At 42.7% G+C, this 117,199-nt stretch overlaps 1 protein-coding gene across 2 annotated transcripts; it reads right to left on the bottom strand.

Moving 5' to 3' along the window:
• Positions 1–15,303: 15,303 nt before the first annotated feature.
• Positions 15,304–68,109, bottom strand: CTDSP2 (CTD small phosphatase 2). Of its 2 annotated transcripts, XM_032212114.1 has the most exons (8): positions 67,383–68,109; positions 29,467–29,615; positions 27,701–27,739; positions 24,609–24,710; positions 22,965–23,021; positions 21,084–21,176; positions 19,952–20,137; positions 15,304–18,690 (listed from the first exon to the last, which is right to left on the bottom strand). In XM_032212114.1, exons 1-8 carry the CDS (start codon positions 67,444–67,446, stop codon positions 18,565–18,567), a joined length of 816 nt encoding a protein of 271 aa, XP_032068005.1. In that variant the 5' UTR covers positions 67,447–68,109; the 3' UTR covers positions 15,304–18,564. The 2 variants fall into 2 exon arrangements, with proteins under 2 accessions (XP_032068005.1, XP_032068006.1); XM_032212115.1 differs by lacking the exon at positions 27,701–27,739 and having other exon boundaries at positions 15,308–18,690; positions 67,383–68,107.
• Between the last annotated feature and the right edge of the window lie 49,090 nt (positions 68,110–117,199).

Raw genomic sequence — 117,199 nt, 5'->3', positions numbered from 1 at the left:
TAGGTTATAGAGAGATCCAGATTTTTACTAATCAAGAGGCAACATCATAGAATTTCATAGAGTAACATACTTTGAAGAGATCTTGGAGGTCTTCTAGTCCAAGCCCCCTGCTCGAGCAGGAGACCCTCTACCATTTCAGAAAAATGGTTGCTTTTTTGACAGCCTCCAGTGATGAAGCACCCGCAACTTCTGAAGGCAAGCTGTTCCACTGGTTGATTGCTCTCACCATTAGGAAATTGATCCTTAGTTCCAGGTTGCTTCTCTCCTTGGTTAGTTTCCATCCATTATTTCTTGCCTTGCGTTTTGATGCTTTGGAAAATAGTTTGACCCATTTGATCATTTCAACCCAGACATGCTCTCTGATACATACACAAGCCAACGTGGGTCCTCATTTTACCGACCTCGGAAGGATGGAAGTCAACCTTGAGCCAGTGAGAATCGAACTGCAGGCATCCGGCAGTCAGCAGAAGAAGCCTGCAGTACTGCATTCTAACCACTGCATTCAACATTCCATTCCCCTACGGCACGGCTGAGAAGCTGAGTTCAAATGGTCAGGTTGAGTCAGACATGGGACATCCTGCATGATGCTAATATGGAGATGTGTAACTTTGGATTTTCACATCTCTGTGTTAAAGATAATATGTGTATGTGGACGACAGTGGTGGGTTCCAGCTCCCATTGCAACCAATATGCTGCAACAGGGCCGGGCGTCCACCACGTCCATACGCACGGCGCGCACATGCATACCCACTGCCCGCGACACTCCAGCTGCTTGGTGGAGCATTGCACATGCCCCGTATGCCCGTGCGCATACGCAAATGCCCCGGTCAGCTCAAATAGAGGTAAGGAGAGTGGGCGGGTGAATGGGCCCTCCAGAGCACCGTACCGGAACGGTACCTGGTGCTACCAGCAGGCACTGGTACGCCCATACCGGGGCATACCAGTCGTATCCCACCACTGGGGAACGTAGATGATGATGCAGATAGTCTAGATGGCCACTCAAGTTTTAGAGGATCTCTAGGTTTTCAACTATTGTTGGGCTTTCTCTCCATCATCCTCAACAAGCTGGCTGGAGCTGATGGAACTTGGAGTCCAATAACAATGGGAAGAAAATACAAAGCTTTCTCATCCTGGCTGTATGGCACCAGGCATACAGGGTGCATATGTCCAGCACAGTGTAGGAGAAATGGTTCAAAGAAGGGACTAGACTAGACTAGACTGGACTGGACTGGACTGGACTGGACTGGACTGGACTGGACTGGACTGGAATGGAATAGAATAGAATAGAATAGAATAGAATAGAATAGAATAGAATAGAATAGAATTCTTTATTGGCCAAGTGTGATTGGACACGCAAGGAATTTGTCTTTGGTGCATATGCTCTCAGTGAACATAAAAAGACAAGATACATTCATCAAGAATCCTAAGGTACAACACTTAATGATAGCCATAGGGTACAAATAAGCAATCAAATCTGATTCCCCTTCTGCCCACAGTTAAATGCATCTACCCAATTTCAATTCAGTTTGCAACTAGGAAAGCCTGCATCCGAAATGTACACATTTCTCCTTGTGTGTCAATTTTTTGCAAGGAAAATGTCCCTAATATAAATATAGTTTGGGATGCCCTTTCATTCCCTTGTCAAAATAAACCTACAGTGTGACATGCCTTTTTTTAAAGTTGGAATTGCCAAGTGAATTCTGAACGATGGGGATTTCAGCATGTGAACGAGTGCATTCTCGTCATTCTCTGCATGATGGTTCAAGAGGGCAAATTGAAATCCAAATGAAATGAGTTTCCTCCTCTACCCATGCCTAAGCAGCTCTCAAAAGAGACTCCTAAGTTCTCACGAGGGACAAATAGGAAAAAAAAATACAGTCTTTTTGAGATTTCCACTTACACTTTAAGCACTCTTGAGAGCAGCAGGGTTCCTGGTGGCTCTAAGGACATTTTTGGGAGAGGTGGGGAGAAAATAAAAGTAATTTGCCTTTGCCTCCTTCTTAGGGCTGAGACAGAATGACTGATCCATGACTGATCCAGAGTCACCTTAATGCCTAACCATGAAACTCAGGGTTTCATGGTTTCTAGCCTGATGTCTTACCATTACACCAAACTGCCCCTACCATTGCAATTGAGATGACTATATACTGTACGGCAAATCTATGACACGCATGTCAGAGGTGACACACTATGGTGTTTGGGTGGCATGCCAGCATTCACCGACACCCAACAACAACTATTCTCAAAAGCATGCTCTGTATTTGTGCAATTTTCAGAGACTGCGGAGTTGCGTGAGAATGGGGTATGCTCTATGCAGCATCTGGTCCTTCCAAAAATTCCTTTTACTTCTATTTTATTTTTTTGTAATTATTTGACATTTCTTTATATAATACACTAACTGATAACCCAGCGTTGCCCGACTGTTTATTTATCCCAATCCTGTATTAGACAGGACTGGTGATGTCAAGTGGCAAGGTAAGTGCGGAATGGGCTGTCCTCCCTCCTTCCATTGACATCACCGCAATTCCTGAAGAGGTGATGGCAAGAGCAACTTCTCCCTGAGCCCTGATTTCGGCGACAATTAAATTCATTAAGAATGTTTTTCCTGGGCCCCCAGAAGCGTAATTTCTAATGTTGGATTTTCCCACTTACTAGAGGGAGCCCCCTTGTGGAGTACTGTGAAACCGTTACCGTGGCAACTCCTCTGAGCTGTACAGAATACAGTAGAAGCCATTTTAAGGCACAATAGGCTGTATCTTAACAGAACACACCCCCCGGGGTTGTTAGGGGTGTCGTACCCCCACAGTATTTCTATTCTATATTTTTAAAGATTAAGTTGTTTCTGTATTGTTCACAGACTGGGCAGAGTTCACACACTAGCAGAATCAAGTTAAGCATTAACTTAATTTTGGATCCACCAAGCTCCAAAGGGTTGCCTCTCTCCACTTACAGTGCATTTGTTTTAGGAGCTCTCTGCTTCACAGGTTGCAGAAAAGGATATGCAGTATAGCAAAGTTCCCCAATGTTTCTGGCTTTGTGGACTGGGGTGGGGGGTGGCAGGGGGAGAGGAGATGGTTCTGTATGAGCGATAGGCAAGTGCACACATGTGCAGCTCCTTTTGCACAAGCAACATTCACATGCACCTGCTGCTCACTTAAATGGAGCGCACACAGGCTCACCCACTGCTTGCGCAAGTGAGGACACCCATGCATGCATGCATTTTTGCCAGCCATTTCCACGGCCTGGCTGCAAACCCCTCATGGTCCACAGATTGGAGATCCCTGCATCATAGAATCTATTGGAATGGTCTAGCTTCCAGTAAAATTTCAAACAGAGATATGGATATTATATTATGTATTTCCCTAGTATGTGATGTTTCACATGATTTCCACCTCCCATTTTGGGGGGGTAGGGGGCAGAACAATTCTCTATTTTTATATACTGTATAAAAGTAAAGGTTCCCCTCGCACATATGTGCTAGTCATTCCCGACTCTAGGGGGCGGTGCTCATCTTCGTTACAAAGCCAAAGAGCCAGTGCTGTCTGAAGACGTCTCCGTGGTTATGTGGCCGGCATGACTAAATACCGAAGGTGCATGGAACGCTGTTATCTTCCCACCAAACGTGGTCCCTATTTTTCTACTTGCATTTTTACATGCTTTCATACTGCTAGGTTGGCAGAAGTTGGGACAAGTAATGGGAGCTCACTCCGTTATGCGGCGCTAGGGAATCGAACCGCCAAACTGCCGACCTTTTTGATCAACAAGCTCAGCATCTTAGCCACTGAGCCACCGTGTCCCTTACATATCGTATATCTTCCCATAATGAAACATATGGACCTCCAGAAAATAATATTGAGAAGTGAGGGTTGAAATGAGGGGTCCTTGATACTCTCTAATTTTGATAGTTTTCTTGCAGACGTTCCATTACCAAACTAAGTAAAATAATTGGAGCTCTGATGAGTTTACCTAGTTTGGTAATTAAACATCTACAACCCCCTCCCCCATCAAACTCAGAGAGTATCAAAGACTCCATATTGACATCTCCAGGGGTGGGTTGCCGCTGGCATTACTGCCAATTCGGTGCACGCGCAATTTTGCGCACATGCAATTGAAGCGAGTGCGCCAGATGAGCTCTCTGTGTGCGTGCTCATTTGACTATAAATGCATTAAAAATTGCTCTACGCATGCACAGAAACAAAAAACAAGATGGCAGTGTTTATAGTGCCGCCGGGAGAATCGGTTCGGAGACATGGAAGGTCTGGGTCACTGCTGGTTCCAGCAACCCAGGCTGCCAAACTACTACCTGTTTTGCCAAACCGGTCCGAACAGGTATGAACCTACCACGGGATGTCTCTCGGTCTCTGTGAGCTTAAGGAAAGGTGGGCCGTGTATAGATTCGGATGAAGTATCTTTTCTGAGATTATTCTTTTACTGGAGTTGATCTGAATAGAATTCCAAAGCTCTGGTTTCCCCTGGATATGTAGAAGCATTGCTAAGATGGGCTTTTTTTTAAAAAAAAAAGTTTTTTATTTTTCCTTTCAAATTCATTCTTAAATATACATTCTTACAATTGCTATTTAACATTTATCAATTCATATCATTTTTCCACCTGTATATTTACATTTTCATACTTTCTTATTTCCCCTTCCCCTGATTTAATAATGTGTCGCCTGAGTTATTTGTTTTACGCTTGGTTCCTTTCTCTTTCTATTTGTATCTTTTTTCAAGCCAATCATAAAATCGCCTCCATGTCCTGTAGTACACTGATTCCTCTTTGTCCTTTATTCTCAATGTCAACCTATTCATTTCTGCACAATCTAATGTCTTCTTATTATCTCTCCTTCTGATGGGATTTTGTCTGCTTTCCAATTTTGTGCAAATACAATTCTAGCTGCCATTGCTAAGATGTTTTATGGAGCACTTACAGGGTGCCTTTAAGCACCTCTACCCCTGCCCTTCCCCTGGGATAAAATAGACAGTATTAGTTTCTGGGATGGAGGAATTAACATTGCAGCAAGTGCACCACTGCCAATTCTTTCTAACACACACATACTCTCCCCCCCTTTTTTTGTTAGAACTGGATCTTTCTAGTCATCCATGCAGAGCACTGGAAGGGGTGCAAATATTTACAGTACAAATCTCTATTCTTGGAATTGTACAGCACAACTTTTCTCCTGAATGTAGTCTGGAGGGAGACACACCAAAGCCAAGTGAAGCATTTTGGGAGATTGAAGTGGACTCCACTGGCTGCCTTGGAACAGGCAAAGCCATAAAGGCATCTTGCCTACTTCTGGCTTCTCTCCAGTTCATTGAAGCCAGGTGGTGGGGATTAACAGGAGTCCAGCAAGAGGCAGACTCCTGTTCAGGTCTTGAAGACATTCCCTAGGGATGTCCCACAGGTGCTTTTCCAAAAGGCAACTGGACTTTCTTGAGGTTGTTGTTGTTTTTATTTGAAAACAATTAGCTTCCCATCCAAGAAACTTCTTCAGTTCTGAACTTGGATGACAAATGAAACATTATCAAAGGGGGGGGGGGGTACTCAAGAAAGTCAAGTTGAGAATCTCTATAGACATACCCTAGGGATGAAATTGATTAGTCTGGACCAGCTGGAGTTTCAGAGAAAAAAGCAGGGCCTTGGCCTTGACTCTGGAAAGAATTGTCCAGCCTTTCCTCTCTTGGCTAAGGCTCAGGCTTGAGAGATCTGGCGAGGCCTTTCACACTCTGGAAGCAGAGAGTCTCCTATGCAAAGATTAGAGGGAAAGCTATTGTCTTTTCTTAAACAACTCCCTTATGGAGCAAAGTGAAGAGCAAACTTCCTCCCGAAGACAAACTTTTGTAGAAACAACGGCATCAGAATGAGTGAGCACCGCCCATAAGAGGTTTTTCAGGAAAGACATTCAGGAAGGACTCTGCACTCTCCTTCCTGTTTGTGGGTCAGTCCTGCAAAATCAATTGAGTTTTCTATTCATACCTAACATTTCCTTAAATACATCCTTCAGAAGAATCATCATTCAGGACATTCAGTTTAAAAGTCATAGCAGAGAAAGGCCTCCCGCCTCCTTCTCTCAATCTACACACAATATTTAGCACATTAGCTAATTCTGAGCTCTGTCAAACTCTGCAAAATTATCCAGATCCCACCAGTCCCATCCCCTCCATGTCACCATAAACAGTGCTCATAGATCTTTGTGGAAATTCAACTGGGTGTCTCTAGAAGTTGGAAGAACAAGTCACTGGCAATCCAGCTAAGTTCCTGTCCTGTTATCAAGTTCTAGACTGCTCAAGAGTTTTCTCCAGAATCATTGATAGTTGGGATAACATTGGAAGCAATGAAGTTTCCCAGCACCAGTTACTGAATTCTGTCTGAAAAGCATTTCACTTACACACGGCCAAATTTTGGATTCTATAAATGACAGAGTCATATAGTAACTCAATCCTGGACTTGCATCAGTTGTTCCGGCTCCCTGTTAACAGCAATAACACAAGTGGGGGCTCTGTAGGATGTGCTGAGAGCAGTGCCCAGTGGTATCCAGCAAAGAAATCTGGTGTTCTGGTAATGTGCATTCCATGTAGAATAACCTATTGTCTCAAAATATTCATAGAATTTCCAGAAGGGTAGGGTTTCTTTTTTGTAATGCCAAAGGTGTTTATGTACTATGTCCTTAATAGCTTTAGATATTTTCTCCAGGCAAAGGTAATCTGCTTTGTACTAATCTGTTACAATACTACAAGCTACTTAAATGCTTAAGGGAGAAAGTGATCCTTCCTTTTGTCAGTGCGCTGCTTGTGGAATTAACTCTCTCTCAAAGGTATGACTTGAACTGATGCTGATTCCCCCCCCCCCCCAAGGTGCCAGATATTCCTTTTGTTTCACTTGCTCTGGCATACCATATGTGGCTTGTCTTAGTTATTGGTTTTATCTATTCATCTACTTTGTTATAATGATTTACTGCTCTGATTGTATGCGTCACTCTCCAGTTTTCTCAATGTTGCTGAACTATGGCTTGCAACATCCTCAACTAGCATAACCAGTGGTGAGGAATGCCTGGAACCAGGGGTGGAATTCTACTGGTTTGGATCGGTTTGGGCGAACCGGTAGCTCCAATGATCAGCTGGGAGCAAACCGGTTCACCCCGACGATCAGATTGGCCCGCCCGCCTGCCCATGCTATTTTCCTACCTTTATCTTCTCAGCTGATTTGCGTGGCAGAGCAGATTGCCACGTAAATCAGCTGTGTTACTCCTCCAAAGATACCCGGAAGTGAAGATTTCTTCAAACTGCGCGTGCTTGCACAGCGCAGGTCAGGTGCGGGCAAATCATCATGCTATCACCAAACCAGTTGTTAAAACTGGGAGGATCCCACCACTGCCGGGAACTGTGGTTCAGCAGGGAGGGACATAGGTTTCCCCCTCCTATTCTGTGTTATTGATAGAAGAGAATATTTGTAGCTCAGAGTTGAAGTGAAGGTCCTTGGTGCGCTCTGAGCTTGGTTATTTTCTTTCAGATGTTTCACTAACCAAGCTAGGTAACATCATCAGTGCTACACTACCTGTGTAACTTCCTATCTTGGGTGGGTGGGGGATGGACAGTTCTCTATTTTTATACAATGTGTATCTTCACAAAATGTAACATATGGATCTCTAGAATATATTATGTGTAACTCAGAACTGAACTGTGAGGTCCCTTGATGCTTTCTGAGCTTGGTGGTTTTCTTGCAGACGTTTCATTACCCAAACTAAGTAACATCTTTGGAGCACTGATGATGTTACCAAGTTTGGGGAATGAAATGTCTAGAAGAAAACAAGCTCAGAGAGTACCAAGAACCTCTGTCCTGTGTTGTGCAACCAATTCTAATCAGGCTTTTCCATGCCGTTCTCCTACGACCTAGAAGTAATATTTCAAAATAAACAAAAAATAAGTTCAATAAAACATCCCCTACACAGCCAACCCCATCGAAAACAGGCATTTCATGGGGCCTGATTAGAGGCGGGTTGCTCCCGGTTTTACTACTGGTTCTCTTCGCGTGTGTGCAGTTCAACATGCTGGCAATGGCAGCGGTGACCAGGGAACTGGTTTGGGGGCGTGGCCAGCCTGGGTCACTGCCAGTTCTGCAACTCAGGCCAAAATACCACTACTGGTTTGGCCGAACTGGGCCGAACCGTGAGCAACCTCCTCTGGGCCTGATGTAGATAGCTCTCTGAAGCAGTTTGTTGCTTGCATTAATGTCTCATTTGCATTTCTCTGGAGGAAGGAATCCTCAGCACAATACTTTCTGAAGGCTTGGTGATGTCACTCATGCACTTCCACGTCACAAGTCATCACCCTGGGGACTGACTTAGCATGATACAAATGGGACAGCTAGCCTGCTGGGTGGCTGAAAATGGATAGTGGTATTGAAGCTGCAAGGAAGGAGTGCTCTGAAAAAAAAGAAGTAAGTCCTTTGAGGCAACACTAGAAAGATATAGAGAATGCTGGAGATGGAATGGGCATTGCTCAGTGGTGGAATACCTGCTTTTGACATAGAATATTCTAGGAACAATCCATGCATTCCAAGTGTGGTTTAGAACCCTTGGAAAATTCTGGGGAACCAATGTCAAACTGTATCAACTATTGTTGGACTGTCAATATTTTGATATACAATATAAGCTTCTTCTTCCATAACCTTCAATTAACATGGGTTGATTAAAATTGGGGGGAAAAAAGAAGAGGGTGGTGTAAAATTGTGCAAATGGGACAGTATTGCCCAATTTAGTTCTTTTATAGTCCTCTGGGGAATTGCTATTCAGATGCTGGTACAGCAAAAGTTAAGGATGCCCAAGGGAGAATGAGCAGCCTTGGGAGATGAAGATACGATCATCAAACTGGTATAAAGTCTGAAGCCATCGGTGCATATTTTTGACGTACTACAGCTTTCAATATCCTGGAAGGAGCTTTGTCAGCTCTAAAGTAACAAAAAGCAGAATCATTGTGGTCAGTCAAATTCAAAAAGCTTTCTGCTATCAAAACAAATGCCTGAGAATGGGCTTGGCATTCATTGTAATCACATTGATTAATTTGGCTTCTTCATATCTTCCATTTGCTTTTTCAAAGCAAAAGTCGGAACTCATTGTTTTGCCTTGAACACAAGGTTTAGCAGGCTTGGTTGTAGCCTTTCTACCAAGTATTGAAGTTTGCTCTTCAAGTACATTTTCTCTGCCCCATACTCTTTCCCAGGAACATGCAATCAGGGGAGGAGAAAAAAAATGTAAATGGAAAAAGGCAAGAGCTGAGGTCAGGTTGAGCTAGTTGCTGCCAGAGTCACCATGGATGACTCTGCTTAGTGCTTAACTGTTTAAAAAAGCCTCTTAAAAAGCGCCCTCTACAGGAGGCGGCAGGAGAATGACGTGCCTCATCTAGTCTGGTGTTTTATGATCACTTGAGCAGATTTAAGCAAGGGTTAAAGCCAAAAAATTCCTGACGTAGACGAGGCACGTCGTTCTCTTGCCTCCTCCTGTAGAGGGTGCTTTTTTAGAGGCTTTTTAAAACAGTTAAGCACTAAGCAGAGTCATCCATGGTGACTCTGGCAGAAACTAGCTCAGCCTGACCTCAGTTCTTGCCTTTTTCCATTTACATTTTTTTTCTTTTCATGATGGCAGGCAAGAGCAGAGTTGAAATCCTCTCTGAAACAGCTGGAAAAGATACGTGTGGGTCGGAGGGAGGGGGAGGAATTCAAACTTCATCCTCCTGGTGCAACTTTGTGTGTGTGTGTGTGTGTGTATGTGTGTGTTTGAGAGAGGGGGGAGGGAGCATATTGAGACAGTTCTTTAGTTTATGCACTATGAAACACTCTAATACTATGCCTTTGGGCCTTCTGAAATTTTAATTATCCAATCATAAGCAAAAACAATGTTTTCAGTAGAATGAATTTCCACTTCTACTTACACCTGCCAGCCAAAATGCTGCTAGTGGTATTGCTAACATGGGCTGAGGAGGAAAACCTAAATTTTCTGAATCCTGGTGCAACTTTGTGTGTGTGTGTGTGTGTTTGAGAGAGGGGGGAGGGAGGGAGAGAGGGAGGAAGGAGGGGAAGGGAGAAGAAAAAAAAGAAGGAAACGTATTTAGCAAAGGAGAAAAACAAATGCTGTCGCTTTAAATCAGAACTGAGCATGCCTGGCTGTGGAATTCTGGGAGTTGAAGTCCACAAGTCTAAAAAAATTGCTGCCTCACCAGCCATAAAACTCACTGCACGCCACTGCTCTTTTCCTTGTTTTCTATCACCTAGCTTTTGTTCCAATATTTTGCAATTTTCATAATGTAAAACTTGTAGAAAAAATGCATTTGATTGGACTGAGTATACCTAATCCCTCTTGGTACATTTAGATTTAATTCCAGGGCCTGCCCTCTGAAACACCCAAAGCCCCCAAGATCAGATTGGCTCTGATCACCCTAGCCTTTTCTAAACCATTGAAGACCTGGATGTGCTCTGTGGCCTGGGCTGGGGAGGTTAGATGGCCTATTAGAATGCTTGTGTCGATTGCTGTTTTGCTTGGTGTCTGTGGTAGATTTTTATCCTTTGCTAATATTTTTCGGTTTTAAGGTGTTGTCAGCTGCTCAAAGTCACATTTATGAGATGGGCAGCCACATAAATAGATTATATAAATAAATATAATAGAGCTGTCCAAGAAAATTTCAAAGAGCCACTAACCGACCTTAGAAGCTGTAGACAAAAATGTCCCTTATCGGGTGCTAAAGCTCAATTCATATCAGACATGTGTTCACACAACCACATGGAACTGAAGTTAGCCGAGCCCAAACTCTGTCTCTGATTCTGACTTCATATCCCAGTTTCAACCTTGTAAGAAATGACATCCCAACAAACAGAGGGCGTTTAAGAGTATACAATGGCCGCATCCAGCCCACACCTATCTCAGAGACTTAATTTGCTTAAAGAAATATATTCTAATTCGGTTCGCACAGTTCAGTGGATTGCCTTGAATAAGCTCCCTTCGGGCATCCTTAAGGCTGCAACCTTCGGTGGGGCTCAAATACGCTGTAAGACCACACTGCTAGTTAAGTGCTCGCGTTTTCAGAAACCTTGCCACTTCTTTCTTCAATCTGACTTTTCTCCTGGGGCTGTTCTGGGAATCCATCAGCATCGCTTGATGCCCATCCCTTATGGAGGGTCTCCATCTCCTCCCACTCTTTCCCATCTTCCTCCCAGGCATGGCTTCGACCACCCCCATAAATCACGCCACACTTACCAAGAATTTTGCTGGAGATAACTTGCACTTCTCTCTAGGGCTGAGTCTGTCAGGCAAAGAAAATGGTCCCTTCACATTCAGAGCAGCTTCTGACCAGAGGATCCAAGCCAGCTCATACAGATTTGATTATATTTGCATCCTGCCTGCCTGTGAGCTGCCTGGTCCAAACAGCACTGGCCTTGCCCAATGATTTGGATTCATGTAGGGAAAACATCTGTGGTTTTTTTAAATTGTCGTTGTTGAAAACCTTGAACTAGGAGGAGCTATTGGGGTTCCTAGGCCAGCCCTCTCTCTATTGCTGCCATCCCAATTTCCCATTGATTTTTCTGAAATGCAGGGTTGCATCAATAATGCAACAAAATGGGAGCGGGGAGGAATATGGCATTAGACCACATTAAAGTGGTTTGATCGGAAATGAAATGCAAAAGACGGCAGACAGAGAGGCAGAGCAGCTCATCTTGCGGGCAAGAACAGCCAATAGCCAGAAATGGGACTATATTATTGAAGCCGCCCATGATCCACAAAACTCCTGGATTGGGAACGGTTGGGATTTGGGGGGGATCAAATTGTAGTGGTTGTCTTCCTTTCTTTGCAAATGGTTCCAGTTGGTGAGGGTTGGGAGGGGAGAGGTCACTCCCCAGGGCTCTGCTACTCCTTTTCATATCATCAGTATGGAGATGATATACAACTGTTATCAGTAGTGGGTTTTTAAAAATGTTACCTCTGGTTTTGTGGGTGTGGCTAGGTGGGGGGCATGTGACTGAGTGGGCATGGCCAACTTGACATCACTCATGCATACTCAGTCACATGACCCCACTACCACCAAGCCACGCCCATTGAAACAGTGGCAAAAAAATTTGGGACTCTGACTGAGGGAAGGGGTAGGGAAAACTCCAAAAAATAGACCTCCGGAGGATTTAAGGTGTGGAAAAGCCATAAATTTCCTAGAAGGAATCAAAGCACTCAACTTTGCAGCCCAGATACCACCCCTGTGTTTATAAAACTGACGGACGAGTGAGAGGGGGTGAGAGAACAACGGGAAGGAAAGGTTGGGAGATAGGAAAAAATGCAGGCGAAGGTGCTGGACTGTGCAAGCAGGGTGGGAGGGTGGGAGGAAAGTTTACCCAATCCTGACTTGGGACAAGGAAAAAGAAGAAGAAGGCTCCAGGCACTGAATTTCAACAACCTCACTTGGCTAGCCTGGATCGAAAGATACAGTTCAGAGATGGGTTGCTCCCAGTTCAGAATGGTTCAGGGGCATGGCCAGCTTCTTCTTCTTCTTCTTCTTCTTCTTCTTCTTCTTCTTCTTCTTCTTCTTCTTCTTCTTCTTCTTCTTCTTCTTCTTCTTCTTCTTCCTCCTCCTCCTCCTCCTCCCCCCCTTCCCCTTCCCCTTCCCCTTCTCCTTCTCCTTCTCACTCTTCTTCTTCCATGTCTAGATCAAACTTTAAACTACTGGAATGAAGCCACCTCCTTGGCTTATTTTTGGCCCAAAATAAGTCACTATTAGCATGTTTCATGTAGTAGCGATATACCAGCAGGTGGGCCAGGCTCTCTGTCTCTCCACGTTCACATGTGTTGTTATCTACTAAGAGCCTCCATTATGCATATTACACTTAGGCACTCTTACACTTAGTATAAGGGAGTGCAGATCCTTCAGCCATATCCTCCTTTAATGTTATTCCTTGCTCAATGGTCTCCTTTCTCCATCTTTGAATTCGATTTTGTTCTTGTGTACCCTCAAGAATGTTTGTTCTTGCACATAAAGCTGTTTCTAGAAGTGAGCCAGCGGGTTAGGAGCATACAGTATGTCCATTCAGAGGATGTCAAGAATCATTCTCTTGCTTAGTTCTCTTAGCATCTGCTGCTAGCTCTCTCCTGGTCTTAGGTAGGGCAATGCCAGCAAAAGGATATATTTTATCAATTGGTGTAGGTATGAGACAACCTGTCCCTAAGCATACTGCTTCATTTATGGTGGCATCAACTTATTTCGCATGTGCAGATCATGTGCCCCACACTGGAGTAGTAGACTCTGCTGCAGAGGCGCTCAAGGCTGATGTGCCCAATGTAGATGGCTGAGCATCCCGTGTGCAGTTTATCAATTGGAGGCTGATTGGAGAGAAACCAACTACAGACCAGTCCTACCATGAGTGAGGGGCTGTGATTGGACTGTGTCTGGACTGTCCAGGCACAAGGATTCTCCGCCTTCTCAATAGGGTTACAGCTCCCTGGTCAGGAATGGCGCGCAACTTGAGGGCTCTCCCATACTCACAGCTTCTGCTTGAAGAGCAGCTAGCTGCTGTGGCCAAGAGGGTGTTTGCACAACTCCATTTGGGCATCAGTTGCATCCTTCCCTGGATCAGTCAGTCCTCCAGTGATATCTCACAGCTCAATTATTGTAACATGCTCTACATGGAGCTGCCTTTGAAAATCACTCTGAAGCTTCAACTGATCCACAAGACAATGCTACAAGCAGTGATAATATTGCCTCAGGCTGTTGACACGGCATCTTTCTGCTCTGTGAACTAGACTTTTTGCCTGTGTTTCCAGGTGCAACTCAAGGTGCTGGTTATTGCCTACAATGCCCTATGTGGCAGAGCCTGGTTATTTGAAAAACCATGGTCTTCTTTGGTTTCTGCCTGCATAATATGACCCAGTAGGATGCTCATTCCAAGTCTGTTGCATTCCGGGAACCAGGAAGGCTGACTTGCCCTTTAGAATAGGGCTCCTGCCACCCAGGATCTGTATGACCCTCTTCCCGATGACTTTCTGGAAGGCCTTGAAAACCTGGTTATTTACCCAGGACTTTGGATAGGGTGGATGGGATTCTGGTTTGTAATGTTTTATATTGGTTACTCGGACTGCCACATTACACTTATTTTGCAATTATTTTTGTACACGTGCGAGAGAATTTTTCATGTTTTGTGGGTTTTAACGTTGCTCCTGCAATCAGACAGCATTCAAACTGAATGAATAAACCAACCGCTGTTGTTTTCCTCACTCCCGGCACCTAGCTTATTCAAGATATTAAGAGAAGCTGGCTACCCTTAGCCTGTGAGCCAAGTGCAGTTCTCCAGGCCTCTTAGCTACCACTTCCAGACTCTTACAAGATGTATTCCCCCCCCCCCATAGCTTTTCAAACTGGTTAATGTATTGCTTTCCCCATCCAGCTGCCTCACAACTGAAAAACTGCACTTTGTACAGACAAGTTCTTCAATCATATTAAATCCCCCCCCCCCAATTCCTTTTGATGGGGAAAAGAAATCCAAAAATCCCTTCTCCCAGTATCTGGATCTATTCTTCTCTACAATGAGGGTACCAAGAAAGTTCAACTAAATAATTTGGATTAGGAGGGGGAAAAGGCTCTTTCTGAACTTCTAGAACCATTGCGGGTCTTGCAGGGTGATGCTTATTTGCTTGGCTCCAGTTCAAACCAGGTAAGAGTCCATCAATGCTTACGTGGTTCATAAAGGTTGTCTGAAAGTTCCCCACTTCAAAGGATAAGAAGTTATGGGAGGAAGCTTCCCAAACCCTGACACACAATTGATAAGCCAGGAGGCATATCTCAAAACGTTCCTACTCTCCCTCTCCAATCCAGATGCTGGCCTATAGGTTGGGCAAACTGGGACTGTCCGATGTATCTGAAGAACGCTAGGTTGGAAAATGGAAAACAGACCCTACATCCAGTATCATCTGGCTGCAATGCAGAAGTATGACTATGTTTTATTTATAAATCAACAACTATTAGATGACTTTGAAACGGAGTTTAACATAATTATACTTGGCTTTCAGGTAGGATTGGCAGCTGAATTATGCAAATTGATTCTTTGGAGGCAAAAAAACCCCCAAAAGCAATTTTTATGCTGGGGTTTTTAAACATGCATCCGTTGCCTGATGCTGCAGTCACTCTGAGAACCAGCCTTTTTGTGCAGCTTTGTGCATTTCTCCACTGAATACCGTAAAGGATATTTAGTGTTATAGACTTACCTAAGCAGCTACAAAACAAAAGGGCTTTTTTCCCCCTCGGAGAGCTACCCACTCAAAACGCTTAATGAAAAGGCAGAGCTTGATCTCTTTTTATTTCTTTAATTGCAGTTAATACAAAGATTCCAAAAATAGAAAGAGTTCATAATGGCAACAAGTGCCAGCTTCAAGTTTTGGGATTTTTTTTCAATTAAAACATTTAAAAAACAAACAAAAAAAACCAGCAAGTGAGGACATGTGATAAATTTGTACAGTTTAATGAGAAGGGAGAGGAGAAGCGAAAGCTGGAGGCTTTTTTTCTCCTTCAAAAGCCAACAGCTTCCATTTCTTGTATGAAATGGGAGCACCAAACATGACTGGATGTAAAAAGGTACCATAACAAGCGTGGGTAGATTTGTGTGTGTATGTGTCTTTAGTGTAAGTCAGTACATGGGGCAGCCATGAAAGGCATGGCCCTGGTAAAGTGCTGGGGCCGCCTCTTGGCTGGAGTTCTACCCTCATTAACCATGGTTCAATCAAGGCACAATCCCAACATGATAGTTTGGACCCAGGAATCCTTATGGCTCTAAAACATGATTTACAATCTTGACTCAAGAGTGGGCTTGGGCGCTTATGGGCAACATGGCAGGCGCTGCTAGATACTGAAGTCCTATGATCATCGTTTGTTTCCCTCCACGCAGGATTGCCCAAAGGGATTCATCACCATGTCCACATGACTCTCAGCAATCCATTTCTTTTTCCCAACTTGGTAAAATCAAATACCCCGCTCCCCAAAAATCTGCCTCTTTTCAGATCAGACTTGTTTCGTACAGATCCCTCCATGCCTGGACTGCGATGTTGTTCACTGCAATTTAGAGAGGAGAATAAATGGGTTGCCTTCTTCTCTTCGTAATCCCACCCTCTTTTAAGGCTTAAAAAAGTGGTTTCTGCAGCAAATGTAGATAAAGAGTATATTGGACTACAACCCCCAGCATCCCCCACCTATGACCATAACTGGCTAAGGTTACTGGGAATTGGTTTTTTTCTTTTCTTTTTTCCCCTTCAGGGGGCAGCATCTAACCTTGGTCCAACAAAGGACTAGAAACCTGTTTCATCTCGAAGAAAGGGCTGGGGCAGCTGCTGGCATGAGAGGAAGGAAGGAAGAGGGGGGGCAATTGGTCTTCGGTTGACACAAAGCAAGAACAAAACTGTGAGAATAGGAAGGGAAAACAAAAAGGTTTTGTTCTTTCCAACATTCATTAACTCTGCAAAGTTTAACGGCTCCTCCCGGCTTGTGTGCGTAAGCAGCTGCTGGCTGAACTGCAAGGGAGGGGAAGAACTTCCTTGTTGGGTGTCTGAAATTGGAAACCTATCCTCCCTCCTGCCCTCCCCCAAACACAGGAATCCAGGCCCTCAGCAAAGGAGACCAAACAGGACCAGAAAAATGAAGCCAGGGGAAAATTAGGGCAACAGGGGCCATTCCACTTCAAGAATTGACTAGAGTTTGACTAAGCATGCACACTCTCTCTCAGGAATCCACTGAAAACCGATCAGTACACTTAAAGCAAGCATGAAAATATCAAGTAGCATGTTGGTCAGGCTAACAGCTGGCTGGTCAACCAACAGCAGGGGTCAATGCTTTGGTCCTGAGGTGATTAGATGACCTGCAACTTGCCCTCCACCCCTTAACCAATAAGGCAGCACCATTTTCATTTTTTAAAAAGAGCCCCATGGACTCTACCCTGCTCCCCCCCTCCTTTGCTACCAGCCCTACAATGACTAAATACAGATTAGATTCTCTTGCAATATATTGCTGATAGTTTGGGGGAGGGGGGGGGAAGCAAGCCGGCACTGTTGATCCATTTGGTTTCCCTTGCTCCCAAGTGGCACTTGAGAAACACATGTTCACAGTATGTCAGGCACAGTTCGAAAGGACAAGAGGACCTTAACCCTAGGAAGAAAAAAACCAACGTCCATGGGCAACTCTCTGCGATATAAATATTCTCTCCAACTACTTTTGGTTGCTTGGAGCTGAAGCCAGCTTGAGAATGCATTGGGGGGAGAAGAGTGGGAATTGGAGAGGCCACACCAAAAGAGGCACAGTTGCTTGCTGCCAAGCAGCTGCAGCACAGAGACAGCAAGGCAGTTGTTAAGGCAAATGACATAGGAAGCAGGCTTGTGCGCACATGGAAAGTCTCCTAGCTTCTAACAGATTCATTCCCCAACTCATTGTCACCATCCAAGGGGGACGAAGGGCTGTCATGTTATAATGATGGAACTTAAGAGTGAATCCTGAGTGGGAAGTTACGCCTTCAGCGTCCTCAAGTGAGGTAAAACCACCAGGGGACGAACATCAGAATCCTCCCATCTTCCAGGCAATCATTCACACTGAAAGACAGTGGAAGAACTGGGCCGAGGAGAGGCACTCTACTGACCTGCCAGCCTCCTAACAGGGTGCCGTTAAGGCAATGGAAGTCACTTCCTTCACCCACCCGGCCCAAAGAAACAGATCAAAGCTGGAGTGCAGAGACGCTTTATCTTTGAGCAAATAAGGGAGTGTGGCATTGGTGGGACTGGCTAGCTTTGTCCTCACTAATGCTATGTGCTACTAGTGTTGGGGGAGGAAGGTTTGTTCTAAGTCCAGGGGTCTCACCTTTCATCAGAGGCAAAACACAACTGCAAGACAGAATGTTAAAACACACACACGACACACACAGGAGGAAGGGTTTCTCAAAGCCAGCAGGGCAATGAGGCCCAGAACCAGAGATTGTGAAGCAAAGGTAACTTCACAAAACAGGCAAAGAAAGCAGCAACTTCAAAACAACCCAGAAAGATCCTGTATCAGAAGATCAGGCAAGAACAGAAACATCTGAAGGGTGTAGAGGCGGCCATCCTGACTCCCAGCCAAGAGATGAGAAGTCTCCACATATTTTCGCCTGGGGGCTGCGTAAGAAGCACTGCCAAGAATATGTAAAAGCAAGTGAGGAGGATGTACCTTTTAAAGAATCCATCCAAAACATTTGGCATTGCCTTGGGGGGAAGGGAGGGGGGAGGGAGGATTCCCCTAAAGGTTGGGGCGCAGTGCATAGCACTATTGGGAATGGGGTGGGGTTATTTTGGATGTCCCTGCTCTTGGTGGAAAGGCTAGAAGCTCTAGCATCCAGCCATACCCTGGTTGGAAACTGCTCTGGCATTGCACAGAAGGCAGCCAGGCAGGTTATTGCCTCCAAAGTGCTTGTATCTGCCTTGTGGCAGGGTGAATGGGGAGCAATTGCACTGTTCCCTTTCCCTCCTGGCCAATACTGAAGGCACAGAGTGAAAAAAAAAAGTAGTTTTCCCCAGCGGCCACAGCACTAGGAAAATGTTAGGGTGCCCTTAGTTGGCCGAGGCTGGTGTAGACATCTTCTGCTCCACTCAACTCCTCAAACACAGGAATCAGGTTCAGCAGCTCAGTGTCTGTCATATCATCAAACCAAGACTGGACCGGCACCTACAGGGCAGTCAGAGAGATAAAGAGAAGTCAATTGGAAGCAAGCAGGCAGGGAACAAGGCATTATATTTTGAAAAAGTAAAACAACCCTGGCAAAACTAGGATCTGGGGAGTAGCATTAAAATGTTAACAGCAATTATTTAACTCTTGGCTGCACCCCTTTTGGCCCCTGCTGGATCAGGCCAAGGCTAGTTTCTCACAGTGATCAACAGATGCTCTAGTAAACTAAAGATGGAAATATAAATCTCCCTGCTATTTTTCCCCTGTAATGGGCATTTGGGAGCATATTGTTCCCAAGTTGTTGGAAGACCATGTGGAGATTTTTAAGACACATTGCCCTTGAGAGACCTGTCTTTCAGGAATTTAGCCCAGCCTTTCAAAGGCTATCCAAGTTAGTGCCTATTAGCATATATTGTGTTAATGAGTTCCACTACTTCCTGTATGGATTGTGTGAATAGGTGGGGGTGTGTGTGTTCTGTTTTAATTTTCCATGCAATCCAGCTCTGATGGATGGCCTCTGGTCTTAGTATTTTGAGATGGGAAGGCGGCGGGGGGGGGGGGGGGGGATCCCTGTCTACTTAGAAGTGTAGCGATGGGAGTTTTCCTACACTGGAGAGTGAAATATGTGAACTGCTTGAAGCTGGTTTTAAGAAAAGGGAAAATATTTCAAATATTAAAGAGGGAAACAGAGTGGCATGTTATTGGGATGAGGCCACTTTAAAAGGCAAGAAGTTAGATAGGGGCTATAGGAACATCAGTCAACCAGAGGGAATTAGCTGAATTCTTTCTGATTATAACCTTGGTGTGTAGGACAGCATTCAGTAAACTGGGAAAGGCGGAAGAGGGAGTTGAGAGAATTTCTCAGCCATCTCTACAGGAAGATGAGAAAGTCTTGCAATGATAAGGCGGAAAAAAAAAAGATCAGCATCTGCCTCCATACTGTTCCTATAAATCTCTGGCTAGGGATCTGAGAAGACACACGTCTCCCCTTTCTGTCACTAAAGAGGGAATGCCACTCCCAAAGCAGACCATCTGTCATTTATCTTTGGCTCAAGAATGCAAATGTCACAATAAACATCAAGGGTTTAGAAGCAAGGGAACAATTCTTGAAGGTGCTATTTTTTTTTAAGTTCTTCCCCAAAACCAGATTAAAATGTTTTTTTAAGCCAAGTGATCTATCAAAACCAGAACTACAAATTAATTCACAATAATCTCACTCCTTAGCCATCATTTATGGAAGGTCAGAGAGTAAAAAGCTCACCGCGTTCTCTGGATGGAAGATGTAGGAAGCTGGAGAATTGTCCAGGATCAGGGTTTTGCGCAGATCACGGCCCAACCGGCTGAGATCCTTCACGTAACATCCCTGGTGGAATACGCACGACTCCCGGAAGAGGCGGGTCCGGAAGACTCCACACTTGTCCAGAAGGTCCGTCACTGGGTCAGCATACTAGCCAGAAGGAGAAAGAAAGAAATAAAGGGACTGCTTTGTGCGTAGAATGACAATGAAAGGACTTAGCAATCAAGATAATCTGAATACTATGGCTCTGTGACCAGGTCCCATAAAAGCAGAATTTGTTACTTGGCACTGATTCTTTTAAGTGAAATTTTGTGGTATTGGCTATCCTTTCCTTTCCTTCTTTTATTTCTCTCTCTCTCTTCGTAACTATCTATCTATCCGGACGGTAAGATCCCACAGATTGGGTCTCCTTCAGATGCCGTCAGCCAGACAGTGTCGGCTGTCGGACACCCGGAGGAGAGCCTTCTCTGTGGCTGCTCCGACCCTTTGGAATCAGCTACCCCCAGAGATCCAGACCTTACCCACTCTCATGGCCTTCAGGAAAGCTGTAAAAACCTGGCTGTTCCGGCAGGCCTGGGGCTGTTGACCTCATTGTTAAGGTCCAGCCCCGATTAGAACGAATGCGTGGCTTGTGAATTTTTAAACTATCCTTTTTTATTTTCCTTTTCTTTCTTTCTTTTCTTTCTTCTTTTATAAGCCGCCCGGAGTCCTTCGGGATTGGGTGGCATATAAATTTTAACAATAAATACAATAAATCTATCTATCTATCTATCTATCTATCTATCTATCTATCTATCTATCTATCTATCTATCTAATCTATCATCTCCAATTTTTATAACTTACTCAAGAACATAGCTAATACTCCGTTTTCTCCTATTTTCCCCACCTATGTGAGGAGAGTTGCACCTCACTTAGGTGCAGAACTTTCTGTGGTCAGTTATTAATAAGAATTTAAACTCCCTGCAAACCTATAATTACATCGTACCGATTTCACAAAATTTAAGTGACAAATTCCTTCTCATTATAGCTCCAGGCAACTTTGAAAGCACAGCAGACCAGCCACATGTCTGGCTAAGCTATTGGGAACCCACTCACCTTAGCTAAGCTGGCAGTGAAGAGCACACATTCAAACAGCTCCCCCATTCGCCTCAGGAATTCATCTACAAATGGCCGCTTCAGCACATACACCTAGAGATTAACAGAAAGGTGAGGAGATGGTACATAAAGTACTTGCTTATATCTGCAGTGTGCTTTGGAACTGGAATAGTTGAAGGTCAGGCTTAATTCCAGTGTTGCCAAAATATGCAAAGCATGGCAAATATTTTAAGGGTGAAGTGGAAGGTGGAAACGAGTTGACAGAATGCTTCTCCAACCCATGACCCTTTTTTGTATAATTTTTATTAAACATTTTCTTAAAAGAAGATAAAAACTAATACAAACTAATATAAGTGAGAAAAACAAAAGAAGAAATGAAAGAAAACGCTAAAAATGCAAGGAAGTAAAATAAAATAAAAATAGGAAAAAAAATACAAATAAATAATGTCCAGACTTCTTTATAGCAGTTAGAAATCCAGTTATAAATTTACCTTACTTTTAAAGTTACCACATAGCTCTTTTCTTTCTACAATCTCTTCTGTCTAATCAACAAATCCATAAATCATAAGCTTATTTTTTTTCTGTTTCAGGCAAAAAGCCTAAAAGGGGGTTTTCAGGCCGCAATAAATGGAGATATTGTCTTTTCTCTGGTCAGAGATCCAACCCATAACTCTCATTTCATAATCTATCCCACCACACACTCTTCCCTTCATTACCCGGCCTTCTTTTATCCCTCAGGGTTTAACACATAGGAGCAAGTCACGTAGGAGAATAACAGCATTTCCAGGCTCTATTCATATTATTATTTGGCAAGCATCGAGTTACAGAAATCTGCGTTTGCTCAATAAAATGAATGAAGGGTAGGGGAAAACTTTAGCAGAACTGGAAATCTAGCTTTGCAAACATAATAAGTTATCTCAGCCTAGGTTTCTGGAACGGCTGCATCATTTTATTTTATTTTATTTTTCAAATTCTGGGAATTACATTTCCAATGCGTCTTGAAAATACCAATGTTTTGGAAAATTGCCTTAGATATCCAGTGTCTGATCATCTCAGAGGTGAGAAGATCCTGGAGGAAATGCAGAATATAAATCTAACAAATAAAATAGGAATGGAAGGGAAGAAGGGCAAATCGCTATGATGGAACTTCGTACTGGTACCTCCTCAGTGTCACCAATGAAAGCCAGATGATGAACTGGTGGAGGTATCAGCCTTCGACAGGGAGACCTCAGTTCTAGTCTCTGCTCAGCTGTTACACTCAACAGAAGACACCATATTTTAATCTAAGGTATCTCACAGGATTTTTCTATAAAGATAAAAAGGCAGGAAGAACCAACTACACTATCCTAAATTCCTGCAGCCCACCATTTTAAAACCTGCCAAGTCCATTGTAAGAACCCTTTCTCTTGTTGATAGGTAAGGAGTAAGTTACGTTATCAGAAGCCAACTGCAGGATTCAACTGCAGGATTATGTAGCTACAATTTCAGACATTTTAGGGGAGCATAGAGAACCGAAACAAATGTAGATTGAGTCTCAATAGTCCTTGGTAGTCTCTGCCTGGTGACTTTTTCTCTCTGGAAGCTCCTGCTGTTGCATCATCCAATCAGGGAGGTCACTATGGTAGAACATCATTCCTTATGTTGCAAAGAAGCCGCCTCCTGAAACAAGTAATCAAGAATAGGCCGTGTTGCCTGGTAACAGCCTATCCTGGATTACTTGAACCAGGCTGAGGCCTTCACCGCAGGCCTTCCTCCTCCTCCTCTTCTTCTTTTTTGCAGGTGGTCTTGGCTAAGAGAAGAGGCCTAAACGCACACTTGGTGCCAGAAGCAAAATATCGCCAAGCCCATCAAACTCCCAACTGTGAAGAGCAAGAAGCTTACCTCATGAGTTGTTCCCTCTATCTCAACCGGCACAATGAAGTCAGCGTTGTTGATTGGCTGAGAATTTTGTTAAAAGGAACATGTTAATTTGGCAAACAAACCTTCATTTATTCTCCTCCTCCCCGGCAGGACCCCCTCCCCAAATTTTCTGTCTAAAGGCAGCTCCTGACTTCTTTCCAGGATTTTTTTTAATGACGTTGTTTAGTAGGCTCTGCTTCCATTTCCATTGCAAGATTCTGCATTTTGTGTCTCTCTCTTTTTTAAAAAAGAACTACTGGTATCTTAAATGCCTGAAGCAATATAGATCAAAGACCTAAATTCCTGATGGGTCAGGCATCATTTAGTCATGCTAATTCTAACTTCTGACAGATTCTTCCCATTTGTTGATGGCAGCCAACAACACAAATTTGTTATTATACAATTCGGTGTTCCTTAACCGCAGTGAATTTAAGATGCATGGACTTCAAACTTGCAGAATTTCACAGTCAGCATGGTGGCTGGGGAAATTCTGGGTGTTGCAAGTCCACGCATCTAAAATTGCTGAGATTAAGAAATACTGACCTAGAATAAGCACACAGCCTCCAACTAAGAAGCTCTGAATTCATAAGTTGTAAAATTGCTCCTACTACTTGGGGCTTAGAGGAGATGTAGTTGTGGTGATGGAATAAATTTTGATCTTCTTTGGTAAGATCATCACTCTTTCCAAGGGCAGACCATATATGAAGCGATGTGCTGAACATCCACTCCTTTTAGTGTGATATAAGTCGGGGTGTCAAACCTGATTTCATTGAGAGCTGCATCAGGGCTGACTTGGTGGGCGTGACTTGGAGCACGGCCAGCTTGATGTCACTCATTAAGGCTCCATTTTCAGCCGCAATGGCCTCCTGCAGCCTTCTGTCAGCAAAAGCGGAGGCCTCCTTGAGCTCTGTTTTTGCTGGAAGAGGGTTGCAGGAAGCTGTCACAGCTGAAAATGAAGCCCAGGAGGGCCCTGCGCAGCCCTCCTGAGCTCCATTTTTACTGGCAGAGGCACCACGAGCCGGTCTTTCATTGTTGCTCACTGACCATTTGAAGTTACAAAGGATCTACCTTGGAGCTACTTATGAACAGGATTCAAAGCTCCAATGGTCAGCCACCCCTCCTCCCCTGATGTGGTTACATGGCCAAACTTTGGGTGCTCGGTAACATGGCTGAACTCAGTTGTTTGCAGGGTCTTGGGATCACATGACCACATTTTACTGTCATTTTGCAGACAATTGGCACACGTTTGGGCCAAAATTGTGCCCATAGCAAACCATTATTTTGCTTAACAATGCAATGTTCACTTAACAACGGATTTACTTAACGGCTGCTGCAAAAAAGGCCATAGAATCAGACCTTGGGCCAATCACGTGACCAACCCATTTGGAACCATTACAACTCATGAGCATGATGAGCAGACGCCATTAGAATCATAAGTCAAAGACTATCTGCATATCGGCCAATATATCTGAAAGGCATCAAATAGGAGGAGGAAATTTAAATCAATGTTTCTTCTAAAGCAGACCTTCGTTCCCCTGATCTAGCATGCCCTCCGGGTCTCCTTGTACTTGTTTATCCATTATGCAACAAAACAGAACCAGGGAACTAGCTACTCAAGGGTTTCACCTTGAAGGAACTGTGCACTAAGGTCTCATCCAGGTCAATCACCACACATATTCGGCCCTGGTCTTGTTGAGTCACCTCAGGGAGAAGGCATGTTCCAGGAATCTAGAAAAAGAAATGTGAGCTTAGCTTCCGCGGGCTGCAAGAACCACATTTTGTGATATGCATTGTACCCTGTTTTAAGTCTACAAGTTTAATTTTGGAACTTTATCTTACAGCTGTGCAAAAATGCAGGAACACAGCAACTGTCAGCAACTCTTTTCAATCTAACATCGAGGTGCAATTGTCTGCACCAAATGCAGCTGCTTTAAGGAACTGCTTGAAAATGTTACCCGAGCCCTGTCTCATGCATCATATCCCATTTTTGCCCTACTCTGCATTATATGCCATGCATTCTCAAATGCTTCTGGGCAGCTTACCAAAAAAAAAAATATGACGCTGTTGTGAAGCACATTTAACAAGCTTCACTCAGTTATATTAACAAGTACCATATTTTGCCATTTGGAAAGTTCTTGTTTCAGCAACTAATCCACCCTGGGAGAAAGTTTCGAAATATTTCTAGCAGGACTACCAGATTCTGTAACAGCTTTTTTCCTTTTGCCATTCGTCAGGTAAACTCACAAGATTCGTTTTCCTCACCATGTACATGTATACATCTGAACTAAACTGTGTTGTTTAAACTGTGTCATATAATATAGGTGGGTATATGCATAATTTTTGTATTTATTGATTTAGTCATATTCATGTAATGTATATTGGAGGTGGTGACTCTTTGAGAGTTGTATGCAATGAAATTTCATTTTAATGTATGCCAATTAGTGTACATTCGAAGTGACAATAAAGTTAGTCTGTTTGCAGAGAAAAAAAGCATGGCCAAAAACCAACAACCCCTAGGCCTAATATTTAAAATGTGCATATCACCTCAAGACTTAGTCCTCTAGGGATCCTTAACTTCCACAATAAAGATACAAGTATCTTTGACGTATGACCATTCAATTAGTGTTTGAAATGATGATGGTGTTGACAAAAGTGATTTACAACTGGCCCTTGCACTGCTGTAGTGTCCTCAGTTCCCGTGATCAAAATTTAGGCGCCTGGCAAGGGCCTTGCATTTATGATGGCTGATAGCATCCCAGGGTCATGTGATCACCATTTGAGACCTTCGCAGCTGATTTCTTGGAAACAAAATCAATGGGGAAACCAACAGAAAATGTTGCAAGTCATAGTCATGGGATATCTTGCTTAATGACCAAATTTCTTAACAACAAATGTTCTGGTTTTAAGTCAAGGATTATCTGTATCTCAAAAATGCTTTTCTTCCTGTTAACTAACAGATCTATTTTTAATCCACACTTATTTTTAACGCAGGAGTACAATGAATACAGATGCTTTTAAAAATGTAGAATAATTCCAGTGTTATACACTGTAGGCTCCCTGTGTCTTTCTATTGTCTCTCTTGCCATCCAATAATCACCTCATGTCCACATTAAAGCCGCAATGACTTTATTTTTAGGAGAAGGATGTACCATTGTCCAGTTAAGTTTCAATTCTTTTTTCTAAAACTTTCTAAATGCAAAGTGATTTCCATTATGTATTCTTTCAGACAAGTACATTTCAGAATTTGGTCAACGCCTGTTATGAATAGCTGAATATGCCTCGAATTTGCATACTGTTATGCAAATTCGAGGCATATTCATATTGACATCTTACAATTTTCTACAGCAAACATTAGATCCCTTTTCAAAGTAGTTACTGCCATTTACAGTTCAGAGAGTACATTTATTTATTTATTTTAAAAAAATAAGCCTACTTTTGTGCCATAAATGCTGCAAGTATTATTTGGGTATTTTTATTTAGATTTTACCTGTCTTGTTTTTATCATTGAAACGTATTTTTCTGTTTATACTGTATTTTATTATACTTATTAAATATATTATACCCTTATTACTGTTTGATGACCCCTGCCCGAGACACCATTTGCTGCCAAACTGGGCCAGAAATCTAGGAAAGAAATATACACAGAGCCAGTGGGAACACTGTCCCACATTTCTGTTCACTATAATATTTCTCCTAACAGAAACTTGCAAATTTTCAGGCAAACAGGGAACAACTTTTCTCTTTATTGCCACATCATTCTTCATCACAACATTCTTTAAGCTCCAGGGAAAACTGTCTCTATTTATTTGACAGACAGCTACATTTCCCAGGAGCAATTTACATGTTGATCCATGTTGCTGGCATGTGGGAGGACACCTCTACAAAACAGAGAAAGGGAGTGCGTATACACACCAAAGAAGGAGCAGCAGTTTGCATTGAAGAATATGTTCTGCAAAACTCCAAGTTGTTGAGTTGGGAAAACGCTGCCACGAGATATCCCCCAGATGTCTCGGTGACTTCGTTTAGACAAAACTATTGATAAACCCATGTCTGAATTCTATCATTTCTGGCTACAGAAATGGCTTGAGAATTTTAACTTTCTACTGAGGATAAACTCTTGTTGTAGTCCAATCTCTACTCTGAATGAAGAAATTCTTGCATCCCAAATGGGAAAATGGCCGTCAGTCCTGTGAATGCTCACCAGCAACTGACAGAGGAGAGTTTCACTAACACATTTGCTGTTGGTGTGAATTACACCATGCCACATTCTCAACAGCAAGACAAGCGGACACACACACCTCCCCCCACCCAAATTTCACTGGAGATGAACAGAAATTTGCTTAGTCAGAGCAAGATCATTTTCCTTTGTTCACATATACAAATGTGTGAGCGTGCGTACACACAGAGAGGCACAGTTGTTACCACCAAGCTAGAGCTGGGTATCAACTGCATTATTTTCCTTCCTTGCTGCCACACACATTATTTGGATTAACACATCAAAACTGAAGTTAATTGCAACTAAGTCTCACTGAAAATACTGGTAATATTAAACCAGCAGACCCATTGAACTGCTGCTCAATTCATAGTTTGCTGCCCCTTACTGGAGATTTTCTCTCAATGGGGAACTCCCTACGCCTGCCATTTATTTCCAGAGGGAAAATGAAGACTTGGCTCAAGAGCAGATACAGATCTCTCTTGCCTTTAGAACAAACACATACCTGATAAAACTGGTATTGAAGACACTGCAACAGATCAGACTAAAAGGGGGGGAAAAAGAGGAGAGCAAAGATGTAGGTTTATGAGAAAGATGAGACCGTGATACTATTCTTTGGGGATTTCAGCAAAGCCTCTGTCAAGGAACAGTGTTGCAAAGGCTGGCTTCACACATTACTATACATATTTCTCACCCAGAACAGCCATAGCACATGAAGAAAAGGTAGCCGAGGGACTCTGAAAAAATACAGGCGCTACATGCTTGAAAAGCTTAGAGGATGTTTTAGATTAACACATGAAGGGGACTTTAAGTCTGTTAATGCAGTCCTAATTTCTTTGATCATGCTGTAGACATTTGGGGCAACAGAAGGAAATCAAGCAGCACTCTTACTTACAGGCGTGTTTTTAAAATAAAGAAATCACAAGCAAAATAGCTGCACTGCATCTCTGTTAGGTTTATATCTAATTTAGTCAACCTGCCAAATTAAAAAAAGAAGGGAAGAGCAGATGACACGTGGTTTTTAAGAGCTCCTGCCCATAAAAAGTTCCCCATCCTTGCTATGCATAATGAATTTTTTATTTATTTTAATAGTGGAAATTAATATCCTCTTTTTAAAGAGGATATTCATCCACATCTCAGAGAAACTGTGTACTTTTAAAGGAGGGTAAGATATATACGCCATCAGCTATAATATTTAAGGTCTTTTTCTGTCTGCTTACACAACTATGGAAAAGAGAATGAAGTCCATTTCTGGATAAAATGGGTTTACTTTTCACTGTTCTACTCTCCTGTCATTAGCTGTGGCTTCCCAACCCACGGAGAAGCAGAGAAATATGCTCAATTTATTCCCTCGTTCTATATTATAGCACTCTCCATAGATACCAGTACAGATACCACAGGCTTCCTTAATTGGGCATGTTGTTAAAATATCCATGATTGGGAGAGACATGGGAACAAGGTCAGCCAATGAATAGGCATAGCAACTAAGTCAGCCAATGGGAGCTTAAACAGATCGGAGTCTGTGCAGAGGATTGAAACAGAAACTTAACCAGTCTGCTGCTCTGAGAAGTAAACAAGCAGTCTGTCTGGGCTTGTTTGCTGAAATGAAACTCTCCTGCCTTGTGTTTACTTGGAAGAACCATCTGTTGGTATTTATTCATCTATTCTTATGTATATAAAGATATTAATGAATCCAGCTGAATCAGTTATCTGTGTGTGCTTTCTGGATTTGATTTTTCTGCAACAAACTCTTGACACATTTTCTAGATGTATTGAGACTGCAGCTTCCAACATCTCCAGTTGCAAATTCTGGGAATGTCAGTCCTTACACAATGACAAACGGTTGGGTTAGGAAAAGCTGCCATGATTTCTAAAACAATTCTAAAAGCAATTGATTCCAATCCAACCAGGTATTTTCCTGCTGCAGGCAATTTTATAAAAGAACAAAAGAAAGAGCCACTGGCATTTTTTTTCAGAGCATAGGATCAAGAGTTTGTTTGCGCAATTAAAAAAGAGGAGAGATACACAAGCTGGATAAAATTAAAAGCAAGAAAGGACATTCAGAGACAGAATAGCAAGGTGAGTATTTGATGCCTGGGGAAGCAGGTAGAGGTTATATCCTATAAGGACACCCATTTAACATCAGGAATGCCAGAATCCAGAAAGAAAAAGGAAGTAGATAAAGTAGCTCCCAAGCCCACTAATTGCATTTGCAAACCCTCTGGGTAGATGGGTGGATTTAGCTGTCACCGCACTCGCGTACTTCCTCACCTTGGCAATGGTGTTTGTCTCTTCCTTATGCAGCCCATGATTGTTGCCAAAGGCCGTCTGCCCCACATTCTGTGCACGAAGGCAACAGAAAAGAGCCTTGAAGATGCTCCGGCCACGAGGCTTCTTCGGAGAAGATTTGGACACCAACACTACAAACAGAAGAATAGTTACAATAAGAACTTGTTACAGGTCTGCAGCTCAGGAGAACATTTCACACACACACACACACCGAGATAAGCATTTTTGGCAGGCTACCCTCAGGGACTTTGGATGATGACTAATCAGAAATAATCAACTTTTTTTTTTTAAAGAATCCTTTTCCACATTCTCAAATGTACTCTACACAGAGCGGGACAACAACATGGATCCATCAATACATCTCATCTCTTCTTTGCTTTATTGCTGTCAATAAGTCAATATTTAGCTTTGGGGAAGCTTCTTCATTTTGTCAGAGGTTATGAAAATAATGAAGAGGCTGAATCTTGCCTCCATTTCTCACAATGTTCAGGAGAAACCAGCAGGTGGCACTATAGATCCACAAATATTGACCAATACATACATGCTCTTCCATCATTGACACTTATGGGAAGACCGGGAAAACTTATGAAGTAGGTTACAGGTAAATCCTTGACTTACAGTTGGTCATTTAGTGACCATTTAAAGTTACAATGGACTTCCCCAGAGCTACTTACAACCCGGTTCCAAAGTTCAGTTCATTTCTGATTTCCAGCAAAAAAAAAGACCCATTGGGTTCAGTTAATGACTAGCGTAAAAAGGATTGTAAAATTGGGCATGGTGACATGGACACTCACTTAACAAACACAATTTATGACCATAATACCGATTTCAATTATGGCTACAACTCAAGGACTACCTTTACACAAATACAGTTGGATGGAAGTATCTAGAGATAAAAAAGGGGGGAGGACTGCACTAATCTGACCTGTGGCCGTTGTGTCTCTGCAGACAGAAGATATCCAGAAAGGATTACTAAACATGGGCTGAAATGAGGCTTTGCATGCTAGGAAATGGGACAATTTCATAGGCAGCCAATGAGGAGCACGGAAACTCAGAGGCCATTGGACCAATTAGATACTTCCGTGCAGGACTGTAGGTTGCACTCTACAAGCTAAGTAAGCTTTCATGAGTTCATCCAGTAGGACTGGATATGAAGAGCTAAGGCATGATTATCCTGAAGTGTCCCCGTCCCCCAATCATATTTAGTTACAATGCATTAGTCATTTAAACTCATTCTTTATACTGGATTTATCCAGGAAAGCGACCAATATTGCTGGACTTTTGAGCAAGATCCTGGGATGATTCATCCCAATGAATAGGAAAAAGCAGCTCATTTCTGGACAGTGTTACATTTAGCAAGTGTTTGTTTTTACATGCGTTCTCTCACTTTTTTCTTTTTAATCTGTGCTTTACCCAAATAATTAGGAAAAACATCTAAACTTACAGTCTTGAGTGCATCTTCTCATAGCATATGGTTCTCTCTCTCTCTCTCTCTCTCTGTGTGTGTGTGTGTATATGTATGTATGTGTGTGTATGTGTGTATATATATATATTCTAGAAGTAAGCACACTACTATAGCTGCAGAATTAGTGTTATACCTGATTTGCAAACTTCAGAGAGGTCTGCAAGAAGATTAACAATGTTCACACTGCACATTAGCCTGGAAGATGCAGCTCGGCTCATCTTCCATTGGAATTCAAAAACTTAACCCCGTTTATCTGCATTCCAGTACAATAGATAAAAACTGTTCTGCAAGACCTCTATTGCAACAAAAAGAGTTGATCCAGGTTTTCTGAATGTAACAGCACTGCGATTTCAAAAAACTGCACTATGAACCATCAAATCCAAACTGTAAGTGAGACTCATGCGGGAATGTAACCTCCATCTGTATGAAAGCAACAGAGAATGAAGTGGTCCAATGGATAGTCCAAAATTCAGCAGCTCCAAGACCTTTTAAAATGATTGGGCCAGTTTTGACTATTCTGCCACATTACTAAAGCCCCATGAGCTTCCATTTAAAGGCAAATATTTTTGAGCAAGGGCTCAGTGGCTAAGACACTGAGCTTGCAATCAGAAAGGTCGGCAGTTCAGCGGTTCGAATCCCTAGCGCTGCTCCCATTGCTTGTCCCAGCTTCTGCCAACCTAGCAGTTCGAAAGCATGTAAAAATGCAAGTAGAAAAATAGGGGACACCTTTGGTGGGAAGGTAACAGCGTTCTGTGTACCTTTGACATTTAGTCATGCCGACCACATGACCACGGAGACATTTTTGGACAGCACTGGCTCTTTGGCTTTGAAACAGAGATGAGCACCACCCTCTAGAGTCGGGAACAACTAGCACATATGTGCGAGGGGAACCTTTACCTATTTTTTCATATTCTTCAACTGTAATACACGTTGTATTAAATATTCCGTATGATACAACACAGAAAGTAGTAACACAGTGCTTTCGGTTTCTTTGCCATCAATAAACGGGATCTCTTTAAAACAATGAAATCTCAAGTCTTAAAACTTCTGCAATAGCAGAGATATTTAGATATGCTTGCTCTGCAAACTACGGAAGGAGTTTTCAGAGGCTGAGTAATCATAGTCCTATTTGTATGTGAGACAAACATACAAAGAAAGAGAAGCAGAAGAAAGAGAAGCAGAATGTCTAAGACAGATTCCAATGTTAAAAGTCAACAAACCTTGCTCCTATGTAAAGGAGGTAAGAAGTTATCATAAAAAAGCATCCTCTCTATATCCCAAATTTACATCTCCAAATCTACAAGGGAACTGCTTTTTTTTTTTTTTTTACTCAATCAAACCCAAACCTTGCTCTGGATGGACACCCTTGGTTCTCAAGGTCATTGTATAATATCCAGAAATAAACCACTCCTACACCCTTAGACCTCAAACTGGCCATCCAAAGTCAGATACTGTCCCTCTGACTCTGGCCTTGGTTAATGGAAAACTTTTCATTTGTTCTGTTAGGAGTCGCAAAGAACCTTTCACTTGAGTAAGAGGGGAGGGGGAAAACCTGAGATACAGATCTGGGAACCAAGGGCTTGGTTGAAAAGTTCAAGGCATGATTAGAATGAGAACTGGTGGTCAGCAGATATTTTGTGATCCATTACGGGTTAGTTTTTGACAGACTAAAGTTGTGATAGCGAACCTATCACATGTGATTTGATTTGATTTATTTGGCTTGTATGCCGCCCTATTCCCGGAAAACTCAGGGCGGCTAACAATAAAAAGGGGAGGGGGTACAAAAATAAAAATAGAAAACAGCAATTTAAAATTCAACAACAGTCGTAACCTCAAGTGGGACTGGATAATTCAACAGCCCCAGGCCTGCCAGAACAGGCAGATCTTAGTTGCTTTGCGGAAGGCTGGAAGGGTAGTAAGGGTCCGGATCTCAACGGGGAGATCGTTCCAGAAGTGGCACGCAGAACCATCTCTTCAGGCATGCGAGCCATTGCCCGTTGTCCTTCTGGGTTCGAGCACGCCGGCCAGCTGGTCTTCATACATGTGAGAGTACCGGAAACCCAGAAGAGCTCTTCTGGGTTCTGGCATGTGCATGAACACCAACCAGCTGGGTTTTGCATGCATGCGTGCCAGAAACTGTAAGACCAAGTGGCCGGTGCGCATGTACATGCCAGAAACCGTAAGAGCAACTGCTCAGTGTGCGCATGTGCACTGGGTGGCTGCTCGCCCAGTTTCCGGCACACACACATGCGCTCTCGTTTCGGCACTCAGTGCCGAAAAGGTTTGCCAACACTAGACTAAAGTGTATGGCAGGAATGGACAATCTAATATCCTCCAAATATTTTTAGAATTAACAAGAAAATAAAAGCTGTCAATGCAAGCAAGACCCAATCAAGACCCAACTACTCCTACTTGATTCCAGGTTTAATGAACAAGTCGCCTAGTCCAACGTCATCTAAATAAAAGCTAAGTTGTTGTATCAAGTGGAAGGGTTGACAACAGATATGAGATATGAATACAGGATCAGAAAAAGCATCACACGCAAATAGAAACTGGTTGTCTTGGGGACTCAGAAGCTGAAAATGGCCCAATCAATCATATGATACAGCTGCAAAAAAAAAATAATACATGGAATCCTGTTGCATCCACAGAAAAACAGCATCACTATCAGGAGAATTCATTACTTTTGAATAATCTACATTGGTCATTCCATACCTAGAATATTGCATTCAGGTTTAGACATTGTATTTTAGAAAGGACATTAACAGACTGAAGTGTACCCAGAGGAAAGCAACCAAAGTGGAGGAATGGTTGGAGGTATCAAGTGTATTTAATCTGGAGAAGATTTCAGGGAGACATGATAGTTGCCTTCAAGCATCTGAAATGTGTCACATATAAGGAAGTATCATTCAAAACAGTTGAAAACAGGACAAGAAATCAAAAGATTAATAGATTACAAACTAAATTTTAGCTGTAATTTTTTAAAAAAAATCTAAAAGTAGGAACCGTTCAATAATGGAACAGACTATGAATTCTCCTTCCCTTATATGATTTAATCAAAGCAGAGAGGTAGGAGGAAGTAATTGCCAAGAAAATGGTGTCATTGTCTATGGAGATTCTCAGTTATCCAGGTCATGGTTGTCCCAAAGATGCTTTTTTAAAAGGCAACTGGACTTTCTGGTTTTCCTTGAAGACGTTTCGCTTCTCATCCAAGAAGCTTCTTCAGTTCTGATTGAAGAACTTTGTTACCTGTTTATAGGGATTGTTTCAATTCTGGATTAAGGTTGAAGTCTCTACTGAAGGTTTCCCAGGATAAGACAATTTTGAGGAGGACCTGAAGGCTTATGTTAACATTTAACTAAAGAACGGAATTTGGCAATGAATGATAAAACTTATCTTGGGAAATGTTAAACCATGGCCCTAGAACCTAAATATATTTGTTGATTTCATGCTTTCAGCAAACTGCACCTTAACCCTAGTTTAAAAGGGAAAAATCCAGTCAATATTGCAACAACTGGAGCAAAATTAAAAGCTGGCAATAGGCACTATAGAAAATATGTTTTCTTTTCCTTCATCTGCATTGCTACTGCCACCAGTTTTTCTTCTCCTCTTCCTCCTTCTTCTCATGCCTATATCACAGGCCTTCTCTGTCAGCTGCCAGGTTCAGCTAAGGTATATCTGTAGTAGATATTACAACTGGCAGCAAGCAAGACCCTACAAGGTAAATTCAAATAGGTATTTCTGATCCTCAAAGTAGACCTGAAAAATAATTTGTGCACATGTATTTGTCATCTTTGCAAATTAGTTTTGAATATTATCAGTCATAGAAAGCAGCAAAAAGATGTTGGCTGAGTTTGGGTCAATGACTACAGATGGCCCAGCGAAAATATTCTACTCAACCACGAACGTAACTTCACAGGATTGTAATGAGGACAGAAAGGTTACTAAGAAGGAAGGCATCACTGCGCAATTCAAAAATCAAAATGTGGGTCAGCCTTATGTTGGAGATTTCACAAGGAGTCGTCCGCATACTTTCATATCTTTGTTACCCCCAAAAATCTGGAAAGATAAGAATAAGATAAGAAGAATCAACCTTCTTGACCAAATTTATCAATCATTCAATGCTCTGCAAAGAATTGCCAAAACTCACAAACTCCACATCTAGCACTTTTCAAATGAAAATCAAAGCTCCACTTTCCAAAATATGTCTCTGTTCCTTCCATCACAGATCTTCAATGTTCGGTTTCTGACTTTTGAAGGAACACAATGAAGAAGCAACACACTGATTTTAAGGGGACCACCACAAACTTCTCTAGGAAAAAACTTACAATTGATAAGGAACACTAGGCTGATATCACACCAAGCTACAGCTTGGAGGGGGGGTGTTTCACTTAGCACAGGGGTGTCAAACTGGCGGCCATGGGCCGGATGGTCACATGCAGGCCACGTTCACCCCAGCTCCATGAATGAGAAAAAAACATCATGAAACGTCATGTGACAGAAACGTGATGCAGCAAGTTTGACACCCAACGCTTAGCTACTTATTTAAAGCCAGCCTAATATGATTTAGTCAACATACTATGGCCAAGCAAATCATGGTTCAGCACAATGTACAGAACTAATCAATGTAAGGTAATTCCAGCATGTAGGCTCATACAGTAAAAAACAGGTTATAAAATGAGAGAGAGATCTGGAGGGAAGAGAGCAAAAACAAGCAATAATTATTAAGCATAAATATCTCATATCATTAATAGTAGAATACAGATCTCTTTAAAATGAGGTTTTCCCAGGCAGACCAAGAGATCTTCTATCTCACTTGGATTAAATTGAAAAAAATGTTCAGGGTCACACAAAAAATGAGGAAGAGACAGATAAGAACGTGTGCATTATGACACTGTGACCCAACTCTACTCCTTCCTACTTGCACACAACATTACAATGCAGAGACAAAAGAACAGAGTTTCACTATGATGTCATAGCACGTTTTGACACTTTGGTGACATCATAGTTTGCAACAAACACTTAGGTACAGATAACAATTTCAGACAGGGAAAAAGATAGGAGGATTCAATCTCTCCTAGATATACTGTTCCAGTATCAAAGCCCTTGTACCATTAGCAGATGTTTTAAGGTGTTAAAAAATTATCAGAATCTATTTTAATTCCTGCCCTGCATTTTGAACAAAAGAAAACAAAATACCTGGCAAGGGGACAGCCCACACTTTGTCCCTCTATGCCCATTTGTGTAGATCTGCTCATATTCAAAAGTATATCCAACTTCCTCTCTCACTAATAGAAATTCTGCCTTTTGGAGATTTTTCTCTTCCAAACCAGTTTCTGTATTCTTAGTTTCACAGCCCAAAGCCTAGAATGATCCTAATTACTATCCAAAAATTGTCCCAAATTCAATCACAAATCTTTATAACATGCTAACTGGGTGAGAAAAAGGTGTCACTATCAAAACAATTTTCTCTGTAGTACTTTCACCCTAAATGCACATACTTTCTGCTGGTTTAGAAATATTAATTGGGAAAAGGTACAATGCATTCACTCTGCCCACTTCAACTGAAAATATAAATTGATTGTATCATAAAATGCTTATCTGTGAAAGACAAACATCCATAATAAAAATCCCTCATAATAAGAGGGATTTTAAAAACTCAATGCCGAATTATTTCGAACACACTCTTGGAAGCATGGACCAAAATATCTTGCAAAAGCTTTCCCTCTCTATGCTTAAAACTTGCTACTCTTTAGGCCTATAGTATTATTTATGGGTATAGGGAATTTACAGATAGCCTCGACTTAAGACCATAAATCTTAAGCCTGTCTATTACAGCTGTAAGTAGTCATGGTTATAAAGCAAGTCATCTATGCGACCAACCTGATTTTATGACTTTTATGGCATACACAAAGCGACCACCAGAGTTGTTAAGTGAATGCTGTGGACGTTAAGCAAACCAATTGTTCACTATGAATTGGTTTTGCTAAAAGCTGGAAGTAAATGCCACATTTTGGCAAAATAATATATGGTCATATAACAGTAACAGAAAGGCATAAATGCAGGCCAGTTGTCAAAAGGCTGGGTGTGAGAAAACTGGGTCATAAATATCCCCAGGAAGATCCATTGTAACTATGAACAGTCACTGAGCAACCTTAAGTGAAGGACTAGCTATATCCAGGGATGGGCTGCTGGGAGTGCGCAGGGGTTGGGGAGAACCTCTAGCTAAGATTCTGTACAGTTCAGAGAACCCCCAAATCCCACTCATGGGTGGCCCCGCTCACTCTGCCCCACCCCTCCCAGGAGGCTCCATGCAGCCTATTTTGGATGCGGGTGTGCCCGGAGGCTTGGTGAGGGCAAAAAACAGGCTCTAAAGGGCCTATGGAGCTTGGGAAGGCCATTTTCGCCCTCCAAGAGGCTCGAGGAAAGCCTCCGGAGCCTGGGGAGGGCAAAAATCCCCCCAGCCGAGTAGGTCACTCCCTCCCAGCAACTAGGCAGAGAACCCCTTGCTAAAATTTTTGAAGCCCACCGTTACTTATATTCTGCCTCTCTCCACATGTATGTTCTCTACACTATGGGACTTTTTCCGAGCAGAAAATAAAAGCACTTCTGCAATTGTGATTCTTACATGGGCAATACAATATGGAAGAAACAGGAAAATACTGTTTTTGGATTCCTGGCCCTACGGAACTTAAAAGAAAGGAAAAAAAAGGGCTACAGTAAAATTAGCCCTCTCGATTTTGCACTGTCAATGACAACGAAGGCTGACAGTTGTAGCCCGGCTATATTTAGTGTCAAGGCACCAGGTTAGAAAGCAGGAGGCTGTGAGTTCAAGTCCCACCTTAGCCATGAAAGCCAGCTGGGTGACTTTGGGCCAGTCATTCTCTCTCAGCCTAACCCATCTCACAAGGTGGTTGTTGTGGAGAAAAATAAGAGGAGAAAGGTATGTTGGATATGTTTGCCGCTTTGAGTTATAAAAATAATAAAACAGGATACAAATAAATAGATGTGCCTAAAATGTTCTACTGCTTACATCTACAATATGAACTAAAGATGGGCCTTGTGATATTAGAGGATTAGGAGGAAAAAAAGTAAAGAAGAGGAACTCTAAAATTGCTTTTCCCATGAGCCCTTCCTATACTCTTATCTTCACCACACTGCTGAGATTTTTTCCAATCGGTGCAGCCTTCTTCCACTTATGCTCCACTTGTAGTGTATGTGAGGCCAAATATTATAACAAATCCCGGAGCTGTTTTTAAGGTGCAAACATGTGCTTTCTCCATTTGTTGCATTATTTCAGCTGGCTGTCTTACCTCCATTATTCTGTCCTTTAACCAAGAACAGCCACCATCTTCTCTTTCTAACCAATTCTCTATTGACTGGTTAACAATTAACCAGTGGAATGGCCCCTTCAGAAGTTCTGGCTAATCCATCACTGGGGACTTTTAAGAAGAGACTGAATGTACGGCATGTCAAATTTTTCAATTTCCAAATATTAGGGGTGTTCAAAAATTGTGACATACCTTGGAGATTGTAAAAATATTTTTGGTTACTTTACTATAATTTAGATGTGCTTGGTAAGTAACTACATAAATATCATATTTTTTTTAACATTTTGTTTCGTGTACCTGTCTGGAATAATATAAGGTCTCCTGAATGAGCATGGGGTTGGACTAGAAGACCTCCAAGGTTCCTTCCAACTCTGTTATTCTGTTATTATTTTATTTTCTGGTCAGGTGGAAAGGATTAAGAAGGCAGTACTTCCTTCTTTTTGTTTTTTCCCCAAACACCTTAACAGGAAACAATTTGTTTTTGCTAAATGTGCTGATATGTAAATGAACACATCTATCTTAATGCCCATCAACCTAGCTAGAATGTAACCACTTTTTGCTGAGTAAGCCATGATAGCCTGGTTCAAAGAACAGAAATAAAAATAAAATAGTAGGACTGCACTGTATTAAGCTGAACAAACCACATTGCAACGTATCCTTTATTTGTGACTACTTTATGCTACACTGGAAACAAAGAAATGGAAACAAGAAATTCTGGCCAATGGACCCATTCCTTGCCAGTTTCAATGAAGGCTGGCTGAAGGGTTAGCAGAAGACAGAGAGAACTTGAAAAACTGGGGAAAAACGTAAATTATGTTTAAGGATGAGCCATTTGTACAACCTCAGACATGCACTTTGGCAATATATTTTTATAACCTCAGCTATGTACTTTGCCATTAGTGAGCCAGGGTGGTGTAGTAACTAAGGTGCTGGCCTAGAAACCAGGAGACAGTGAGTTCTAGCCCCACCTTAGGTATGGAATCCAGCTGGGTGCTCTTGGGCCAGTCACTCTCTTTCAGCTCAGTCTATCTACCTCATAAGGTTGTTGTGAGGAAAATAGGAGGGAGAAGGGATATTAAGTATATTCAGTACCTTGAGTTGTTTATAAAAAAATAAAGGTGGGATAAAAATGTAATAGATAAATAAATATTGGAGAGCCAAACACTTAAGGTTTTCGTTCTTGAATAAGTTAAAGCAGGGGTGTCAAATTTGCAGCATCACATTGTTGTCATGTGACATTTCACAACTTTTTTTCCTTCCCTAAACCGGGGATGGGTATGCCCAGCACGTGACACATCCAGTCCGAGTTTGACATCTCTAAGTTAAAGCAACAGTGGCTACATTTTTGAGGAGTATGTGCTCACCACTTTAAACTTTTCTTAGCCCCAATAAGCCATCATTTATAGCAATTGCTCTTTAATTTTTTTTAAAAAAAGATCACCTAATAACTCTAAAAGCTGAAGTTTATCCGAATACTAAAAATTTGAAGGGAGACATTCATTAAAAGCTTTTTGAAAACAGTGGATTTACACTCCCCAAAAAGCTTTCCATTCCATCTTCCTTCTATGAAATTATTTTGGCAAAGCCACCGGAGAAAATCCCATGACATCCTCATTATATTCTTGGTTCACATTTTATTATCATAAAACTGCACAAAACCAGTTTCCAGGTAGATACACAAAGTCACACAAAATGGCCTGAAGAATAGTAATGGGGAATCTACAAAATTTGGTGTTGTCCTCCCTTAAATTAGTTAGTTCCCCTGTCTCTTATCTGGCTCATGTTAGCAAAGACAAAGCCCAACATGGCTGAAGGAGCCAAAAGCAATCTGACTTCCTCTGGCAGATGTACCCATTTATTCTACAGACAAGCTCATTCATGCACGTCATCACATGACAAGATGCAGGTGTGAATGGGCTGGCTGATGCTGCAAGGAGAGTCTTCTCCTTAACTTGCAGCCAGCTTTCTTTCAGGAGCTCAAGGTAGCAAACAAAGTTATCCTAATTTTCTTCACAACCGTGTAAGTTAGGCTGAGTTGAGAAGAAGCATGTGGTCCAAAAACACCCAGCTGCTTCTGTGGCTGATCCTGGATCTCTCTGGTGCCAGTCCAACACTCCATCACCACTGCTTTATCAATGAGAATACCCAAAGTCACTTTGTACTGATAGTCCTTGACTTAGGATTGCAATTGTACAACAGTTCATTTAGGGACCGTTCAACGTTACGACAGCACCGAACAAAAGTGACTTACGATCATTTTTCATAGTTAGTTCTCATAGTTTGGCGCACCCATAATCATGTGATCAAAATTCAGATGCTTGGCAACTGGTTCATACTTATGACCATTGCTGTGTCCCGGGTCACGTGATCATCTTCTGCAACCTTTTGACAAGCAAAATCAATGGGGAACCCCGATTCACTTAACATCTGAGTTAGTAACTTATCAACCATAGTGATTCACTTAACACCTATGGCAAGAAAAATCATAATATGGGGCAGAATTCATTTAAAAATATGTCACTTAACAATAGAAATTTTGGGCTCAATTGCAATCCTAAGTCAAGGACTATCTGTACTGGGCCAGTTGGCTTATCTAGTTCAGTTTTGCCAAGTTGCCATTATTGCTCTTGCCCAAATGCTCAACTACAATTCCCAGCTAGCTAAGTCAGTGCGTACAATAATAAACAACACCAACGTGTAATTCAACAACATCCAGAGTGTAACAAGTTCCTCATCCTGAGTGGGTTGACACCTCACATTAAACTCTAATGTGGGTTTGTTTTGGCAGGTCCAGGTGTGTGAAGTCAGATTTGCCAACTGCCAAGCACTCTGTGCAATGCATGAAGACAACCACTGCCAGGGTTTCAAGTAGAAATCTTTTGATGTGGTAGATTGAACCGGAAACTTTGTGTGAGTCCTATCCCTGAGCAACCTCCATTCCCCTGTCTATTGTGTGTGAAGCACACCGCATTCAGAGTAAACCATCCAATTGCTTCAGCCCAAGTAGGAAAGTCTGCCTGTATAAAATCCCCCTCTAGGAAGGGAGGTTAGATTTCCTCCATGTACAACTGCCATGATACATTGCGCAGCAGAGCCAGAGGCTGCTCAGGAATTAATTACAAAATGGCGTTTATATTTTAAAGGCCTCTCGGAAGACGACAATCTGGAGCGTTTTTTCAAACGGCTCGACTGTTTTTTGATTCCTGAACAAATAGCAGCAGACCCGGGGAGCCCAGCTGTTGCCAAAATTGTAACAATGGGAGAAACAGGAAAATTGCACAAGTTGTTGTTATTCCAGGCTTTTTTTTTAATGACAACTCTGCTCTCAAAAAGAAAAAATGAGAAAGGGAGGGAGGAAGATGTTAGCAGACATTTTAAATGGATCCAGATTTGGTGCTCAAAATAACACATATTAAAAAAAAAATCAACTTAAAAGAAATCCTATTTAATTTTTGAGCATGTTTGGATCGTTATGGAATTTGAAAATAAGTATTCAGTGGTGACAGGAAGAAAAAACAGAAACAACAATAAAACTCACCCAGAATCCATCAGCAGAAGACAGGTAAGACATGATAGGTAATGGAATTCCATCGTTCTTTTCATGAAAATATTTTTGCAGATTTCCGCAGCTACCTTTGAAACCGTTCTCTCTCTCTCTCCGCATGTACGTGTGTATTATCTATAATTAACTGCCTTAGAAACCGTGTTGCTGTTATTTATATTTTTGTAAATCACAAACACTTTCTTAAAAAATAAAATATGCTCTATATCAGGGATCTCCAACCTTGGCAAAGTTTGCTGGAGAATTCTGGGAGTTGAAGTCCTCCAAGCTTAAAGTTGCCAAGGTTAGAGATCCCTGCTCTGTGCCTCTATGCAGTTAACAACATACAGGAAGAGGGGGGGTGGGGGAGGAAAATAAAAGTTATTCTATATAGTTTCTCTGTTTCTGTCATATCCATGATTCTGATATCTGGCCAAACTTCCAAACGCTCCCCAACTGTCATACGGCCAACAATGTTTATCAGCCATCCTGTTGAACTAAATAGTCACATCCACCCATGACCCCCATTTTGTGTCCAAAGTAGATGTCATTCTAAGCAATACATCCTAGACCCGTGACGGTGAACCTATGGCACGCGTGCCACAGGAGCCATTTCTGAGGGCATGCGAGGTGTTGCCGTCAGCTCCAGTGCGCATCTGTGCGCTGGCCAGCTGATTTTCAGCCTTGATTTCTGGCTGTTTTTCGGCCTTCGGAGGGCAAAAAAAACATCCAACACGCAAACTGGAAGATTGGGAACAGAACTTTTTCTGTTCTGGGTAGGGCGAAAAACAGCCGAACGGGGCTCAATGGAAGTTTGGGAAAGCCTCCTGAAGTCTGCAGAGGGCAAAAAACAGCCCAACACGCCTCACAGAAATCCGGAGGCTTCAGTGAGGCCTACACGCATGTGCATGGGGGTTGTGCGCACATGCGTGGGGGGGGGGAATATTTCCCCTTTCTGTAGTTCAAGTAATATCTACATTGATTGTACCATTATTCACTCGCCAGTTCAATATAATCTACATTTAATATTCTTGCACTGTGCCATTCTGCCTGTAGGAAACATGGTAAGTCCATCTGCTTCCATACCAGTGCTGGGATTCAAAAATTTTTACTATCCGTTCTGCGGGCATGGGATGGCGGGCTATTGTAAAATCTCCATTTCCTCCCGATCAGCTGGGACTCGGGAGGCAGAGAATAGATGGGGGCGGAGTCAGCCAGAGTGGTATTTGCCAGTTCTCCAAACTACTCAAAATTTCTGCTACCCGTTTGCCAGAACTGGTCAGAACTGGCTGAATACCACCTCTATTCCATACCTTCCATACACTCAGTCCTGGTTTAGCAACTGCCTCGTAAGTAACCATTTTCAGTTATGATTTTGAAAAAAAAACCCTTTACAATCAATCCTCACATTTCACAGGTCTATAAAGCAAAAGGAAGACTGATCCTAAGCAGAGTTATGGTCTCATTTAATGAATACTTTGCTTAATGACCAAGTTGCTGGTCCCAGCTAGTCACTAAATGAGAATTACCTGTGCACAATACTGAAGGCTAAGGCTTCTGAGGAAGAAGTGGCTTTTAGCATAGCTGATCACTGTGACAGAATGAAGTTAGTGAGTAGAACAATTATTTGACCATTCCTGTCTGGACAAGGAGAGGACTTGAGATTGCCAACAAGTGGGCAATGGATCTGCTTAATGTCCATGGTGTTTATTTAACAACGACCATAAACACATATCTTCCTCTCCCCCACTTCCCTCTACCTCTTTCTGCTTGTATAAGATGCATATGTATATTTTTTAAAGCAAACCAAAACCCATTCACCCAAAGAAGCTGTGTAATTTGTTCCGCAACTACCTGCAGCATTAATCACCAGTAGCATCATTCTGATGGCAATTCAGCATATTGGAGGGCACTAACACTGCCCTTGAAATTGTCACCCTTCAACCATGACGTAAAAGAGGCACAAGGAGGCACCATGGTGCTTTATGAGTTTTCCCAGATGTCCTCCAGAAGTGTTCAACCAACAACTAATATCCTTAACCTGCAGCTAGGAATTGAAGTCCAATGCATCAGAAACGCAACAGGATGAGAAGGCTTGGTTTATGCTGAAATTACTGGGGTGACCAAGTCTAGTGTCATCTTAAATTCAGGTACACATAAAATTTAGATCCCAACTGCCAAGCATTGGGGCAGGGGGGAAAGCTTAAAGCAAACTATGGGTTTGTTTTCAGATAGGTTTAAGATTTAACAGCAAATCATATGCCATTGTCTGTTGCCAGATATAGTTTTAGATATTCAAACAAAATTCAGTTAAGTGAAATGAACTCCACACACCTAAGTATGATGTGTGAAGTAGTCTAAGAGCTCTTCAGGTATCTGGATAAATACAAATAGACAACCACGTTTTCATTTCAAAAGTTCCAGTCATTTGCACTCACCTTGGAAAACAGGAAAAGGACGAGAAACCTACTCAATCCCAACACTAAGAAATAAACCATCATCACAGATTACAAGCAGTCCTTGATTTACAAGTGCGTATTTAATGACCATACAAAGTTACAACAGTACTGAAAAAAGTGACTTAAGACCATTCCCTTCCATATATACGACCATTGCAACATCCCCTTGTCATGTGACCAAAATTTGGACACTTAGGAGCCAGCATGTATTTATGGCAGTTGCCATGTACTAGAGTTGTATGATCACCTTTTGCAAATGTCTGACAAGCAAAGTCAATGAGGAAGCCAGATTCATTTAACGACCATGTCACTAGCTTAACAACTGTAGTGATTCACTTAATAATTATGGCCAGAAAGATTGTTAAATGGGACAAATCTGACTTAACAACCCTTGCTTAGCTATGGAAATTTTGGGCTCAATTGTGGTCATAAGTCGAGGAATACCTGTGTACAATATATTTCAAGATTGCCCTTCTATAGAAGATTGAGAATAATTTACCATAAAATAAGAATACAAGCATTTCCTGTCCTAATCTGGCATTTTTAGCCTCAAACCATTTTGGCCCTCGATCTCCCAAAATCTCAGATTCATGATTGGTAAAAGCGAGTGGCTTTGAAAACTCTTTGAAAAGAGAGAGACACACAGGATTTAATGCTATGTAAATGAATCACATGACAAAATGGGGGACACAGTGGCTCAGTGGCTAAGATGCTGAGCTTGTCGATCAGAAAGGTCGGCAGTTCAAATCCCTAGCACCGCGTAATGGAGTGCACTCCCATTATTTGTCCCAGCTTCTGCCAACCTAGCAGTTCGAAAGCATGTAACAATGTAAGTAGAAAAACAGGAACCACCTTTGGTGGGAAAGTAACAGTGTTCTGTGCACCTTCGGCATTTAGTCATGCCGACCACATGACTATGGAGACGTCTTTGGACAGCGCTGGCTCTTTGGCTTTGAAACAAAGATGAGCCCCCTAGAGTCAGGAACGACTAGCACATACGTGCGAGGGAAACCTTTACCTTTACCTAAATGAATTAAAAGATCTAAGATCACTCGCTTAAAACAAACCACCCCTTCTTCAGGCAAATTGCCACTTTGATATTAGAGTTTATTGCTGCAAAATATTAACGAGGGACACACCTGAAACTGGTATAAACACAGCAGCTGTTTTACCAACAGGGTTGGTAGAAGCTATTGCACGGGTTCCAAAGTGAAGCCAGGCCAGCCTGACATTCAGATGCAAGCAATTACAACTCTCATATCCCAAGACAGTAGGCCTGAAAATGTGAGAGTTGTCATCTCCAGTCTCTGAAAGACATCAGCCTGCGGAAGGTGGCTCTATGTTGAACAGCAAACAAGTTCAAACCACCGACATGGCTCCTTTGATCTGTGCTGTTGAAAGGGCCGCTGTCCCATTTTCCAGAACAATCAAATTTTCCCTTCTTATTATCCTGCTTTTTGACAGATAAAATGTCAACGTCCTTAGAGGAATGTTCCACTGAAGTATCCAAGCCATGTCAGGGGGAAACTGCACTTGTCTTTTGTCCAGAGAAAATAAATTTTCTCTTAGGTTTATTAATATTACTATTAACGCTTGGGAATATCAGGTGTGCTGCATCTCAGTCACTAGAAATCCAAGTTACGATTTCACAGTGTCAATTACAAACAGCTTCAGTTCAACTTAAGCTAGTGCGTCTCTCTGAAATGAAAAATTGTCTGAAAAAAGTTATCTTTCATATGCTTTTTATTATTGAAACATGCAACTAATTGTAAAATAACGAATGTAGATTTTCATGCACAAAGCAGTATTGTAATGTTTTGTTACTGTGTATTGGGGGGGGGGGGGGGAATCCAAAAACATATAAACCATTAACTTGGAAAGAATGTTAATTGTTTAAAGGGTGGGTAGGCGGGCCATTCTTTCTGAAGTCAGTACATGATGTTTCAAACGCTCTAAATATAAAGGAAATGGGGAAGGAAAGAAAGAGACATAAAAAAAGGCAAGGAGATGAAAACGCCCCATGCATTTCCTTTGGGGCAAGCCAAATTAAATTCAAACTGATTTTTCCTTTGCAGATTATGTTTAAAAGAGCAGCAGATGGCAGCACAGTGTCCGCCCACCTTGTCTGGAACCCAAACATATAATAGAGTTGGATCAATTAATAGTTGGACAGCCTAATTCTAGGCTGTAGACTAGACTAAGAAGTTGGGGGGGGGGAGGGAATACTTACAAGGCACAATGGCCAATCACTTATGTACAGTTGCCACGAAAAATACCAGTAGACATTGAATTCAACCTTAAGGAGTAATTTCCCTTTTGAAGAAAACACAAGTTAATTCCAGAGACAACATATTATTCCTGGAGCCCTAATTGGGACTGGCAACTCAGTCATTAAAGGAAGTGGTCACTATGTGAAAATGTGACTGCCCTTCGGATTTTATTTAAGTTTCCTTTGCAGATCTGATCTGTCATAAATGCAAATATTTGCCACGCAGTTACTTTTCAATTAACATAACTGTGAATGGTTGCTGTCCGTGGCACTTATTAAATGAGTTACCTATATAGTTACACTGACATCCAGCAGCAAGGGTGTTACTATTGCTTTCCTAAGACAAATCTAGAGGTTTCAGGGACAATGAAAACACCCTCAATATTCTGCACCATTTACAGGCCTGGAGACCAAAACCCAATCTTGATGTATCCCAATGGAAGAAAAACTCCACCTCCTACTTGAAATTAGACCTTATATCTGAAAAGGTCCAGCTATACAGTGTTTCTCAATCTTGTCAACTTGAAAATGTCTGGTCTTCAACTCCCAGAATTCCCCAGCCAGCTGGCTAGGGAATTCTGGGAATTGAAGTCCAGACATCTTCAAGTTGATACGGTTGAGAAACACTGAGCTATAACAACGGACTTCATACAGACTTTTTGTATACTTGAAATTCAAGTCACAGGGTTGATGTAAACAGCAGCCATCTTGGATTTAATCTTGAATAAATATGTTATTTGACCCAACTTACAAACACTTTCTATATTTCCATACAGCAGATCAGGAGATCTGATGGTTTGTTGTGTGGATCTGAAGGTGGAGATCAAGACGACAACAGGGGTTCTGCTGGTATATGTTGTGCTTGCCGACAGCTGAACTTTCCCCTATTGCCAGCATACCCTTCCAAGACAACATGGTGAAAACACGTATGGCTGTTTCCTTCAGAAAGCAAGTTCTGCTCTCTCTGCTTGTCCTTCTCCAGTTCCCTCTCCTACCATAGATAATTTCTGCATAAATGTTATCCCCACATTCCTAATGTATTAATTGGAAGTTCTGTTTTAAGTAAGGTATATTTGGTAGCAAAACACTTTATTTTCTCCAGGTAGTTTTAAAACCAGCTTTAGAGGCCTTTCTGAAAGCTGTTTTGCCAAGAAACCATTACTTATTGCAGCTGGGGCCAGAACCATTATTTTAAGTGTAGAAAAATAAAACATCGAACTTGCTCAGATCTATTCTTTGCCTCCATACACATGGCTACAACCAAACTCAGCACCTAATGCATTATTTGTACTAAGGTTTCCCCCCTCCCTTCCTTCCTTCCTCCCTCCTTCTTTCTTCCCTTCCCTCCCTCTATGGAAAAATATATGGGAGGGATTTGATGAGGGAAATTGATTTAACATTAGGTTTTTTTTTTTACCTTTAATCCGCATTCATGTAGGGGAGGGGTCACCAATCCCCGGGCTGTAGCCCTTTAGGATGGGTCATGCAAGTGAGCAAAGTTTCATCTGTACATGTGCAGGATCTAGGTAGCACATGAACCCATGCCCCTCCCAGTCCATAGAACAATTTTTTCCATAGATCCAGTCCCTGGTTCCCAAAAGGTTGGGGGCTGCTGATGTAGGGAATTTACCCTATTAGGATGTACATGTGCAGGATCTAGGTAGCACATGAACCCATGCCCCTCCCAGTCCATAGAACAATTTTTTCCATAGATCCAGTCCCTGGTTCCCAAAAGGTTGGGGGCTGCTGATGTAGGGAATTTACCCTATTAGGATGGCACAATCACCTTGTTTTTTTAAAAACAAAATAAGAATATAATTGGATTAAGCCTTGAATAGGATTGCTGCTCCCTATGCTTTTGACATGAAGGAGGAAGGAGACATCCTTGGTGGGAGTAATGGAAAAGTCAGCATTAATATATAATTTCAGCCACAGACATTAGTCCAGACTCATCCAACCTAACTCTTCTCCAAATTTATGATTTCTATCAGACTGCTATAGCAACCCAGACACAAATGGGTTATCCAAAGTTTCTCAAAGCTCTTCAAATCAAGGAGGACTCTACTTTCATGTAAGAAACTTATATATAGGCAAATTAAAATGGCATGTTTCTGGTGAAAGCCTGCACATGTTCAATGTAAAAGTGGGGAGGTTTGGCTCTTTTTTGTAAGTGGGGCAGTTTTTCCCTTGTGGTTGCTTTGGAAATGGCTTCTAGTCTTCCCATCAATCTGAGAATCACTTCTCACGATCTCATATTCTCCGCATCCTGAATGCTAACTATTAGTTAAATACATCAGATGGGCACCAGGCTGGAAAGGGCTCTCAACGTATGAAGCTAAAAGGGGAAATATGCAGGTACTATTCCACCTAATTGTCAAGCACTTGCTAAACTTGTTTAGGGCGTTCCTTGAAACAAATGCAAAAACATCCAAATAATGTTATTACACCCCCATCTTCCCTCTAGAGAGCTACAGAAACCTCTCCCACACCACCAGTATTTTATTCTTGTATAGCACACGTTAGAAGCAGGCTAACCTAGGTCAATGCATGACCATGCAGATTTACAACCACTTTCCTTTTATTTCATTAGTTATTTAATATTACATATAATAATAAAGTCTTTTGAGACAGTCAGATTCCCCCACCCACCCACCAAACTTCCTTAGTCAGTCTATAGTTAGGGGATTTCTCGGTTGTCTTCCATCCAAATATGAGGAATGTGCAAAATCTATTGTTCTAGGAAACACCAGACTGTTCCATTTCCTTTTATAGATCATACTAGTTGGAACACAATGAATTATTTGGTTCTGTAAAACTGTGGAACCACCCTAGAATGGCTGGATCAGCTAACCCTGCTCAGTTTTTTATGATAAAGGTACGTTGCCATTTTATTATTGCGCATGCTCTATGTAAAATGACTTCGTGGGTTCATCTCTGTAGTTTTCTTTGGAGTTGGCCAGAAAGGATAGTTATTCCTTCATGGAAGAACAACTTCATACTCCCAATTTCCAGCCTTGAAATTTCTTCCATACAGATGCTGACAAAGGCTGCTCCTCCCCCCCCCCCAAGATAGCCATTGAATAGAGCAGCTCAAAATATTCAGAGTTTAGTGTGTTTTGTCTGATGGTTTTTGATTTCCACCTGAAAGCAACCATATGATACAGCATGCTGGCTGGGAAATTTTGATAGTTGCAGTCCAAGCAAGCTTAAAATTGCTGAGGTTGAGAATCATCGTTGTAGAGACCTAGGAATAGTCCCTGCTAAATTGTTATATAATAATAGTCCCTGAAGCCTGTATTGTAGATTCCCAGTGTGACCAGGAAGCAAGCACACCATCCTTTCCTGAGTGCTGGTTTTTGCCCACCTATCCAAACAAGCTTGAATACGTCTTCTGTATTTCCCAGTGTAAAATATTTTAGAACACAGTTCCCTAAAACAGCAGAAAAGTTAGCTTCCAATTTTCATCTGATTAATTTGGTATTTTATCCCTCAGCTGAGTTATTCCCCTTAGAGTTATCCTCCATATTTCCTTGTGTTACATTAAATACTATTTTGATATTATTACAAGCTGTTTTTGCTAGCAATAATAAAATATCACTTCCTATTTCAATTACCATAGTATTACTGGTAGTATAGCTTAAAAAAAAGATCAGGTAGGGGCTTGAGTTTTGACAAAAGCAATATCGTGACTGTGATTAAAGTGAAGGATATAAGGAGGATGAGTTAGCAATGCAATGCTTATCTACCATGTTTAAAATCATGGAAAATTTCTGGAAAATTTCTCATTTCATCGTATGGTCTTCCTCAACTCGATGCCCTTCATATGTATTCCCGTGGCCCCACATTCACTGCTTCTTCATTCTAGTCATTTTTCCCTTTCCAGGTTATGTGGAGAAAAATGTAACCATGTGATTCCAAGCTTCCAAAATCTTTTCATGAAATATGCTGTAGGCATCACAGTAGTTCCATGGGCATGGTGTTATTATGCTTGTAGTGCATTCTGCTGAACAGCTGAACCCAGAATGAGCATATCCAGTAACTTTGTCAAAATATTTGAAAACAAGTTATGCAAATAAGAGCCCCTTCTCTGTGCACAGCTAGTTACTTTCTATGCATGGAGTTGCTCCTGGATGAAATCCATACAACTGCATCAAACTATCTTCACTTTGCAGCTACCCTTAGTGGGAAACAACATTGATAGCCCTAACTGGTGGATTCTGATTCTGCTGAAACCAGCATATACACCTTGCAAAGAACTGAAAAGAAGAGGAAGAGAATGCCAGGATTCCAATTTAATCCTAAATTAAATCAGAGTCTGAGACAAAGCATTCCTCAAAGTTCCAATTTATTAAGAGAACCATATTGGCACATCTGGGAAAACCCGAATCTGAAAGCTTCCCAGTTTCCCCCACCCAGTTGAAAGTTCAAGATCTTTCCCCCACACCCACAAGTCCATCACATGGTCCAATCTTCACTGTCATGCTGGCAGTTCCACCCATCCAGTTCTAGTCAGGTGCAGAGGTTCAAAGACAAAGGATGACCTTGGCTTTCTAGAAAGAATTTTGTTATGGCTACATATCATCTAACTCCGTACAATCCCTCTTCCCATTTTCCCACAATAGAAAATGCATAGTAGAATAATAGAAAGTGTGGCACGCCAAAGATCCAAAAGAAAAGATGGCTGCAGGCCTGACAGGGGTGGGGAAAACCAGGAAGCTTTCAGATTTGGCTTTTCCTGGATGTGCCAATGTGGCTCTCGTAATAAATTGGAACTCTGAGGAATCCTTTCCCTTGGACTCCGATTTAATTTTGAATGTTATTTGGAAACCTAACAGAGAAAAATCAATGAGAAAACACTGCAAAGGCTGATCAGAAAACTCACCAGAGACCTGTGTGTATATGTCTTCCACACTGGAGGGTCCCTGGACCTTCAATTCCATTTTTGATCCACTCTGTCAGAAATAAACTTCCTAATGGCTCTCTCAGAAGATCTTTGAAAGTAATATCCTGTAATTTTCATTTTAAGTTCAGACTGGGGAGCTTTGTTAATAATGATAGCAAGATTATTGAATGCACAAAGATGGAAAGATTAGGCAATTCCTAGAATGAAGCAATGGTTGGTGAAGACGATAAAATTTGCTGAGGCGACCAAACTGATGTGTTTGATTAGAGAAGACAGTATCTATGTTTATGGCTGACTAAAAACTCCTTACGCATTTTTTTGTATAAAATAGCAATAGCAATAGCAGTTAGACTTATATACCGCTTCATAGGGCTTTCAGCCCTCTCTAAGCGGTTTACAGAGTCAGCATATCGCCCCCACAGTCTGGGTCCTCATTTCACCCACCTCGGAAGGATGGAAGGCTGAGTCAACCTTGAGCCGGTGAGATTAGAACCGCTGAACTGCAGATAGCAGTCAGCTGAAGTGGCCTGCAGTACTGCACCCTAACCACTGCGCCACCTCGGGGGGGGGGGGGGGAATGAACTTATGATTTTTGTTTTATCCTGATCAGACAGGATAAATTATAGAAAGAAAAAATGATGTAATTTTAGAGAAAAGGTACATTTATAATTATACTTACAGCTGCTGTAAAGAAAATAAGAAGCTACTTTTTTGGTATCTTTTTCTTTTCTTTTCTTTTTCTTTCTTCTTTATTTCTTGCATTTTTAGCTCTGTCTTCGATTTCTTTCTTTTTCTTGCTGATTCTATATTACTTTACAACCTTGTTTTTAACTTTTAATAAAATTATTTATAACAACAGCAAGAAGAGATTGTAGGTAGACAAAATATCTACTCTGCTGCTAAACAATGAGCCCAATAAAACAGTAGCAATGTCCAATCACAACCAAGACGACAAAACAAAGCAACCTTAATAAAGGCCCACAGCAGTTTGGCTGAAAGCTTCAGATATTTCCTTCTTGCTGCCAATTCCCTTACTTCCATGGAATGGGGTGAGGGATGACGGAAAATATAAGGATGCATATTTTAAACTTTTTGTTTCCTGCATTGTCCTAAATCACGGGTTGCCGTCTCTTAGGGGAAAAGTGTCCCCCAGATCCAGTGATGAAATTCAACATTTTTTACTACTGGTTCTGTGTGCGTGGTTGGTGGGCGTGGCAGGGGAAGGTTACTGCAAAATCCCCATTCCTTCCCCATCAGCTGGGACTCGGGAGGCAGAGAATAGATGGGGGCAGGGCCAGTCAGAGGTGGTATTTACCGGTTCTCCAAACTACTCAAAATTTCCACTACTGGTTCTCAAGAACTGGTCAGAACCTGCTGAATACCACGTCTGCCCAGATCATAAACAAAAACAGCAAGAACCATTTTAAGATCTGCAGGAAAAAATAGGCATATATGCTAGGCACAATCCTATACCAGCTGTCCCAATCTAGCATCATTTAGCTATGTTAAACTACAACTGTCATCATCCCAGCCAGTACTGCCAATGGGCAGACTTGCTGGAGACCACATAAGTTATATGTACTAGTTCCTGAAGGAGCACAATCAAGGAAAACCAGTCGATAAGGTCTACTACAAGGAGAAACTTTCAAAGAAAAGAGTACAATCTAGAGAAACCATTCCTCTATTCCTGTTCTCTCAATATGTTAGACAATCCATCTCAACAATCAGCTCAGAAGACAAAAACTTATCTTCTCTTACTGTTATCAAACCCTTGCACAACACAAGGACAAATTATTTAAAGGTCAATTGTTAAGGTCCCACCCCCACATTGCCCGATCTGCATTTAAATGTTCCATTGCCTTAAGCAAAATCAAATGAACTAAGGGAACACCTCAGTTACCCAATCATAAAAGAGATTAGTAGCCCCACCTCTAAGGAAAATTTGACATATTAGGGAGGCTACAGCTAATCCACTCTTGGTCAATTATATTTTGGTTTCTTAACTCAAGATATAAAGCAGACAACTGTATTCAATCTTTGTATCCTCATTTTGTACAGTCCAATTAAATTGGGAAAGCTGTAATTAACTAACATTTTGGAGAGAAGCTATGGTTACCAGCACTGAAGCAAGCCAAATTCTAAACCATGTTGGTTCCAAAACTGAATCATCATTTCACAATTTAAGATGACTCAGAAATTATGGTTTTTATTTAATTAACTCTGCCTCATCTTTCTTCCAGGAACTGAAGGAAATATACATAGTAGTTCCTTCTCCGATTACAGTAGCTTTCAAGATATCAACCTAAAATAACAACTCAATTAGGTAACTTGTACCGGTAATTGAGAGAAAATGGATGCATCCATTCATGGTAGTTTGTTTGGTTGTTTAATATCACGTGAACCATTTGTGTGTAAAATTTGGCCAGGTGACAAGACTATTCTGATGTCATTAATCCATTTTTTTCCTCTCAAGGCCAGGAATGATTATTCTGGAATGGGACATAGGTCTGATCCTGTCCACTGAGCATAATTAAGAAAACCAGATTCATATAAAGTCTCATTAATCAGGTTTATAATGCCAGGGGATTAGGCTACAGAATCTTGGAAACTAAGTTTGTATACCTCAGCCCACATTTATTTGTGAGTGCATTACGGTGGTATTTCTATGAAACAATTGTTCCTCTTTTTGAGAAACCCCTTCCTCCAATGAATAGATTGATGCCCCTCTTAACAAATAAGACTGAAATGTCTATTTGATCCTTGTCCACCATGTTTTGAAACCTCTCACTCTGTGAGACACTAGATGTCCTGTTACTGGACCTCAGAGTTCCTTGCATCCCTAGAGCGTGCAAAGCTACCACATTTTGTAAGTCATGGCTTAGAATGTCCATTAGCATGTCCATTAATCCCTGTTGTTGCTCCTCCAATAAACTATGGCAGAAGACAGTGCATTAATCCTGCCAGAAGCACAAACCAATTTCCTTGTTCCATGCTCCATCTGGTTCATTAATAAGATTTTTGCAGAGCTTGTTCACAACAGGCTGCTTGCACAGGTAAAAGGTTCCTTCATATCTTGGCCAACGTCCAATAATAGCAATCAGAGATAGAGGATTCCAAGACAGGCAGCATTTTAGTGATGCATTTTGGCTTCATCTTTCCCTGACTTCACCTCGTATTTTATATGCAGATGCTTGTTTGACACATCCCAGCACGCTCCAATCTTTGCACGGATTTCAGAGGAAGCAAATCCTTCGTGGTTCTACAATTAGGGAAAGGAGAAATTCCCCATCTTCTTCAGAGCACTCAGCTGTACTTTATTACACGAACAGGCAGCTGCACTTTCAGAAGACTGCTTCCATTTTAGTAATGTTACAGCAGTGATTTTTATGCCAGTTTTAAGGCTGAAGCTCTATACAGCTCATCACTCCATAGAGGTGAGAGAAGATAATGACTTTCCCTACTGCTGGTTAACAACCAGTTATGTCAGGAAGCATAAAGGATGGAACTACTACTCTCTGGATCATGAGCAGGTTGCTTCCAACCCTACTAGCGGTCAATCCTTTCCTTCAGCCATCTTAGCCTAGTATCAATTACTAGCTTCCGAGGAGGAACTTGGAGATCTGCCAAAGCCTAAACCTTTGAAGGAACGTAAGTCATCTTTTTCAATTGCAAGGAGCAGATTCGGGAATTGGAATGGCTACGGACATATTTCTGCAGCCTAGTTTTAATCTGTTTCTATTTCCTAAAAGTGCCTGCTACAATAGGAGGGGCAGGAATCAGAAAATAAAATCTAAAATGAGCCTTATACCATTGGCAATGGCGTGCGTCAGCAGTTCAACTAGAGTAGGATAAGACCACCTCCTGCTTCAGGAAGACAACTTGGAAATAGCTGTGGAAATAATTCTGATAACGTGTTGGCTGTGATTAAAAAAAGGGAGATGTTGTTTTGTTTTCTGTATGAAGCGATTAAGGTTGTTTTCAGAGCAACGGATGAAAAATGAGGCAATGGCTTATTCAGAGGCTTTGTAAGAGCAACGGAATGGTATCCTGGCAGCTTCTCATTCCCCCCCCCCCTCCCTGCCCCGCAACCTAATACAGCAAAACACATGCAATGCAATGAGTAGAAGAAGCATAACTCAAGCACTTCTCTCTTAAAAAGAAGCAAATGTTTTAGCACCAACCAGAGTTTTGTGCATCCCTACAACCATGCATCTGGGATTGTTCCAGCTCCTGTCACAAGTTTCATTGGTTCAGCAGCAATGCTGCATTTTAGGAATAGAGGTTTACATATATTTTAAAGGAAAAAGAAAAAAACCCACAAATGCAACAGAAGCAGCAGAAGCATTTGTCCTGATAAAAACTTACCGTATATACTCGAGTATAGGCCGGCCTGAATATAAGCCGAGGCACCTAATTTTACCACAAAAAACTGGAAAAGTTATTGACTCGAGTATAAGCCTAGGGTGGGAAATGCAGCAGCTACCGGTAAATTTCAAAAATAAAAATAGATACCAATAATGTTTTTGAATATTTATTTCAAAGAAAAACAGTAAACTAGCTCTGGGACATCGTTATGTGGCTGCTTGCCATAACAAGGAGGAGGTGGGACATCGTTGCAGAGCGGCAGGAGGGGGAGGAAGGGGAATCGTAAGACAGCCCTGCATTACATTAGAACGTGAGGAGGGGGGATGGTGCGGTGCGCGCTGCGCGGCAAACTGACACAGAGGGAGGGGAAACTCACAGGGGCGCCGGGCCATTCACGAGCGTCACCCAGCGGCATGGCCCCGCCCCTTTTTCTCCTCCATTTCGGGCAAATTTTTCACTGACTCGAGTATAAGCCGAGGCGGCTTTTTTCAGCCCAAAAAGTGGGCTGAAAAACTCGGCTTATACTTGAGTATATACAGTAAACTCTTCAGAGGAACTAACTGCAATACTGAAAATGGAAACCACCACATGATGATAGGATTGCAACTTCCAGAAGGTTAGTCAACACACATAGAAAAGAATACTACTGGCATCTTACTAGCTTATTATGTCTGGTTTGAGACTGCCCGGTGCACTAGAGTCTCCTTTAGTGCATTTTCTAATGCTGCACACAAACACAGAAAGACATATTCTCAGAGGGAAGTCAGCACTAGGGTTCACAAAATGGGAGGCAGTGATAATGTTACCCAACCCTCCAGCCTAACGCCAGAAATGTGGATGCACATTAAATATGCCAAGAGGGGCCATTTCCTCCCTTATGAAAGACAGAACTACAATATAAAAATACACTTTGGGGACAAAGTCATACTCTTTCAGAAACTTTAAAAAATAATAATGTGTGTATAGAAAACAAACCCAATCCTCCCGTAAGCAATAAACACTCCTCTCACTTTCTGATGGTCTTAATAATAGTACATGGATAATAAGATTACTAACAAAAATTTGCAATACTGAGCCTTTATTCAATCAAAACTCTTCTTACTAATGGTAATAGCTGGGTATTCTCAATGGTTTGGTTCACCCTGTTAGCTCTAATGTGCCCTGCTTACTTTTGGCTTTATGGACCCAGCCAATGAGATATAGATATAAACACTGTTCAACTAATTACCTCCATAAATTCCCAGTTATGTGTAGAGGAAGCCATGTCCCTTGAGCACGTCCCCAGCACCCCCCATTTGCACAGATGTAACCTCAGAAATTCACTGTCAACTGTGAACAAAGCTGAACAGATTTCCATTCTACAATTAGTGGGTATTCCCAATATCAACCTCTTTGAGGATTCTGGGTGGGTTACCGTTAAGCGATATGTGGAAAGCTTTTCTTTCAAGTCTTCTGTTTACCCTATAAAATCCCGAAGCTGCAAGTTGCTGTGGATAGACAGTCGGGTAAACAGTTCAAGAAGAGCTTTACTGCCAAAGCAGGTGGCAGCAAATGCCAGTTCCTGGCTGGTTACTGAATAAGAGACACTAGGAATTCCCAGGCTTCTCAGACTGTGGGAAGGGTGGGATGGGATGGGGATCCAAGAAGGAAGAGTCAATCATTTCATAGTGTTGATAAGAAAACAGATGGGTTCGTGGAGTTCTCAGGAGACCATCATTCAAGGTGCTTATTGCCAGACAATTTAGCACAGCCTTACTGAATTAGATGATTTAATTTATTCACCTCCCAATAAAACCTCTTGAATTTCTATAGGCTTCAGAGTTGATGGAAGTTAGTGGGAATTGAGAAATCAGTTTTCCTGCCACTAATTCATGATCAACAAGTCTTCTCTGGGTCATCTCTTCTTCCTTTCAGCAGAAGACAAGAGAGAAGCTTCCTTTTGAGAAGATCCAGGATGGGGAAGAGAAGAGGAAGGACAAAGGGACCTGAACATACCCAAATCCCATATATATTACTTCTCGGATTTCTAGACTTTACTTTGAGACGCTCAAGCTCTGGTTGTGGGTGTAGGGCAGTGTGAGAAGAGAAAGCTCCTAGCCGCTGGAATAAATTTTTTATTGCTGGATATTTCTAAGCTTTTTTGGTCATGGCATTTTTTAAATTGACAAGTCCAGAGGCATGAAATACAAGGGGGCTTAAAGCACTTTTTGACATTTTAATGCATGGAAAATAAGCCTATGCATTAGCTAAGCGAAGATTTCATCTTCCAAAGCAGCATATACCACAAAACCAGCTTTCAAGGATTACATGTCCTGCTTGAGCATTTCAAGAAAGTATCTACTAGATACTGGAGATTCTCAATCATCCAGGACATGATTGTCCCAAAGGTGCTTTTCCAAAAGGCAGTTGGACTTTCTTGGATTTTATTTTTCTTGGAAAACATTTCATTTCTCATCCAAGAAACTTCTTCAGATTCTAAAGAACTGAAGAAGCTTTCTGGATGAGAAGTGAAATGTTTTCAAAAGAAAAAAAATCCCAGAAAGTCCAGTTGCCTTTTTTAAAAGCACCTTTGGGACTACTAGATATAAAGTGAACAAGGCATCTGCCCAGCTTTATCTCTTTCTAAGATGATTCTAAGACACAGCTCATGTCTTTTCTCTGGTAGCTATGGTAGTTACATAAATCTGCTGGTCCTAACAAAATTAAGTGCTAACTGGCAATAGCTGGATGTAAACTTCCTGTAATTTTGCATACTTCTAACATATAATTCATTAATGAATAAGGAAGAGAAGGAAACAGGGGGTGAGGAAAATAGCTTATGATGCAACTGATATTCAGAAATTGCCCTTCCTTGAATGTTTCACTATATGGAGTTTTCCCTAGTGTGGGGGGAACTGGAGAACCAGAACAGCTTTTAAGCAAATGAAGACAGGAAAACCTTTTATGTCTTTGTGATATTCTTAGGAGGAAAAACCTTGCTCAGTCCCCAAACTACTGACTCTAACACAATGTTCCCCAACCTTATGAACTTGAAGATGTGTGTACTTCAACTCCTAGAATTCTCCAACCAGCCATACTGGCTGAGGAATTTGGGGAGTTGAAAACCAGACATCTTAAAGTTGCCAAGTTTAGGAAACATTGCACTAGTAAATGACAGGACACAAGGTTTTCCACAAAATGACAGGCAAAAACACCTCTTTATGTAGGGGCGGTGGGGGGAGGGGGAGAACCACAAATTTCGGAGAGCAATTGTGCAACCAGATGCTTTTGTGAAGAGCCTCTTCTTCCCCTCCTTCCTGGTTCTTTCTATATTGGCTTTCTAGTCCCTCTGGAGTTAGATCTGGTTGCTAAAATATCAAGAAATGCACAAAGAATATAAAATAGTACTTGGAATTCCAATTTTCTCCAGATCTTAATTTAAGCCATGCAACCATTTCTCTCACTCTTTGATACTTTATTAACTTTATTAATACTTTATTAACCAAGTATATGCTTAAATTTTAATACAGGTAATCCTCAAGTTTTGACCACAAATGAGCCCAAAATTTCTGTTGCTAAGCAAGACATTTATGAAGTGAGTGTTTCCCCATTTTATAAATTTTCTTGCCACAGTTGTTAAGTGAATCACTGCAGTTGTCAAGTTAGTAACAGGGTTGTTAAGTGAATCTGGCTTCTTCATTGACATTGCTTGTCAAGTGGTTGCAAAAGATGATCACATGACTGTGGGATAGGCAACCGTCATAAATGAGTCAGTTGCTAAGCATCTGAATTTTGGTTGTGTGACCATGGGATGCTGCAACTTTCGTAAGTATGAAAAACTGTCGTTACTTATTTCAATGCCATTGTAGCAATAGCAATAGCAATATAGCAATAGCAATAGCAGTAGACTTATATACCGCTTCATAGGCCTTTCAGGCCTCTCTAAGCGGTTTACAGAGAGTCAGCATATTGCCCCCAACAATCTGGGTCCTCATTTTACCCACCTCGGAAGGATGGAAGGCTGAGTCAACCCTGAGCCGGTGAGATTTGAACCGCTGACCTGCTGATCTAGCAGTAGCCTGCAGTGCTGCATTTAACCACTGCGCCACCTTGGCTCATTGGCTTATTTCAATGCCATTGTAACTTCAAACAGTCACTAAATGGGCTGTTGTAAGTCGAGGACTACCTATTTTTAAGCTTGCTCACTAACTTGATGGCAAAAACATACTACAATGTATGAGTTACTATCCATATTTCATCCCATAGACTTGTTCTACCTGTATATCCAACTGCGCATATCCAACCCATCTCTTTCCCAGGGATCTTCTGGTACAGCCTTTCCCAACTTGGATACCCTCCAGAGATATAGCCTTCAACTCCCAGTATTTGTCTATAAGCGTGGCAATTGCTAAAAGTTCTGGAAGTTGAAGTTCACAGATCTAGATAACCGCAAAGGCTGTTATGGGGAAGGCTGATCTAATACTTACATAACTCCATCAACCAGTTGAATCCATTATGGATACAGATACACACACACACACACACACACACACACACACGGTTAACATTTCAAAAACAAGTAGAACGTCAAATCAGAATTGGGCAGCCATACTCTGCTATGTCCTAAAATTTAAATATGGTCCCAGAAGAGGAATTTCTCATTAGATAAATTAAAATGTTGAGTGTGGGGATTTGAAGAATGAAGATTCTGGGTGGTGAAGGAATCCCTCTGGGGTACGAATCTGTTCTAAGGAATTTCAGAACTGTGTTTATTTTTAAAAGGGAATTTGTCCCTTCTGTTAGCCCTGCTAGCTCAAACGTGAAAGAAGGAATACTCTGCTAGCAGATGTCCTTGCATGACATGATTGCTGACATCAAATATATTTTCTTCCACGTAGTTTCTGTATAACTATTTTCTAGTAATTTTCTAACTATTGGAAGGGGGTGTTCTGTAATCAAGGGTAGATTTCTTGGAGCCTTTTAACTAAAACAACTCTGTCTGAGGATGCTTGAAATCCATTTAGCAATTCTCATCAGGCAATTACCTCTTCTTTGCTCGAGCATTAGTCTACCTCTTTAAAACATGGGGCAGAATATAAAGCTGCCCCTTTTCTTTGAAGCATCACAATAATTACTCAGTGGAAAAAGCTTCATTGGTGAAGAAACCTATATCACCGCAATGCTATGAAGCGACTGCCTCATTAAAGGCAATATTTAATGTTACCCATTTGTACAAGTGCCTAGGTTTTATTAGCAGCCTAGCCAAGTTTTTTAAAACCAGTGTGTGTGAGTGTGCATGTTTGTGTCTCTCACAGGTATACAACTCAACTGAAAGCTCCAGTGGCCTTTAAATAGTATTGCAAAAGTTTTATACTCTTAAGGAGGTAGTAAACATTTTTAAAAAATGATTTAAAAGTTGAACTGTGTTAATTAATCCTAGTTTATGATTCTACCTCATGAGGTTAATGATTTTCAACCCATCATTTAAACATTCAAATTGGACAACTCTGGAGGTCTTACCCAAACTAACAAGATCCTGAAACTTTAGGTACCATAGTTAATCTCTGAGACTGTGTGTGTATTCATCCCTAATGTTTAACCCACATATTTGTCTCACACAGAATTCTTTAATTAGTTTTTTTTAAGTACTTGGAGTACTCATTTCTTCCTTTTAAAAAAAGTCAGTCAAAACTTTGCACTCATCTATAAAAAAATATGAAATCCATCAGATTCAGGAAAAATGTATTTACGGAGTATGCTAGGCAGCAACCTTCAGTTATTAAATTTGTATCAACGCATGCTCCAAGAGAAGCCTTTGCTTTTTGGGAAGCTGTGTATGGTATGACCTAAACAGAAAGGAATGTCATTCCAAACATTCCTGTACAAATTCAACCAACGTTTCTTTTTAAACATAATTATCACAAAGTTCTAAAATTTCTCAAAGCCTCCCTGCTAAAAGCAGCTAACCAGTAAAAAAGACATTTGCTGCTGTGTTCAAGCATTTCCCATTAATTCTACAGTTAAAATAAAAACAGTTTGGCTATGGAACCATTCCTCTCTCCTTGTGGAGTGGGGTGTAGGAAGAGCAGTTTGCTGGCTTCATCCGCTATAGGAATCCTTTTCTCTCCACCATTTCATACATTTCTACACACACACACACACACACACACACACACCAGTTGAAAGTGTTCGGGTACCTACCATTTGAGACCTTCCATCCAAACAACTCTTATTTCTTGAACCCATGAGACAAAAAGGCAGACTATTTAAAAAAAAAAAAAAAGACAGCAGATATCGTAATTAAACCAATCCCTACTAAATTCCAAAGACAGATTTTTCAGTCTTCAATATTAATTTTAAGACTGTGGGTGCTACCACAAAAAGCAAAACCATGCAAAGAGTATGTCTTCTGTTCATAAATAGAAATCATTGCATCCCATTAAACCCGACTAATGTTAGCTTTGTTCCAAGGCTCCTGAGAACAGGAGTGGGTGGACTCCCAAATGGCGGTTCTTGGTTTTAAAGAACATGAGACGTGGATACCCAGCTCCAGAATGTGAACTCGGCAAAGGGAAGGTAAGCTGAAAACCTGAATGACGTCACCTACTCATCCTAGAATAGATCAATCTCAGAGGCAACTTACTGTCTGCAAGCCTGAGAGAGCTTCCTGCATCAATCTGTGCTACTAACTCCTGCACAAAATTTAACATGTTACAGGAGAACAAAAGAGCTCATGGCAACAGCTGATTCCTCCTGCGATTCCCATTTAATGGATCCATACGCTCTCCCCTCCATCAGAGTACAAAATACAAAAACCTAGAAAGGAATGTAGTAACTGGGACAGACTTTGCCCTGGACCGATCCTCACAATCCCAGCAATGTTAGGAACAGTTGGAATCCTTTAAAAAAAAGCTCTTCTTGTTGTTTGGTATATTGCTATGTTGGACAATGAAAAGCTTCCTGCTTGCCTAGCCTCGTGGATATTCTGAAAATATGCTAATGCTGCCAAACTGTTGTCCCCCCTCCAAAAAAAAAAACCTTGCCCTCCCCCCCAAAGCATTATGTAGATATATTTTGTATAACCCATTTTTGCTCTCTCTAGCATGCCCATGGTATGTATGGCCTCTCCTGTTTCTAACTCTGATATACAGTAGCAGCCTTCTATTTGACATATCGACTTCACATCCCAAAAATGTACTTCTAAATGGAGAGGAGCGCAAGGATTGATTGGAGGCCTAGCCCCCCCCTCCCCATATCAAATTGTAGCCAAGTTCACATTAGACCTAAGATTCAATGGCTGTCATATATTAAAACGAGCCGAATTACTATATTCTGACCTAGGTACACGTTATGCATAGAATTGATTTTCTTCCCCCCCTTCAGATTCTACTGATTTCTGAAATTTGCCTTTATTAAATCTGTCCGGTATTGATGAACTTTTATGGCTATGTAATGCCTTTCTTGTCAACAAAAATAAGCTTGCCACCATTTTCCTTCCAGAATCCATATGCTTCTTCATATAAAACATTGAGTTTAATTTCTATCTCTTCTTTCTCTAAAGTTCAGAGCTATTTGCAACAATTCGCAATGTTTCACATCTCTACAGACCAACATCAACTTGTTTTGAGCTTAAATCCTTCCAATTTAAAGGTAACCTTTAATGAAAAGCAGCTCCATAACTGAGGGACAGTGATTATAAACAATCACCTACCAATTTGTTCTCTTCTTTCTTGCTGGTTAATTTTGGAAATGGTTGAGAAGAAGTCCCAGTGTTACTCTGCTCTTATTTTTTTTACCATTTTTTTAAAAAAACTAAGCACACAGCCATCAGATCCTCTTTCTGTGGACACTAGCATACTTTATTTATATCGCTTTATTTTTTAACAAATAACTCTGTACAAACATATCCAACGCACCTTCCTCCCCCTTTTTTCCACACAACAACAGCACTGTGAGGTGAATTGGGCTGAGAGAGCATGATTGGCCCATGGTCACCCAGTTCATGTCTAAGGTGAAACTAGAAATCATGCAATCACTTTTTCTAGCCTTAACCACTAGGCCAATGTCTTTCTTTTGGTTAAAAAAAACAAAACATTTATCACCTTATAGGGGAAGAGCCGTGGTGGCACAGTGGTTAGAAGGCAGTACTGCAGGCTGCCTTCAATTTGGCAGTTCGAATCTCACTGGGCTCAAGGTTAACTCAGTCTTCCATCCTTCCAAGGTCGGTAAAATGAGGACTCAGATTATTGGTGACATTTGTAAGCTGCTTGGAGAGGGCAGTAAAGCACTATGAAGCAGTATATAATTCTAAGTGCTATTGCTATAGTACATTTCAGTAACTTTTCTATTCAATTGCGTTTGATTCTTGAAGACTACCCGATTCCTGCAGTTTTTCTTGGTAAGGGTTTTCAAAAGTGGTTGGCCACTGCCTATTCTTAGGGCTGAGAGAAATGACTTGCCCAAGATCCCCCAGCTGACTTTGTACCTAGGACAGAACTAGAACTCACCATCTCGCCCCTCCTATGCCTATGCCTTAAGTACTACACCAAACTGGTTCCCTTTCAATTAAAAAAAAAAGCTAGCATCAGAAAATAGAGACCTGGTTCAGAATCCAGGATCCCCTCCCAAGAGTAGAAATCCTCACCTGACTGCCAATTCACCAAGTAAAAAAAGCAACAACCTGCATTCTCTATTTGATGCCACCTATACAGATTGCTAACGAAATGCACCCAGTCCCCAGGCTTTGCCCCAAGGCCTTTATCAACAAGTCCTCCTACAAACCTTTATTCACATTCCTTGATCAAGAAAGATTGCAGAGAACACTGCCTGTTAAAATTACAGGGGAGAGGAGAGCTGCAGTATTCGGAAACTGGCTAGTGGGCTTAAATGTACTTTGGCAGGCCCTCCTAAGGTCTTAGTTTAATTTGCATCTTGTTTGTTCACCAGAGGCTTCCATATCCAAGCTTCCCTGGATGGCTGCCACCAAAACCTCCATTTCCCTGAAAAGAGACAACTTTAAAAAGAAAAGGAGAAAAAAAAAGGGGAGGGGAGGAGGGCAAGCGGAGATCTGGCAACGAAACTGTTCCAGGCACTGAGGAGAAGCAGGTGGGGGGGGGGGGGGAGAAGAATATGATCAAGCACTTCATTAAATGCACCAATTCAATTTTATACATGACTGTTTACTCCAAAGCAAATCTTTTAACACCAGCTATTTTCCTTTCTCTTCAGCCTTTTAATCTTACTCTAAGGACCTATTGTTTTTTTGGGTCTTCCTCCAGAATCATTGTGCACAGGATTACTTTGCTTTCTCCAAAGCAGTCCCTTTCACTTTTCTTGACACCTACTGCATCTATCTATTCAGGTAATCAGGTTTGAGTTCTTGGCAAATAAGAACTTTCCAACCTCCCCCCTCCCCCACAACCTTCCTTCTTGTAAAGACCGGTATCAAGAGAATTTGACGAATGACCCCTTCTTTTGGAACATCTGAAATTCAGATTCCATCACAAAACACATCCAGCTCTGCGGCACTGCGGAGCATCCAATTTTTTTGATCTGGCAAACTTTTATCAAGACCAGTGACAAAATAATGGGATGTTATCGATGATTAGATGATTTAGATTGTTATTCACAAATCATAAATGCGAAAGAATCAGAAGCAGTTGGGACTAAAATAATCTGGACTCATAATAGCTGTATTAGGTGGGAGACACAGCCCAGAATTAAGAACATAATGCAAAAATAAAACTCCATTTTTCATTCCCTCTTCAGCTTAACAAGAGGGCAGGTATGCCCAATCCTCCCAAGATGCCTGCCCTAACCTGACATCCTGATACGGCGTAGGATTGCAACTCCCACAGTTGACAAACCACCTGGAAGGCAACAGTTTGGGAAGAGGTGCCGGAATGCATCTGGGACAACTTTTGCATATTTAGCTGCATGTAAATCTGCAAGGTTATTGAGGGGTGGGGGTGGAATTGATTCCTGCATTCATTTATCTAGAGAGAGAGTGGAGGTACAGCGAATCTAGGAGATTTGCAACTGGAGAGCAATTAAGTGGCACCCAGCAGAGGACAAGTTGTCCAGCCTTCCCACCCCCACCGCTCCCCGTTGCTTCTCCTCGAGACCCTTTCTGTCAAGAACGCGCAAGGGGAGGCGGAGTCGTTTGGCCAATAGCGAAGCGGAAAAATCTGGTTAGCCAACATCAGCTGAATAAACACAGCACAAACGAAAGGGGGGGGGGTAGGAGAAAAGCAACATAAATAGGTGGCAACATTAAAACGCAACGATCTCATCCAATCCTGTGCGGACCTCCAAAAAGGAAAGCAATGTTTTTCTTTTTCTTTTTTAGGATACTGAAAATACAAGTCTCAAACGCTTTAGGAAACGGGCATTTTCGCCGTCCACCCAATGGTAGCATGATTAAACTATCCGGAGGAAACCTGTTCGGTAGCCCCGTTTCCTCGCTCGATAGTAAATGTGATCCGGATTGTCAACCTCAAAAGCCCTCGTAGTACTACATGACTACATTCCCCGGAATATATTGTAAGCACGAAAAGTCGTTCGCGTAGAGAATATGGCTATGCCGTCATTGACACTTTCGGTCTTTTTAAGGGGTGTGTGCGTGCTTGTGTATGTCAACGTAATGGCTTCGTCTTCATTTTAGACGCTAGGAAAAGACCTGGGGTGGGCAAAAAAAATTAAAAAAAACTGATTCCAATGTGACTTAAAATTTGGGATTTGAAGGGCGGGTACAAAAAAAACAAAAACCACCCACCCACCCGCTCCAGATCCGGAACGATTTAAGAGCAACGTTTGGAAGGGGTTCAAGTGCCTGTTTAGCTACGCAGGCGCGGAAGAGCTACAAGCGGGGGGGGGGGAGAGATGGGTGAAAAACAAACGTCCAGAGTTTTCTCCCTTCCTCATTAAGGGAGCGCGATGTCTATGCAAGAAGCGCCCCAATTTCTCCCCTGCCTGCCCTTCCTCCCTCGGACCAGGCGGGGTGGGAGGAAGGCGCGGGAACGGGGGAAAACCGAGGGGAAAAACAAGGCCGTTCCCAGGGGAGGCAAACCAAGTTCACTTCTCCCACCACCCACCCACCCCGCACAGTGCCCGGTCGAGTTCGACATTTGGGGAAGGGAGGGGAGGAGAGTCCTCGCACAGACCTGTCACTACCTCCCCCCCCCACCCATAAAAAAAATCGAAACGGATTGACTGACATTCGCAGCTCTACGCGATACATCAGAACGCGAAGAGGAGGGGGAAGCTTTTTTTTTTCTCTTAAAAAACGCGCGTCCCCTCCCCACAATTTGGTAGGAAAGTATTTTTTTTTTAAGAAACAAGCATCTCCTCCTTTCCACCCACGCCAGAACTTCAGAGTTCCTCCTTTATTGTTATATTATTATTATTGCATTGGATCAAGTAGTAGTGAACCACCCGCGCGCGCACTTTTTTTTAAACCGAGGCTGTTTTAAGTGGGGAGGGGGAAGAGAGGGGAGTCTCTTCCTCCCTCTCCCTCCCCCCCCCCCACGCCAGGACGGGTGGCCAGCTAGGAAGAAAACAAGTTTCCAACTTCAACTTCGCCCTTACCTTGTTTTGAAAAGACCAAGGCTTCGTCCCTCTGCACTTGGGTGATGATAGACCGGCTTTCCATCTAACAATCCCACAGACCCTGGGGATCCTTTAGTCCGGAGGAGGGAAATATCCGAGGAGGAGGAGGAGTGGGGACGGGGGGGGGGGAGAGGAAGCAAGAGAAGGAATGGGCGCGATGGAGAAGGGAGTCCGCCCCGTTCCTCCTTCAGTTGCAAAGCCGAGGAGTCAGCTCTTTGCAAAGGCAGAGATGTAGATGCTCCTCAGATCGGGTCCAACATGGAGAATCCAGGGCTGAAGCAAAGGTGCGGGGTGGGGGGGGGGCAACCCCACACACAATCTCTCTCTCGCACACACACGCAACACAACACACGCGCGGGCGCGAGGAAATGGGACACAGGAGGCGGTTTCCAGTCCTCTCCCTCCAGATCAACAACAAGCGAGCTCCGGATCCTTTTTGCGCTTCGCTTCCGCCCGGTGGGCTTCCCACGAATCGGGACCCAAAACGGACTCTCCGCCGTGCATATGGGCCCAAAACGGGGAGCGAAGCCGAGGAGGGTGGGGTGATGGGGGGTTGCAAGAAGCCCCGTTACTCTTGCAACCTTCGACGCTTTTGTTATTTTGTTACCACCAGCCCAGCGGCTCTCTTACACAGGGAGTAGCCTTGAAACCGCTCCAGCCTTTCCATTGGCTCAGAGCGAGAGGGAGAGAGAGCGAGCGAGGGGAGAGCGGAGGAGGCGAGGCTAAAAACTCTACTATGCGGTGTTTACCTAACAAACATTCCAGGCGCCGCCGGAGGAAAGAGAAGGGCAGGGGTGGCCACGCCCCTTTGGGGGCTGGCCGCCTTGTAGGACGACTGGCTTCTCCCGACAGGCACCGCTGGCGGGAGGGGAGGGGAGGGAGTTGGGGGCGGGGGAGGAGAGGAACTGAAGATTTTGAAGTTTATGTTCGGGAGGTTGCAACGCCCTCCGAGTGGAAGAAAATTTAAAAAAAAAAAATTAAATTACTGCAAGGAATGTTACAGCTCTCCAGGGAGAAGGAAAGTCGATCCTTCTGTTCCTCGGGTTACTGTAGACCCTGATACGTTCCTGGACTATATTTGGAGTAAAAGAAAAATTAAAAAGCAGACCAAGCGTACTACGTTGACGGGCCCGCCCAGTGGTTCTTAAAACTGCAGGTCGGCGCCTTCCCCGAGAATCTGGCCCTTTTTATTTAAAAAAAAAAAAAAGTTGAAAGTCGGTTCTAAATAAAACGAACAGGAAACGATGGCTCTGCTTTGCGAAGTCTCTTGTAAACCCACGATTAAAGTCGTCCCGTCTTGTAGTCTTGTTTGTTCTCGTGGATGTATCTGCCCTCTTTTTTTTTCCGGAAGGGGGGTGTATTTATAGACGGGGAAGCAGGCGGAACTCCGAAGAAGTTGGTAACTTTTATTAGATGAAAACCCTTACTACAATATATGCCATTTTTATATAATTCAGGCCCCCGCGTGCATTTTTACACCTCAGCCTTAACACGTTTCCCTGCTTGGTTTTAGAATGGTTAAAATAGCACTAGTCAATATTTCTGGTCGCATTTCTGTAACTTCTTATGTTCCACTAAAAACCCACCAGTTAGATTTGGGGAAAAAATAAAAGAGTTTTAAAAATTGCAAAGGATGTGATTGGTTGAAAAACCGACAAGTCTTAACTATTTGTCCTAAGAAAAAAAACCAAAGAAAGGCAGTAGGCAAACGGCATAGGCCCATTTGAGTGCTAATGTAGAATCAGCTAGTTGATCACTCTTCTCTTTCTTTTCGTCGCTGTTGACATTCAGCTCCAAAGCAAGCAGAGTTAACATTTGGTCAGAACTGAAATGAAACCTTATGATTCATATGAAGCTTTGTGTCCCCTAGTAAATACCACTCTGTATTTGGTATGTAAATACATACCATGTATCGCATTTGCTGTAACACATAGAACAGAGTCAAATTAACCTCAGAGAAGTGTAGAGGAAATGCTTTGGGGGGAAAAATGGCTGCTGTGCTGACCCTGTTACATAAGAACACCAAGGAGCATATTGCAGAGATTGTGGGTCCTCCTCTCCCTGCCTGGATTGTAGCCGTTGTTATTCCAGATCAGAGCCTTTCCCTGGCTTCATCTGTTGGAGGAGAGGAACTTTCAGGAAAAGGATCTGGAAAGAACTAATATAGGCACCATTGAAAAATAAAACTGCAATTTCCAACTTGTGGCTAAGGATATTGCATTTAGAGGGGCTAAACTGCAGTTTTCTGTTACATCTGAAATAAACTAGAATGCCAGTTTATGAACCGTAGTAATAGTTGTAGTGGAAGGAACGTGGTGGCTCAGTGGATAAGACCAGGGGTGAAATGCGCCTACCTTTGCTACTGGTTCAGTAGCAATGTGAGCACGTGCACACACGTGCAACCACTGTGCATTCGCAGTATCTCTACATGCGCAGAGCGTCAAAAAAGTAAGATAAGTTAACAGCGAGGGGGTGGAATCCGCTGTACCACACAATTTATATTAGTTAGAAAGCAGAAAATCCTGCTTTCTAGCTAATATAAATCATGTGGCACAGCTAATCATTGGAAAAACCAGTTCACACCAACCGGTTTCATTTATTTTACTACCAGTTCGGGCGAACCAGTAGCATTTTTACTACCGGTTCAGGCAAACCCGTCCAAACTGGTAATATATTACCCCTGACTAAGACACTGAGCTTATTGATCAGAAAGGTTGGCAGTTTGGTGGTTCGAATCCCTAGGGCCGTGTAACGAAGTGAGCTCCCATTACTTGTCCCAGCTTCTGTCAAACTAGCAGTTTGAAAGCATGTAAAAATGCAGGTAGAAAAATAGTAACAATAGCAATAGCAATAGCAGTAGACTTATATACCGCTTCATAGGCCTTTCAGGCCTCTCTAAGCGGTTTACAGAGAGTCAGCATATTGCCCCCAACAATCTGGGTCCTCATTTTACCCACCTCGGAAGGATGGAAGGCTGAGTCAACCCTGAGCCGGTGAGATTTGAACCGCTGACCTGCTGATCTAGCAGTAGCCTGCAGTGCTGCATTTAACCACTGTGCCACCTTGGCTCTTCAAGTAACCACTTTCGTGGGAAGGTAACAGCATTCCGTGCGCCTTCAGCGTTTAGTCATGCCGGCCATGGGACCATGGAGACGTTTTTGGACAACGCTGGCTCTTTGGCTTTGAAACGGAGATGAGCACCGCCCCCTAGAGTCGGGAAGACTAGCACATATATGTAAGGGGAACCTTTACCTTAATATCTGTAGAAAGTTGATTTAGATTACGACTAAGGCAGGACATATAAAGAGAGGAATAAAGGAATGTCAGAATTGCAGTAGATAGGCCTGAACCTTGATTTTATAAGCCAGAATCTTTACACCCCGCCCCCAAAGGACTTTATTTCAGCCTATGTCAGAACACGCTTCTTCTTTTGCAGCTGGATCTCCAAAATCTGCTTCTACCGTTCCATGGAAAAACATATGGCAGAGCTTGAACCTTGAATGCTGATGGTGTTCTTTGTGATGGGAAAGGAAGCAGCCCTAGCAATGAGGAAGTAGGTCCCCTAAAGATGCCTTTGTGGTTTAGACCAAAAGTCTCTTCGCCACAAAAACTAGCTACCTGCCTTGGAGGATATTCCACAAGCAGGTCATGTTCCTGGGACTAGGCCTTGCAGTGTGGAATCTGCCAAACAGGAATGGTTGTTTACATGCAGGGGTGAAATTCAGCAGATTCTGACCAGTTCTGGAGAAGCGGTAGTGGAAATTTTGAGTAGTTTGGAGAACCAGCAAATACCACCTCTGGCTGGCCCCAGAGTGGGGTGGGAATGGAGATTTTGCAATATCTTTCCCCCAGGAGTGGGGAGGGAATGTGGATTTTGCAGTATCCTTCTTCTGCCACACCCACCAAGCCATACCCGCAGAACCGGTAGTAAAAAAAAAATGAATTTCACTACTGTTTACATGCCTTTATACACACCTTTATTATGCCTTTGTGCCATTCCTCTGTAGTTAGTCCCATGATATGGCAGTCTAAACTAAAGCTACTCGTGCACACACCTTGCACGGATACAGAACATCCAGTGGTGGGTTCCGGATCCCGTTCCAACTAGTATGATTGGAAAGGGCCTGGTGCCGCCCACATGCGTTGTAGCTGCAAACGACGGTTCCGCAAGCCTCCACAACACTCCAGCTGCTCAGTGGAGCATCGCGCAGGCGCTGCACACGCCACGGGCGTGCACAGAAGCGTCGAAATCTTTCAACCACGGTAAGGAGCTTGGGCAGGCGGGTGAGCCCTCGGAGCACTGTACCGGAACGGTATCCGGTGCTCCGGGCAGGCTCGGTATGCCCGTACCGGGGCGTACCACCTGCAACCCACCGCTGGGAAGATCCTAACTTCAGTGACCAGAATCTTCAGAAGAAAGCAACTCTGAAATTCTGGAGAAATCTGATTGAGTCTATATAAAATTATTTCTGGTGGATCTATAACTAGATTCCCAGCGTTAGCCAAATCTAGCTTGCTGCAAGACATTATTACAGAATTAAACTATCAGCCTGGAAATTTATTTTAAATATAAAATCTCATACCTTTTCCACACACAAAATATACTCTTGAATAATATGAAGGGTTTTTTAGTGGGAGTGGGAGGAGTTTTTAACTGTTACAATTACAAGGCAATTGGTATATCTTTTTGATCTTCTGCAAATCAGGTCTACCAACAGATTTGATTTACTCTCTATCCTTACCAGGATAAACAATGATCTAATCCACGGGCGACCAGCCTTTTGGCTTGCCTGGGCTGCATTGAGTAAAGAGGGATTGTCTTGGGCTGCATATAAAATATATAGTATCGCTAAAAAATGCTAAAAATTACATAATAATGTTAAACGTTTATGATTTTGTGGGGCCACATTACTCGCTCTCCAGAGCTGCGTGAGGTCCATGGGTTGGACACTCCTAATCTAACGGAATCATTGATTTATTTCAGTGACTAGATTTCCACATTGCATGGTCTGTTTTTACCATGGTTTGTTGAACAAGTAACCTAGGATACTTCACAGCTAATTTCAAGCACCTACGCAAGCCAAAATTAAACACCGTTTTAGTTTAGTACAAGGTGTGAAGCTAGCTAGGTATAATGTCGTTTCCCATATTGCCAAATATTGTGTGTGCGCGTGCGCCTGTGTGAGAAAGAGGAAGTGAGAGACCAGCACAGAAATGTAAGAATATGTTTGGTCCACTGAAATGTCTCAGCAGGTGGCAGCACCTGGCTGATCATATCTGGGCTCCAAAGCTTAGAAGGCTTGAGCCTGAGTACTCCTGGGATGGGGGACCACCAAGGAATTCCGTGACACTATGCTAGACTGGGAAGTAAGTAATCCTCTAGGAAAAAATGGATTCGCAAAGTGAACTTCCAGATTATAGTCAAGAAAACTTAATCTCCATGTCAACAGGGGCAAGCATGACTTGAATAAGATTTTACCTTATTCAGGTAGTCCTTAACTTACAATAGTCCATTTATGTATAATTCATACAAAAGTTCTACTTCGTTTAAAGTTAGAAGGGCATTGAAAATGTTTTGCATAGCTATAGCTTGCCTTCAGGAGTTGTGGGGGCTCCATTACTAAAGCCTTCCAAAAAGAGACTGGACAACCATTTGTCTGAAATGGAATAAGGTCTCCTGCTCAAGCAGGGGTTGGACTGGAAGTCTTCCATGGTCCCTTCCAACTCTATTCTATGTTCCACGTTCAACAGAAATTTTGAGCTCAACTGTGGTTGTAATTCGAGGACTATCTCTATTCTAATATAGAATTTCCCCAAATGCTATTATATATATTTTTTATAAATTTCTCCTCCATTCAAGAGGAAAAATGTCTTCAATGCCTTTTTAATCATGGCTGCAAAGGAAGGCTTCCCATGCAAAGAGAGTGAACAATGTAAATCTAGGATGTTATGATGGATGAAATGGTGCTTACTCTCTGGCAAGTAAACAAAGAATTATTGGTCAAACTGCTTTTTATTTAGATGGATATTTGGGAGGAAAGTCCAACTTAGCTTTTATTTTTATTGTTTCCTGCTGTTCGCATGTTTTTCTTTCTTTAGTACACATGTAAATCTGTATCTTTTAAAAAACATTTTAAGTCAATATCACATCAAAGATAGTCTTAAGTCAGTTCCAAATGTTGTATTTTTAAAACAAGGTTTCTAAAACTGTACAAGTCTCTTAAGTTGTAAGGGTGATGGATTCATGAAATCAGCTAGCCTTGGAAGAGACTGACCAGAGTAAACATATCTAGGGTTGTGCTATATTGCCACTCAAATAAAATCAGACATAAATGTTTATTACCACTAGTTATAACTATGCTGCTATAAGCAAGAAATCCAGAAAAGAAAAATATTGAACCCCCTAAGTAAAGGTAGGGAAGCAGTGTCTCAGTGGCTAAGACACTGAGCTTGTCAATCAGAAATGCTGGCAGTTAGGTAGTTCGAATCCCTAGCGCCATTAACAGAGTGAGCTCCCATTACTTGTCCCAGCTTCTGCCAAACTAGCAGTCCGAAAGCATTTGAACAATGCAAGTAGAAAAATAGGGACGACCTTTGGTGGGAAAGTAACAGCGCTCCCTGCACCTTCAGCGTTTAGTCATGCCAGCCACATGACCATGGAGATATCTTCGGACAGCACTGGCTCTTTGGCTTTGAAACGTAGATGAGGGCCGCCCCCTAGAGTCAGGAATGACTAGCACATATGTGCGAGGGGAACCTTTACCTTTACCTTTAAGTAAACATTTGAATTATCCAAGGGGATGGAGGCGGGGGTAGGGCTCCACTGAAATTGCGATTGTTTTGCTAGGAAGACTAACTAGCCTGATTCTTGTTCCGGCATTGAGGTCACTGCTAGAGATGCTATGGAAGCAATGGAAGGTGATCATTCATACCTGTCCTTTTTACACCTACCTACCTATCTCTCTCTCTCTCCCTCCCTCCCTCCCTCCCTCTCTCTCTTTCTCCCCTGCACATCTGGTGCTGCTGGCCTTGGGCTAAATGGGACAATGGGGGTTTTCCCCTTTGGCAGGAGCCTCCCCCCCTGCCTTTGCCCTTTGGCCTCATTGTCAAGAACAGTTACCCTTCTAAAGCAGAGGAACTGGCCTGTGTGACCCTGGGGAGACACAGATGGGCTTGTCCAGGCCATCTGGAGAAGAATGAGTCACAGTAAGGAGCCCAACCGATCGCTTCTCCTCCTCCTCCTCCTCCTCCCCTGCCTCCTTGACCCCTGAAGAGTTCACCCTCTTCTTTTTGCCCGGACCCTTCTGTCTCACTTTATCCCGTCACAAAGCAAGGAGAGAGACTCTTTTCTTTTGTCTGGAGGGTAATGACAGCTTCCCTGCACTCCAGGGGTCCCTATGAGGAGCTTTGAAAGCTCGCTTGTGGTATTTTTCCCAAGTTCATGTGGTAAAAGAGATGATGCAAAATGCTAGCCGTCGGTATGTGTGCAACCATTGTTTTAGGACTGCCAACATAGACTTTTTCATTTTTTGGTATGGAGGAGAGGCTCTGCTTTGCGTTAAGGAGTTTAGAAGATGTGGATTCATTTCAGATTGGTTAACAATAAACTTGGGAAGGCAATTATGTGAATGTGATTATTGTGAATACAGATAGTGACAGCTAGTGAGAAATATGACCAAAGATCGTCAGTGAAGGGATGACCAGGCATGAATTACCGAGACCTGAGTGTGACGGTTGTGTGTGTGTGTGTGTGTGTGTGTTTTCCCCTCTCTAAGATGTGCTCAGCTGAGTTCCATGTGTGGCACCGGCCATGTCCCCAGGGTAGAGTTGGTGGCGTGGCAGTGGTTATCCAAGATACCTGGGAGGCATTTAAGGTTGCTGACCCTCAGATTGATGAGTACAAGACTCTATTCGTCAAGTTGGGCACTGTTGCTATTGTACCAGCTGTCTGCTGCATAGCAACCTTCCTGCCTGAGATCCTTGACCCCCTGAGTTGGTAGGTGGTGGAGTGCCCCAGGATTATGGTTCTTGGGGGATTTCGACTTGCCTTCTCTGGTTGCAGGGTCTCAGATAGCTCAGAGGCACATGGCTACCATGACAGCCATGAGCTTCTCCCAACACATCCAGGGCCTGATGCATATTAGAAGTTCATTCACCTGAGCTGCTTTTTTCTGCTGGAAGGATGGCAGGGTGCTCTGGAATTGGGGGAGATAGTTTCTCCCCTGTCATCATCAGATCACAACCTGGTGAGCCTTAGAGAGTGATCTGATGATGGCATCAGCCCAATGGTGGGATTCAAATAATTTAACAACCAGTTCTCTGCCTTAATAACCAGCCAGATAGGTGTGCCTCGGGGGTCATGTGACTGGGTGGGTGTGGCCAACTCAATGTCACGCAGATCGATGGGCACTTCGCTTTAGCTTTTACAATGTAAGAAGGGTTAGCTGGAGAGGCAGTTTCTATAAGCAGGGGAATAAAGATTAGCCTAGAAACAACACCAGAATGTTTCCTTCCTGCTTTCCTTATAGGATTAGCCCTGTAAAGTGAAAAAAAAAAAAAGGAGATTTATTGCAACAACTGCTCCGAATTGCTTAGAAAGTTAACAGCCGGTTCAACCGAATAGGTGCGAACTGGCTGAATCCCACCACTGCTTCAGCCAGGGCTGGATTTTCCTATAGGCTAACTAGGCTTCAGCCTAGGGCCTCAAGATCAAGAGGGGCCTACATTCAAATTGTTAGCAAAATTAAAATTACACTATTCTAAAAACAGTGAACACTAAGACACTGAACCGAAAATAAGGAGAAATTCTATGCATATGACTAATAAACAAACATAAAAATGTATTGGTTAAGATTGTTCCAGTGCCTCGGCAGTTGGGGAGCCCGCCCACGTTCCTGGCACCGGCGGTCGAGCAAGAGGCGTGGCCGCTCCCAGTAGCCGCCCCATCAACGCGGAGCCCACCAGCAGCCAGGCAGGTGAGGGCGAGGGGGCCGAGCTGGGCAGCTGAACGCAGCAGGGGAGGCGGCTGGCCTCGCTGCCTTTGCCGCAGAGCAGAGCTACCCTCCGTCGGGAGGCCAGCTATATATATTGATATATATTAATATATATCACAGTAATGATGTATTTTATTGTCCCTCATGCAATTTACAAACTTAAAAATGGGAGGTGAAAGGGCCTCATAAGTGGAATAGCCTAGGGCCTCTTTTCATCTAAATCTGGCCCTGGCTTCAGCCTTTCCACAAGAAAGCTGGACCTATTAGATCAAGCAGGAAACTGACGGACCCAATTGGATTTAAGAGGGAGCTTGGGATTGTAGTCTGACTGAACCTTGGAATGGGACAGGAGCTGTGGTTTTGGACCAGATTATGCCTGAGTGGCCTCTCTGCACCCCATGGTTCCCACAATCCTCCGTGGTATATGGACGAATTAAGGAAACTAAAGAGAGCCACATACCTACAGGACTAATGGAAAACAACAAGAAACAAAGATGATAGAACACAAGCTATGGCTGCTGTTGGAGCCTACCGCATGACCATGAGGGCAGCAGTAATTATTTCTCTGTCATTATTGCACCCACAGATAGTTGCCCAGCAGTCCTGTTTTGGATGACCCAGTCTTTTCTTCAAAGGAGTAATATTGGGATTCACCTACAGGGTTACTGTGAGGAATACGCAGCACATCTAGCAGACAAAGGCACTCATGTTTTTGCTACGTCGGACTCCAGCCTTTGGGCAGAACCGGTGAATGTTATGAGGGTTGAGTAGTACACAGTATGTCTAGTTTAATGAAATGAAGGACTAGGGGAGACATGATCACAGTGTTCCAATATCTCAGGGGTTGCCACAAAGAAGAGGGAGTCAAACTATTCTCCAAAGCACCTGAGGGCAGAACAAGAAGCAATGGGTGGAAACTAATCAAGGAGAGAAGCAACTTAGAACTGAGGAGAAACTTCCTGACAGTTAGAACAATTAATCAGTGGAACAGAATTTGCCTCCGGAAGTTGTGAATGCCCCCACACTGGAAGTCTTTAAGAAGATGTTGGATAGCCATTTGTCTGAAATGGTCTAGAGTTTCCTGCCTAAGCAGGGGGTTGGACTAGAAGACCTCCAAGGTCCCATACAACTTTGTTATTCTGTTCTGTTCTATTCCATATCGAAGAAATAGTGGAATAGAATCATTAAAGAAAAGATGGCCTGGAGGGGGGGGGGAGTTCAATCTAGTTGAATCTGAGGAAGTGGATAGGGCTACTGCTAGTTTGACCACTTTGTGTTGGATCCATACCCCCTCCCCCTCCAGCTGGTCAAGGCTGCCTGGGAGAGAACATGAGACTGAGTCTTGGTGATGATTAATTCTTCCTTGGAGGAAGGAGTAGTCCTCCAGTTCTTAAGGAGGTAATGGTATGTCCTTTCCTCAATTGTTGCTGTAAATTGAGGACTACTGTACTTGTACTTAGTTTTTTATGATTGTTCACCATCTACTTATAGAACACTGAATCACATCTTGTAGTCCAACCCCATGCTGATGGCAGGAGACCTTATGCCATCCCAGTCAAATGATTGTCCAGTTTTGTCTTTGAAAACCTCCAGTGATGGAACACCCACAACCCTAGGAGGCAAGCTATTCCATTGATTGTTCTCACTGTCAGAAAATTTATCCTAGGTTGGATCTCTCCTTAACAAGTTCCCACTCATTACTTGTCCTAGTGCTTTGGAGAATAAGTCAATCTCCACTTCACTGTGACAACCCCTCAAGTACTAGAAGACAGTTATCATGTCCCTCCTAATCCTTCTCTTTGATAAGCTAGATATTCCTAGGTCTCTCAACCATTCACATTTAAAATGGGTGGTTAATGATTTTGAACAAACAAATACCGTACATTCTGGTTTGACCTGGGTACTTGAGAGACCGCCTGCTGCCAATTACCTCCCAAAGACCCATTAGATCATACAGGGTTGGCCTCCTCCGGGTTCCGTCTACCAGCCAATGCCATCTGGCTACTACCCGGGGGAGGGCCTTCTCTGTGGCAGCTCCGGCCCTTTGGAACGAACTCCCCGCAGAGATTCGGACCCTCACCTCTCTCCAGGCCTTCCAAAAAGCCGTTAAAACCTGGCTGTGTCGGCAGGCCTGGGGTTGATGAGTTCCCTTCCCCTCTCGACCTGTGTGGCTGTTGGCTATTTTAATCGCTTGTATTGTACTTTCGTGTTCCCTTTCCCCCTTGAGTTGTTCGCCGCCCTGAGTCCCGCTGGGAATAGGGCGGCATATAAATAAAATAAATCGCAATCTCAATCTTTAAACGGTTAATGTCTTGGCATCTTGCTCCTTTCCAACATTATCTGTTTTTCCATCAAAATTGAGCTGTGATGTTTACATCAATAATTATTCTGGTCACCCCTTTTTGTTCTGCAGAACGTTTGATGGGGCAAGGAAATGGCAGCTGTGTGGTGAGTAGGATTCAGCTTTATCCTTGATGTAGCATGGAATCGCTTGCCAATGTATCACCTCAGTAATAGCCTCACAGAGCACTAAATTTCTCTGAGCTATGAAGGTCCTGTTTCTGTTTTATTCTGATTGTTATTATTTCTTCCATAAATTGATACCAGAGGTGGGATCTTACCAGTTTGACAACCGGTTCGCTGAGCTCACACACATACCTGACTCATTACTTCTGGTGAGGAAAACAGCTGAGGCGCAGCAATCCACTCTGCTGCGCCATCAGCTGGGCTTCGGAAAAGGAAATATAGGTGAGTATAGTACAGAAGCAGGCGGGCGGGTGGGCCCACTTCAAAGTTGGAGCAAACAGGTTAGTTCCCAGCTGATAGTCAGAGCTACCAGTTCGCCCGAATCAGTAGAATCCCACCCCTGATTGATACCCAACTTTTATCCACAAGAAGTGTAGTAAGCTTCTAGTTCCTTGACTGGAGCTTCTTTAAAGCTTTGCATGACACCATTCAATGACACTTATACATCCAGTTCCATTCTCTTCTCCCAAGTTCCAGCACAGGGGTAAACCCACTCAAGAAAGAAAACTCCAAAAGCAGACATGCAGATTAAGGGGCATCTTGATAAACAACAGCCAATTCTTGAAAGCAAGGGAGAAGGTTATCTGAGAAGCAAGTTTAGTCTTCTGTCAATATTGCTCTGTGTAACTTTTGCTTTCCTCCCCATAAAAAATGAATGGCTGTTTATTCTTATGAGGAAGATATACTCCATGTAGGAACATTGCCTTCCATTTCTGAAATTATAAATTTGACCACCAGTCATACAGACATCAAGGAGGGATGGAGGTTCACATACACATGTAAAAAAGCACAAACGTTTTGTGTTTTCTGAACATCTAAACATCTTCAAAGTTTTTGTGAGTGCAAGCCCTGCTGTGCAGATCATAGTGGTTATATTACCAGAAATGGAAAAAAAATACATTTTGTTTTTTTAAAAAGAAGGACATAAATTGCAAGACATCTGATTCTAGTTAGTTCTGTTTCTGAGAAGAAAACATTGTGTTTGTATATATATTTAGTACTTTACATTCTGCAGCTCCTGGACAAGAGGGAGGTGGGGTGGGAAAGACCAATATTACTGTTGTTTTAATAGCAGCAGCACAGTTGAAACGAGCACGTTGTGTTCCAGCCGTACATGTTTGTAACACATCCGTTACGAGGCGTGCACACACACACTCAAGCATACTTGCATAACAAAATGCACTCTAGGGCTGTCTAGGTTAAAGAGGCCCACTGAGAATGTTTGGCCAGGACCTCTGTTACCAAATCCTGCAGCTGGCACTGAGGCCCACAACAGGAATCTACTATTTTCAGTAGACATTAAAAGAGGCAGCTGGACTTCATAAGCTCACAATTGACATGGCTGAACTGAGTTGGTCTGGTCTTGGAGAATCAATGGGAAAGCATTGCAAAAGGCAAGCTTTTTCCTTGCAGGGCAAGAATGGGTTTCCATCTCAAGCAAGAAGGTCTAAGCTAGACCTTAACTTCAATTCCCGTAACTGTCAGCCTCCCTTAAATCAATTTTGAAATCTTGAAATCAATTTTGAAAATGTAAACTGCGCCACAGTTGGAGGGCACCAGGTTGGGTTATGAGGTTGATGAATGGCAACAATTAGATACCATGTGTTCCCGAAAATAAGGCAGAGTCTTATTTTCTTTTGACCCCTGAAATAAGCACTTGGCCTTATTTTCAGGGGGGTCTGATTATTGTTGAGGTGCAGGAGGCGGCAAGCACGGTCACCTCATGGCTGCTGCTGTGTTGCAATATTTTTGTGGGAAGGCTTATTTTAGTGCATGCACTCAAAAGCCCAATTAGGCTTATTATCCGGGGATGTCTTATTTTTGGGAAAACAGGGTAATGTTTTCAAATGTTCAAAACACTCATATGATGGGGTGGGGAGAAATTCTGACTGATGTTTTAATACGGTCTGTGTCATTTAATATGTTGCCAGTCTGGATGTCTTTGGAAGCTATTTGGGAACTTCAGGAAGTCCCAAATCAGGTGTGATCCCATTCTCCTACACCCTGACATCTTCACATGCATTAACTATCTTAATTTGAGGTTACCGCAATAGCATTTTGACTTATATACCACTTCATAGTGCTTTTATAGTCCTCTCTGAGAGGTTTACAAAGTCAGCCTATTCCCCCAACAATCTGGCTCTTCATTTTATTCACCTCGGAAGGATGGAAGGCTGAATCAATCTTGAGTCCGTCACGATTGAATTCCAGGCTGTGGGCAGAGTTAGGCTGCAATACTATACTGCACTTTAACCAACTGCGCCACCGGGTCTTTGGGAGCACATCTGCAGCTGGCTAGGTAAGGCTGCACTGTCTGTATGCTTACATAGTTCGGGGCAATATGCTGATCCTGAAAGCCGCTTAGAGAGGGCTGTGAAGCAGTATATAAGTCTAAGTAGTATTGCTATTAGATGATGGAATATACCCTTCCACATTTGACAAGTTGCTGCTCAACTCAATTTGGAGGATTGCATCTCTTGGAGGCCTTTAATTTTACATGAACCTGCCTGTGTTAATAGTCATCGTCTCGGTTCCTCTCTGGACATCCTTTTCGGCAGTGATAACCGAGAAAAGAGTTTTTGCTGTGTGATCTCCTTCTGTAGTAGATCTCTCTTCAGAGGTCCCATCTTTCTGGACATGGTACCAGCAGTCAGAAGACACTGTATGTGTTGTGTTGTCTAGTCTATCCTTAATTAACAATCACAAGTGGTGGGAAAATATAAATCAACTGCAAATGGAAAACAATCTTCAGCTCCTCCTTTCCCCTAAAATTCTGTAAATGAGCAATTGTATAATACAAATCTAACTTGGAGACGCCCTAGAGATTTAGCTGTAAATCCCACCTTCAGTTGGATCTACCTTGATTTAGGGAGTTCTTGCTGCACTGAGACACAAACCAATAATTTTCAGATTTGTGTACCTGAATCCCAACCATGAGAAAAATAAAGAATTAAAGTAAAGGAATTCAGCAATTCCAGACAAGAAACCACCTAAGGAATGTTCAGAGATATCCAGGATTTCCTCTCCCAGCGCTCTAATTGGTTCAACCAACTGCAGAAACCTTGAGAGGAATGGATGCCTGCCCTTTTCTATTGAAGAAGAACTGTAGTCCAATGTAGAGGAGATGCTTTACACAACCAAACATAAATGAATGTGCAAATTATGATTAGAGTCAAGGAAGACTCAATGGTGCACTAGCTTAAAATCTAGGTTCAATTACAGATGGTCTCAATTTATAACCATTCATTTAGCAATCCTTCAATGTTACAATGGCACTGGAAAAAGTGACTTATGGCCGGTCCTTACACTTATAACCACAACAGCATCTCCACTGTCACGTGATCAAAATTTGGGTGGTTGGCAACCAGTGTGTATTTTAAACCAGTTGCAGCCTCCCGGGTCATGTGATTGCCACTCGTGACCTTCCCAGCTGACTTCTGACATGCAAACTCAATGGGGGAAGCCAATTTGCTTAATGACTATGTGATTCACTTAACAGCTGCAATGATTCACTTATCAACCAGGGGAAAGAATGTTTTAAAATCAGGCAGATCTCATTTAATAACCTCCTTGCTTAGCAGCAGCAATTCTGGTCCCATTTGTGATTGTAAGTCAAGGACTACCTGTATACATTATGGGGATCATTATATATGTTTTGTCCTGCGAGGAATGCCTCCCCGCTCTTATCTCCCTTATAACCATAATGTAAGCATGGTATTACATCATCATACAATATTAAGGATGGACAGACAGTTGGTTAGATAGACAGTGTGATGGCCATAGCCCAGCACAAAAACAATATGTAACAAAATGTACCGTTCACCAAGAACAATCTCTACTGTTAACACATACTAAACAAACTGAAGAACAATATAAATAACAAGACTATATTTAATATTTTTGTGTCTAATGTTTTTTTATATTTAATGTGAAGACAATGAAGGCTTCATAAATATAATGCATGCCACAACAATGAATATTATAAGGCTTAGGTAAGTTTGATGATTAAAAAAAAGAAATACCAAACCTAAAAGGCAACTGACTAGTTTAAAAATAAATAAATTTATCAAAGGACTCTGAATTTAACATTGGGAGCTGCAGCAGCCCTATGCATTCATCAGGAGAATCAAACTCAATTTCATTGAGGGCCACATCAGGATTGTGTTTGATCTCGGGGGCCGGGGTGGGCGTGGCCAGCTCAATATCACTCGTGTTGGGAGCGCCCGTGGTGGCCAGAGTGCTCTGCCAGCAAAAACAGGCTCCCGAGCTCCGTTTTCAGCTGTGATGGCCTCCTGCAACCCTCTGCCAGCGAAAAAGGAGCTTGGGAAGCCCGAGCTCCGTGTTCATTGGCTGAGGCACCGCGGGCCAGTCCTTCACTGTTTCCAGGGCAGCCCCTGGGCCAGATCTAATCACCCCATGGGCCAGATCTGGCCACGGGCCTTGAGTTTGACACCCCTGCCATATATCACCCTTAGAAACTTGAAACAAGCTTCCTGCCCAAAAGTGGAGCGATGAGCACTGTCAAACCCTGTCTAAAATTGGATTCAGCCAGCTTCCATACATCCATACCCACATTTATGGGACTGTGCAGCAGTTTAGACTGAAAAGCAGAAATGACTTTGGGGTGTGCTTGGGTGTGCCATTGCCACCTGTCAGCAATTCCTTAAATCAAAAGTGTCTATTCCCAGAATTGCCCTGCAGCTGCAGAGGGCAGCTGTGCAATCTTGGGAAAAGATGCAGCTGCTTTAAGAAGTTGCTAACAGGTGCCACACAAATAACCCCGGGGGCACTTTGAAGCACCTTTTCCTCTTCCAAGCCGAACAGCTGCAAAGTCTTCCGATCGTGTCCCAATCAGGCAGCAAAGCATCCGGACTGAGAAAAAAATATATCTACCTGCTTCAAGTTGAGACAACTCTTGGAGCCGATTCTCTCAGAGACAGGGCTTTGTGTCAAGAAAACAGAGGGAGTCCTTCATTTATGACCCCAATTGGGCCCAAAATGACTGTTGCTAAGCAAGACAGTTGTTAAGTGGATTTTGGCCCATTTAATGAACTTTCTTGCCATAATTGTTAAGTGAATAACCGCAGTTGTTAAGCTAAATAACACGGTCATTAAGTGAATCTGGCTTCCTTATTGACTTTGCGTGTCAGAAGGTCGCAAAAGAAGATCACATGACCCTTGCACACTGCAACTATCATAAATATATGCCAATTCCCAAACATCCCAATATTGATCGTGTGACGAGGGGATGCTGCAACAAACCTTTCTTGCCTCTGTTGTTAAGTGAATCACACTGCAGGGGTTAAGCTAACATAGCTGTTAAGTGAATCTTGTTTCCCCACTGACTTTGCTCATCAGAAAGTCGCAAATAGTGTTTTACATTAACTTGGGACCCTGCAAAGGTCATAAATATGACTCCATTATCCAGCATCTGAGTTTTCATCTCATGACCATGGGTAATGCTGCAATGGCCATAAGTGTGAAAAACAATCATAAGTCACTTTTTTTCAGTGCCGTTGTAACTTTGAACAGTCACTAAATGAACCATTGTATTGTTTCCCAGTCATGCTGTCAACACTTTGAAACAGCATTAGCTGGAAAAATTCAGCAGCATACAAATCTAAATAACAACAGCAACTATATACGGTAGTAGAAGATTTTAACCAGACGAATCGTTATTTTTTATCTCCTAGCAGTGGTGGGATTCAAATTTTTTTACTACCGGTTCTGTGGGTGTGGCTTGGTGGGCGTGGTGTGGCTTGGTGGGCGTGGCAGGGGACAGATACTGTAAATACTCCCATTCCCTCCCCACTCCAGGGGAAGGATACTGCCAAATCCCCATTTCCTCCCGATCAACTGGGACTCAGGAGGCAGAAAATAGGTGGGGGCGGGACCAGTCAGAGGTGGTATTTATCGGTTCTCCAAACTACTCAAAATTTCTGCTACCGGTTCTCCAGAACTGGTCAGAACCTGCTGAATGCCACCTCTGCTCCTAGGCCAGCTCAATCCCATTTAGAGCATTTAGCCAATCCCTGTTCTCAGAAAATCTTCCCTAGGGCAGCAGTGTGATATGTTCTCAACACCTTAGGATCATTATTGTCTTTTCATCTGTCCAGAAGGTCCTATGTTTCTTCTCTCCAGATGCCCAGCTTTGCTTAGAAAGCACAAGCAAGGGGGAAATACTGTCTCCCCCCACCCCGCAAAGAAAGGCCTACACTGAGGTTCTATACGTGCAAGGCTTTACCGCCTTAGGCAGCAGGGCAGGGCTTTAGCATTCTCCTCTGCTGGGACCAGAGGTCAAAGCATCTCCCATCAATCACCCGTGGTTCCTCAGGCCAATAAACAGCATGAATAATGGGCGGTGAACTTTAGAACCGAAAGGTCCAAACTACATGTTCCAGAGAAATAATATGCAGATACCACAGACCGTATCTCCCTGGTAACATTTTGTTAAAGGGAGAGAAGTTGAAAAAGCATGGCCTCATCACAGTGGCACTTCCTCGCTTTGCCACTGTTCCAGGGTGTGGCTGGGATCAATTAAGATCCATCAGATGTCAAGATTCTTCAGGTTGTTGATGGCCAGAAGGTTGGACTTGGTGTGAGGTCTGCAAGTGATTTTTTTTTAAAATAGGAAGTTAAATTGGAAATGAGGACAAGGTCATCCTATGTCATAAATACTATAAATTTAGGTCACACAAACTAAATGTTTTATTGGCTTTTAGTGTTTGTAAGCCATCCAGAGTTGCCTCTATGTGAGATGGGAGGCAAACAATTCCGACAGATAGATGAGAGAGGGGGGGGGAGGGAGGGAGGGAGAGAGAGAGAGAGAGAGACCGAGAGAGATTGAAGGTAAATAGATGAGAGGTAGATGAGAGAGAGAGAGAGAGAGAGAGAGAGAGAGAGAGAGAGAGAGAGAGAGAGAGAGAGAGAGAGGTTCATAGCTACAGTAGATGATAGATAGATAGATAGATAGATAGATAGATAGATAGATAGATAGATAGATAGATAGATAATGTTTTCACGTTATTTATCTGCAGTAATCCTTGTGTAGACCCTCCTCCATTTCCCCCTTATTGCTGGGAGGAGAGATGAGCATCCCAAGACTTCTCAGCTAATTCTATTTTATTGGGCCTGCCCAAGATTTGTATTGGACACAAAATGAGAATTCTGTAGTTCCACATTAGAAGCTGGTCCTTGTAATAGTGAAATGTTACTTCAGTATTGGAAATATAATAGTCTGCTTCCCCAATATTGAAAGACAACAAAATAGTAGGTGTGGTTATTACAAACAACAAAGCTCCAGCAGATTAATTTTCCATTATTGATCTACTACCTGAGAAAAAGTTATCATGGCATCTGCTGGACTGCCTGCAACACTTCAGGATTTCTGGCATTGTTTTAGGTGACTTTTACTCCGTCCTGAGTAGGCAATTTCAGTTCCTTCAGGAGATCAGCAATGCTTTGTCCTTTAGAGGGATCAGAAGGGTTGGTTCTCTCCCCATATACTGTCTAGCACAGGGATCTCCAACCTTGGCATCCTCAGAGAAATTCTGGAAGTTGAAGTCCTCAGGTCTTAAAGTTGCCAAGGTTGGAGACCCCTGGTCTAGCACATTTATGCAGCAGCCTCTCTGAGAGCTATTTGTATTTCAGGCTATGGTATCATAGTTTGGTAATGATGCCCAGTTGGATATTGCATGCCTGAGGGATCTAGGAGATGTTGTCAACATCTTGATCCAGTATCTGGAGATTGTCCATGCCTGAATGGGATGAAACAGGCTGAATTTAAGTAAGATACTTCTTGTTGATGAATGCTATTCACCCGTTGTGGGGTGGGGTTTGGTTCTGTTAGTGTCTTTTGATAGGGTGGCATTGCCTGGCTTTAAAAAAGCAAATCTATAATTCAAGGGTCCTTGAGGATTCTTGGTTACTGCTGAATGGGCAGTGGAGACCCTAACCATGCTCCATTCTTGTGGCAACACCAATGTACCATCAATAGTTTAGGAGTTTTTCTATTTTGTACTTCTTATTGGTTTACTTTAGGACATTTATATTTTCACCTTGTATGTTTTAGTGTTACTATAATTTGCTGTAAATCCTGTAGGATCCTGTAATGTGGTTGCAAGAGGGAGGGAGGGAGATTGGAATGGGAAGGAGGGAGGCAAGGAAGGAAGGAAAGAAGGAAGGAATTGCCTTCACAGCTGGGTCAGCCGTGACCAGAATGATAAATGAATCTAATGCCCTAATAAGGCAAGTTATAACACTAAACACAGCGGATTATGCTTAAATTTCCAAACATTTCATGAGCTAATCATTTCTTCTTATTACCCGTTAGCCGCTTCCACAAGTTCATGACTTCAGTGGCCAAGTGTGACAGTTGATCCTGTATTCAAGTCATGAAGTTCACTGCAGCAATTGATCTCATCCGTCATTCTCAGCAAAAATGTGGGCACTTCAACCTCCTTACGACCATGAGTTCAGTGTCTGGTGAAATTTCTGAAGGCTGTGAGGCTGTGGAGAAAAGTTGAGCAATTTTCCCAGGAAGCAGAAGTCCAGACTTTGGTGCCACCCACATATTGTTCTTTGTTCCCCCTGGTGCTTAGAGGGGGCAGGATAAAATATCCACATCCGAAGAGATTTTCCTGGTAGTTTTCTAGAGGAGGAGTCCACCCAATGTCACTTTTCTTTCAGTTCCTTAAGGACTCCTGCTTCCCATTCTTGTTCCCTCTGCTCCCTTGTGGCAAGCAAGCAAACTTAGAGGGCAATAGGACCTACAAAAACCCTTTAAGTACTGTAATGGTGTACTTTCAATCTCAGTAAACTCTCCCAGGATTCACGTGGGGAAAGCACCAGACCCTGTGTCTTTAGGAACTAGGAGAGCTGGTTTGCTGTTCCTGGTGGAATGCAGAGAAACTGCTAGAAGGGGCTGATTGACAGGCTGATGTCTTTTTGCCTCAGGAGTCATGGTCCCTGATGACATCCGGAGATGTAAGAAGCCTTCAGATTTAGTGCTGCTTGATCAGGAGACCTGTCATATTTGACAGCTGAAAAGCCTTTTTAGTACAACTAACATTCACTCTCTGGGAGTATGCGAGAAATTTCAAAACCACACGCCTGATTCCTCTGGATTGAGAGTATGGAGGGGGGGGGGAAACCCAGGGCAAAATAACAATTTAATAAGGTAATGGCGCAAGTGACTTGAAAAATCTGAGAAAACCTTCCTATTTATTGAAGCCAACTTGTTGCTGCTGTTGTTGTTGTTGTTGTTGCTGTTGTTGTTGCCGAGGTGGCGCAGTGTTTAGAGTGCTGTACTGCAGCCACTTCAGCTGACTGTTATCTGCAGTTCGGCTGTTCAAATCTCACCGGCTCAGGGTTGACTCAGCCTTCCATCCTTCCGAGGTGGGTAAAATGAGGACCCGGATTGTTGTTGGGGGCAATATGGTGACTCTGTAAACCGCTTAGAGAGGGCTGAAAGCCCTATGAAGCGGTATATAAGTCTAACTGCTATTGCTATCTTTTTTAACATCCGAAGCATTCCTGTTTGCCTTGATAATCTGTACTGTGACTAAAGCAGTAAAGCTTACTTCTGAGTAGACATAATACTGTAAGACTGTGCTCTAAGAGGAATGACTTTTAAAATGAAAAATAGCCAGTGAACACTTCCATGCCTATCAACTGCAAAATCCAGAATTTAGGTCACTCATAAAGTATCCATCTCTCCCATTTATACTTGTAGTTATGCATTTCAGATGCATTTATGCCATGCTGAGATACTCATTGATATACTCCAATTAGACCGGCTGGGGAGAAGTCTAATGCTAACAATGCATAATAAACATGGGACTGTAAATGGCAATAGAGAAATGGAAGATAAATAACAAACTTGTAATTGTAGATGATAAATTTGGCTGAATTAATTACCCTTTAGTGACTTGCATAATCTGGAACAGCTTGGAAAACAGCATTTAAGCTCAAGACAGTCACAGCTCCTCTGAGGTTTCTGATGGGACATGTTCATTCTGACTTGGAAAAACCCACGTTTTCTTTCCTCCCGTGTTTAGTTAAGACACGTGGGAAGGAGAGACTGTGTTGCCCTTTCCATTAATATATTTGCTAATATTAAATGCAGAATATGTAAGGACCTTTCCCTGTTTGCATCTAAGCATACCCTGGCAACATCTTTTTTTCCACCATGACTTATCCTTCATCTTCTCTCCAGACCAGGGGTGGGTTTCAACTGGCTCGTGGCGGTCCCTGCGAACCGGTTGGTCGGCGAACCCGGAAGTAAGTAACTTCCGGGAACGGCGACTGGCCCACCCGCCCGCCCGCGCTCCTTACCCGGTTTTGACGAGTTCTGCGCTTCCACGCATGTGCAGGACGCATACAGCGCCTGCGCGATCCTCCAGGAGCAGCTGGAGCATTGCACAGACACTAGTACGCATGCGTGCGCCGCGCACGTGCATGAGGACGCCGCCGGCCCCGTTCCAACCGAACCAGTTGGAACGGGGCGAGAAACCCACCCCTGCTCCAGACCATGACTGAAACAGGCTTGAATTAGTTTACTTTAACTGCACTAGCATTAAAGTATATTTTCTTTTAAATTCTACAACCTTTCAGGAAATTAGAAGCTCTTAGACCTTGTCACCTATTATCTCGGAGAAAAATTAGGGGACTGGGATTAATTTGAAACAGAGGCAGGATAGGAATCTGCAATATCATGTGGGAGCTGCGGAGATTTAAAATTAGATACCTAGGTGATATATTAAATGATAGACAGACAGACAGACAGACAGATGATAGGTAGATAGATGATAGAAAGATAAAGAGAGAGAGAGAGAGATGATAGTTGAATGGATGGATGGATGGATATAGAGGGGGCAAACAGGCAGGCAGACAAAATATGGATAACAAATTTCATGGTTGGAAAGTTTTCTGTTGATTCAAGGATAGGTGGAGAAGATTTCACCTCAACATTAAAGATCCTGCAATGTGACTATGATGATGATATCCATTCAGTGTCCAGCTCTTGCCGATTCTATGGGCCAGGTCTCTTCCCATCTTCCGATCTTGCACTAATTCTTTGAATTGTTCTATGTTCTGGCTAGTGTCAGCTTTGATGGTGACAGTGTGACTATATGATGGCCTTAAAAACTTCTATCTATTATCATAGATACAGAAGTAGTTCATATTTATCGATGACAATTGGGATTGGCAACACACTCATTGAGTGAAACGGCCACCAAATAAACTTTATCTCTGCTTAAGATCTTATTTCAGCTTTCCTTTGCTTTACAGACCTGCACAGATGATAAAATACAAACATTGGCTGCAAAGTTATTTTTACATCACAAACTATGAACTGTCACTAAACGAGGATTAACTCTGCTGGGGGTTTGCAGGGGTTCAGGAGAACCTCTAGCTCAGATTCTGTGCAGTTCAGAGAATCCCCAAATCCCACTCCTGGCTGGTCCCACCCACTCTGCCCCACCGCTCACAGGAGCCCCCACACAGCCCGTTTTGGAGATAGCTAAGTGCAGGGCGCGCATAGAGGCTTGGGGAGGGTGAAAAATGGGCTTACAGGAAGTTCGGAAAGGCTTGAAATGGGCCCATTTCCGGCCTCCAGAGAGCCTCCAGAGCCTGGGGAGGCTGTTTTCACCCTCCCGGAGACTCGAAAGAAGCCTCCGGAATCCGGGGAGGGCAAAAGCACCCCCCCAACCATGGTGCAGGAGGTTGACTAGGCCACACCCACCATGGCCACGCCCACTCAGCAACTGGGCAGAGAACCCCTTGCTAAAATTTTTGAAGCCCACCCCTGAATAACTGTTCTGCTATTTAAAAAAGCAGGCTCTTTCCTTTTGCTGTATCTTGATTTCTGAAAAGGTAGGAGAGATGTGTGAAAGCAACAGGCGCACGTTTAGTACTCTTGGAAACAAACAAAGGAATGTTTAAAAGGAGGGGGAAACCCCCCATTCTTTTATAGTTCTTCCAGTATTAGCATCAACTACCAGAATGTGTCTCATACATGAATGTCTGCAGGGTATGTTGATATGTTGCATAAGCCTGACAGTCCTGGCAAACTGTTGCATTGCACCGGATTGTAGTGCCCAAGTTACAGCAAGTTCTCTCCAAGTCACAACAACCCAGGAAAGCGCCAGGATATGAGTGGCTGCGGAAGGACTTCCGCAGCCCGGCTTGGGTGGGCTGGAGAGACTAATCAGTATCTATTAAAGGAAAGTTTACTTGTGCTCTTGGGGTGCGGCAGCCAGGATGGTTTCAAAAAGTAGCTGCAAAGATTGGGTAGGGGATCAGGATGTTAGTATCCTGTTAAGACTGCCAAACTGCACTAAAAGACTGGAGATTTCCTCTAAGGAAAATACCTCTTCAGCACAAAGAAAAGTGGAGTCAGCAAGAGGCGCGGAATGCCTTGTTAAGCAGCGGTTGGTTTGATGCAGATCTTTGGCTGGTATTTTTCAGGGATCCCCCTTGGCCCCTTAAGAGTTGCTCCACTGATGAACCAATTGACATCTCCTGCTCATGAAATACATTCTCCTTGGGCTCTGTCAAGGGTGGGCTGCTATGGGTTTGCCTGGGTTTCGGAGAACCTGTAGCTAACAATACGGTCGGTTTGGAGAACCTCCAAATCCCACCTGTGGCTGGCCCCTCCCACCCCGCCCTGGCCCTCCCAGGAGTCTTCACATGGCCCGTTTTGGAGGTGAGGTATGTGCAGGGTCTGCACAGAGGCTCGGGGAGAAAGAAAAACGGGCCTCCTGGAAGTTCTGGAAGGCAGGAAACAGGCCCATGAAGGCCTGCAGACCCTGGGGGAGGCAGTTTTCACCCTCCCAGAGGTTCGAGGAAAACCTCCCCCCCCCATCTGCCATGGTGCAGGAGGCCGACTAGGCCACCCCCACCATGGCCATGCCCACCCAGCAACTGGACAGAGAACCCATTGCTGAAATTTTTGAAGCTCTGAAGGGGTTCTGTTACACTTAAGGTCCATTCACATAACCGATGTGCACATGGTTTAAGGAAACTGTTTCCCCCAGGAATTGCAAGGGTGTTACGTACTGAGTGTTTTGATTATCATGGAGCTAAGATGTTATATGGAGGCCATCCCCATGGGATGCAGAAGGAATGTTAAGAAAGAATGGGAGAAGGAATGGGAGGAGGAAGAGGAAGAGAATATCTCAACAGTCATTTATACTTGTTAAATTTTTTTTATTAAAGTTAACTGTCCCAGTGATGTTGCATAATATTGCAATACATTTCTTTAATACAACATCCTTCTTTTCTTTTGCTTCTTTTGGGTCGCATAACTTCTTTGTTCACAACAGGAGCTCATAGAGAGAAGCTTCTTAGAGAAGTTAACATTCTATTAAATGTTGGGGAAAATCAACAGCCTTGAATTCCGTGGTTGTCTGTTTGGTTACTTTCATGCAGAATTCCCAGAAACAAAACTCAAAATTATTTTTTTGGCTTCTAATTATTTTACAACTTTCTGGAACCTTGGTGCCTGTAATGGCTTAGGATGAAGATAGTTGTAGTCCATGATATTTAAAGGATACCTCATCATCTGAGATGATCATCTGAGTGACCATAACTTTGCTACCATGGAGGGATTTAGGCTAGAAAAACAAAATGCACAGGTACAGTATAGGTGGTACCTTGCTCAATAGTAGTAACTGTGAGAGGGATCTTGGAATCCTAGTGGACAACCATTTAAATAGGAGCCAGCAGTGTGCAGCAGCTGCCAAAAAAGCCAACACAGTTCTAGGCTGCATGAACAGAGGGATCAAATCAAAATCATGTGAAGTGTTAATACCACTTTATAATGCCTTTGTAAGGCCACACTTGAAATCCTTCATTCAGTTTTGGTCGCCATGATGTAAAAAAGATGTGGAGAGTCTAGAAAAAGTATCAGAGAAGAGCAACAAAGTTGATTAGGGGACTGGAGGCTAAAACATATGAAGAATGGTTGCAGGAACTGGGTATGTCTATTCTAATGAAAAGAAGGGCTAGGAGCAACATGATAGCAGTATTACAATATTTCAAGGGCTGCCACAAAGAAGTGGGAGTCAAACTATTCTCCAAAGCACCTGAGGGCAGAACAAGAAGCATTGGGTGGAAACTAATCAAGGAGAGAAGCAACTTAGAACTGAGGAGAAATTTCCTGACAGTTAGAACAATTAATCAGTGGAACAGCTTGCCTCCAGAAGTTGTGAATGCCCCAACACTGGAAGTCTTTAAGAAGATGTTGGATAACCATTTGTCTGAAATGGTATAGGGTTTCCTGCCTTGGCAGGGGGTTGGACTAGAAGACCTCCAACGTTCCTTCCAGCTCTACTATTGTATTGTATTGTATTGATTTATGAAAGATTGACGTATTCAGAATGCATTCATATGTGCCCTTCTCATTACGCACATAAGAAATTTCCCCAATCTGCTTTACTTAATCTATCCTCACTCTTGGAAAACCAACTTCAGGCAACACCACTGTAAAACCTACAGCTTCTGCAGATCATAAATAATTCAGGCAATTCAAAGTGTTTTGTTCAAATAGGATAGTGTAGCATTTAAGTGCAAGCAGAGAAGGTACATGAGCAGAGCTATGGTTTTCAGCCACGGCATCTCCAGCCGCTGATTTTTGTAGTTGAGGGGAGCCTTCAAGCCTTCATGGTTGTTCTCCTCTTGTACGCTCCCTCTAAACACAATTGCTGAAAATAAATTTCACACAGATTTAAAAGGAAGAAAAGAGATCCAACTGCCCACCCCCAGGAAACCTAGGAAAAAATCTGAAAAACCATAATTCTTCTCATATGACATGGGCAACCCACTGTGTTCCCTCATCCCGCCCTGTATTGAATCACCAACATTGTGCAACCCTGAGTCTGGAGTTACCCACAAACTCAGAATATATGTTAGTATCTGAAATGTAGCCAGCTTCATTCCGTTTTATAGATAGAATTAGCTAAGTAGGGCACTTAAGCTGTTCTCTTGTAAAATATCATATTTGTACCAGCCCTAAAACCTTGGTTTGCTTTCAAAATCGAGAGAGTGCCTCCTTTTTCAATCATTTTTGCTTTCCCAAAGTTCCTTAACCCTTTCTGAAAACTAAAGGACATCATGCCCGCTCTGGCATCTTAAATATTCTTCTCTGGCTTCCCTATGTATTCTTGCAAAATGCAAAATCTCCAGTGGTGAAATTCAATTTTTTTTACTATTGGTTTATGGGCATGGCTTGGTGGCTGTGGCAGGGGAAGGATACTGCGAAGTCTCCATTCCCACCCCACTCTGGAGCCAATCAGATGTGGCATTTGCAGCTTCTCCAAACTACGCAAAATTTCCTCTACCGGTTCTCCAGAACCTGTCAGAACCTGCTGGATTTCACCCTTGAGTATCCCACATTCATTGTGGGAAGGAAAAAAAAATGAATATTGTAAATGAGATATGAACTAATGCTATAGAGTTTCCTGCTTGAGCAGGGGGTTGGACTAGAAGACCTCCAAGATCCCTTCCAATTCTGTTATTCTGTTAATTCCGTGGCTAAATATAATTGGGGTACCCTCACTTTTCCCATAACGCTTCTGTTAGTGTTCAGCTCCAAAGTTAAAAAGTGCCACATCAGGCATTAACTGTGATCTTCCTCCTCCTCACCACCATATCACTGTCCCCACCGTATTTAATAATTTAAAGACTAATATGATTTAAAAAGGAATAAGGCATATTTAGTCCTTTTGATTGCACAGGCGAAGACACCCTAAGAGAAATCCTATCGCTAAACCTGTCTCTTGATCCCAGTTCTGACAGAGAGGACTGTTTCCTTGCCAGCAAAGGTAGGGAAATAGCTGTGTCTCATTCTTACGGGTTTGATTCCCTTTTTCTCTCTTGCATGTGGGTGTTCTTGGTAATCCCTTTTTAACCCTCTAAAATAAGCACTTACGTTAACTTCTGGCAATTCATGAGAAGAGGAAACATCAAATATGTAAGCAAACTTTTTGTTACAGGGAGTTTAAAAATGGTTTGGGGCAGGTAGGGGAGGGGGAAGGGGGGAGATTCTAGCTGTAATCTTCTAATCTCCTGGAGCTCTGCGAGCATCCCACAAGAAGGTGGGGAAGGAGTGAGCAAATCAACCCTTTCCAATCGCAACGCAAATCAAAAGCACAACACTTTTTTGTGTTCTCTCCAGCAGCAGAAGTGTGAAAAATGAAGCTGCGAATGGAAACTCTGCCTTTTGTGGTAACCTGTAGCATTCCAGATGTTGCCTCATTACCAACGCTAGCAATGGGGAAGGTTGCTTGGAAAGGCAGTGCAGACATTTCCAGTGTTCATCTATTTCCTATTTCAAAATACTATGGAAGTTGTCATCTGTTTACTACAATTAAGGGTCTCCCAGGGCCACCAAAAGAAGATTTGGGGACATTTGTCCACTTTCTGTGGCCCTGAGATTTCTAGTTGCCCAGCAGTGGTCCTGCCTGATGGTCTCACTTCAGAAGATCCTCTGAATTGCCTTGCTAGAACTATCCAATCTAACAAAGGCCAGCCAGATAATCTGATATACTTCTGATAACCTAAGGAAAACAGCTCTCCCTTTTTATCTGTGAAATCTAGTATTCAAAGGACTAGGAAGCTGCAGGTCCCAGTGGATCTTCTGTCATTCAACATCTCTTTTTGAAGTCTAAGTAAACATATTCACAGACACTCCACTAGTCCTCTGTAAGCAGTGGCCATTTCAATTTACCATTGTTTTTCTCTTCCGTCACTATTCTTTATTACTTCTCAACACCCACTCGCTACAGGGACTCTGTGTCCTCTTTAAACAGCAAATTCAGAAAAAGGCATTCAGAGAAGATAAAACACATCCAGTTTTTATCCGGAAGGATAGAAAAAAGATATAACATAATGTGTAATTTCAGAAATATGGAACTATGACACTTCTATGCCACAGCTGCTAGATTTACATTTTTTTAAAAAAATCAAGCACCATTCTTTCATAGCATAAGACTGGTTTATTACTACAGGAGAGGTGTGAATAAAGGCATATGTTACTTTAAAATGTTATTGGCTAGTTAGTCTTTAAGCTTTTAACATATGAATTGCATTTTGAAAAAGGCTGTAAACAAATAATGAGAACTAACAAGTTTGTCTATTTAAAATAACCAGATTGTTTGTGAAATAGAATGGTTTTGAATAATCTGTTTAATGTTAGTTTCTAAAAATAACATCTTTGGAAAAAAATATGATTATATCACATATAGTCTAGAAGAGGGCTGTATGTGCAGCAGTAAGATATGATGTCCAGTTCTGTTTTGCAGAACAGACAAATAACATTATCAAGTCCTCTAAGGTCTCTTCCAACTCTGTTATTCTAGATTCTAGATTCTACTCCACTCCACTCCACTCCATTCCATTCCATTAATTTTTGAATGTGCTGATTATTTGATGAGAGATAGAAGGAAGATGTCTGGAATCAATTTATTCCCCATCAAATATGCTATTCCCATTCGATACTGCCAATTGGTAGCTTGAAGATCCTCAATACATAAAAAAAACCTCTCCCTCCCCCCACAAAGAATTATGCCCCTCCCTTGGCCTTTCAGTGGACCCTCCATGACTTACTTCTTAAATGCTAAAAACTTATTTTGCCTTATTTTAATTTTCATTCATTTTAAAAAGGCAAAGCTGCGGCCTCCAGATGGCACTTGGATTTGGTCCCCTCAGCAGCAGTTCAGAGATGCTTGGAAATATGCCTATGTGCTCTGAAAAAACATAAAGGTAAACAGATTGGGGCTGGCAGTGAGTGGATCCAGAAAGCTGACCTAAGCTACTAAAAGCTTAGGGGGGTCTTATCTAACTTTGTAGGCTGTCTGTGTTTCAGGCTTGGTTGAGCCTTGCAGGCTGATGTAATCTTCCCAGGTGCCATGTGGTGAAATGGATAGAGGGCTAATCCTATCATGTCCCGAGGGCCATATCTTTTGTGTTGCAGATATGGCTCAGACCTTAGACCATATATTTTGTGTTGTGTTGCTGGCTCAGACCTTAATGGCCATTAACAAAGGTGGGTGGGGGTGTTCTGCCCCTCTTTTAGGGGAAATATTCTGCCCTTTTTAATATGTCCTAAAATATTTCATTTTCTAGAGGAGGGTTGGGTGCTAATTTCCTACCTCACCTACCCATTTTGGTCAATTTCTCAGAGCACCTGCCACATGCTCTTAAATACCAAATGTGCCCGGTGATGTTTGCAAACTATTGGGCACCCCAGTGATAGACCATCTTCTTTTTTAAAAATCTGCAGAAGGAAGAGCTCAAGGAGGGTATCTAGATGCACCTCTGCTGAGTGGCTGCCATGTCTAATTGCACCCAAAAATGAAGTTCTCACATAAGACAGGGAGAGAGATTGGGGGCAACAAGAGATCCTGTCTGGAATTCTTTAAGAGTCTCACAGTGATTTTTTTTTTTAATTTCAGGATAAGCACCACCTTCCGAGCGGTACTTGTAATTCGTTGCCCAGCAAAGATACAGTGGTGTCACTGAAGTAACAGAATTAAGTAGGAAGGCCTGAAGGTCATATTGCAAAGATGATGGCAGCCAGTCCTGAGATGGTAAACGTTTAAGAACTGGCTTTGCCAGTCCATGGATGGCACTGCTAGCTGTGGAACCACCAATCAGCACAGTAAGGTCAGCTCTGCTCTCAATTGACTTGCAAGATTCCAGAAATTTTAGCAATTGATCCTCAGCAATTGATATGAGCCCTCCCCAGCCCACAACTGATGGCAATTCTTTAACTTAGACTATCTAAACAGGCTGTACAATTGCAGAGATCTAATCAACCCAACGGCCAGTAGACAAGGCGTAATTGAAGGAAACCTCTCTGCATTTAAAAAGACATTGTGGTCTAGAAAGTTATCACCCATCCCTCTCCCAGAAACATGAAATATCCTAGGAAATATTGAAAAGGCAGAATATTATATTTCCCTGGATGTGAAAAGAAAGAAACATATTTTAAAGATAGAGTAGCTCCCTGCAGCTTGCTGCCCATCCCCCTTTGTCAATGGGCCAAGCCAGTCCCTTTAAATAATAAAGAGGTCTCCGCTTCAGCTCCAGGATGATGGGATTAAGGCATGATTAGCCTTTACCCACATACCACATGGCATCTGAGAACTCAACCAAACCTGGATTCAAAACACAGCCTAGAGAGTTGCCCCTGTGGCCCCACGGGAGTCTGACAACCAATCAGAATACATTTCTTACACAGGGACAGGAAACAGATAGGTGGGGCCGAACAGATTATAAAAGACCCTGCTAGCCCCTCTCTCGACCCTTCTCTTCTTCTCCACCCCACATTGAAGCATGCGATCACCTTTTCTGTTCAGGACTCAAGCCATGTGATCCTGTCCACCATTAAACCATCTTTCCAAGCAGCCTCCATGTTCTCCAGTGTCTTTTTCCCCTCTTGGAGCTGAACCCAGAAGAATGGTGGTTTTGAGTAGCTCAGCACGGGTCAGAACCGGAACCAGAACCAGACCCAAACAGTTATTCTGCCACAAAGCTCATCCCAAATGTTTCACTGCCTTTCAGCCTCACTTCCTCAGAGGGCTTTTGCAAAGATGGGCAGCAGTAAATAAAATGGCGGGTGGATTACTTGGTTTTTGTTTTTTATAAAAAGCCAGTCACCACTTCATTTATTGCTTCTCATAAAAGAGTAATATTAAGAAATCGGAACAACGGTGCAATAAAAGAATTCATGTGCCGTCCATCCAAATAGCAAGTTATTGACCAGATTAAAAATATTAGCGATAAATAAGCAAGCTGTGCTCGGAGGATGTAAACAATAAGTAAAGGCTTCAGACTGAGACTTCGAACATACAACCCCTTGCTGTGAACCTTTGGGGCAATAATTCACTAATCCTCCCTAAGCAACTGTCTTTGTGCACATCATTAGTGAAACAGCAAAGGTGAGTGAAAGGAGAAGGAACTAGAGTGGTTCTCCTCCTCCCTCCTTCCCTCCCTTATAATAGAAGGTTATGTGGGAAAGTATAGCTTGACTGTTATTTAGAGAGAAGCATAAACAGACATAAATAAGGATGGGTAGGCAGGAATGGGATCAGCCGCCTGCCTTCCTATTGGGTGCATTGCTGGAATGAATAGTAACCTTATGCCATAAGGGTCATATGACATCATACCCCAGGAGTCAAGAGTTAATTTAGCAGCCCCACTCCAGCAGGTTCTCCTAAATAGGGAAACTCTGGCGATAGATTGGGTTTCACCCCGACTGCATTTATGGAGATGCTTTCACAACTCTTTCAACAGCAGAGGCCCCTTAGTGGGGGTTTCTCCCTTAGAGAAACCTTGCCCACCTACCCCCACCTTTGCTAAGCCTGCTGGAGCACCAGAGGTCTTCTCCCATGGTAATCAACAACCAAGAGGGTGCTGTCAAAGAGAAAAAATACTACTTCCCTTTCATAGCAACATTGCCGCTTCCTCACACCGGCTGCCCACCTCAGTTGAGTCTTGGCCATGTGGGGAATTATGAAGGTTGCTGTCCCCCCCCGCCCCCCAATCTCTATCCAGGTTACTGCAGGCTGGTCTCACCTGCATAAATATAACATGTCGCTCACGTAGACACAGCCGATGTCAGTTGTCATGAGGGCAGTGGTGGAGAAAGAGCGGGTGTTACTGCACTGTGCTGCTAGCAATTAAAATGTCCTGAGGGTTGCCCAACTATATTGTACAGGTTTGTTGCTGTGGGGATAAATTGATGGGTGAGCTGCACTCTGTGTTGCTCTAAGTTCCTTAAGAACAAAGGCAGGGTACACATTTAATTTCCAAAACCCACTGGCCTGCTAAAAATAAAAAAAATCGCAGTGTAGCTTAGTGCAATACAAAACAGCAGGTAAAGGCTGTGGCCAAGAGGCCTTCAGACAATTATATCTTGTGTCCCAATCGAAGCAATTTCTGGAACAGGAAACTTTCCTCTCATTGACTCATATCTTGGTTACCTTGTGGTTGCAGTATTGCAGTCTGGCCTACTTGGGGCAGCCTTCAAAGGCCATTCAGAGGTTCACCATAGTTCATTATTTTGAACTAAAATAGCAATAGCACTTAGATTTGTATACCGCTTCACAGTGCTTCACAGCCCTTTCTATGTGGTTTATAGAGTAGCCCCCATATTGCCCCCAACAATTTCGTTCCTTATTTTACCCACCTCAGAAGGATGGGAGGCTGAGTCAACCTTGAGCCTGGGGAGATTCGAACTGCCAAACTGCAGGCAGCCGGCAGTCAGCAGAATTAGCCTGCAATACTGCATTCTAACCACTGCGCCACCACAGCTCAAAATACAGGTAGTCTTCATCTCATGACCACAATTGAGCCCAAAATGTATTTTGCTAAGTGAGAAATCGGTTAAGTGAGTTTGTTCCATTTTGCGACTTTTCTCGCCACATTTATTAAGCGAATCACTGCAGTTCTTAAATTAGTAACCTGGTTGTTAAGTGAATCTGCCTTTCCCATGGACTTTGCTTGTCAGGAGGTTGCCAAAGGGGATCCCATGACTCCAGGACACTGCAACCATCGTACATGTGAATCAGTTGTCAAGCATCCAAATGTAAATCACACGACCGTGGGGATTCTGCAACGGTCATAAAAATGGTCATAAGTCAGGTTTTTTCAGTGCCGTTGTAACTTTGAATGATCAGTAAATAAACTGCTGTAAGTTGAGGACGACCTGTAGTTATGGCAGTACCTAGACTGAATCATGGGCCAGGATTAGCACAGGATCTGCCCTGGTTTTCAGTGCAATTCAGTGGCAGTTATCACCTCTAAAGCCCCAGTTGATCTCTCTCATCTTCTCTCAGTTCAGGCCTGCCTGCCTGCCTGCCCGGCTGCCCATTGAAACCTAGTGGAGAAGACTTCCTGGAAGGCTTGAATCTGAGAGATTTATTACATTTCTACGCAGTTGCATAGACATCACCGCACAGAGGAAAAAAGAACAAACACTGTGTCATGAGTGGCACCATACTGTTTTCATGTTTTCAGTGGGCATCTGCTTGGCCAGAATGATGAAAGCAGCATCATACTGCTGGCTCCATCACTCACATAGGACATCGCCACACAGATCCAAAAGGAGCAGAACTTGCAATCCCATGACGCTGTTTCCTTTTGACTTTCTTCTGACTGCCCGTGGATGCCATCAGCCCTGTCAGCTACATTAGTTTAGTTAACTCTCTGCTAGTCGCCGTGCAAGTATCACCTCTGACTTCAACGTGAGCTATTCTTTTATGTATGTTTGGTTTGGTTCACTGGACTTGTGCAGAACTCTGAAAAAGACAGCGTTTTTCTCTTTGGTTAACAAAATCTGTTGTGTTAGCTTTCATGACATTCTGAAACACTAAGTCCCTAGGCTTCACACAATAGGTAAAAGTAAAGGTTCCACTCGCACATATGTGCTAGTTGTTCCCGACTCTAGGGGGCGGTGCTCATCTCCGTTTCATAGCCGAAGAGCCAGCACTATCTGAAGATGTCTCTGTGTTCATGGGGCCGGCATGACTAAATGCTGAAGGCTCACGGAACGCTGTTACCTTCCCACCAAAGGTGGCCCCTATTTTTTCTACTTGCATTTTTACGTGCTTTCAAACTACTAGGTTGGCAGAAGCTGAGCAAGTTATGGGAGCTCACTCCGTTACGTGGCGCTAGGGATTTGAACCGCCGAACTGCCAACCTTTCTGATCAACAAGCTCAGCATCTTAGCCACTGAGCCACTGTGTCACACAATATCCCAGGCTAAAATATAGTTGGCTGCTTTGAACATCATACCAACAGTACGAACCTACTGTAAAAGACTGGATGGTTTGAATGTACTGTAATTAAAGCTAAACTGGATTCATGCATCACGCTAGACTATTAACCATAGCTGAGTTCACGCATCACACTAATCTAAAGTGAAACAAATCGTATTGTGGCTTAGCATGAAGATGGTGACTTAATACAGATTCTAGGTCAGTGTCCTCCTTATTCCTTTGTCTTGCTTGCCATCTGCCTAGTTAAGAGAATGCAAACATTTGGATGCAATTTGAGGATTTCAAATTGTCCTAATAAAAATGCTACCTTAAAATGGAGCTTGAAAGTCTGCAGACAGCCAACCTAGCTATCTTTGCCTTCTATTTTTCCTTTAAATGTAGGGAACTTGAATGGATAGAGATTAGACATTTACAGATTTATAGCTTTAGGATTTCAGCTTGACCAATTCTTTTTTCCTACCTTGTCCCAAAATTCTGTTGCTCCATAATTTGAAAGACCATCATTTATAGAAGCATTGAATAGATGTACATCATAAGAAAAAGAATGCAATTTTAGTTATAGTTCTACTTTTAAATATGTATATGGACTGCTCTGGGAAATCTTTGTTATGACATGTAACATAGAAAAAACAGAAAAGAATAAGTGCATGTATGTGTGTATGGGGGGTGTCGTTGTTGTTCTGAATGTCCAAAATTGGAACTGGTACTAGATTTTGTCTCACAGAAGATCTGATTTCTGGCATCAGATAGAAGCCGCTGCTTCTAATGCCTTTCTAAGTTACAAACATTAAGACCAGCAAGTAAAGGGGAAAAGATGGGGTATGTATTTGTAAAACAATTCCACGTACATTGTTAATTCAGCTGTTTGACTTAGCTTAACCTCTGAATAGAATCTCAGAGTTAATGTATGGGTGAGGAATAAAAGCTGGCAGGGTGACTTTGGGCCAATCACACTCTCTTAGCTCAATTCACTTCACGGGGTTATTGCTGTGAGGAAAATAGGAGGAGGAAGAATATTACATATATTTGCTGCTTTGAAGCTCTATATAAAAATCTCTCTCTCCCTCCCTCCCTCCCTCCCTCCCTCCCTCCCTCCCTCCCTCGCTCCCTCTCTCTCTCTCTCTCTCTCTGTGTTTGTGTGTGTGTGTGTGTTTGTGTGTTCCAGCACAACTTTGGAACTGTGGGAGTAAGATACTCCTAACACCCTTTGGGGTGTATGTTCTGTTAAGATACAGCCTGTTGTACCTTAAAATGACTTCTACCATACTGCCTTAAAATGGCTTCTACTGTACAGTGCTGTGGAGTTGCCATGGTAACGGCTTCACAGCACTCCACAAGGGGGGAAATCCAACATTAGAAATTGCAGCGACATTCATGGAAGGAGGGTTGGGATAAATAAATACCCAGGCAATGCTGGGTTATCAGCTAGATATTTATAAAAATAAAAGTGGGATTTTAAAAAAAAGTTTTTAAAATGGGCCAGGTACCTGATCTAAAAAGTCTTAAGGATGTCACAAAATATAAAGGACCATGTTTGCCTCGCCTTGTAAATATATTAAGAGATTCAAAGATTCAAAGGAGGAGATAGTAGAGCAAGAGGCAACTTTTATATTTCTCCACCAAGAGAATGAGCAACTTACAACCGTTCATTTAGTGACAATTTGCAGTTACAAAGCTCCTGAAAAAAGTGACTTACAACCATTTTTCACATGTATGACCATTGCAGTATCTCCATGGTCACGTGGTTTATATTCAGATGCCTGACAACTGGTTCCAAGTTATGACGATTGCAATATCTTGGAGTCATGTCCTCTTTTGCGAACTTCTGACAAGCAAAGTCACTGGGGAAGCCAGATTCACTTACCAACCATTTTACTAACTTAACAACTGCAAGTGATTCACTTAACAACCGTGGCAAGAAATGGGGCAAAACTCATTTAAATATTTTGCTTAGCAACAGAAATGATGGACTCAGTTGTGGTCATAAACCAAGGACTACCTATAGTTGTCCACGCTGCTATTTCAGGAGGTTTAAAAGATCCATGTTTGTTGTGACAGCAATGCTAGAGGCCATTGTTACCATTTGACTGGATCTTTTAGGGCAGGGGTGTCAAACTCATGGCGTCACATAATATATTGAGACTTTCCCACCCTTCGCTATTCTGGGGGTGGACGTGGCCAGTGTGTGACGCATATGGCCCACAGGACGCGAGTTTGACACCCCTCCTCTAAATGAAAGCAAAGCCTTCCGTTTAATTTCAACCAATCCTCAACATTCCCAGTTTTTCAGGAAACTCCAGTCCTAGGAGCTACATAATTCAGTGATGGATAACCTTTTACATCACCGCGTGCTGACTTGCGTGCCAGAAATGGCATGCAAAACCATCCTGCCTGGACCATGCAGGCTTGCTGGCCTTCATGTGCATGGAAGTGCCAAAACCTGGAAGGGCAGCGTTCTGTCATGCATGTGCGTGCTGGCACCCAAACTTCCAGTTTCCGGCATGGGTGCACGCCCAATGAACAGCTGGCCATCGCGCATGCACGCAGCAGAAACTGGGAAGTTTGGGAACACTTCTCTTCTGGGTTTTGGTGCTCCTGTGCCCACGAAGGCCAGCTGTCTGGTGCATGTGTGTGCACAGGACCGCAGAAGAGGAGCCAGCGAGGGCGCGCGTCCTGTGCAGGATGGCTCTGCGTGCCACCTCCGGCATGGGTGCCACAGGTTCGCCACCACAGACATAGACCTTTGAGAAAAGCTTCCTCTTACTAGCAAGTTTCATGTTTTGTAGTAGGTTATTGTTATGATGATTTGTTGAACAAACCTCCATGGCTGGACTCATGCGTTATGCTACATCCCTCAAGAGAAACTATGTGCAGCTTGGTACACTTTGAACCCAGATTACATGCATGTGCAAACAAAAGGAGGAAAGGAAGCTATGCCAGAGCTAGTTGGCTCTTATTCCCACTACTGTCACACTCAAATTTAGCTGGCTTTTCTCATGATTCTTCTAAGATAGATTCCTTCCCCTCTTTCACCCACATTAGGGGAAGTGCTTCATCTGTCAACTTTGCCTATTTCTGCACAACTGTGCTTCCTTGTGACCATCTCCACCTCCCTCATGGGATTTCAAGTCTGACATCCAAGAGAAAGGAGAGGAGGAGGTGGTAGTGGAGGAGGAGAATCCCAGAGGGATATGTGCAGTAGTTGCTGTTTTTCCATTGTTTAAAGGAGAAATAGGATGGTACAATATCCCTCTTCCAGTTGGAGCCTGGCAATTGTTCCCTCGCATTTTGCTTTCGAACTGAATAACCTGGGAGTTTAATCAGTAATTTCCAAAGGTTAGGATTGTGAAATTATCCTCGGCAGGCAGGATAGCCTTTAAGACCTTCTTTTTAAAATAGATGCAGAAGAAATATTATTCAACAGTTTGGACATTAACCTTGGCCAGAGGAACTTCTGAAATAAGTCCGTCTTCCGGAGCAAGTCAAAAAATATATGCTTTTATCAGTGTCCAATACCAGAAGCTTGAAAAAACAAGCAGGAAGCAAAATATCATGGGTTCCTTTTCTATCTATTTTTGGACTAGGCATCTTCTCCCTGAGGAAAAACTTGGCTAATATTGTAGATTATTGTTATTTAATCCTTTAGAATTGAGGGGAATGTTTCAATCTATGTCCAATTCTTTATTTTGATTTTCCATGTGGGATTAAGGGAAAAGAAAGACTTTAATGACTTTCATTTGCCTAGAACTTTATTTTTCAAGATGATTCCCACTCAGGGCCACTGAGATGATTATTAAATGCTGGTACAAGACTAATATGGGCCTCCTCACCTACACATGGACACATACATCAATAATGTCATAACTCAGTGGTTCCCAAACTTGGCAACTTTAAGACTTGTGGACTTCAACTCCCAGAATTCTCCAGCCAGCAGAGAAGTTGCCAAGTTTGGGAACCACTGTCATAACTGAACATTTATTAACTACATCCAAACATACTTGCAAATATATTAAAAAGAGGACAGGTACTTCTGTAAAAGATAATAAAAACAACAATACACATTAGTATACAAACAAAGTACTCTAGTACCCTACTGGGAAGCTGCTAACGCCCCCACAGCAGTGGCTGAGTTTGGTGCTCTGCCGCTGCCGGCATCTGCCGCTGCTGCTATAACCTCAGGCAATTGATCACCGGCCTTCGCGTTCTGTGCACGCAGACCTTCCAAACCAACCAGCCTGGCCCAGGCAAAGGCAGCTAGAAACCCCGTGCCTACCCGCTAACCAGAGACTCAATCCGGCGCGCACTGTTAGCTGCAAAAGTAGGAGGTGCTACCCTGTTCACTGAGTTTCAGATTAATAAAGGTTATGTCAAACAAGTCTGCAAGGTGGTTTTGCTATACACACAAGGTATAGAGTATGAAGTATATATCCAATATTGTTTTTCTTTTCAAAAGTTTGGTTTTGTAAAAAAAAAAAATTTCCCCCTTCATGGGTCTCCTTTGAGCTCCATGGGCCCCGGAACAACGTACCGGCAGAACTTTGAGTTCATTGAGGGATATCAGCTGCTTTTGATTTCCCTACTGGATTGGCTTTGTGATGTCCCTAGCTTTGTAAGTGCCTGAGGGTTACCAATCAACTGGTAATATTTTTCTAGAATAAGATGATTGAAGGTGTAGAAAACCAGTTTTTGATGAAGTAAGCCGCTAATAAAATCTTTGAGAAAGAATGTCAGGTAATATTTTCTTCCTACTCTCCAAAGCTTTTTCTTTGTACTCCAGGTTCCAGAACAGTAGAAGAATTTTGCATTATTTCATTGCCTTTAATAACTGCATGGCAAGAAATAGATAGGTTTCCCTTTATGCCCCAAAGGGAAGTGCCTTCTGTTGTGTATGCAGGTAGTCCTCGACACAAGCGTTCATTTAGTGACCAATGGCACTGGAGAAAAAAATGACTTATGATTGGTCCTCGCACTTACAACCATCAGAATATCGTCATAATCCTTTGTTCAAAGTTTGGGCACTTGGCAACTGGCAGGCATTTACGATGATTGCATCCCAGGGTCATGTGATGGCCTTTGCTTCAACAAGCCAAGTCAATGGGGAGAGACAGATTTCAACAAGCCAAGTCAATGGGGAGAGACAGATTTGCTTAATGCCCGCATGATTCACTTAACAATTGCCTTGTTTAGCAATGGAAATTCTGTTCCCAATTGTTGTCATAAGTCAAGGACTACCTGCACTATGGTTCTTAAAGACACAGATACCAATCATTGTTCTCTTTAGCAGCAATATCAGAGGGGAGGAAACAGAGCTGGGGTACTACTTCAGAGTTGACACATCTTCTAATGTTAGCCACACTGTAGTATGATGGTTTGGTTCTGACTTTGTGTACTAAGCCTAGTTAGGGAAATTATATATGGTTCATCGACAAAAGGGCGAACGACAAAAGCGCGCCCGACTAAACCGCGGTGACAAAACCACGGGTTCTAAAGCACACTGATGAATGAGCGCTGAAGCGCGGCGACAACAGCACGGCAACAGAAGCATGCTGTAAACCTAAACCTAACCCTAAACCTAATCCTTACCTTAACTTAAATCGCACTTCTGTCGGCGCACTGTTGTCGCCGCGTTGATGATGTCGCGTTGATGACGTTGCAGTTTTAGCGCCGCGGGTTTGTCGGTGCACTTTTGTTGTGCGCGCATTTGTTGGGTCACAATTATATATTACAACTCTGGCTTGGATTTTGCAGTTTGTTGCACAAACTAGGATTAAGCATTTAACAAAGCAAGCATTTATCTCATAAACCATGGTTAAATCAATTAACTAAGTTTTAGCATGAGGCACAAACCCAGTCACTGAGCAACTGTTAGCTGACCGCATTGACTGACTCTTTCTTCAACATTCTGCAAATGTATGTGGTTCCAGCTTACAATTTCCCTTGATATATTAGTGTTTTAATCACATTTTATACATACGCAATTTCCCCATCTGCAAGCTGTACGATGCAGCCCTGGGAAAACTGTCTAAGCATTTACCAGAAATAGCAGTATTTTCCTGGAAAGAGGACCGTTGAAACACAGAAATATTATCTTTCCACACCATTCCAAAAAGCTCACTTTACATCACTTTCAAACTTGTTGGCCTAATGTCTCTTACAATTCATCTCACTTTTTAAAAACAGATTAACAGAGTTGGAAGGGACCTTATAGGTCATCTAGTCCAACCCCTCCCCTCCAAGCAGGAGACCCTACACCATTTCTGACAAATGGCAGTCCAATCACTTCTTGAAAGCTTCCAATGTTGAAGTTCCCACAACTTCTGAAGGCAAGTTGTTCCATTCCTTATTTCTAGGTTGAATCTTTCCTTGGTCAGTTTACATCCATTATCCCTTGTCTGGCCTTCAGGTGCCTTGGAAAATAGCTTGACCCCTTCCTCTCTGTGGCAGCCCCTCAAATATCGGAACACTGCTATCATGTCTCCCCTGGTCATTGTCTTCACTAGGCTAGCCATGTCCAGTTCCTGTAACCGTTTTTCCTGTTTTAGTCTCCAGCCCCCTAATCATCATGGTTGCTCTTCTATGCACTTTTTCTAGAGTCTCAACATTTTATAGTGTGGTGACCAAAACTGGATGCAGTACTCTAGGTGTGGTCTTACTAGGGTTTTCTAGAGTGTTATTAGTACCTCACTTGATCTTGATTGTATCCCTCTGTTAAAGCAATTTAGGATTGCATTGGTTTTTTTTGGCTGGTGATGCACACTGCTGGCTCTTTAACCTCTTTAACCTCTCCTGTCTACCATAGATTGTCCCATATAATGTTTATTCTTAAACTTTAAGCATAGTTGTCCCCATATTACAGGGAGCTCAGATTCAGCTGAGATGGTTTGCTGGAAGTTATCCAGCAAGTTTGTTTGGCAGTTAACTGTTGAATTACCCCACCTGCTTCCTGTTACTTCTTTGATCAAAGCAAAGAATTAGATTTTAGAGTGTGTTCCCTGCTCCCCTGGTGCTATTCTGCAGTACCAGTGGGCTTAATGCCTATTCCACAGAAGGCTGTTCACATGGGAAGCTGCCCCCTCCCCTGAATATGCCCCAGAGAGCAATTCGATTCTCTTTCAGTAAGAGAAGTTCTTTGTTCTGGAGTCACAATCAAATTGACCTGAATTTGTGTGGTTCAGCTAATTATAGTGGCCAAGGCTACATTGAAGCCAGGAGAAAACATTTCTCCGTGTGTGCAGTTTGTCCTGTGTCTGACGCTGGCAAGGGAACAACTATCCATCTGGTTAATCTCTTTATTTCAACCAAGTTCCTTGAACACTTTGGCTTGGAGCCTTACTAAAGCTTTATTGTCCCAATTATTATGAAATCCAAAGGGTCCTTTGAGGGCAGCGTCTTTCCTATTCATCTCGAGAGGGTCACGCATCAGGGCAGGAAGGAATATCGATGTCCCTCTGCACTTCCTCTCCCATTCGGGCCCAAAATCTGCAGCATTAAAGAGTTAAAGACGTGTGTTGACATGTGAAGGTGGTGATCTCAGCACTTTGGATTTTGGTCTGAACCTGGGACAAAGTAAGCCTTTAGCAGCTGAGCATTCCTCTGTATGAGTGCAGGGAAAGCAGGCGAAGAAGCAGCTGCGAGCATCCTGTGGTTTTTTTCCCCACCTCTCGGCAAAGGTTGTTTGTGAAGATTTTCTTTTTGACTTTGTTGTTATGCAACAGTTAGGAGAATGGTTCCACCCCTGCTGCTTAGAAGGTTCTCTCCCAGCACTTCCTCAGGGCACCCACTTTCTTGCCCTTTCACTTTCTCCCTCTCTTCAGAGGTGAACTTTCTGGATTTTTTTTTTAACAAAACCTTGTGATTTTACAAATCTTCCTGCCCTGTTTTTGTTTTTTTTAAAACTCCCTGACATTCAGCTTACAAAAGAGCTTTGGAGAGAAGTGAGAACAGTAGCAGAGAGAAGTCAACCAAAAATAATATTCAGGGTTATACAGGGCATGCATAAAAAACAACAACAGCAGCAAATTAAAAGTTCTTTGAGCAGACAAAATGAAGATTGCCCTGTTTGATGTGAGCAGGATAGAGGCTCTTAATTTCTTATCAAAGAGGCTCTTCCCTTCTAATACTTCTTTACATAATTCAATATGTAATAGTATATATAAAATATGCTCCAAAGCATGCCAGTCTTTTCCATCCTGGTGTGCTAAAGCAAATTCCCCCATTTCCTGCCAGGGGCCCTGGCAGGATTGGAGGGGTGCTAGACAATATGCTCTCTACTACTCCTGGTAGGTATTGGCATATTTCCATTTCCCCCACCAGGCTCTTTCTTACCTTGTACACTTCTCTGTCTCCCCTCCTCTCCTTCCAGGGGTATCTGGGACATCTTTGATCCATTCTTTTAAAGATAGGCAGCACAGAACTGGATTTGGAGCCCTTCGTTTTCAGACATCTGCTTAGATGCCCCCAAGACTATTGATCACTTACTCATCACTTGTGACTCCAAGTTGCAGCCTTTGCACTTCTGTAGGTAGACACGCTGATGTGATGTACAATGCACAGAGTCTAATGGCATTTCCATTGATGTAATGTTATTATCCCATCTCAGGATGATTTGCATGCTTGCTGGAAGAGTGTTGTCTCTTCTCTCCCACCAAGATTGCCAAGCTGAGGTCTGGGTTGCGGAATAGATTCCCTACCAGTTTGCCCAATATGGAAAAGATAATACTCTAATGTTTGATGCAGAATGGATTGGATTGGATTTATTGGATTTATATGCTGCCCTTCTCCCAAGGACTCAGGGCGGCATACAACATTAAAAAAAAAACACCACATATTACAAAAGTTTAAAAAAAAAAATAGAATATCCCAAACAAACCTAATTAGGATTAACAATAACATTTTTTTTTAAAAAAGTGATTAAAATTAACAATGATCAATAATTTGTTTTGTTTTGTTCAGGCCAGGCTGGCTTGCTGGAAAAGCCAACTTTTTAGGGTGCGTCGGAAGGACTGGAGATCGGGGATTATACGAAGCTCCAGGGGCAGCTCATTCCAGAGGGAAGGTGCTCCCACAGAGAAGGCTCTCACCCTGGGGGTCGCTAGCCGACACTGTCTGGCCGACGGCACTGTGAGTAGGCCAACTCTGTGGGATCGCACTGGGCGGTGGGAGGCTACCGGTGATCTCACAGATATCCTCGCAGGTATCCTGGGCCTAAGCCATGGAGCAATGGGACAACTCGCCACAGCCAAGAAGCCATGGCCAACTCACCATAGTTGGACAATTCAACCAATACATACATTAAGTTGATTTTGATGGAATTGTGGCCAATAATAATAAAATAAAGAAGGTCAATCCAGTGTTACAATGATTTGGATGAAAATGTAGTCACCAATAATAGAAGTACCTGAATGAAACAATTAATAAAGTGTTCAATTGTCCCTCGGCAAGTTGTCGTGTGATGAGTTGGCCATGGTGAATCATCCTGCAGTGAGTTGGCCATGGTAAGTTGTCCTGAGACCCCACTGGGTGAAACAATTGCCATTTGAACCTCTGGTCTTGTCTATCTGCTTCCTGTTGAAACTGAAAAGACTCCAGTTTAGAGGGCATTTTCACAGACCACAGAATGTTTTACAGGGAATGGCATAAGTTCCAAAGATATATAGTCCTTTCCTTTGGCCATTTGTACCTGGCAGTAGCTGTTCTATCAAGTTGCAATAAAGAAATAGGAGGTTAGTTCCAATCACTAGGAGGTGGTGAAAAGCTCCATCAACATCCACTTCTATCAACTGCTCTCTGGCATAAAATAGGCAAATGGGGGAGAAAAGGGATGGGCTTTCTTGGAACAGCAACATCTTCTGCGTCTTTTTCAACCAATTAATTATAAAAACTTTAAAATTAAGATCTAGTTGCTGGGTTGTTTCTCCTGTTTTGTAATTTCCCCCCCTTTTGATGCTGACTTTTAGATTATAATCCTGAGGGTAGAAACTGTTTAATTGTTCTGGAAACCTTTTTTGACTTACGGGCAGGAGTGACAGACTACTCAAGTATTCCGATTGGCTGGCTTCGTTCATTCATTTCTCAGACTTATAAGCCACGCCAGTCGAAACCAACTCTAAACAGCATATGCAATCTGACAAAGGAGAATACAGGTAGTCCTCAATTTACAACTTTCTTTTAGTGACCATTCAAATTTACCTTGGCCCTGAAAATAGTGACTGATCCCCATTTTTCACACTTACAGCTGCCGTCACAGCATCCCCAGAAGTCACGTGATCAAAATTCAGATGCTTGGTATAACTAACTCATATTTATGACGGTTGCGGTCTCCCGGGGTCGTGGGATTAGCTTTTGTGAACTTCTGAGAAGAAAAGTCAAGGGGGAAGCCAGATTCACTTAACACCCGTGTTACTAACTTAACAACTGCAGTGATTCACTTAACCTCTGTGGCAAGAAAGGTTGTAAAATAGGGGGGGGTCACTTACCTGTCTCACTTAGCGAAAGAACTTTTAGGCTCAGTTGTGGTCATAAGCGGAGGACTATCTGGGTTTGTAGCTGAAAGTTGGCATGGGGGATTCTTGATGCTCTCTGAGCTTTCTTGCTTTCTTGCAGATGTTTCAGTACCCAAACATCAACAGTGCACACTCCGGATCACTCCAAAGGTGAAAAGAATCCTATTAAAAGCAGCATCTGACTTTGAGAAATGGTTTCTTTTATAAGCTGCAGGCTTGACCAGCTCATAAAACTGGCCACTGCCAGCTTCTATGCATTGTTTGAGAGTCTTCCTAGAGGCTGTGAGGCCCTAAATCAGCGCTTCTGATCGGATGCTAGCAGCATCAGTGGCTCCACCCTCTCCATCTCTCTTGAATGTTTTTAGGTGGAACTATTTAGCCCTCCACAACATAAGACAACTTCAGGATTGCCTTGTTTTGTCCAATCTTTGAACAGGAGCAGGGCAACAATTGCACAGAGCTAAGCCTGTAGGATGCCGCAAGGGTGGGGAGGGGAGGATGTCTCCATGGCAGTTGGTGGCAGATGCTCCGTTCAAATCAAGCGATGCTTGCAGCTAGGAAGCGGGCTCTGTGGCAGTTGGCAGTTTTTAGACAAGGCGACAAGGCAAAGCCGAGGTTTCAGCATATTAGAGCAGGAGAGATCTGCCACCAACTCGAAATAGTTCTGTCAGCAGAACCGGCCTCAGCTGTCTCTGAAAAGGGCAGCTGCCAGGCTCACCGATTTGGGGAGCTTTGCATCATTCCACAGCAACAGCTGCTTTGATATATAGAGGAAGCCCCCACCACTTCCTGGCAAGCAGAAGGCTGGGCTTCGTGCAGGATCCAAGTCTCAACTTCCTGGTATATTCTGAAGGCTGAATGAGGTACATTCAAGCTGCGGTAATTTGAGGAAGAGAGCCCGGCTGCTTCCCTCTTGCCTTTGCACCATCTCATTAACATTTTTTTAAAAAAAGGCATTGCTGTTTTTCCCCCCCTGTAGCGTTGAACACCTCCCTCTATTGCACATGGAGAAGCATAGAGGCTTTCTCCAGGATTGAACAGTGAGGGAGCCTTAATTGATGCAGGAATGTCCATTTTAAAGTGTGCATGTAGGAATCAACCACACCAATCATTATAACTTCTTGTATTTTGCTTCATCTTACATAAAGCTTTTAGGTTAAAATATTTGCAGATCCAATTGTCATTATATGTACAGAAATTAAGAACAGGTGATTAGTGTGTGTGTGTGTGTGTGTGTGTGTGTGTGTGTGTGTGAGAGAGAGAGAGAGAGAGAGAGAGAGAGAGAGAGAGAGAGAGAGAGAGAGAGAGAGAGAGAGATGTTAGCATTAAATTACTGGTGATGTCAGATTTTCTTATCTGCAGCAGAGATGGTATTCTGCCAGTTTGCCCTGGTTCAGGCGAACCAGTAGTGGCAGCGGCGAGGGGGGAAAGGGGGGGGGTCCACCCACCCACCCAGACATCATCACAGACTCTCTGCGCATGCGCAGAAGCACCACTCATGAGCAAAGCGAGCATGCATGTGCACACGCTCCCAGTTCCGAACTGGTAGCGAAGATTAGAGCATTTCATGCCTGATCTGCAGTCTTATTCCTCCTTCTCTTTTAGAGAGAAAGTGACTGCCTCACAGCATTGGTGAAGCAATCCTGAAGAACAATGCAGACAAATCTTAATGAAGCCGTTGAACTGTTTTGTAGTAAAGCATTGAGGAAGCTACACAAGGAAAACATAGCCTCTGCCTTTTATTGTATCACTGCCAGATTGGTAACTTTAGAGGTATTCTGTAAATGTCTTTCTATATAGATAAATTGTCTTTGTAGTTAGATCAACCCATGCCTTTTCCTTGTGCATGCAAAGAAACGTCTGCAGTGGTGGGTTGCTAACTAGTTTACTACCGGTTCGCTCAGGCTTACACGCATGTGCAGAAACATCTGGGCAGGTGGGTGGAGCCTCCCATTGCCGCCGCTACCGGTTCAGTTGAACCGGGCCGAACCGGGAGCAACCCATCTCTGTTCTGCATATAATTATCCAAAACCTGCTTCGTGGTATTTTGCTTATAGACAGAATACCTAGGGATTCAACTCCATCTATGCAATAGTACAATACAATAATACAATAGCAGAGTTGGAAGGGACCTTGGAGGTCTTATAGTCCAACCCCTTGCCTAGGCAGGAAATCCTATACTGTTTCAGACAAATGGCTATCCAACATCTTCTTAAAGACTTCCAGTGTTGGGGCATTCACAACTTCTGGAGGCAAGCTGTTCCACTGATTAATTGTTCTAACTGTCAAGAAATTTCTCCTCAGTTCTAAGTTGCTTCTCTCCTTGATTAGTTTCCACCCAATGCTTCTTGTTCTACCCTCAGGTGCTTTGGAGAAACTGAACCGGTAGCGGCGGCAATGGGAGGCTCCACCCACCTGCCCAGACGTTTCTGCACATGCGTGTAAGCCTGAGCGAACCGGTAGTAAACTAGTTAGCAACCCACCACTGCAGACGTATCTTTGCATGCACAAGGCAAAGGCATGGGTTGATCTAACTACAAAGACAATTTATCTATATAGAAAGACATTTACAGAATACCTCTAAAGTTACCAATCTGGCAGTGATACCTTCATGGTATTGGACCTGGGTACTTGAGAGACCGCCTGCTGCCAATTACTTCCATCAGACCGATTAGATCCCACAGATTAGGCCTCCTCCAAATTCCATCCGCTGGCCAGTGTCGACTGGCGACTACCCGGAGGAGAGCCTTCTCTGTGGCTGCTCCAACCCTCTGGAACGAACTCCCCGTGGAGATTCGCACCCTCACCACCCTCCAGGCCTTCCACAAAGCCCTTAAAACCTGGCTGTTCCGACAGGCCTGGGGCTAAAGAACCGTGCCCCTATCTCGAATGGTATGATTGTTGTGCTTTTTAAATTATGTATTGTTTTGTGTTGTTGTCAAATTGTCTGTATCCCCTTTCCCTTGTTTGAGTTGTGAGCCGCCCTGAGTCCCCCTCGGGGGGAAAAGGGTGGCATACAAATGAAATAAACATTCAAACATTCAACATTCAGTTTGATTCCCTCTTCTTTGTGGAAACCCCTGAGATATTGGAACACTGCTATCATGTCTCCCCTAATCTTTCTTTTCATTAAACTAGGCGTACCCAGTTCCTGCAACCGTTCTTCATATGTTTTAGTCTCCAGTCCCCTAATCACCTTTGTTGCTCTTCTCTGCACTCTTTCTAGAGTCTCCACATCTTTTCTACATCGTGGCGACCAAAACTGAATGCAGTGTTCCTTGTAACAGAGATGCTCAGGCTTTTCTGTATCTCCAATAGACAGCCACTACTTCCTGTAAATAAAAGTGATTTGAACAGAATAGAATGCTAACAACTTGTTTAGTTCTCATTTTCCCATGCCAGCTGTTCAGAACCATCGGTTTGCATATTTAATCAGCTAGACTTTATGGGGGTACATGAGCATGTGGGAGAGAATTGTATGCAGTGCCGGCTTTGTACTTTCATTCAAGTAGCAAATTGCTAAATTTCTGTGGTACATAACTGGAAAATAGATCCATGGTTGCTCACTCCGGCTTCTCAGTGTGTTTGGTCTAACTAAAACTTCTTGGCTTGTCCTTCGACACATCCTGAAGAATCTCCTCCTGAAAGAACAAAATATTTGTTCTGTACCATATTTCTTCATCAAGAATAATTAGGGACATAGGAATTTGTTTCGCAAGTCTTTCATTCATTTTGTTCCTTGCAGTTCCCCCTTGGTAAAGAAGAAAACAACGGCCGTATGTCTGAGTGAACAAATATTGAGGCAAATAAACATGTTTATCAACATAAAAGGGACAAGCATACCTCAAGCATTCTGAATAGAAGGAAATGGAACAGAGGCAGGACTAATGACACGAAGACCTAACATTTCACTGCAAAGACATTTAAAGTATGAGTATAGAACTGCCTCTGTAAGTGCTCTTATTAGCCCCACCTAAAAAATGCCAGTACAGGTAGTCCTTGACTTACAACTATTTGTTTATTGACCATTCAAAGTTACAACAGCACTGGGAAAAGTGACTTCTGATCGTCTTTCACCACAGCAGCATCCCCATGAACACATGATCAAAATTCAGATGCTTGGAAACTGGCTCATATTTATGATGGCAGCAAAGTCACGTGATCTGCTCTTCAAACCTGACAAGCAAAGTCAATGGGGAAGCCAGATTCACTGAACAACCGTGTTTCGAACTTAGCAACTGCAGTGATTCACTTAACAACAGAGGCAAGAAAGGTCACAAAATGGTAGCAAAACTCCCTGAACACCTGTCTTACTTAGCAATGGAAATTTTGGGCTCAATTGTGATCATAATTGTGATACCGCCTGTATCAGAGGCCCGATTCAGCTGAACTGGTAGTGGTATGGCGGCCTGGGTCGCTGGAACCAGCAGCGTCCCAGGCCTGCTGTGCCCCCAAACCAGTTCACTAGTTGCTGCCGTCCCCGCAGCCATCTTGTTTTTTAATTCTGCACATGGGCAGAACAGTTTTAATTGAACTGCACATGTGTGTGCATCCGTGCATGCATGTACGCAGTGTGTGTCCAGCACGCACACAAATGCAAAGCACAGGTGCACACAAAGCGCATGCATGAGCGAACCGGCAGGAAAACTGGCCAGAACCACCCCTGGCCTGTATCTAATACACACTTGAGACATGTGGTTCCAAGTCAGGACCAATCTAGATCCTTTGTTACAAGGGTAACATGCAGAAGATACTTGTTTATTGACAGTGGAGGAGAGCAGGAGGTAAAATGGGTTTCTCTGAGATATTATATCCGTCCTATCCTACCAAAACGTCTCCTACAGCTGAGCCAATCACAGAATGGCTGTTGCATGTATCTGTTCTTCTGTGTGGTTTTGTAGTTTCCTCTCCTTTTTTTCTGGGACAAGAATCCTTATTGTGGGTAGACAACAGTATTCTTCCCATAGTTTAGATATCAGCCCACCCCC

Source organism: Thamnophis elegans, chromosome 2 (assembly GCF_009769535.1).
Source record: "Thamnophis elegans isolate rThaEle1 chromosome 2, rThaEle1.pri, whole genome shotgun sequence".
Classification (NCBI taxonomy): Eukaryota; Metazoa; Chordata; class Lepidosauria; order Squamata; family Colubridae; genus Thamnophis; species Thamnophis elegans.
The sequence above is the reverse complement of the archived record's forward strand: the minus strand, read 5'-3'. Positions and strand labels throughout refer to the sequence as shown.

Coding starts and splice junctions, on each gene's coding strand:
- CTDSP2 (XM_032212114.1), bottom strand. CDS start 67,446: ATGGAAAGCCGGTCTATCATCACCCAAGTGCAGAGGGACGAAGCCTTG. Junction 27,740..29,466: donor AGACAAACACCATTGCCAAG/GTGAGGAAGTAC, acceptor CCCCCCTTTTAG/TCTGATCTGTTGCAGTGTCT. Junction 24,711..27,700: donor TTCAATACCAGTTTTATCAG/GTATGTGTTTGT, acceptor TTCTTTTTCTAG/ATTCCTGGAACATGCCTTCT.